The 141433-nt window shown below is 38.7% G+C and overlaps 2 protein-coding genes across 2 annotated transcripts; one reads left to right on the top strand and one right to left on the bottom strand.

Annotated features, from left to right (window-relative positions):
• Positions 1-22888: 22888 nt before the first annotated feature.
• On the top strand, positions 22889-37933 carry KCNMB3 (potassium calcium-activated channel subfamily M regulatory beta subunit 3). Its single transcript, XM_044670942.1, has 4 exons — positions 22889-22950; positions 30252-30446; positions 36095-36293; positions 37535-37933. Exons 1-4 carry the CDS (start codon positions 22889-22891, stop codon positions 37931-37933), a joined length of 855 nt encoding a protein of 284 aa, XP_044526877.1.
• Positions 37934-43233: 5300 nt separating this feature from the next.
• Positions 43234-94454, bottom strand: PIK3CA (phosphatidylinositol-4,5-bisphosphate 3-kinase catalytic subunit alpha). Its single transcript, XM_044670941.1, has 20 exons — positions 94103-94454; positions 93257-93466; positions 90860-91110; positions 89018-89263; positions 87200-87285; positions 81031-81136; positions 79755-79907; positions 79520-79654; positions 74907-75031; positions 72758-72839; positions 72265-72429; positions 71882-71985; positions 66082-66253; positions 64707-64813; positions 63560-63681; positions 53823-53901; positions 49603-49773; positions 48687-48804; positions 48419-48570; positions 43234-47723 (listed from the first exon to the last, which is right to left on the bottom strand). Exons 1-20 carry the CDS (start codon positions 94452-94454, stop codon positions 47453-47455), a joined length of 3207 nt encoding a protein of 1068 aa, XP_044526876.1. The 3' UTR covers positions 43234-47452.
• Positions 94455-141433: the final 46979 nt, after the last annotated feature.

Genomic DNA, 141433 nt, shown 5'->3' with positions numbered 1-141433 from the left:
TCCTCCTCCTCCTCCTCCTCCTCCTTCCTTCTGTCTTGGAGTCAATACTGTGTATTGGCTCCAAGGCAGAAGAGAGGTAAGGGCTAGGTAATGTGGGTCAAGTGACTTGTCCAGGGTCACACAGCGAGGAAGTATTTGAGGTCACATTTGAACCTAGGACCTCCCATCTCTAGGCCTGGCTCTCAATCCACTGAGATACCCAGCTGCCCCAAGTCAGAACTTCTTAAATGTTTTCTCAGGCCTAAAAATCCATTCCAAAGATTTCTCTTCTTCATGTGGCAAGAGGACTGGCAACAGTCAGGATACTTGTATATGCACTCCAAATCTGAAAGGCCTTTCCATTATATATCAACACATCTTTCTGGAAGCATGTTCCTCAGCTTCTTTCCCATGGCTGGCAGGAAGCAGAGTATATACTGAGGTTCTGAGGATGGGGCTCCCATTGGCCAGGCCTCTTAATTTAGAAAAAGAGAGATGGAAAGCCACACTCTAACTTCTGAACCAGAGTAATGTTTTGTTTTGTTTTGTTTTTTTAACTTGGAGTCATATGTTGGTCAAGTCAAAATTTCCAGAAACTAGAAAGATATTAAAAGGAAAAATTCAAATCTTCCTGAGAGAGAGGAGGCTCTCCTTAACTCTCTTTATTTTTAAAAAACAAACTGACTTATGGTTTATCTATTTTATTGGCTTTTTGCATATAAACCAGTTCCTTGTCTTATTTGCTAGTTCAATGATTTTCTTATTTTCAATTTCTCCTCAAAGATCTTTAAAGACACTCAGCAAGAATCCTTGTCTCTGATTTTGAAAAGGGTCGGCAGGACTAGGAAACCTAAGTTTTGTTTTTCCAGGGCTGAGTAATGGATCTATGCCTCTGGCACCTGGAGACTCAGCTCTCCTGAGGCTGACATGAGCTTGTTTTGGACTACTGTTCTTTAACCTGGTAAAGTGATATGTCCTAGCTAGCCCTTTTGGCTCTGATGAGTCAGATGAATCAGTTAACGAGGCTGACAGCTCTATCAGCCCTGATGACTATCCACAGATCCTTGGGGAGCCAGTGGTGTGCACTCTGTAAATAAACATGATACAGGATAGGCTCAGAGGGAGAACTGTTTCCCAGGGTTCAGGAAGTATCTGTTAATGGAAGGTGGGTGATTAAACATCCCATGAATTGGAAGGCAATCCCAGGACTGAAATGATGATTGATAATTGACCTAGAGGCAAATTTGATTTTCTATTCACTTTGTTCTTTCCTTAGTCATTAGGGGGACATTGTGATGGGAGCTACTGTTTCTTTTCACTGTGATACACTTTTCAGGGCAGTATCTTCACTGCCAGAAGGAAGAAGAACAGTGTGGTATATGGGAAAAGACACAAGAACCACATATTTCCCTTCAAATCCTGCCTACCTCTGTGACTTGGGCAAGTCACTTCCTCTCCTCTGGGACTTAATTTCCTCATCTGTAAAATGAGAAAATTGGGCTAGCTGGCATCTAAGAGGTAATTTCTATGACTGATGATGAAGATGGAAATATCTTCAAGAAAGTTTTCTTCCTTTTGCTCAGTTGGCATAGGAACTAGTGATTGAAGCAAAATTCTGAGTTATTTTCTTCTCTGCCTACTCTACTCTTCCTTCAAATCTTACTCCATGAAATCTTCAAATCTTGCTGTTAAATCCAATGCAGCCTGCCTTTAGAAACTGTTTATAAATGGTCAAAGATGGGGTGGAACCAAGATGGTGGCTTAAAAGCAGCAAAAACTGAGATTGCTCTGGCAATCCTTCCAAACCAATCTTTAAAAAAGCACCTCAAAAAGACAGGAGTCATTGCTACTAAAAGCAATGCAATCCAGGACAATTCTGAGGGACTTATGAGAAAGAATAATATCCATATCTAGAAAAAGAAATGTGGGAGTAAAAATCCAGAAGAAAACATATGATTTATCACTTGTTTATATGGGTATATGATTTGGGGTTTTGGTTTTAAAAGATTATTATAAAAGTGAATAATATGGAAATAGATTTTGAGTAAATATATACATACACACACACACACACACACACACACACACACACACACGAATTACCCAGTGGAATTGCTTGTCAACCTGGGGAGGGGGGAGGTAAGAAGGGAGGGAGACAACAAGAATCTATAACAATGAGAAAATTTGTTTTTTAATGACAGGAGTCAAAAACTACAGCAAGATGGAGTGAGGGGGTTTTTCTACTGAATACAAATTGAAAGGTAGGCAGAGAGATTTGATTTTCATTGCATAAGGGGGAATTAGAAGCAAAACTACACACAAAGGAATGCTGGCCAACCACCCCCCACCTATTGCATCAGATTTTGAATCTTGGAATAGATTAACTTTGGGATCCTAGGAGCTAGGCTACACCGACAAAAGAACACCTTAGATCCATCCATTGAAATCCCAGGCCTTGTCACCAGCCTGCAGTGAGGCCTGGAAGTCCATAGGGCTAGGCCCTTTCAAGCCTACACTGCTATGGTGAAGACCTAGTCCCAGGGCAAAATAGCTCACAGTGCAGAGCCTTGAAAGTCAGCAGCAGAAGAGACAGAATTAAAAGGGTTCAGAATTCCCAGTCCATGGGCAAAAAAGACTAGGAAAATGAGCAAGCAAGAAAAGAAACTCCTAACCCTTGAAAATTTCTATGGTGACAAAGAGCAAAGGACAGAATCAATAGGGGACAATGAGATCCAAGCAACCCCATGCAAAACTTCAAAGAAAAATGGAAATTGGTCTCAAGTGCTAGAAGAACTCAAAAAGGAATTCAAAAATCAAATAAGACAGGTCAAAGAAAAAGGAGAAAAAGAAATTAAACTAGTGCAAATAGAAAAATACCAGCTTAAAAAGCAAAATTGGTCAACCAGAAAAGAAGCACAAAAATCAAATGAAGAAAACAGTTTCATAAAAAACAAAATTGGCTTATTGGAAAAAGAGACAAAAAACCCCCACAAAAAATGAAGAAAAAGTTCCATGAAAAGTATAATGGATCAAATGGAAAAAGAGGATCAAAAGGTTATGGAAGAAATTCAGTCTTTAAAAATTAGAATTGGGCAAATAGAAGCTAATGACTTCATAAGACATAAAAAAAACAATAAAACCAAAATCAAGAGAATGAAAAAATAGGAGGAATATGAAACATTTTATTGAAAAAACAAATGGTCTAAGGATATGAACAGGCAGTTTTCAGAAATAGAAATCAAAGCTATCTATAGTTATATAAAATATTCTAAATCATTATTGATTAGAGAAATGAAAATTAAAACAACTCTGAAGTCCCACCTTACACCTATCAAATTGACTAGTATGGCAGAAAAGGAAAATGACAAACGTTAGAAGGGATATGGAAAAAAAAGGGACACTAATACATTGTTGGTGGATATGATCTGATTAATCCATTCAGGGGAGCAATTTGAAACTATGCCTACAGGGTTATATAACTGTGAATAATACCCTTTGATCCAGCAATACAATTACTAGTTCTGTAAACCTGATAGGTCAAAGAAAAAAGAAAAGGACCTATATTTGGGTCCCAAAATATTTATAGCAGCTGTGTGTGCTTGTGTGTGTGTGTGTGTGTGTGTGTGTGTGTGTGTGTGTGTGTGTGTTAGCAATTTAGGGGATGCCATTATTTGGGAAATACTTGAACAAGCTATGATATAAAATTGTGATGGAAAACTATTGTGCTATAAGAAATGATGAGCAGGATATTCTCAGAAAAATCTGGAAAGACATATATGAACTGATGCAAAGTGAAGTGAGCAGAACCAGGAGAACATTATACATAGCAAAAGAAATACTGAATAATCAACTATGAATGACTCATCTATTCTCAGCAATACAACAATCCAAGATAATTCCAAAGGATTTATAGTGAAAAATGCTACCCACTTCCATCGAAAGAATTGATGGAGTTTGAATGCAGATCAAAGAACACTTTTAAAACTTTTGTTATTTTTCTTGTCTTTGTTTTTGCTCTGTGTTTTTTTTTTATGTAATATAGCTAATATAGAAATGTTTTGCATGACTGTACATGTATGGTCTATATCAAATTGCTTGTTTTCTCTGTAAGGGAGGAGAGGGAGAATTTGGAACCCCAAATCTTAAAAAAATGTAAAAAAAAGTTTTTATGTATAATTGGAAAAAAATAAAATATTTAAAAAGAAATGGTTTACTATGTTAGATACTATGCTATAGTCAAAGACAAAAAAAAGCCATTTTTCCCATCTTTTTCTTTTTGAATAAACAGCCATAATAGCTAATAGCCATTACACTCACAATCTTACAGTGTCCTGAATGGAACAACTTATTCACAGGTAGATAAATAGAAAATATTGACAAAGTAAATACAAAATAATTTCAGGGGGCAAATCAGGGCACTGATAACTGGGGAAATAAAGATAGGTTTTATTTACTAGGAGATAGGACCTGAGCTGAGCCTTGAAGAGAATTAGGGCTTTGAGGAAGTAAAGGTGAGAAGTAGAAGGTCTTCAAAGTTTGATCAGACCACTTGTGCAAAGGTGTGGAGACAGAAAAGATGGAGTTTGCATGTGTGAAGGGAAAGAATGTGAATGTAGAAAGATAAGCTGGGGTTTGTTGATTGTTGAGGCCACTTAATGCCACACAGGGGAGTTTGTATTTTATCCTAGAGGCCACAGAGAGCTATGGAAACTTCTTGAGGTGGGAAGTGACATGGCTTGACCTGTACTTTTAGTGTATCAATTTGGTAGCTATGTGAAGGCTAGATTGAAGGGAGAGGAAGATGAACCTGGAAGCCCAGTTGGGAGGCTACCAAATGAATCCATGCATGTCTGAATGAGGAAGCATTTATTAAGCACTTACCATGTACCAATCACTGTGGTAAGGTTGGGGATACAAATAATAAAAAGAAGACAGTCCCTGCTCTTAAAGAGCTCACACTCTGATTGGATGGGAGGAGGAGGAAGTGGCATCCCACTGGGTCCCTGTTCCATCTGGGACCCTCCAGACACCCAATAATGTAGCTGCTTCACTACAACTGGCATCTTTGGGTCCAATGAATTTCTTTGCTCCCATGAACCTCAGATTCCTAATTTGATTTGACCTTTGGTATAAACATACTACATATCATATGTAATTATATAGCTTGTATAAACCCAAACTCCCTGGGATCCCAAGTCAGACCCCAGCCTCTTGCTCCTAGCACTCTGAGAACCTAATCACCTTCATAAACTGCACTAGCCCACCCCTCCCAACTCCATGCAGTGGTCACCCAGTATTGCCTACCTGGCCAAATACACTTCAGGTGGTCAACTAACCTCGAGCTGCTTGCTGTACTGCCAGATCCCCAGAAGGGGGCTCCAGAGACCCCAGAGCAACGTTTGCTGGACGTTGACTCCCAGATATGAAGAACTGGCTATGTCCAAAGTTGGCAGGAGCAAATTTGAAATTCAGGAAGCAGTTGGCAGCGCTTTCCCAGGTCACCCAGAGGATATGGACTGCCTAAAACTTTCTCACCTCCCTGAACTCCTAAATAAGGGTGAGCTGTTTCCAGACTTCTGTGGAGGACGCCAATGTGGATGACAGAACCATTGGGCACTGTGGAGGACGTCCTCTACCAGGAGATTTGTTTTTTCTTGAACTGGAATTTTTTATTTGATTAATTTAGAATATTTTTCCATGGTTACATGATTAATGTTCTTTCCCTTCCTCCCACCCCCCTTCCATAGCCAATGAGTAATTCCACTGGGTTTACATGTGTCATCGGTCAAGACCTATTTCCATTTTATTGATAATTGCATTAGGGTGCTCGCTTAGAGTCTACATCCCCAATCATATCCCCATCGATCCATGTGATCAAACAGTTGTTTTTCTTCTGTATTTCTACTCTCACAGCTCTTTCTCTGAATGTGGATAGTGTTCTTTCTCATAAGTCTCAGAATTGTCGTGGATCATTGCATTGCTGCTAGTAGAGAAGTTCATACATTAGATTGTGCCATGATGTATCCATCTCTGTGTACAATGTTCTCCTGGTTCTGCTCCTTTCACTCTGCATCAATTTCTGGAGGTTGTTCCAGTTCACATGGAATTCCTCCAGTTCATTATTCCTTATAGCACAATAGTATTCCATCACCAGCAGATACCACAATTTGTTCAGCCATTCCCCAAACAGTAGGCTTCCCTCATTTTCCAATTTTTTGCCACCACAAAGAGCATGGCTATAAATATTTTTGTACAAGTTTTTTTCCTTATTATCTCTTTGGGGTATAAACCTGGCAGTTCTGCCAGGAGATTTGGCAGCGCTCAGGAACTGAGAAAAGATTCACTAGAGGATGGGGCCATGGAAAAGGCATGGAGTGGAAAGAGCCCTGGATTTGAGGTCAGAGGACTTGAATTTGAATTCCAGCTCTCTTACTGAGTGACCTTGGCCAGAGCATGGCATCTCTTTGGCTTCCATATTTATAAAACAAAAGATGCTTTAAATTTTTGCACTGTAATAAAGTTTATGGACTAGCTAACCTTGAAGGGCCCCTCTTCCATCTCTGACTCTGTGATCAATGATACCTTCCAGTACTCAAGCCATGCTCCAACTCATCTGACTTGAAGCATGTTAGCTCTGTCCAGAACCCTTAGGAAGGATTTAGCATGATTCTATCTTTGGACTATCCACAAGATGGTCTCTGTCAGTGTTTATCTGGCAATATGAGTCCTGCCTTTGGTTATGGCTGACATTGTAGCAGACCCTCTGGGACTTTTTCCAGTCTGCCTTCAGGATCCTGTTGCCTGACTGGAAGAGTCTATGCAGCTCAGGGTATACTCATTTTAGTCCATTTCTATTAGCTAAAGATGGAATTCTATCTAAGTAGGGCCCAAGAGAACCCTCCATGTAAAGTGTTTTATAAACAAACCTTAAAAGTGCTATATATGAATGCATTTACAAAGCAAAATGCTAAACAAAGAGATCCATTTTATCTTCACAACTTGCAGGTACATGCTATTATCATGCCCATTTTACAGATGAGGAAATTGAGGCAAGCAACCTACAGAGACAGGGATGGAAGAGGCCTCAGAAGTCATCTAGTCCAATCCTTATCTAAGATAAAAATACATTATTATATCTCTACCTGTCCCATTTAGATGCCTCTGGGCTAATTAGTTACTATCTGGCACAACAGAGTATGAAACACTTTGCCTACCATTATGAGTAAAAGAGTATTCAGACCATCTTTTCTACCCTTGTCTGACTCCTCATGTCTCATTCCATCTCATTTCTGGCCCTTGAAAAGTATGGGGAGTGGGACAATATGGTACAAAGAAAAGGGAACAAATTAAAGCTCAGAGAGCCTATCTTTAAGTCCTGGCTCTGCTACTTACTTGGCATGAGGCCTTGGACAAGCCATTTCATCTCAGTTTCTTTTTCTGTAAAATGACAGAAATCCTTCAAGAACTTTTGGAAAAACAAAAACAAAGGGGAAGATTTATTCACCTTTCTACTTCCATACTGGTACTCGTCAATAAAGAAAATTGGGGAATTATGACTGCCAATATCACAGGTCCTCTGTCACTTGAAACTGGTATCCCTTAACCTTTTTACTGGCCATAAGCTGTATCATAATTATTTATTAATCTCTCTATTTACCTATCCACCCATCCATCCATCCATCTCTCTCTTTTTCTATATCTATCTGTTGGTCTATCTGTCTATCTATCCATCCATCCATCTATCTCTTCTTTTGGAAATGGGGAAGACATAATAATTCACCTACTCAAATTCCACCAAAGCAATAGGCTTCAGAAAAATAAGCCCAATCAATCATGTGACTAGATTGAGGTGGCAGCTTTCTATGGTTTAATCAGGAAGAATTTTCTTGATTCCAAACTGATTTGTCTCTTGAAAAGTTACAATAACATCATGACCCTGAGAATTTAGAATGTAGTTAGCAACCCCCAGGGGGAGTTCACAAACAGACAGAAACTTTAGTAAGAAAACATCAATGAGACTAAAAGTTGTGAGTAGGACTTAAAGATATACAATTCTTCTGAGGGATCTCCCTTCTCACTTTCTGTGTCTTCTCCAGGTCCTTTCTGGTTGATGGAGCTGCATGTGGTGGCTGTGATTTTCTGGTGGGAAGAGGAGGATCTAGATATAGATTTTCTGCCTTTCTTTTTTCTTTTCCTTTTCTCTGCCCACCCCCCAACATCCCTTTTACTCTACAATTAGGATCTTATGATTTTTAGGGTTACTGGCAAAGAATCACATGCTTAACTGACAAAAAAGTGGATTTGTTTGTTAGTTAATTAAAAATTTCCCTTAAAATTCAAGGGCTTACTAGTCCCTATTAAATAAATCTCCATCATCCAATCATTAAGTATTTACTAAATCCATATCACTGTGCTAGGCACTGGAGATATAAAGACAAAAGTGAAACTAATTCAAGCCCTCAAAGAGCTTATAACTGAGTAGGGGTAAGGGGGGATCAGGCTTGGGGCAGAATATGTACATATATATAACTATACTATACTATACTATAGTAGTAGAGTCTATTTGTCTGTTGTTTCAGTGGAGTCAGATCTTAAAGTCTCATTGATCTATGTAAAAAAAAACCTTCCTCTAGTATTGATTTTTAATAGATTTAATGGAGAAAAAGTGGGCAATATTGTAATACTTCAGGTAGGGGGATAGATCAACCTGTAGAGCCTTTTTTGTTTCTTTTGATCCAGGAAGTGAGAGGAAGCTGATGGAATTTATTGAGTATGACATGGTTGGGTCTGTGCTTCAAAAAATCACTTAAGTGACTGGATATAGGGTAGATTGGAAGGCAGAGAGACTTGAGGAAGGTAGATCCAAAAGCCAGTAGATAACAGGGAGTGGTGGCATAACCCCATCCACATGAGTCCTGGAGAACACTTTCTGGGTCCCTCTGTCCCTATTTTGGGAGGTATATTGGTGTCAGTTACCAAAGGACCCTGAGTTCTTATGCAGGAAATCTTTTGGCTGATTGAGAAGGAGGATCTAGGGAGAATCAACTCCATCAGCACCTCAGGGGAAATTCAGAGACATCAAATATAGGAAAAAATTATTATAAGGCTCAGGCTAAGTCCTAAAAAGGAAATGTTTCCTAAATAAAATTATGTGATTTGATATTTGAGAAGAGATGAATTTGCCCACTGACCATCACATCTCTCTTTAGAGGTCATCTTGTTCAATCTATAGCCACAGCAGGAATCCCTTCATGGCATTTAAAGCCTATTTCAATATGTATGTATAAATATCTACATAGATGTACATAGATGATAGAGTTTTTAAACTATTTATAAAATATACACATGTACACACTTTGGAATATATTATGGAAACATAATGTATACATGATATACTTTACATTTTTAATATGCATTTAAATAATTTTAATATGTATTCAAAATGTATACATAGACATGATATATTCAAAAGTGTGCATATATACACATAGGTATATTTTATGTTATTATATGTTATGTATGATGTTATATATAAGCTATAAGCATATTATACTTATGCATAATATATGATGTATTTTATATATAGTTTTAAAACTCTATCACTTCCCAATACCATCTGTTTTCCTTTAGGATCCTCTATTGCAGTGATTCCCAAAGTGGGCGCTACCACCCCCTGGTGGGTGCTGCAGGGATCCAGGAGAGGCAGTGATGGCCACTGGTGCATTTATCTTTCCTATTAATTGCTATTAAAATTTAAAAAAAATTAATTTCTATGGGGCTAAGTAATATTTTTTCTGGAAAGGGGGAAGTAGACCAAAAAAGTTTGGGAATCACTGCTCTACTGTAAAAAAGAAAAAGCCAAGCAAAATATCATAGCTACCCATGGACTGTATCTGACAGTGTATGTAGCATTCTACATCCATGGTCCATCATCTCTCTACTGACAACAGAAAAAAGGAATCAATCAAGATGTTCTAGAAGTCGCCGAGCTCTATAAGTAAACCTTTGAAACACTGTGAGATTTGGAGTTTTGAAACCATAAACAAAAATACTGCTTAAGGGCTATTGTTAAAGTTTAGACTAGGGCTGTGCGAGGGCACAATAAAGATGTGTGGGAATGTGGATATGATAGTACTAACCACTATTTTAGGAAGATTCCCATTTCCCTTGGATATTAGTTTGCCATGTTGGTTGGTCTGTATCCAAACTCACTTTTTAATCACATTTTTCTTAGTCATCCTTTCATTCATGAATTCACAATAGAATTCCAACAGAATTCGCCATTTGAATGAATTTCCAACAGAAACATTTTGTTCTCTTTTAGGAGATTCTACAGAAATGTGTATGCAATAGACATCCCTATAAAATAAACCAGATTCCCCTGTTGTCAGCTCCTCTGTTGCTAGGCAACTCTCAGTTGTCCTCTAAGCACAGCTGAGGTCACTACTTGACTCTTAGGAAAGCTGAATCACTAATAATAAGTTTCTAACTAGAGAAAGGCTTCTGACTCATCTTGGGGAAGTACAGCTGGAAGAGACAGTGGGATACAATGGAGGAGAGAATAGGACTTGGGGCCTTGGAGATCAGGGCACAAATCCCAACTCTGACAATTACTAGTCATGAAACCATGAGCGTTAGTTGGCTTCTCTGGGAAAAGAAAATAGAGCCTGTGATTGGCAAGATGATAGAGTAGTTGGGTTTTGCAAAGCATTTCAACTAAGAACCTGAAAAAAAAAAACGAGGAAATTGACTTAGGGAGAAAAAACCTAGCTGGGATCAGTCCTTTCCCCTGGAGAGAGGAGACTCAGGCTTAGCACAGTTTCTTGGCTTTTCCCAAGTTCAAATACAAAGGAAGCCTTAATGCTGAGTGGGACCCACTCTCAGCTATTGCTAGGATTGGTCTTGGAAGTTGCTCCTCACTCCTTAAGACATCAGTGCTGAGCTGGCTTTAGCACCCACTGTGGATTGGCTTCCTGGATTCCCAGGCTTTCTTGACTTTTTGAAAGTCATAAGATTGAAGTCTCCAGATTATTTTTCACTTACATGGAAAAAAAAAAGAACTGAGGCTCATATTCATGGGGTCACTTATTGGCCTCAGAAGAACCAGATCTCTCCTAGTAGAATTGTTTTTCAGGGAAGGAGTCAAACCAGGAGCAGTGGTGCAACCAAGAATAGAGAGTCAGAGGCCAATTAGGACATTTCCAAGGCACCCCTTGTTCTTGCTTTAGAATTGTAACCAATGAAAAAGGCTGCTGTACATCACATGGTTAATAGACCAGGTTCAGTCACAGAATATCTATGAATGCTTCAGATTCTCTCCATGGTACTCCCATTATATGCCATTTTGATTTTTCTGGAAGTAGGTTCTCAAACACTTTTGAATGGGAAATTTATCAGCCCAGTACATCAATGCACTCTTCAGGCTCATAAAGAAGGCTTATTGGCCAATCATTCATTATCCAAAGGGAAAAAAACCCTGAAAAACAAAACAAACAAACAAACAAAACAACTGAAAAAAGCAAACCAGCTCCAAGAGAAAGGCTGGATATTAACCTTGATCTCAAGTATATGAAATAATCGAGCAACTCATAAAAAACAGAAGGAGAATGAGTAAAAATTCCGAGAGAAGCCATAACACACTGAGTAACCATTACATGATGAAGGCAAATGAATCAAAATACATTGATGAAAAAAAAAGAATTCTGTGGGCTCCTCAGAGATCACAGAACATCAGTAAGAGGCTTCAGAATGACTCAAAAGAGAAATAAAACCTGTATAAGAAGATATCTGAATGGAAATTACATTGGAAATCAGAACTATCTATACAGAATTAAAGAAGATAAACAACAAGGCATGGAATGGTGAAGAATCTCTTTTTTCCCCAGCAAAATACTCTGAGTATTTAAAAAAATATTAAATATTTGTTTATTTTAAAATATTTTTTCCATGGTTACACAATTCATGTTTTCTCACTTCCTTTTCCCCTCCCCCCTCTTAGAGCTGACAAGCAATTCCACTGCTTTACACATGTTGAAGAATCTTTTTAAAGGAGAAGCTCTGAAAAAGAGTGATGGATTTGGAGCTTAAAAATATATTAGAGGGGAAAAATGGCAAAACATAAGAAAAAATATAATAACTTTGAAAGGATATGAATTATTTTTTAAAAACCTTAATCTTCTGTCTTAGAATCAATAATAAGTATCAGATTCAAGGCTGAAGAATGGCAAGGACTAGGCAATGGGGTTAAATGACTTACCCATGGTCACACAGCTAGGAAGTATCTCAGGCAGATTTGAACCCAGCACCTTCTGTCTCCAGATCTGGCTCTTTATATTCGGTGACACCTTACTGCCTCTGGATATGAATTCTTTACAACCAAAGTGACTGGCCTTAAAGACAGGAGGCACTAAGATAGCTGACAATGAGGATCATAACATTTGTAGAAATTACAAATTTGCACCTCATATGGTTATTCAGATCAAAATGCTTTATATACCTTAAAGGGGTTTAGATAAGTGAGTTACATTATTATGGAGATAACTTGGTATAGTAGAAAAAGCACTGACTTTGGAGCCAGAGGATCTAGACTTTGGGTAAGTCCCTTCCCTTCTCTGGGATTTGGTTTCCTCATGAAGAAAGAGAGTGGAGGTTGGACATGAACCAATCCAAAGTCTAAAGATATTTCCACTCTAAATCCCATGATCCTCTATGCAAAAAGATATCCAAAAGTGAAATGGATCATTTTGGAAAGTGAATTCCCAATTTGCAGAGGCCTTGAAGTAGAAACTGGAATGGTCATTTTAGGCCAGTGGTGTCAAATACGAGTAGAAATTAAGGCTACTAAACTACACATGAGGATCCCTGTGGACTAAAATTGACTCAGAAAACTACATATTAGCATTATCTGTGGCTTATTGTATTTTTATTTATTTTGCTAAATATATCCCAATTATATTTCTTTTTTTAAAAAATTAGTATCTTTTAAAAATGTATTATAAAATTATATAATTTAAAAAATTATTTAAAAAGTATTATATTTATTACATAAATTATTCTGACAATATTAATTCTAAGAAGGACTAGGCAATCAAGGTTAAAGTGATTTGCCCAGGGTCACACAGGCAAGAAGTATATAAGACTAGATTTGAATCCAGGACCACCTTTCTCTAGGTCTGATGTTCTATTCACTGAGTTAACTAGCTGCCCCAGTTGAAGGAAGTATAACCTGGAGGAGAGATTCAGAGAGATAAGAAGACTGTCTGGGGGGGGGGGGGAGCGGTCTGGAAGACTAATATGTGGAAGGAAGATTGGATTGGTCCTGCTAGAGAGCAGATCTAGCAGGAATGGACAAAAGCCACAAAAAAGGGCACAGTTAGGCTTGCTGTCAGAAAGAAGCTTCCTAGATAACCTCCATGAACTGATGCAGAGTGAAATGAGCAGAACCAAAAGACAGAAAGTGAAACATTGTGGAACTATCCAATGTAATCAACTTTACTCCCAGTAGCAATGCAATAAGCTGGGACATTCCTGAGGGACTTATGAGAATGAATGCTATCCACATTGAGAGAAAGAACTGTGAGAGTATAAATGCAAAAGAAAAACATATGACATCACTTATCACATGTATATATGGGGATGTGATTTGGGGTTTAGGCTTTAAAAATTGTTCTATAGTAAAAATGAATAATATGGAAATAGATATCAAGTGATAATATTTATACAACCCAGTGGAATTGCTTGTTGGCTCCAGGAGGGGGAAGGAAAGAGGGGAAGGGAAGAAAATGAATCATGTAAACATGGCAAAACATTTTTAAATAAATAAATAAAAATTTAAAAAAAAAAAAGAAAGAAGCTTCCCAACAACTAGAGTTAGCCCAAAGGAGAAGGGGTTGCCTCAAGAAGTGATTGGCTTCCCCTCCCTAGAAGTCCTTAAGCAGAAACTTGAGTTGTAACCAATGAAAGAGGCTGCTGAACATCCCTGGTTAACAGACCAAGCCCAGGCACAGAATATCTATGAATGCTCCAGACTCTGTCCATGGTACTCCCATTTTCCAGCATTATGATTCTCCTGGAAGCAACACTGATGATGTATATAAAATGATGCTGATGACGATAGCCAGCCTTTACATAGAGCTACAAAGCTCTTTACATATGGTAACTTATTCCCTGGGAAACTGGCATCCCAGCACAGGTTGGAATGATGTCTATCCCATGGTTGAGGTTCAGTGATGGTATTGTCAATGAACCTTTCTTGAATTTCTCATTGGTTTGCAGTGAGCTTATGTGTTATCATGCAAGGAATGTGTGTGTGTGTGTGTGTGTGTGTGTGTGTGTGTGTGTAAGTGTCTCCTTTGTTCTACAAGCAAATAGGAGATCCAAAGCATAAATCAGAATTATTCCATTTTCTTGGTAATTTTATGCATAACTCTTCTCTGTTTCCAGAGCTTCCAGAGATTAAATTGCTTCTACCAAATATACACTCTAAGGTCTCTCAGGAACATATGAGAAACACCGGAAAAATATTTAATTATAAAGAAATCAACAAAACAACCCCATTAAACATGAATACATTTGGGGGATTATTCATGGTAACAGTGGCCAATGTCCATGCAATTCTTCATGTTGACGATGTGCCTTTCTACACATTTTCTTGTGTGGTCCAACTGCTATAGGTAGTATTATTTATCTAGCTCTATTTTTGTGCAAGAGGAGATTGAATCTCAGAGAGGTTAATGACTTGCCCAAGGTCACACAGCTAGTAAGCAGGAGAGTTGGGACAAACTTAGAACTTTTCTTTCTTTCTTTAAAAAAACAAAGCACCCTTACCTTCTGTCTTAGAACCTAGAACTAATACTAAGTATTGGTTCTAAGGCAGAAGAGTGGTAAGGGCTAGACAATAGGGGTTAAGTGACTTACCCAGGGTCATATAGCCAGGAAGTGTCAGAGGCCATATTTAAACCCAGGCCTTCCTGTCTCCAAGTCTAGTGCTTTATCCAGTGTGCTATCTAGTTGCCTGAAGATCTGATTTTGAATGCCTGTTATTTCCCCCCCTCTTAAAAAGTATTGCTATCTTTCATTTTATATGATTTTCATTTCCAAGTATCTCCCTTACCTTCTCTCTTCAGTGAGCTATCCCCCATGAGAAAAGTTTTAAAATGGCTGCAAAACACTAACTTTTCTCCACTGTTGAGTGAAAGAAAAACTGAGCTCCAGAATGATCCTGTTAGTTTAGGCATTAGGATACTTCATTAGAAATCCAGGTTTCTATGCCTTAGAAGAGATAGTTTCCAGACACATGAGTTAAGATAACAAAGACAGCTAGATGGCACAGCAGACAGAGTGATGGGCTTGGATTCAGGAAGACCTGAGTTCAAATCCAGGCTCAGATACTTTCTAGGTGTGTGACTCGGGACAAGTCACTTCACCTCTGCTTGTCTTAGTTTCCTCAACTATAAAATGAGGATCATAATATCACCTACCTCTCAGGGTTGTTGTTCATATCAAATGAAATAATATTTGTAAAGGACTTAGCACAGGGCCTGGCATATAGAAGGTGTTTAAGAAATGCTTATTCTTTTTTCTTCCTTTTCCCTTACAAAGTAAAAAGAGAAGAGTGGGGGGCAGCCAGGTGGTTTGGTGAATAGAGAGTCAGGTCTGGAGAGAGGAGGTTCCAGGGTTCAAATCTGGCCTCATACACCTCCTAGGTGTGACCCTGGGCAAGTCACTTGACCCCAACTGCCTTACCTTTACCCCTCTCCTGCTGTGGAACCAATAGTTGCTATCGATTCTATGACAGACAGTAAGGTTTTATTTTGTTTTTTTAAAGAGAAAAGAAGAGAGTGTTTTTAGGAATCTATACATTTGTGGCACACAGAATATCTCCCTCTGTTGTCTGCTCATCTCTTACCTACAAAGAGTACGGATGCTCCTGATCAGGAGGTGCCTATGACAGCTTCAATTGTTTGCTGAAGCAAAGGCAGATGGCCCCAAATTAGAGACTGTGCCAGGATGACTGAGCAGTTAGCGCTTCTCTTACTCTCCTGCACATATACACGCCCCCTCCCTCTCTCCAGGAATCTTCAGCCTTTTAAAGTAAGTCGTTCTAAATGACTCAGCTGTCAGTCTGAAAAGCTACCCTGAGGAGAACTGGCACTCCGGAACACGGAGGGATTTCACAACCAGCCCCTTCTTCCCAGTGCTAGGGCAGAAGTAGCTGGAATTGAATGAAAAAGGAGCATGTGTAGTCTTCAGTCCCAGGGAAAGGGAGGGAGAGGTTCTTTACTACCTTGGGGAAAAAACCATCTGGCAAACTCTGAAGAACATGCCTGCTGACTCCTGAAATTTTGGGAGAACAGCACATCTGCCCACAATGCTTTGCAAGTAAAGTACTTTTCATCTGGAGGCCTCAGAGCATTTTACAGGCACTAATTAATCTTGCCCACAATCCTACGATTTAAATTGGATTTACCCAATTTTGCATGAGTGGAAATCAGGGTAAAGATGGAGTTAGAGGATTAATTAGGGGAGTCAGCATGGTGTAGAGGATAAAATGTTGGCCTTGGAGGTAGGATGCTATGGGTTCAAGTACAGTCTCTGACATATTACTGACTGTGTGACTTTGGACATTTTAACCTCTCTGCTGTGTCTCAGAAACTTCTTAACATTATAAGTTGCAGAACAGGCGCCAATCTGCATTGGCGGATGGGGTTCTCTCCCCAGGAGGTCTCTAAAATCCAGAAATTGCTCCTACTATGGACTAAGCTTCTGAATACATAATGCCTGTGTGACCTTGGACAGGTCCCTTAACTTCTCAGTGTTCCTCTAATACTGTGCCATCAGTTGTCACTGGTAGAGAGAATTTCCTCATCAGAGAGTCCTCTAAACCAATGAAATCCCTCTCACCGTAATCATTAGGCATTGGGGATATAAAGGAGCTTACGGCTCGGAGTGGGTGAATGGGCAGCGTGGCATCTGAGTAACTAGAGTATATATAAAGTAATTTCAAAATGGGAGAAAGCATCAATCATTGGGGGAATCCTGTAAGGAGAAAGACAAAAGGAATACTCATTTTTATGCACTTACTTTATGCCAGGCTCTATGCTAAGGACTTTATAATATCTCATTGGATTCTCACAACAGCCCTTCTCTGAGTATGATTCTCATTCCCACTTACTATTTGAGGAAACTGAGGCAGGAAGACAATGAAATGACTCATTCAGAGTCACACAGCTTGTGTCTGAGGTTGGATTTGACCTCAGGGTTTCCCAAAGCCAGCCCCAGGACTTTCTCCCTGGGTACCACTTTGCTATGAATATTCATATATAATATCAGTATTCATATTCACAGAGCTTAATCATAGATACAGAATTCTAATAATAAGTTTAAAAAATCATGCTTTAATCTTCCTTCAAGCTCTATTAGTTCTTTCTCTGGAAGTAGATAGCATTTTCCTTTTCTTTTCCTTTTTTCTTCCTTTCGCCCTCCCTCTCCTCCCTTTCTCTCTTCTCTCCCTCTCTTTCTCTCTCTCATTTTCTTCCTAGTAATAACTCTAAGAAAGAAAGGCCAGGGTGGGTAAGCAGGGTCAAGTGATTTGCTGAGTGTCTGAGGTCAGATTTGAATCCAAGTCCTCCTGACTTTATCATAGAGCTCTATCCACTGTGCCACCTAGCTGCCCCTGGAGGCAGATATCCTTTTTCACTATCAATCCTTCAGAATTGTCTGAGAGCATTGCATTGCTGAGAAGAGCTAACTCATTCCCAGTTAGAACCACTTCACTGTAAGGAAGCAGTGGTACAACACCATGGAAGACTACTGATTCTCAAGTTAGAGGACCTGGGTTCAGATCTCGATCATGATGCTCATTCCCTGGCTGAACATGAGCAAGTCACGTAACAACCATCTCATTCAACATCTCTCTTATCAACTCTCAGGAAAGTGAAGGGTTTGGACTAGATGGCCTCTGTGGTCTTGGATCTATGACCCCAGGATCTCACAGAAGAAGAAATTAAGTCCTAGAGACTAGAGACCAGTCCTAACATCACTAGACCATGATCATACAGGTAATAAGGGTCAGAGCCAATTGTCAGTCAGCCAGCTAGCATCTATATAGCACTTACTTTGTGTCAGGCATTGGGCTAAGCACTTTACAAATATTATGTCATTTGATCCTCACAACAACTCCAGGAGGGATTTTTCTCTTTTATTATCGCTCTATTCTGCAAACAAGGAAACTGAGGCAAAGGTTAAATGACTTGCTCAGGGTCATCCAGCCAGCAAGTATCTGAAGTCTGATTTGAACTCAGGTGCTTCTGACTCCAGGTCCAGTGCTCTATTCTTGGAGCCACTTGCTTGCAGGGACTATTGTGTTTCTGTCTTTATATCCCTAGTGCCTCAATAGTCCTTGACTTAAAATAGGTGATTACAAATGATTGGAGAAATGAATTGAGGTAATATAAGGTTTAATGTGGCAGTTCAAGAGTTGGGTTTTTCTCTTCAGACTTAAAAAACCCCCTCACAAAACTCTTACATTCTGTATAATTGATACTAAATATTGGTTCCACTACAGAAAGTAGGCAATTGAGGTTAAGTGACTTGCCCAGGGTCACATAGTTAAGAAGTATCTGAGGTCAGATTTGAACCCATCACCTCCAGTCTCTAGATCTGGTGCTCTATTTATTGAACCACCTACCTGCCCCTCTCCTTTGCCTTTTTATTTTTTTTTAATTTAAAAATATTTATTTCCTTTGCCTTTTTAGACTAAAAATACTGAGGGACTAGCCACAAGCCCAGTATGGGCTGGGGTTGTGCTTGTAGGCACTATGCATAGTAGGGTTGGTGAAGACATGATTTCATACCTCACTAGGAGTAATGGGTGATACTCCTTCCTAGAGTCTTAACACTATATGTTTTATTTTAAGTTTCATTCATTTAAAATAGTGTATTCTGATCTATAATCTATAATGTGAATTTTCAGGGCATAAAAGTGGGGAAAAGACTAGAATCCTAATGGGATGGGGGGCAAAATGTACCAAACAAATGTCAATTTACAAGGAAATATGCTTTTGAAGCTTTCATAAAGCTAATATATGGTTTTATTCAACAACATCAAACATTCGACAAAAGTGGTTTTATCTGATGAATGCCCCCCAGCTGTTACTCTCTCTTTCTTGAAATAACTTTGTATTTACTTGTCAGTGTATAGCTGTGTTGGTGAACCTATTGGACACATGTCAGAGGGGGCTGCTCTCCTCCTCCTCTCCATTGTGGGCTTGTGAGCCCCCCACTTTACTCCAGACAGGGAAGGGAAAAAGTGCCCCCATTGGGCTGCTGGGCAGAGAGGCAGGAGTTATAAGAAATGTCCTCAGGTGCATGTTAAGAAGGGAAAGGGTGCAGCCCCCTCTGGCATGCATGCCATAGGTTTGCCAACACGGGGCTTGGCAATTGAGGTTAAGTGACTTGCCCAGGATCATATAATTAGGAAATGTATGGGGCCAAATTTGAACCTAGGACCTCCCATCTCCAGGCCTCACTCTCTGTCTGCTGAGCCACCTAGCTACCAGCTACCCCCTACCCCCAGCTCATTCTTGTAGAACCAAGCAAGCTTCATTTGTCTCTCAGGGTCCTAGTGTAGTCTGAATGATTTCAGGGTATCTCCTCTCCAATGCCACCATCTTGAACCTCCACTAGCTATGTTCAACTCATTGTTAAGGGCCAGTACCGTGCTCCCCAATTCCTTTTTTTTAACCACTTAATATTGATAAGCTTTTACAAAAGGACATTTACTTATAAGGCAGAGCAAGGAACATTTCTGAAGTACTTTAGGACCCTGGATTCACCAAGTTCCCATGATAATTCAGGATGTCTATTGAATGAGACCTTTCCTAGCTTCCACTGGTCTGAGTCTTCTACTCTTTGGGGCATTCAATGCTGGGCTAGCTTCAGAACCTGACTTGGCCTCCTGCTCCCAGATTCTTATAGCTTACTTTCCTGACCTTTCAAAGCTTATAAAATTGGGGGTTCCCCTACCTCCACCTTTAATGGAATGCAAAGATCAAGGACCAAGACCCTTTCCCAGGACCCAGGGTCTGAGGGAAGAGTGGCAATAGGCTCTAAGACTTCTCCCCTTAGAGAGAGGATGCTTTCTCTTCTGATACTATGAATGATGGAGTCACCTAGATCCCCCAAGAGCACTGAGATAAATAGGGTGGACTGAAACTGACCTGAACCTTTTGAAAGCTTCTGAAGCCAATCAGAGAACATCCCACATCACCAGTGGTTAGCCAGCAAAACCAGTTACAGAATGTCTATGCATGCACCACCAGTCATCACTACTTCCCCTGCAGCAAGCTCCTCTGCATCTTCAAGAAGAGAGATGGTGACAGAGGCATTTGGGACTTAAACTAGACCCTGTTAAAGACTCTATATACCATCTATACCATCCATCCCTTGTTTGTCCAAAGTTATTTTCATGTTGTCTCCCTTATTAGAATGTAAGCTCCTCACAGAATTGTATACTTGTCAGATCTATGGGAAGGGAAAGATTTTAAAACCAAGCAAGAGTTAGAAAAAAATCACAAAATGTAAAATAAATAATTTTGACTATATTAAACTAAAAAGTTTTTGTACAGACAAAACCAATGCTACCAAAATCAGAAGGGAAACAACAAATTGGGAAAAAATCTTTGTAACAAAAAAATCAGATAAAGGTCTAATTACTCAAATATACAAGGAGCTAAATCAATTGTACAAAAAAATCAAGCCATCTCCCAATTGATAAATGGGCAAGGGACATGAATAAGCAATTCTCAGATAAAGAAATCAAAACTATCAATAAGCACACAAGAAAGTGTTCTAAATCTCTAATAATTAGAGAAATGCAAATGAAAACAACTCTGAGGTACCACCTCACACATAGCAGATTGGCTAAAATGACAGCAGGGGAGAGTAATGAATGTTGGAGGAAATGTGGCAAAATTGGGACATTAATGCATTGCTGGTGGAGTTGTGAACTGATCCAACCATTCTGGCTGGCAATTTGGAACTATACTCAAAGGGCTATAAAAGAATGCCTGCCCTTTGATCCAGCCATACCATTGCTGGGTTTGTACCCCAAAGAGATCATAGATAAACAGACTTGTACGAAAATATTTATAGCTGTGCTTTTTGTGGTGGCAAAGAACTGGAAAAGGAGGGTACGTCCTTCAATTGGGGAATGGCTGAACAAATTGTGGTATCTGTTGGTGATGGAATACTATTGTGCTCAAAGGAATAAAGAACTGGAGAAATTCCATTTGAACTGGAATGATCTCCAGGAATTGATGCAGAGTGAAAGGAGCAGATCCAGGAGAACATTGTACACAGAGACTGATACACTGTGGTACAATTGAACATAACGGACTTCTCTACTAGCAGCAATGCAAGAATACAGAGCAAGGCTGAGGGACTTATGAGAAAGAAAACTAGCCACACTCAGAGGAAGAACTGTGGGAGCAGAAACACAGAAGGAAAACAACTGCTTGAACACATGGGCTGATGGGGATATTACTGGGGATGTAGAAACAAAATGATAACTCTAGTCCAACTATCGATAATATGGAATTAGGTCTTAATCAATGACACATGTAAAAACCAGTGGAATTGTGTGTTGGTTAAGGGGTGTTAGAAGGGTTTAGGGGAGAGGGGAAGAACATGAAACATGTAACTATGGGAAAATATTCAAAATTTAAAAAATTAAAAAAAAAGAATGTAAACTCCTTAAGGGTAGGGACCATGACTTTCCCTTTTCTTTTTAGCACATGACATCAGCGACTAGTACTTTTATAGCACTTTAAGATTTGCAAAGAATTTTTGTATGGGCTAATTTGACTCTAGTATGCTCTTACATTTTAAAAAAACTCTTATCTCCTGTCTTGGATTAGATGCAAGTTATTGGTTCCAAGGCAGAACAGTGGTAAAGGCTCTGCAATTGGAGCTAAGTGACTTGCCTAGGGTCACACAACTACAGTGTCTGAGATCAGATTTGAACCCAGGATCTCCAGTTTCCGGACCTGGCTCTCTATCCCCTAGCTGCCCCAAGCTCTTAAATTTTTGGTGATTCTGAGGCACTGTCAGTCTCAGAAGTGCCTTCTAAACTGTATTCGATATAATTTTATTTTATTTTAAATTTCTGAAAAGTGATAAACCATGGTAAGTGTTTAAGCAGAATATTTTTTTAAATCCTTACCTTCTGTCTTAGAATCAATACTGTGTATTGGTTCCAAGGCAGAAGAGCAATAAGGGCTAGGCAATGGGGGTCAAGTGACTTGCCCAGGGTCACACAGCTAGGAATTAGCCAGAATATTTGATTCACTTAGATTAGTCCCAGTCAGGCTCAATTTCAGAGAATTTACAGCAACAGATTAATCTGGTGAGAGTGGCATGTCCCTTTTTCCCTTCTCCTTGAGCTGAAAATATTCGTCACTGATTACAAAGTGGTCCCTTGTGGTCTCCTAACTTTCCACAGGAGTTTAGGTTTCCATGGTGATGCATCAGGTTGCTGGAGGAGCAACACAGGTGATAGAAGCAGCTTTTAATTAGATAATAATTGGTTAGAAGCTTTATGTCTAGAAGGCGGGCCCTTCTCTCCTTGAGAATCTTTAAAAACGGCCAATTGGAAGGAACCAGGGCCCCGTGGCATCCCGAGGGCCAGGGAGGACGGTCACCACTGTCAAGGATGCCAGGAATCCCCAAACAGCAGCACAGGATAGGACAGGGAGAGGCGGTAGGCTCCTCTCCTGACTGCTCTGGAGACTGCTGCTGCTGGCTTCCTCAGGGACTGCACTTCCGTTTGGGCTTAAACTTCCCTCTGCTCTGCTCCCTTTGAGGCCATGACTCAAGTGCAGGGAGGCCATTTTGCCCAGCCCCCGGCCTCATGCAGCCGTTCAACGTCCCAGTTCAGATCACACTGCAGGGCAGCCGAAGGCGCCAAGTAAGGTAAGCGACACCAGGTTCTTCTCAGATGCAGAAGGCCAGATAACGGAAGGAGGACTGAGCAGGATGGGAAGAACTCACTGGATTTGCTTCCATTTTTGTCACTGAAGGATGTTCTAGGCTTTCTTTGGTGGGGAAGAAGCAGATAGGGAAGAGGAAAACCATCACTCTGATGGCATTCCATGGTGGGGTCGGACTACAGAACCTGGAGCTAGAGAAATTCTCTTGAATTTGCTTTGGGTAATTTCTCTAAGTTTTAATCTACATATAAGTTGTTTGCCCCCAGTGAATAACAGCCTTCCCTTCCCCTGGAAAGACCCTCGGGGCAGGGACAATTTCATTTTGTCTGTCGGTTTCTGGGGCTTAACACAATGTTTTGGACAGATTTACTAAGTGTGTGTTGATTGACCTTTTACATATGCTATGAATTGGTATTTATTTATCCACCTAGATCTTATTTTCCTCAGTAGAGTGTAAGATTCCTGAGGACAAGGGCTATTCCATTATGCCTCTGGATCCCCTGTCTCTGGCAAACAATAGGTCCTTAAAATGGTTGTTGAATTCAGCTGAGCTAAGGCTTCTTTCACTGTATGCTAAGAACCTTGAGACAAAACTCTCTGCATTTTGTACTCTCTTGGTTTGATTATGCGGAAAGGGGACAGAGGGACAGCTAGGAAGCACAGTGGATAGAGAGCCAGTTCTGGAGACTGGAGGTCCTGGGTTAAAATTTGGTCTTAAATACTTCCTAGCTGTGTGACCCAGACCAATTCACTTAACCCCAAATGCCTAGCCCTTACTGTTCTTTTTTAGAGTCCATACCTAGTGCTGATTGGTAAGGGATTAAAAAAAAGGAGAAGACAAATGGGGAGGGTAGCAGCAAAGAAAGATCGTAGGCAGGAGGCATTCAATATATACAAGCTTAGCTAGCGAGATGTAACATTTTGATACTTAGATCACCTGAAAGAGAACCTAAGCCAGTGTTGGTGAAGATGTGGCACACATGCAGAGTCGGCACTCAGGGAGCTGCTCCATTCCCCCTTTTCCCAGCTCCTGAGGACAATTTTTTGCATGCCTCACCTCCCTGTCCAGCCACTCAAGGCAAGCACTTTCTCCCTCAGCTCTCTCCTATAATCCAGGGGCTCAAAGACAGCTTGAATTTGTCCTCTGGGCACTTGAACTCATTAAAGGTTCTCCAATGCTGACTAAGTCCTGTAAATTTTATTAATGTGTTAGAACCAAAGAAGGAGCTAGGAATCAGATCACATATTGGAAGAACACTGGATTTGAACACAGACCATCTGAATTCAAATTCTAGGTCTCCCATTTACTAACCATATGACCATAGGCCAGTTAAAACCTTTCAGAGCCTCAGTATTTTTAGGTGTAAAATGAGAAGACTTGAATAGGGAATGTCTAATAGATAATATTATTTAGGTAGACACATTTAGACTGATGAAACACTTTGCCTACATCGATTCATTTGATCCTCCTGACAATTCTGTGAGGTATGTAGTTATCCTCATTTTACAGATAAGGAAACTGAGGCTCATAAAAGTTCAGTGATCTATCCAGGGTTATGCATGTAGGCAGTGTTAGAGGCAGAGCTTTTCTAGGACCTTGCCACTCTTGTGACCAGCAGAGAGAAAGTAAGGATTAAGATACTAAAGCTTTTAATTACCTCTTCAATATTACTAACTTTATCCTTTAAATACATAAATGGATACACAGGAGACCAGAAAAATGAAAGCACAGTCAAGGGGGAGGAGGGTGCAAGGGAGAAAGAAATTAGGGGAAATGATAGAGAAAGCAGGAGCCAGAGGCAGAATAGGGGAAGGAATAAAAACAAATCTCAGGAAACATTATTTCTTGAAAATAGGTGACCCTTATTGCTACATGTCAGGGAAACAGAGTTTGTGAACACATTGACTTTAGGAGGTTGCATTTTGTTTTTTCATTCTTACCTTTTGCCTTAGAACTGATACTCAGTATTAGTTTCAAGGCAGAGGAACAGTATGGGTTGGGCAATTGGGATTAAGTGACTTGCCCAGGGTCACACAATTAGGAAGTGTCTGAGGTCAGATTTGAACCTAGGTCCTCCAGTGTCCCAGGCTTAGCTCTCTGTCCACTATGCTTCTAAACTGTCCTTAAATTAGAAGTTTAAAAAATCAGGGTGGCAGCTGGGTGGCTCAGTGGATTGAGAGCCAGGCCTAGAGATGGGAAGTCCTGGGTTCAAATTTGGCCTCAGATACTTCCTAGCTGTGTGACCCTGGGCAAGTCACTTGACCCCCATTGCCTAGCCCTTACCACTCTTCTGCCTTGGAGCCAATACACAGTATTGACTCCAAGACTAAAGGTAAGGGTTTAAAAGAAAATCAGGCAGAAAACAGGCATGTTGTTCTACTCCCCAACTCTGATGACTGCTCACAGTATAATTAGTTGTAAGTTTGCCCCCAAAGCAAGTGCTTGCTTATTCTCACTCTTAAAATGATGAATTACCCCACCATAGTTTTCCCATTTGATGTGATGAATTGTACTGCATTTTCCAGAGAGAGATTTTGTTTAATAATTTCTTTTTAGACTAAAAAAATAGCTGAACGGAAATGAAGACTAGTGAAAGTCTCTGATGCCTTAGAAACAATTAAAAGGAAATATTATTGATTCAGCAAACCAACTGTTCAGAAGTTCTCCATTCCCACGGGGAACCCACTGAAGAAATGGTCACATTTCAGGGAAGGTCTGAACCTTCATAAGACTAAAGAGAGTCTGAAGCAAAACCCTGAGAGGAATAAAGGCAGAGGCAACTGCTATTCTTGTTCTTATTCTGCCAAATAATAACAAGCTTCAGGGTTCAAGGAGAGGCCACTTGCACTTTGAAGGACTCAGTTAAGATAAGGAAGTTAGATGGCACTATATGAGAGCTCGATGGCACGGTGGACAGAGGGCAAGGCTGGAGTCAAGAAGACTCATCTTCCTGAATTCAAATTGAGTCTCAGACACTAGCTGTGGGGCCCTAGACAAGCCACTAAACCTTGTTTATCTTAGTTTCCTCATCTGTAAGAGGAGCTGGAAAAGGAAATGGTAGACCACTACAGGATCTTGCTAAGAAAATCCCAACTGGGATCACAAAGCGTTGGCCATGACTGAACAACAACAACTGAAAAAAAGTTTTCTGGCACTCTCCTTACTTGGATTAAATCCATCACTTGTCAGGTCTATGATAATGGAAATCCTTTCTGAGTATAGATTGGTCACTTCCCACTCTCAGATTTTGCAATTCTGTGAAATTTGTGGTTAGAAATGTACCAATAATCACATCTGGGACTTGGGTCTGTACTGGAAAACACAAACCAATTTGCCTCTTTGTCATGGAATCCCTTATAGACATGCTTCCTTATATTCCATATCAATTCTCCTTTCAGAGGCAATGTGGTGGGGTGGGGGGAAATGGGGAATTGGAGTCACAGGACCTGAGTCCAACCCTCAGTTCTGCTACCTGCTACCTTTGGCAAGTGACTTAAGCTTTGTTTTCCTATCTGTAAAAGGGTGTGGTTTAACCAGATGACCTCTAGGTCTTTTCTAGCTCTGATAATCCCATGATGACTGAGGTTCTGGGTTCCAATTCATCAGATAAGCAGAGATATAACCTAGTGGGACAATCAAAGCTGTAATCTGGGAGGGTGACCTGGTGGGGGTGAAGGCACTGCTTTTCTTTCTCCTGGCAGTCATTTTGGGCATTGTGAGGCTAGTGGAGGACTGCTGAGGAAAGGCATCACTTTGTCTTCTCACCCCATCTCACTTGGAGATAGGAAGTGCTCCCTCCCCTCTCATTTGGCCTGAGCATTACCTTCTCTTTCAGGAGTTCCATCATCCTCACTTGCTTCTCCATGAACTTGCCTTTCCCAACAAGGGTAGATCAGTGGTCACAGTGACACAAGCTGACCTTGGAGTGTATCTCATGTCTCCCTCTCCCTTTATCTTCCCCAGTTTCTGCCAGAATTCTCAGTTACATCTCCACAAGCAAGAGTAGGGAAGCTTGGAGAGAACCAAAAACAAAGGATTCTTTTTTTTTAAACCCTCGCCCTCCATCTTGGAATCAATATTGCATATTGTTTCCAACGCAGAAAAGTGGTTAGGGTGGGCAATGGGGGTCAAGTGACTTGCCCAAGGTCACACAGTCAGGAAGTGTCTGAGGTCACATTTGAACCCAGGACCTCCTATCTCTAGGCCTGGCTCTCAATCCACTGAGCTACCCAGCTGCCCCTCAAAGGATTCTTTTGACATTTTTTCAATCAATCAATTTATTAAGTACCTAGGATGTATTAGACACGTTGGGGATTAGAAAGAGGAGAGAAAAATAGTCCCTGTCTTGTTGGAGTTTACACTCTATCCAGGGGAGACCACATGTCTACATGTGGGTCTATTCAAATTTCAGAATAATGATTAGGTCAAAACACAGAGTGATTAACGGGTGGCACTAGCAACTGGGGGAAGGGATCTGCCAAAAGGACAGAAAAATATCCCTCCCCTATTTCATCTTAGTGCTGCCCGAGAGCAAGTGATCGTCTTTATGCAATGATCTTGCTGGAGCTCCCCCATGACATTTAAAATGTGCTCCGCAGTTCTCTAATGAGAAGTGGTTGCAAAACAGCAAATGTTATGAACTCCCTTCTTGAAGAGCCGGGGAGCTCGAGATCTGACCGGTCCTTAAAAGGCTTGTAGGTGAACATTTTAGAAAGGGGAACATGGTCTAACAACTTCCCAACTGATGAGCAAAGGCATCCCTTGCTATTAACTCATGCTGGGGCCAGGATAGACCATGAAAAAAATGCTAATAATCCCAGCAGGACCTTATTAGGAGAGGATTCCTCCCATAATGCACCCTGAATCTTCAAGAATACCCACTGGAAGGTTTTGGCATAATTCCGGAGCTGTCCACAGTACCAGAAATCACCTTCTGAGCATGTAGTGCATCTTGACAAAAGATGCTTGCATTGAAGATCTAAGGTTTATACCCAAACCTCATTTTCTCCTCAATCAGTCTGTTAATTGGACCTTATTAAGTACTTATCGTGTGCTAAGGATTACAAAGCACTTTAAAATATATGAGGCATTTTCCTCATAATAGCCCTGTGAGGGGAATAGTGTAAAAACCACCCAGACGTCACTGAAGAATCAGGGAGGGCAAATGACTTGTTCCTGGTCACCTACTTGGTTACAGATTTGGGACTCAAGTCCAGAACTTCACGGCACCCCTCAGTAATTCTCTTCTCAGAGCTGTTCACACAGCATAAATGTTTGAATTTCGTTTTCTTCTCTTTTCCTCCTTCTGCCCCAGCGGGGGAGGATCAAGACAGAGAAACAAGGGATCTTTAAGATCTCAAACTAACTCCCTGCTCTGTGGTAAATAGTTTGCCATGGGTCCTGCCAACTTCGGAATCAGGGCTTTCGTAGGCAGACTCTTGGGCTTTCTGGGGGGTTGCCTGTGTTCCCAGAGGCCAGAGTGTCCTGCCAAGGGAAGAGGAAAGTGAATACTCGAGGGAATACATTAGAGGAAAAAGAGATGGTGAAGTGGGGCACAGTAGGGAGGCACCTGAAATCTATTCTCTGTAAATATTCGAGCCTAATAGCTTCTGTTGATTTGCAGGTGGAGGCTTTGCCTAAAGCACAGGAAAGGTATACCTAAAGGGCATGTGATGTTGTTAAAGGGCACTTGGGAGGGAGTCCTGGAGAGGGAGAGGATCTGGTTTCACATCCTTCTTCTGCAGCTTCCTACCTGTGTGATCTTGGGCAAATCATATCCTCTCCTTGGGCTTCTGTTTCATCAATTATAAAAAAGAGGGGGTTAGGCGCCAGTTATTCCCAAAGTGGGTGCCACTGCCCCCTGGTGGGTGCTGCAGTGATCCAGGGGTGGGGCAGTGATGGTCACAGGTGCATTTATCTTTCCTATTAATTGCTATTAAAAATTAAAAAAATTAATTTCCAGGGGGCTAAATAATATTTTTTCTGGAAAGGGGGCGGTAGGCCAAAATAGTTTGGGAACCATTGGGCTAGATGACCTCTGAAGTCCTTTTAAGCTGCAATTCTGTGATGTCAGAGGTAGCATGGCACAGTGGGAAGATCATTGCCTTGATTCAAAGGATCAGAGTTCAAATCCTACTGTTGGTGCTTGCTGCCTGGCATGCCCAAGTGCCCAAGATGATCTTGAGGAACTCTGAGCATTGGTTAAAATGAGAGGGTTGGCTTAGATGACCTCTAAGGTCTGGACTTTCCAGCTGTAACATCATGATCCTGTGAAATTTAGAGGCAGTGGAAAGACCTTGTTCTTCCCCAATCCCTTGGTCTGCTGACACTTAAATATCACTGAAATGTATTGATAGCCCTCATAAATTCTACAATTCCTCCCAAAATCAGATTTCAAGAAAGTAGTCTTTTAGAAAATGAGTTTGTGTGTGTGTGTGTGGGGGGGGTAGGAGGGGTACAGCTAGATGGCTCAGTGGATAGAGATCTGGGCCCAGAGACAGGTTATAAGTTCAAATCTGGCCTCAGACACTTTCTAGCTGTGTTACCCTGGGCAAGTCACTTAACTTCCATTGTCTCTAGCCCTTAACAACTCTTCTGCCTTGGAACCAATACATAGTATTGATTCTAAGGCAGAAGGTAAGGGTTAAAAAAAAAAAGAAGCTTGTAGTCTAGTTGGAAGGGGTTAGATGAGGCATTTACATATGTTGGCATGTACAAAATCAGTTCATCAATATATATTTATGAAGTGCCTACTGTGTGCCTAATCCAATGGTTGGTACTGGAGATAACATTTACTAAATAGGCAAAAGGAAATTGGGAGTGAGGCAGGGACGTCTAGACTGGATACTCTTGTATGTGGGTGTTTACAAAACAGATGCAGAGTGATGGATGAGGGTGAGGAACATGCTAGTAGCTGGGAAAGGTCACCCAGGTAAAAAATGGCAGAACTGGGATTTAACTAGTCTTCTGACTCCATAGTCAACCTTTCTCTGTAGCACATTGAACAATTAGATGAGTTTATTCCTTGAAAGGAACCAGATTATATTGATTTTTTAAAAAATTCCATGATTGAGACTTTTTATTAATTTAGACCAGTCTTCCCACCCTGCCTTCCATTAGTCTGAATTAAAGTGGATTCACTTTCTTTTCATTTATAGTCTTCTCTGAGGAATGACTACAAACAAGAATGTTTCTCTTCTTTTGGGGAGCTTGTAAATTTTTATACCAATACAAGATCATGATGAGAATTTAAAAAATAATGTCTAAAATCCATCTTTTCCAAGGTCAGGTTGCTCTACTTCAGAGAGGTGGAAAAAGAAAGACCGTGTCGATGGAGGTTCCATCACTGATGTCCCGAGAAAGCCCCCCTCCAGTGCGGGAGAAGATCGAGCCATCCTCCTGGGCTTTGTGATGATGGGTTTTTCTGTTCTGATGTTTTTTTTACTCGGAGTCACTATTCTAAAACCTTTCATGCTCAGGTAAGAAACAAACAGCCAAAGGGGTGCTAATTTGGGGCACTGCTGCTCGTGGTCTGGGCAGTCAGGAGTGTGAATGCTATTCTTGGCTATATGAAGAAGGGTCTGGTGTCCAAAGAGGTCTTTTCTGTTCAAAACCCTTCACTTCTGTCTTAGCATCCATACTGTGTATTGGTTCCAAGGCAGAAGAGAGGTAAGGGCTGGGCAATGGGGCTTAAATGACTTGTTCAGGGTTATACAGCTGGGAAGTGTTTGAGATCAGATTTGAACCCAAGACCTCTCATCTCTAGGCCTGGCTTTCTATCCACTGAGCACTGGCTGTTCCCAGAAGGTGCTTTTATTTTTATCCCAAATTTACATTGCATAGGAGGAAACTTAAGCCGAGGAAGGTTAAGTGATTGACCCACAGTCAGTCAGTCAGAATCTGAAGTAGAATTTGAATTTTTTTTCATTTTTTATTTAGTTAATTAATTTAGAATATTTTTTTACCATGGTTAATGATTCATGTTCTTTCCCTCTCCTCCTCTCTCCCTCTTTCCAGAGCTGGTGAGCAATTCCACTGGGTTTTACATGTATAGGATTTGAATTCTTGAGGCTATGCTATCCCCTGCTATGGAAAGCTATTGTGCTGCTCTTTCACCCCCTCATTTTTCAGGGTGTCATACACCTGAGGTCCCTTTCACCATCAGCTCCAGGGCTAACATTTGCTCATTAATCTGTGCTCATGGAAGATGGCATGACTTCCAAGTCATGCACATTTTTCAGTGGTCTAGAATCAAAGAAGGCTAGCTTTGGGAGGGGGCTCTGACATGATCCAGTACATCCCACAAAAACATTTTTAGAGGGAAGGAAACAAATCTAGTGAAGGAAAACCATCCACCCAAGATCCCACAATGAATGAAAGAAAGAGACTGCGGCGCTCACCCCTCACTTGTTTAGGGATGGCAGATATTGGTGTGAAAGTTATCTTTGAGTTCCTGAGCTTCTCAGGGCCCCTCTCAAATAAAGTTTAGACCAGTGGTTCCCAAACTTTTTTGGCCTACCGCCCCTTTTCCAGAAAAAATATTACTTATCGCCCCCTGTCACATACTATCACTGCCCCCTTACAGTTATTCACCACCTCCAAATGCACCTGTGGCCATCACTGCTCCCCCTGGATTGCTGCAGTGCCCACCAGGGGGCGGTGGCACCCACTTTGGGACTCACTAGTTTAGACAATAAAATAGACAATAAAAATTAGACAATAAAATGGTCTAAAATAGTAAAGGCAGAAAAGCTCATTACGGAGGAAAAGGTCTTTAAAGAGCTTCTTTGGTAGGAGTCCTGACAAGTCACTGTCCTAAGATGGTTCGCTGTGAGTCAGGGAGGCATTTACCATTGAACAAGGAGTTAAATATACCTCAGATCCCACACAATATCCTAGAGGAGCCCAATTCTCTTTGGTGACAGTGCAATGGCATTGCATACCTTTTCTCTTGACGTGATGCTTCCTAGAGGTGGTGTTTCGGTAACTCCATCCCCTGGATTTTACTGGAGTGAAGTAATACTCTGTCCAACAAAGAACTAGTAGTCACTTTGACATTGCATGAGATATTGTGGAGATAATGGATGCTAAAGATCTTCTTGCTGGCACTCTGGACCTGGGGGGATGAATTTGGTGATCATCCCTCTCTCCACAGTTACTGAATTATTATACCAATTACTGCTATTATGCCCATGAATGCTATTTGATTACTTGAAAACAGGCCCATTAATAGGCCCCATAAGTTCACACATAATTGAATGTGAAATTCAGATGATTAAAGTGGTAATTGAGTATTTTTAAATCATTATAAAATTACAAAAACAAAAGCAGACAAATGGGAGCAAAATAAATATTTCTTCTAGGAGTATATGATGACATAGATTCAGAGCATAAAGGCATTTTGAGATCATCTAATCTAAATGACATTTTTATCACTTCTGATGCTGAGCAGTTGTTGTGACTGTAGGCAAGTCACTAAACCTTTCCAAGACTCAATTTCCTGATTATAAAATAGGGATATAAATTCTATAACACTTGTGAGTGATGCAGTAGAGGGTACTTTTGACCTTACAAATTCCCATCTTCTTGATTTTTTTTGTTTTTTAGGAAGGGGAGATTTAATTAAACCTAGTTTGTTACAAGAACCAGTTCATTTGTAGCCTAGGGATAACATAACGGCCCTTAATTCTATCTGTCTCCTTTCTTTGCTGTTTTATGGAGTTTATATTAGATGAAAATTTATTTATACAATAATAATAGCTCAGAGCCCCTAGTCTGGAAAATTCCTAACATTCAGATAGAAGTTTGACTTTTTATATAGACAGTCAAGTCCTTATCAGTGAAAATAAACAAATCTCCTGGTGCTGACATCTTTCAAACTTGCCCTGAATATTTCCATTAGGCTAGAGCAAATAACCGTACTTCTTTAATTATAATTTCATATAGAATAGATTCAAATAGAGGCAACTGCTTCAGGGGATTCAGATAATCAGGTCCTAGCTGCGTCTCCGGCTCTCTCATTCTCTCTTAATCTTTAAGACAAAATCAAAACATGGGAAATGTTTAGGCAAATAAATGACCAAAGTATGTTATAGTGTTTGTTACTTTTGGACAGGCACAGAAAGAGCAGGCTTTTCTTTCTGAGAGGTGAAGGAAGTTCCCTCATTCCTTGAGTAAGTGATGACAACTGACGGTTTTAGTCTGACTCATTTGTTGCGAGGTGCTGACAGGGACCAGTGACCCAGTCAGATTTCTCCCTTCTCTGAGGAAGCTCAGCTTTCATTTTTTTTTTTTTTAAACCTTTACCTTCTCCCTTAATATCACTTTTATGAGTAGTAAGGGCTAGGCAATTGGGGTTAAGTGACTTGCCCAGGATCACGCTGCTAGGAAGTCTCTGAGGCCACATTTGAACCCAGGACCTCCTGAGTCCAGACCTGGCTCTCTATTCACTGTGCTACCTATTGTTCCTTAGTCCTCATTTCAGCTTCTCATCATTAATTTCCCCTTTCAGTTGCTGTCTTTGCCCTGCTAATTCTTTGCACGTATGACCTTGCTCAGCTTGCTAAGCCTTAGATGCGTCTAGACCAGGGCTCTTTTGAGGGCCAGATAGGGCTCTTTCTGCAGGAGCCATAAAGTCCATTTTTTTTCAGACGCTGTTACAGGAACCACACTGTGAGCACTGCACGGCTCTCACGAAATTACATTTTAAAAAATGTGGCGTTTATGGCTCTCACGGCCAAAAAGGTTGCCGACCCCTGGTTGAGGGAGTCTCTTTCCACATTTTTATCATTGCTTCTCAGCTCTCTCATCCAATCCTTCCTTTTGGTCTGTCTCTTGAATTTGGTTTATTTCTCTTTAAAAACAACTGCACTTAACTCAAGTTTGCCTGCCAGCTCAGAGATCTGGAAGCTTTTCAAGAGGAGCCCCTCTTTATTAAACACTATGAAATAAGGCAGTTAATAATTGTTTTAATGAGTTGGTGAGATGCGCTTTAAGCCTGTTTGTAAAAAAACGAACCAACCCACCCACCTATTATGATTCTTTGCCACTTACATTGAATGGGAGTCTAATTCAAATAGAATATTTCTACATCCATTGAAACTGGAGCAAAGATTCATACGGGCAAGATTTTCATGACAGAACTGTAAGCATACAGAGAGGCTACGTCTCTCTGGATTCCAAATCCTAGGCTACCAGGCAGTTTTCAAAGCATAAAGCTCAGATGAGATTATCCCTACAAGTCTTCACAAACCTTGAAGCAGTTCTGAAATGTCACTGATTGTCATTACTTGACTGAGTGATCTCCGAAGTCCTTTCCAGCCTTAACCTTTGGTGATGATTCAGTGAAGACGTGGCTCACCCCTTGCCTGGTGCTTGATACCCAACATTCTGCACGGCTTGGTAAATTCAGATGACGTATTCTGTAAGAGAGCAATCTTTCCCTCTTCATTGCAGAGCCAAAGGTCATCCATCACCTGGGTTGATGGATAGAAAGGAAGCTGCAGGAGGGCAGGGATGTTTTGTCTTTATACTCCTGAATCCCAAGCCGTAGTGTGGCTTGGGGGATGTGGGTCCTGGAGGGAGAAAGCTGTACTATGAGTTTCTTACACATTCCAGCTATTGGAACCTGGCAAGTCACGGAACTACTTAGTTTTCCAAATGACTCAGATGAAAAGTTCCAGAATAGTTGCTGTCCAGCATCAATAGAGGAAATTTCTGAACAGGGCGCGACCTACAAAGAGGAAATCACAACTCTGGACCCATCCCAAGTGCTCAGCATAGTGCCTCGCACATAGTAGATACTTAATAAATTCTTGTTGAATCAAATTGGCTCATAGTGTAAGAAATAAAATTTAGTTATTATATTTATATATTAAAATTATGTGGCCGCCAGGAATCAACAATTCAGGTTGATTCCGTAATTAAATCAGACCCAAGTCAGCATCGGGTTGAGGAGTTTATTTACAATCAGGAAGGTGAGTAGTGATAAAGAGAAGAGGGAGGTTAGAAGACTAAATAAATGAAGCTGTAAGCCGCAAGGCCCAACAGCCGGATAGGCAGAGTTTAGAATTGGCCCAGCTAGGCCAAGGAAGCCAGCCTAACTTACCCACGTGACAATACAGAGTGTAATCTGTCTGTGGTCTCAGGAGATGCTTCTTCTTCCAGTTCCAGACGCCAACTCACTCCACAGGAAGTTCACTAACTTACTTAAAGAGAATGTGTCTTTCATCACTTCCTGTGGTCCACCTCTAATTCAAATGGACAAATGGCAGTTTCTACATTGATTTGGACTGCCCAAAGGGCAGTCCCTTATTCTTGATTTGTTACTTATTGTCACGTGTGGGTCACTCTCTCCCCTCCCCACTAAGGGAGGTGGGAGTGACATCATTAGCACGCCCGGGTTGGGTAGATTTTTGACTATTAATGGGATAGAGCTAATTTCTATTTACACAATAGCTACTTGGGTTTTTTTTTGGGGGGGGGGTGAGAAATGAACCTCTTGTTGATGTGCTTAAGATAATCAAGCCTTAGAGCAGGGGTCGGCAACATATGGCTCTCGAGCCATATCTGACTCTTTTGAGGGCCAGATATGGCTCTTTCTGCAGGAGCCATAAAGTCCATTTTTTTTCAGGCGCTGTTACAGGATCGGCACTGTGAGCGCTGTACGGCTCTCACGAAATTACATTTTAAAAAATGTGGCATTTATGGCTCTCACGGCCAAAAAGGTTGCCGACCCCAGCCTTAGAGGCCAGGCACAAGTTAGGATCCACAGGACTCGGATGGTGACCCTGTAACTTAACTCTTCCCCATCAATGTTGATGAAGAGGAAGGCAGCCTGCCAAACTTTATTTGATTGTATCTCAAATGCTGACCTGCCAGAACTTTGCTTTCAAGGAGATGTGAATCACTAATCTTTTTTTTTTTTTTTAAAACCCTTGTACTTCGGTGTATTCTCATAGGTGGAAGATTGGTAAGGGTGGGCAATGGGGGTTAAGGGACTTGCCCAGGGTCACACAGCTGGGAAGTGGCTGAGGCCAGATTTGAACCTAGGACCTCCCGTCTCTAGGCCTGACTCTCACTCCACTGAGCTACCCAGCTGCCCCTCACTAATCTTTTTTAATTCAAGCACACAGCGAGAAGAGGCAAACTGTACCATCATGGACACGCGTTTGAAGGATGATTGGCTGGACTGTTCATTCACCTGCGGGGTGGACTGCCGGGGCCAGGGAAAGTACCCCTGCCTCCAGGTGTCTGTGAACCTCTCCCATTCTGGCCAGAAGGCTTTTCTGCACTATAATGAAGAAGCTGTTCAGATAAACCCAGAGGTAATATATGGACTGATGATGACATATTTAAAGGGTTAAGGTTGCTGGCAGCCTTTTGTGGATCAGGGGCACAGCTTTTCCTCTTCCATGGGTTCAGGGTCCAGTTTACTCTTAGGGGACTTTGGGAAGTCATTGTGTATTCTTCCTCATCAAACGGAAATGAAAGCAAGTTAAAATGATCAAAGAGCCTTTGGAGGAAAAAAGTCAAAATCTGAAAGTGAGGAAGAACAAGAGGATGTATATATCTGGAAGGGATCTCCAAGAATCCTGGCCAGAACTTTTTCCACCATTACTCATGTTGTGCACCCCTTTGGCAATCTGGTGAAGCCTCTGGACTTCATATCAGAGTAATTTTTTAAGTGCACAGAATATGTAGAATTACAAAAAAAAACAAATTTTAGTAATAGACAGTTATGAAAATATAGTTTTAAAAAGTTCACAGATTCTTGGATAAGAACCTCTGATCTACTCTGATCCTTTCATTTTGGAAGTGAGAATACCGAGGATCAGAGGAATTGAGAGATTAGCCCAGGAACATACAGATGAGAGTCAGGATTTGAACCCTGGCCCTCTGACTCCAGTAATGTCCCTCTAAGCTATTTATATGAACTTCAGATATTAAAAAAAAAAAAGAAAAAAGCACCAGCTGTCAGGGCCAAGGTCTTACCTAAAGCTGTCTTCCTGAATTGCTGCTCAGGACCAGAAACTTGACACTGTCTCTCTTCTGCCCTCTCGCCCCCATCTTCCACACCCCCAGTCCTCTCCTCCTCATCCAACGAGTCAGGGCAAAAACACAATTTGGCACCCTTGGGAGATATTTCTGATCTCAGTATTTTAGTTGCTGGACACAAGGGCACAACACCTATAACCTGATAAGTGGACAATTTAAACTAGAAAGGTAAGATGACACAAAGGAGAGACAGGACACAAAAGTCCGGTGGGAATCCTATGACTGAAGGAAGGCAGGCAAAAACAATAGTTCTCAATACCAGGCGATCTCTAACCTCCAAAACCCCACGAGTTTTCTCATTTCCCAATTTGAGAGCCAACAAAACTACCGCTTCATCCTTTGGACCTTGTCCCAGCCCCCTGCTCCTGCTCACACTATCCCACGGGCACGAGACCAAGGTCACGTCTAGGTTAAAGGGGTCTCAGATGCGTCTCAGACCCGCCATCTCACGCCGTGGCATTCCCCGTGACCGTGTCTCTCTCTCTCTCCCTCCCTCCCTGCCCCTTCCTAGTGCTTCTACACACCAAAGTGCCATCGGGATAGGAACGATCTACTCAACAGCGCTCTGGACATCAAGGAATTCTTTGATCACAAAAACGGGACCCCTTTCTCCTGCTTCTACAGCCCGGACAGCAAGCCGGAGGACGTGGTCCTGATAAGGAAGGATGACCAAATGGTGGTCTTCCACTGCGTGTTCTGGCCGTCGCTGACGCTGCTGGGCGGCGCGTTGATCGTGGGCATGGTAAAGCTGACCCAACACCTGTCGGTGCTGTGCGCCGAGTACACCAGCGTGGCGAGGGAGGACGTGGGCAAGGTCGCTTCCCAGAAAGAACTGCAGCAATACAGACTGGGGAGAAAGGGCAGAGAGAAAGGAAGGAACCAAGGGCTTTTAAGATGGCGGCCCAGTTAAACCCGTCTGCCATTCTGTTTCCACGATTTCCTGATTGCCTGCTTAAGTCTGCTCGAGAATGAGTTCTGCAGAAGGCCACTTGAAATTCAGTGACATGGTATTTCTTGTGGGGAAAAAGGACCACATATGCCTTTTAGCAATTAAAAATGAACCAGTTCTTCCTCCCATGATGCCTTTCCCTCCTAGCTAAAAGAAGCGTCGATGCCTCGCCCCAAAAGCACAGGATGAGATGGCTTTGTGTTCTGATCTGTCAGGGATGAGGAAGGAGCTGCTATCACAGGCTCTCCGAACGGTATCATTAGCCGAGAGGCGACACGCTTCCTTCTCCCCCTCTAACCTGCCCCAGGCAGATCCCAACAGCAACTCAGGCATTTTAGAAAGCCGAAAAGAGTCCAAATCCTACAAGAGAGGAAAACATCTAAGCTAAACTCAATGTGTCTGGCGTTTCCACTGTGCGGAGGCGGGGAGCCTGGCTAAGTCAGCAGCCGATCGGAGCCCCGAATCTTTAGCCTGAACGGCGCGTCTTCCTCAATGTGAACTTCTCTTCCTGACTGCGCTTCCTAGAACTTCTCACATGCCTATGGGCTTGGGGTTAGCCTTCACTGTTCCTACAAGAAGAGCAACAGCTAGTTTTAAAGATCCTGCCTCGATGGATGCTGAGACTTTAAGAACGATTTTCAGATTAATTCTGAGCAAATTGGTGGTAGCCTATCTTGGCTCCCACAGTGTCTCAGTAACATTTAAAAATGAAACTCTTACTGTCTTAGAATCAATACTGAGTTTCAGTTCTAAGGCAGCAAAGGCTAGGCATTTGGGGTAAAGTGACTTGCTCAGGGTCACGTAGCTAGGAAGGAGCCAGATTTGAACCCAAGATCTCCCCTTTCCAAGCCTGGCCCTCTATCCACTGAGTCACCTAGCTGCCCTTAAATAATGGTTTAGACAAAATAAATTCACAGAATATAAACCATTTGCTGCCTGAGTGACTTTGAATAGGTCATGTGTCTTCTAGGCCTCAGTTTCTTCATCTGTAAAATGAGGACATTGGTTTGGATGGTCTAGAGCAGGGGTCAGCAACCTTTTTGGCCATGAGAGCCATAAACGCCACATTTTTTAAAATGTAATTTCGTGAGAGCTGTCCAGCGCTCACAGTGCCGCTCCTGTAACAGCGCCTGAAAAAAAATAGACTTTATGGCTCCTGAAGAAAGAGCCATACGTTGCTGACCCCTGGTCTAGAAGGTCTGTTCCGGCTCTAGCTCTACGACCACTTGGTCACTGGGGTCCATTCTAAGTCTAAATGTACAACTCTATGAACTGACTATCATCACAGACTTAAGAATCTAGAGCTGGAGGGGACTTCGGAGGCTCTCAAGGTCCATCTCCTAATTTTGCTAATAAGGAAACTTGGGCTTGGAAGGAGTGACTTGTTTAGTGCCAAAGAGGTCTGCAGTGGGGCTGGCAGCCGGTTCTTGCCGATTCCAATCCTCGTGCCTTCGACGCTCTACCGTGGGAGCCTTCAGAAATCACTTCCAGATGGCAAGTCACAGCTTTTGGTTGTCCCTGTACAACGGAAGCTTGTGGAGTTCGAATATTAATGTAATGATTACTTTCTAGACCCAGAAGTAGACCTGGAGAGTCTAATTCAGCACAGGGAGGGGAATTCATTTCACGGCTGTAGGATCACAGTCACGAACGGGAGACAATAATGGCGCTCGGCTTAGGATGTTTTAACTTCCACAAGATTTTCTAAGGCTTCAAAAACTTGCCTCACCTTTTCTCCCACCAGGGAGTCTTATTTCTGGCCTGTTCTTCCCAAAATGGAGGCAGATGGGCAGAGAGGAGCTGAGATCCTGGGAGAGAGTGAAAAAGGACTTGCTGCCCTAGGGTCATGCCTAATCCCAGAGCTTCAGATTCTAGCACTGAGCTTTGCTATTTCAAAGGATCAGTTGAAAGAACTGGGCATGTTTAGCTTAGAAAGACACTTAGAAGGGCCATAGGAGCTGCCTTCAAGCATTGAGAGGTTATCAAGTGGAGGAGGGATCTGTTTTGTTGGCTCCAAAGCTCCACACCAGGAGCAACGCGTAGCGGTTGAAAAGAAACAAATGGAGCCTTGCCGTCAGGAAAAACTTCCTCCCAGGGACAGCTGTCCAAGAATGGGATGGGCTGCTTGGTGAGATTGTGGTACCTCCCTGGAGGTCTTTGGTTCTCCTGGGATGACCACTTATTGGATATTAAAATAGGGATTTGGGGGGGGGGTGAGTTAGACTGGATGGTGAGTTTTTGTCCAACTTTCAAATTTAGTGATCCTGCCAACCTTGTAGTGAATTTTTACTTATAAGAAAAGAATTCCTTTGTAAAGTAATAGCCAATAATAGATTTTATCCATTGAGATAAAATAATTTTTCCTAGTTTGGAGAGTACTACCATAAGTGCTATTTTTCCAGGAAAATTACTCCAGATCAAGCTGAGTATTTTATACTGGATTAATTATGGAGAATACTTGAAATGATCTGCTTTACACCGTACCTGCTTTAAGGACTATAATCCTCCATTCAGACAGTACTAACCGGCTATTTCGAGGACGTGAAACAGCTAGACTGGAACACAGCTAATTTAGGAAAAGACTTGATCCTTCCGCCACGAGGGGAAACTTCGTGACAAGTAAACGAGAGCTCCATCCCTACCTGCTAGAGAAAACGTGCCTGGGAAGGGCACAAAGCAGAAACAGGACCGTTTCCGCTCCTGAACGTTAAAGCGCTCCGTGGCACTGGGCTGCCGCCCCTCACACTGACCGTGGCCATGTCTAACCCCTGAGCTTCCTCCCCAGACCGACTGATGGAAGCCAAGCGGCAAAGGTCTAAATTCTAGAACCCAAACCATCATACGAGGGGCCCAAGTTCCTTCTCTGCTGCCCAGAGGATTAGGCTGTCCACCAGAGCACCATCCAGACACGGCGAACTCTCAAGACGAGCACAATTCTGCACCAAAGACGACGAGCCGTCCGGACTTTACTGGGACTTTCTTTTAAGTACAAAGAACACAAAGGAATTCTGGACACATGAGTACAAACAATTACTTTTGCTTTGCCCTTTTAAAGAGAAATAGCGTGACGTTCCAGAATGCAATGGTAAGGGAACAGCAGAAGCCATTTCTGTTGAACAAACTCGGCAGAGGGCAGTCACGGGTCAGCGTCTTCCTGTCAGGACAACCAGGGCTGAGAAAAGACGTCTGAAACGGGACGGACATGGCCGTGCTCTGCACGTTCAGGACAATGAACATAGGCATCTTGCTGTGTCTTAAATACTTTCTGGCCTATAATTAAAAATTCAATTTAAAAACCTTTAAAAGAGGTATAATGCACCCAAGATTGCAGCCTAGAGAATGACAAAATAATTATAGAGCAATACACTGAATATAGCAGATGACGCTGAAATGGGTGTCATAGCTATTCTGCTCCTGATCTAATTTTTCCTGGCTATTGATGAGATTTGTTGACATTTTAGAATAATAAGATATTCTTGTGGGTCCTTTTGTTTTTTTAAACCCTTACCTTCTGCCTTAGAATCAGTACTGTGTATTGTCTCCAAGACAGAAGAGTGGTAAGGGTGGGCAATGGGGGTCAAGTGACTTGCCCAGGGTCACACAGCTGGGAAGTGTCTGAGGTCAGATTTGAACCCAGGACCTCCTATCTCTAGGCTTTCAATCCACGGAGCCACCCAGCTGCCCTGGTCCTATGGTCTTTAGAAAGAACACTGAACTGGGAACAGCAAAGACTTGGTTTTAGTCTTGGTCCCTGCCAGTGGGCCTGTCCTTGTCCTCGGGCAGCCTCGTGGCGCACCATATTGGTGCCAGGCTTTTGCCCTGCTGCAGTTCAAAACTCCCCCCAATGGAAGAGATCCAGAACACTAACCTCCACACTACCAGTGTCCGCTATGTGCTCCGCCATGACTAGTTGCTTTTTAGTTATTAAAAAAAAAAATCAGCGGATAAAGACCTCATTCTCTAAAAATTAGACTGAATTGGAAACCCAGCTCTGAATGATTATTTTGAATACAAAACAGGAGTCTCTTCCAGTCTCCTTGCCAACCCAAGACAGAGAGAGAATGATCTGGACCGGTTGACACCACACAGGACAATTTTATCGTAGTGACGGTTTAAATGAGATTGGCACAGTTTTAAAAAATAAAATGATCGTTCACAGGCATGTCTAGATTCCTGCACACTTCCCAGCCGTACATGTAGGATTCTGCTGCTGGTTGGTGGTCAGCATTAGCTGTCCGAGGCAGGGTAGCACCAGGATGGACCATGTTTTTTATTTTTTATGAATGATCAAAAATTAAAACTCCTGCCTATAGCTGGGCTTTCAAGTTAAAAATTTTCTTTAAGCTCTAAACTGGAGCCCTACTTAGCGGTAACTTGGTTGGCTGGAGTGAATACATTAATATTCCCAAGACCAAGTAGGACAGCACTGTAGCTCTTCAAAGCAAAAACGAGGGTGTCCTTATATCCATGGCTTACAGGAAATGAAATACAAAGCAATGGAAAGCTGACTCCCAGACTTGGAAAATTCGATGTATTCCAAATGCTTCTCAAAGTCCCTTCTCTAATCTTAAGTACTTTGAACTCAACAGGATTAAGTGTACGTGTGTATGTCCAGGGAAACCAAGCCTGCTATAAGTGAAGAAAATAAAACTAATAACTTAACTCCATATTCACAGTACTGTTGAGTCTTTTGGCAGTTTTTTTTTCCTTCAAAGTGTAATTGGTCCAGTGACAGGAAAAACGGAAGCTTTCCAGTTGCTTTTAGTGAAGGTTTGTCATAAGTGCTCTGATAAGTAGCCCAAGTTAAAAATCGTCAACGCGTGGCTTGGCAGAACTTCAGGAATATTAACACCTTTTGCACTGAATTGAAAGTCCTGGATATTTATTTCCATCTGTTTTCCAAGGGTTTAATTAAATTTGGCAAGATCCATGGTCATCTCTCACGTTGACAGACACAAATCTGTATGTTCTGGAATCAAAGACTGATTTGTTTTAGAGTTTCTCAAGGAGGAGGCAGCTAGGTGGCTCAGTGGACGGAGAGCCAAGCCTAGAGATGGGAGTCCTGAGTTCAAAAGACCTCAAGATATTTCCTCACTGTGTGACCCTGGGCAAGTCACTTAACCCCCACTGCCTAGCCCCTGCCACTCTTCTGCCTTAAAACCAATACTTAGCACTGATTCTAAGGCAGCAGGGAAGGGTTTAAAAAAAAAAAAAAGAATTTCTCAAGGCCACAGCACCTCAAATCCCAGATATGAAGCTGTTTATTTTAAAAAGGTAGTGAAAAATAAATACAGTTTTTGTGGATGTGCTTTAAAAAACAAAACAAGCCAGCTGTATTAGTCTTTTTGTAACTAAGTTTCCTATCTGGTGGTTATCTCAACGACAATTTTAAAGATGTACCTTTCACAGTTCTTAGACAACGGCTAGAATGCATAATTGATGACCATAAATTAGAATCAAAACTACTGCTGTACCCATCTTCCCCAACATGGACTGGCAGGCTACTCAAATACGGGGAATCATATAAAAACAAGACGATCTCAACTGCAAGGGCTGACATTCACTACAGGGACAATGTAAGCTAAATGCTTTTGGCTCTCTGTGTAACACTGGGCATGCATCTGACAGGGCTGGTATAAAATAGGATTGTTTATCTATTCAAGTTAAGAAAAAACAGAAATAAGAAAATTGTGTTTAGATAGAAGTAGCAAAGAACGATTCACTAACACCACACTATTTTCTTGAAATTGAAGTGCTTGGGGGATGTCTTTAGGCATCCAAACGATCATTTCTTAAAGTGGACTTTTCAGATGGTGCATTTGGGTCCAGCCCGGGTCTGCAGCCTGTACAGACAGGAAAAGATAAGGAATATTATAGTTGCTAAAGCTGACATGAACACGTTGGTAACAGAATAGTGAAGCAAAGGAAATGTCTTCAAAGAGTTAGGAAGCATGAGTTATTGACCACGATAGGACTAAAATGGCGTTACAAAATCGAGAAGAGAAAAAAACAAAACAATAGGGAATAATCAAATGCAAACTTATCTACAAGCTGTGAAATTGCGGTGGTGCCTTTGAAATATGCAGGCTCCTTTTCTAAAAGATCCCAAACCATTCAGTTTTCAGTTTTTAAAAAAAAGGGGAAAAAAGTTATACAGCCAGTCTGGTTTACCTATCAGCAAACCTACCAATACATTTTAAAAAAGGAAAAGGGAAAAAAACCCAAGAGTGTACACACACTCTAATCAATACATCATATTCTCATTTAGTAAAGACTACACTTTACAGAAAAATACTTTATCAGCAGCCTGTTTTCATGAAAAAACCAATAGTCAGTTTCACAGTTGAAAAAATTACATTAAAATATTTTACAAATCATTACATATTCACCAGTTCCCCATTTTCTTAATGGGCTTATGAACACAAATAGATTATGGGACAAATTTCAGAATTGATTATTTTCAACACAGTTTTTACAGGTGACACGGAAGATCCAAGAGAAACGAGCTGTACGGTAAAACGTCAAATAAAACCTATTCTCTGACTTAAGAAATGCATTCTCAGTCTTCAAAATGGGTGTGTCCCTTTAGGGAGAGAATATGCTGAAAGGTCAAGCAGGCTTTTATATTTCTTTTTTAGAAGATATTAAACGTTAGGGCTTCTGCTCTTCAAAAATGTGCTCCATTTCTCTTTCTCCAAATGATTAGGCAAGAAAAATATTCCTTGGGAGATCCAATGATATTTAAAGTCAATGTTTATTAGCGTAAATTCTGAGATGTGGTTTTGGGGATTTAACCAATTCCAATAGTTAAGTAATGTTAGAGCCTGTTCCGTGACCTCTGACCTAAAATCAATTTTAATCATCCAGCAGGTATACTCAATTCAAATTGTAATGGCTTGGCTTTTTGGAATCTTCCTTTTCTCCTTTCCCTTTTTCAACTATTTCCCCCCCTAAGCTCTATTCTGCTTAGATTTGTTTAAAATTAAGCCGGCTTTCAGATCCCTTAGCTTGGCTCCCATGCTCCCTCCCCAGCAATTCCTCTATGCAGCTCAGAGAAATTGGAACTAAAATAATTTGGCTGCAGTAATTCATGCAGATAAATAAATACAAACCACAAATTTTCATGGGAATCCTAGAAAGCGATCTATATTGATGTGGGCTATGCAAATATCTTCTGTGCAAGGAGACTAAGAAAAATTACTGCTTTAGGGGCTTCTGGGTAAAAACAAGATTCTCTCTTATGACTTTTAAGTATGAGGGTTTCAGATGTCCATTATTTCACTAAGGTGTCCCATCGTCAATCCCTGATACTGAAAAAGGTAAAATGCTAGCATGTGTCGAGTGCAGATTAGTAATGACACATTATAGTTAAATATGCGTCAAATAAAGAGAAGATGGAATCTGTCAGCCATGAAAGCTTTCACGGCCGCAAAGGGGGACAATGATCAAACGAAGGGTTTAAAATCTGCTGAACTGTTCTGAGACAGTCAATTATAAATATGAAAAATGAATATTCCAATACTCCAAATTTATTCTTCTCAGTGGCTTTCACTAAGACAGTATTATTTACATGCTTTAATAAAGTACCTAAATCTTCAACAACTAACTCTAGGGAGCCTATAGCCTTATGTGTCCTAAAATAGCCAAATATACTTTATGAGTCTTGGCATTACAGTCCCTGGGTTTACTTGATCCAAGGCTCTAGGATAAGTAATTAATTTCATTAAAGAACTTTCTAAATGAAGTAAACCATTCAATAGCTCATTACCAATATGGAGAACGCAATGTACAGTTTTTATAGTTATATTCCAATATCATGCCTAATCTAGACACTTGCCAGCCCCTCGCCATTATTGCACATTTTTTTCCTGTGGCACAAAGACTCTGCAGAAGCTGTTTCCTGGGCCTGCAGGCATTTATTCCAAATAGCATGTGGAATGCTGGGTCTATCTCTAGTGAAGAAATCACTTCCCTTGCAACTCCCAATCCAGAAAAGGGGGTGAAACACTTCTTCAGAACGTTTAGGAATTTGGCTTGGGCTTAAGTGCAACTTCAGAAACTTGGAAAAGGGACTCTGGCTACTTTAAAGTGGGAGCCAAGCTGAATCCCCGTGGCTTTCCTTTTTATTCTGGAGACGCAGGCATCATTCCTGGTTTCTTTTTCCCCGCTGCTTTCAGGGATTCTTCCTTTATAAGTGCTTCCACTTTAGGAGGAGTTAATGCAAACAGGACAAGAATCTGTGTGTTACTGAGCTGATTGCAAATGAGTAAGTGTCTTTTGGTAGAAGAGGGAGAGTGGAGTAAAGTGAAAAAGGAGGGAAGAGGTGGTCCTGAGCAGGCTATTGAGCCAATTCTAACAGTGAATCCCTGGGCAATGACGTACATTATGGAAGAGTGCCTGGGCTTCTCTCAAAGACCAAGGGAATGATTGATGATGTCACTATGGATGGCAGTCTTAAACCAAAATATATGAGGCTGTAAAATAAATGCATGACTATGGGACAGATAAACTAAATGAAGAATATATATTAATGATAGTTTTTATAATATAAATAGCCTTTTATAAAAAATAATCTTTTAATAACATTAATACTTTCTTCTAGGTTCTGGAAAACATGCATGAAAAATGTATTCAGTTCAAATGCAAAATGAGGGGAAAATGTCAAACCCTAAGATGAACACTGCACGATTCCAGTACGTGACAGCTAGTCCTTCTCATCCCTTTTCTATGGCAGTTTAGTTTCTGTAGGAGCTTGGAATTTCCCTGGGAAATGAACAATCAGATCCTTGTAAATGCTCATCCAGGAAAAGCACCTTCTAAAAGGTCTCAGTTCTATTTGCTCCCCAAACTCTGCAGATAAGGCCCAGTCATTAAAAGGTTTGATTTTTTTTTAAAGGAAAAGTCTCTAATGAAATTGAAAGATTCTGTTCCACCCCAAGCGTTTTTCTTCATGAGAAATGGGAGTCAAAAAACTCACTTCCAACTATAAAGTGAACACAATGGGAAAGTGATGGGTTTTCATTCTGATCCACTCTCAAGCAGCTCGTTACCACCCTCTGGTCTCCTTGGACTTGATGTAATGACAGACTGTCACTTCCATGTTTCAAAACATACAACATTTGCAACACAAAAAGAACATTATTCTTTCTCCTTAGCCATCAGTTTCTATATATTTTGTTTTGTTTTTTAAAAAATGATACAAACAATCTTCAAAGTTTACCTTTTTGGACTTAAGGCATAACATGAAATTGCGCATTATACTAAAGCTTAATTTTGAAATGTACTAGTTTAGTGCTATCAAACCCTGTTTGCGTTTACACTGTTTCAATGGTAGAAGAAAGAGTTTGTCTCGGTTCTTGCTGTCGATTCTAATGCTGTTCATGGTTTGTGCGATTCCTATGCAAGCGGCCTTTTGCCTGCTGACAGTGAGGAGCCGTGCCGAGCAGTCCCCGAGGCCAGCGCTGGGGCTCTGCTATTGCTTCAGTTCAAAGCGTGCTGCTTTATTGTATGGAAAATCCAATCCATTTTGGTTGTCCAGCCCCCATGATGAGCATCATTCATCTGCTTCATGAAATACTCCAAAGCCTCTTGCTCAGTTTTATCCAAGGCCAGGGTCTTTCGAATATATGCAATATCATCAAAAGATTGTAGTTCGGGCATTCCAGAGCCAAGCATCATGGAGAAAAGATTGATGAAGAGATTGGCATGTTGCCGGATAGCTAAGTAAGCCTTATAGCACATTTCCTGAAATCTGTAAATAGAAAATTGCAGTTGGATCACCAGGGAGTAAAAGGTAGTAGAATCTCACTGTGGCTGCAATTCTAGTTTCTTTCTAATAAGCCGGAATTAAGTCTACCATGGTGAGCAGTGGAATATGAATTTGCAGTCAGGCAACCTTGGTTCAATTTTCAGCAAGGTGGCACCAGAGATCTGGGTTCAAATCTGTTCTCAGACACTTACTAGCTATGTGACCCTGGGCCCGTCATTTAACTTCTGCCTGCCTCAGTTTCTTTAACTGCAAAATGAGGATGATAATGGCACTAAGGATTGAAAAAGATATAACTATTTGTAAAGCACTGAACACAGTGCCTGGTACACAGTAGAAGCTCAATAAATGCTTATTCTCTTTCCTTGCTCTTTCGGATCTGGTCTGCCTATGTGATCTTTCTGTGCTTCCTCCATTCTCTCTTCTGTAAAACGAGGGGTCTGCACTAGATGGAAGGAAAACCTCTCAGCTGGGTCCAAAAGGATCTGTGCCATCCTAGGTCCCTCTGAGCTGTCACATGGGCTCCTCGAGCTTGAGTCACTGCTTGGTGCCATCCTTGTCAGACCTCTTAAGACAACTTTGTACAACAACTTGTCAGACAACTTCATACAACAATTTTCCCTCTTGAATGACCTGATCATAGAAAACTGAGCCCTAAGGAATCTATATTGGAATCTTACCTCTCGAATTCTCTCGTCTTTGTGCATTCTTGGGCTCCTTTGCTTATTACAATCAAGAAATCTTGTGTCAAGACGAAGGGCACACGCTCTCGTTTATAACCAAATTTCTTCTTTTTGTGATCCAAAAAGTGTCCAAAGTCTATATGAAATAACTTTAAAAAAAGGGAAAAATCATATTATATTTTTGACCCATGTAAGCATGTAACGTATCTAATTTGTGAAAGGTTCTAATATCAAAAGATTTTTTTTAAAAAAGGAAGCTTATTACTTGTCCATCATCCTTCACCATGATGTTACTATTGTGCCGATCACCAATTCCCAAAATGAAGGTAGCCACGCAGTATCCAGCACATGAGCGTGTAAACAAATCAATGGCTGCATCGTATCTATAAAGAATAAATTGAATAGTTCTTTAGTGCAAATATAACAGGGTTCACTTTGCTGCTCAATTTAAGAGAGAGAGCCATCCATCCCATTGTGATTAGGTTCACAGCGATTGACAGTAGAGGTAGCAAACATGATCCTTCAATCTAATTTTTGACTGGCTTTCTAAACAATTTTGAGATTCTGATGAGGATGACCTACAACTTCTAAGGAAGTTTCTAGAGGCATTTAGTAAGCCTATATAGAGGAAGCTTACAATAAAGGGTTGTTAACGTACTGTATTTTAAGTCACTGGGACTCAAACGGCCTCTTTAAACAAACTTGTTTATTGAAAAAAGGTGAAGAAAACAAATACACAGATTGGAGTATGTTCTGATAGCCGAACATTTTTTAGGAACAAAAGGGCAAGGACATCACTTAAACTCTAGTACTTTGAGCCCTTTGGGTTCATTAACATCATTAATTTGAAAGTAGACTGTGCCTTTCCTTGTCAACTGATGATGAGTTTTAAGGAACCCTATTTAAAAAGTCACTCTATTAGCAAAAAAATTTAGACTAAACATAAGAGATATGTTTATAATATCTCCACAACAAAATTTCAAACATACACAAAAACTTTGATTCTTTTAACTTTTATAGAAGATGTAATTGAACATCCATCTGAGTCCCTTCATTTTTTCTTTTACATCCAAGGTATTAAACGACCTTTTACCTTAACCCCTAAGGAAATAACCTACAGATCTATTGAAAGCCAAATAGGGAGGAAGTAGAGAACACGAAGGAGGATGAAATAAACTCACATTTCTCCTTTATTCTTGTCTTTGAGCCACTGATGTAATGTATGGCTGTTGAATTGCAAGGCCCCCTTTAGGCCCCCTTTACACTGAATCTGCATGATAGTGTGAGAATTTCTGACCACCTCAATGAGGCCAACACAGTCCCCAATTGATAGACAACCATAAGGCAGCATCCTGAAAAAAAAAAAAGTTACAGGCAACTGGAGGAACTTAAAAGAATGAAACATTTAGCAATACAATATATGAACATTTAATTTAAAAGCAGTTCCCATTTGTAAAGCACTTTAAGATTTTAAAAACATTTTTCTCACTCCCAGCCTTCATGGTCAGGCGGGGGCTTTTCAGTTGCCAAAGTGAAGCTTTGGAGTGTGGTGACTGGGCCAGGGTCACAAGAGAGGAGAGTTGGGGTTCAAACCCTAGTCCTTTTACTTTAAGGCCAGTAACTTATTAAATCAACATCACTCATAGTTCAGCCTTAATGCTCTGGGCACTGCTGAAACTCTATTTTAATGGGCTTTTGACTGTAGCATAATTGGTAATGTCCCCAAGGACATCACTTTGCACAATTCGCTGCCTCCTAAGGAAGTTATAAGAAAAGCCATTACAAACACAGAATGTCATGGAAATGGGGAAAGCCCTTTTAGTTCTGTGCCATCAATGAACCAGACTGACAGATTCCTTATTCCTTGACTGACTCTGATGCACCACAGCCCTATGTTCGGGAAGGTTAGGCAGGCTGCGGGCATGCTGAGGTCTCGGTGCTGGAAGAGCTCTGGAGCTAGTTCCGGATGACCCAGGGAAGCTCAGAGAACACTCTGGCTGAAGGCTGCTCCCACCACGTAGTGATTTCTTTTCTGGCCACAGACATTTTGTATAGAGTCTCCCATAAGGCATGGAAGCACTACACCACTGCCAGTAGTGAACTTATGGATTTTGTGTCATGAGAGACTATGACGAAAATGGCTGCAGCTAGAGGAATTTTTGAATACTTTAAGACCATGACACTGGAAGAGATCATCTGGATACATACATATAAACTAACGAAATAAAGCTTCCTGGGGCGTTGTGAGGTCCTGCAGGGCAGAAGGGGGACTTGGGGTCTTTGTGGTCAGGCCAGTTGACTAAGTGTTTATTAGGCACTTATTACGTGTTAGAGACACAAAGGCGAAAGATGACAGTCTTCATCTCCAAGGCTCCAGGGAGTTCACAGTTTAGTGAGGGGAAAAGACAGAAAATATGCACAAATAAGCATGCTAGAAGGAGTGAAGGAGAGTCACACTAAACGCTCCAGGGAAATTTTCAGTCCAGAGACTGCTCTGAGATGAGAAGAATCAAGGAAGAATTCAGAGAGGAAGTTGTCTGTCTGTCTGTCTGTCTCTCTCCTTGGTGGCTACCCCAGCTTCCCTTCCTTTCCCTTTCTACCCTTCCTTCTCCTATCCTACCTTCCTCCTAGCACTCACCCCTCACAGTAAGGGTTTAGAAAAAATGAGAAGCATGTGCATTCTGGGGGTTGGCAATGGTCCGCACAAATGAAAGGAGGTGAAAGAGTGCAAGGCAAGATCTGGGAATAATCAGTAGCTGAGTGTACACAATACAATGTACAAAGTATAGTTGTGTGAGATGACTTTGAAAAGGTAAAATGACCAAACAGGAATTTTAGAATTGGGATAGACCTCAGTGCTCATCTAGTCTGACCCACACCTGCCTACTATACCCATAACACACCTACTAGGCAACATCCTCCCCTCTTCCTGCCCACTTCTGCTTGAAGCTTTGCTTGTCGCTCTATGGCAGCCCTTTCCACTCAGGGGCAGCCCTATGGTAATGAAATTTCTCCTTCATGAAACCACAATCGGCCCCTTTGCTGCTACCCCACTGCTCCTCATCAGATCCTCTGGGGCCAAATGGAGCAAGTCTGACCCCTCCTCCAAAGGAGCCCTTCAAATATATGAAAGTGGGGTGAAGCCAGATTGTAGACACCTTGAAATTTCAGTCAGGTCTTTTATTTTTTATTTTTTTAGGTATAATTATTTTTATTTGTAATTATGTGTTTTACATATATGTCAAGTCTTTTAGCTAATACTAAAATATAATAATGAACCTCATATGACGCCTTAAAATTTGCAAAGTATTTTACAGACATTGCATGTGTTCCTCACAATAACCTTGTGAGGTGAGTGCTATTATTATACCTATTTTACAGATGAGAAAACTAAAGCCAAGAGGTGAAATGAGTTGCTGGGGTCACACAGCTAACAAGTATCAATAAGCAATAGGTAGGCACTGCAGGTGAGCGAGAGGAATAAGATGGTCAGACCTATCTTTTCCTACAAAAATGAGAGTTAATTTAATTTTTTTCTTCAAATGTGTAAAATTAAAAGTTGAAATCAAACTCAATTCACTTTTGACATCATTATTCAACTAAACATGGAAGGAGAGCCTGGAACAATTTTTAAATATCACTATTTCTAATAACTATGACCTTTTCAAAGGGCTTTCGCATAAACTACATTGGCTTAAGAGAATCATCTCCAAATAATTTTTACTTTATTTTGGAGCACACAGCAGCACTACACTTAAGTTGATTGACTGGAGAATGAAATATCTAGGCTAATTTTTTTTTCATATTTCCAATTCACTTTATTTATCTTTAAAAAAAGATATTCATACATTTCATTTTGACACAACAGCCATTTGCCAAACACTTCCAACCCCTTATAGACAACATTTCCTGAAAACCATTCATTGTCTGTTAATAGAAAGCAGGGATGTGTTGCAGTCAACATGTATATTGCTTTCTTGTCTCTGCATCACTTCACACAAGTGTTCCCATGTTTCTTGGGATTTTCACATTCATCATTGTTTTTGGTGCAATGATATCTCATTACATTCGTATGTCATCATTTATGTAGTCATTTCCCAACTACTGCTTACACATTTTGTTTCTAGTTGTTTTGTTATCACAAATAATGTTCAGAACATTTTTGTACATTTGTAGGTTTAAATGAATTTTTTCCTTATGCCTATGGCAGCAAAAAAATACAATAATGTTGATGAATAATCACATTTGTAATCTCCTTCAAGTCTATGTGGAGCGGTTTCCCCATAGGGATCCACGCTTTCCCTATTCACAAGCTAGCAAATTTTCTTAGATGAAAATAAGAAAGTAGAATTTTGTAGATGTTTGTATTTGAACTCCCCTCTACAACACACATATACTGAGAAATGTTTAAAACCAGAATCTAGAGGGTTGTGATTTGGTAGTTTGATACTTTTTACATAGCTCCATCAGTCGGTGTTAGGGGCTTTAAAGGTTTTTTGTGACTAAATTTGCTTGTCGTTGACAAGTTGTAAACCACAAAGAAGACAAAGGCATCAAAGATCAAGTGACCTGATGATGTTTTTCTTTTCAAAATGGTTTGCATTTATGTTGTATGTCTATACTTATATATGTACATGCTGTTTTCCCCCACCCCATAGACTGTAAGCTCCTCAAAGGAAGGGACAGTTTAATGTTTGTCTTTGTATCCCAAGAGTCTAGCAGAGCACCTGACATATAGTAGGCGCTTAATAAAAGCTTGGTGTTTTATATGACTGAGGATTTGTGGTGGTTACAAATGACTAGTGGAGAAAGAGATGTCAGAGGTGGGAAGATGGCTGGATTGACAAGAGGGGGGATGGTTAGAAGGAAAATACTGTAAAAAGTTTAAATGGATCAGGGAAACTGAAGCTAGCATTTTTTATTGCAAGACTGGGCTATTATTCCAGTTTAAAGTTGTTTAAAAAGGGCACTGAAGAGTATGATTTCTCTCTGTTTTAAACTCCTAGTACTACATGGAAAAGACAACTTTTCTGAGAATGACTGAAAGCTAGTATTAAAACATGAGTCTTTCTCTCCCCTTGCGTGCCCTATTATTCATGTTGGAGCTCTGGAGGCAATTAAAAGAATTCTGACAATCTCACTGCTCTTCTTACTGGGATAGACCTTATGCCAAATTTTATTCTCTTGTCCTATGGGAGGAAGAGGGAAGGGATGGAGAAAGGGAAGGAAGGAAGGAAGGACTGACCAACTTCAGAAATTGCTTAAAAAATATGCATGCTGCAACCTCAGTACTGAAAAGCAACCAATTTAATCATGACTAAGTGGCTTTCTCAGGCTAAGCCAACTTTTTACATATAAGAAAAAAGAATCCATTATTCATTATGTTACCTTTAATACTCACCGAAGATCAAGACCCTGATTTTGCCAGATATTTTCCATAATTCGAATGATCTGAAGAGTTAGCATATCTTGTCGTAAGTCTGTAATAGCCAAATACAATATATTATTCCACCACATCACAACGGAAATCTAGGTATCATGTGATTCCAACAAATTAAAAATAGGTAATTATATATATATACACACAAAAAATATATATACATATAGCTGTATCCACTCAAAAAGATTTCTCATAACAATAGCCTATCATATTGCTAATATATTTTTTAAACCCTTTCCTTCCATCTTAGAATCAATACTATGTCCTGGCTCCCAAGGCAGAAGACTGATAAGGGCTAGGCAAGGGGGGTAAGTGACTTGCCCAGGGTTACACAGCAAGGAAATAGTCTGAAGTCAGATTTAAAAAAAAATTTTTTTTTTAAACCCTTACCTTCCATCTTGGAGTCAATACTGTGTATTGGCTCCAAGGCAGAGGAGTGGAAAGGACTAGGCAATGGGGGTCAAGTGACTTGCCCAGGGTCACACAGCTAGGAAGTGTCTGAGGTCATATTTGAACCCAGGACCACCCATCTCTAGGCCTGGCTCTCGATCACGTTACTCCCTGCTAGTATTTTTAAAGTACAACCAAAACAAGAGACAGTGTGGTATACAGTGGATATAGTTCATCCTGGCACAGGCATGTGAGGAGTTACAGTCCTGTCTTGGGACATATACTTGCTATGTAACCATGGTCAAGTCTCTTAACTTCTCAGAGCCCCAGGCACTCTCTAATACCTTAGGTTACTGAAAAATTGCCAGTCTACATCCAAGGAAGCGACTTCCCCATTGGAAATTCTTAATACTGCTAAAATTAAATGTCCAGACCAAAAAATAAAATGGAAAAATGAAAACAATTCCATTCGTGTAACAAATTTAAGATCATTTATCATATAGTTTATAAAGGGCTTTAACAAGCATTTGACAAGTTCTGGGAATCTACTGCCCACTTCGCTATCGAACTCCACTTGTGTATCTATTTCCTTATCATCCACTTACCCTTCAAATGATGATGCTATAGCTAAACCTAATGGTGTTTTTATTGTCTTTGGCTTCTTTCATCTCTGGGGCTTTTGATATGATTCAAAAGATCACAACTCTAGAGCTGGAAAAGACTTTAGAGATAGTATAGTCCAATTTAAAAAAAAAATTTTTTTTAAACCCTTAACTTCTGTGTATTGGCTCATAGGTGGAAGAGTGGTAAGGGTGGGCAATGGGGGTCAAGTGACTTGTCCAGGGTCACACAGCTGGGAAGTGTCTGAGGCTGGACTTGAACCTAGGACCTCCCATCTCTAGGCCTGACTCTCAATCTACTGAGCTATCCAGCTGCCCCCAATGGGCAAACTTTTTAAAGAGGGGGCCAAAGGAAAGGAAATGCTCATCTGTCAGTCTGCTTCTAAGGTAACTCTTTCAAAGTTTCATTGTATTGTATCCCACTCATCGTATTCGTCAGATTAGGAATAATGTTGTGCAGCTGGATAGAACATTTCAGGGAGCCACATCTGGCCTGCAGGCTGTAGTTTGCCCATCACTGCTATAATCTATCCCCCTCATTTTACAGTTGAGGAAACTCAAGTCCAATGAAGTGAAAGAAAGGTCTTGCCCAAAGTCACGAATGTGGAAACATGCTACTGGGGGGAAAAGAAAGAATCCCAAATTCTTTGACTGAATGTAGTATTCTTTGCCTTGAAACAAACACACTTCCCCCCCTCATCCTGAGATATATTTTTCCTCCCTAACTTTCCTTAACAGCATACTCTAATATGACTGTTTTGTTTTTCTGAACACTCAGGATCAGGCAATTTCAAAGGTAGAAGGGACCTTAGTGGCTATTGCTATTCATGAAAGGAATCTTCATGTGACGAATGGACATCCAACTTTTAGGAGCCACAACCTAATGGGGCAACCTATGCCTTTTTTTGGACAGTTCTTCTAATCATTAGGCAGTTTTTCTTGAGGTTAAGATTAAATTTATTTCTCTGCAACTTCCAACAATCCACTGCTTAGTCATGGCCTTTCTTTGACAAAGCTTTAATGACTTGAAGACATCTATCATGCATCCCCTGGATCATCTCTTCTTCAGGTTAAACAAGCCCAGTTCCACCAATCATTCTTATATATTGTAGATTCAGAGTCAAAGCCCTTTACCACTCTATGTGATCTTTTTTGGACACTCTAACTCAGTGCTGGTGAATATTTTCAAGATTGAGTGCCCAAAGTGCAACTTCAAGCTGCCTGTGAACCCCTCACATTACCCCAGACAGTAGAGGGAGGAAGTGCTCATATTAGGCGGCTGGACAGTGGAACAGGGTATATCAAAATGTCCTCGGGCACTGGGAAGAGGGGGGACGGAACAGCCCTCCCCATGCCATACCAGCGCCCGTGCCAAGACTTCACCAGCATGGCTCTAACTCATCAATATCCCTTCTTCAATTGTGGTACACAGAACTAGATGAGGTCTGACAAGGGCAGGCAATGTAGGATACAATAACTTCCCTAACCTCAGAAACTATGCCCCCAACCTCCCCCTGCCTTTTTAATTCTTACCTCCCATCTCAGAATCAATTCTGTGTATTGGTTCCAAGGCAGAAGAATAGTACGGGCTAGGCAATGGGGGTCAAGTGACTTGCCCAGGGTCACACAGCTAGATGTATCTGAGGCCAGATATATGAATCCAGGTCCTCCCATCTCTAGGTCGGGCTCTCTACTCACTGAGCCCTCTAAACTATGCCCTTCTTAAGGAAACCCAAGTTCATATTAGTTTGTTTAGCTATCATATCATATCATATTACTGACTCATTTTGGGGTTTTTGTCCACTAAAATCACAGATCTTCTTCAGAATAACTGCTATTTACTTCCATGCCTCCCCCCAACTCCCATCTCATACTTGTGAAGTTCATTTTTTTGTATCTAAGTGAAAGACTTTACAATTATTTATCCTGATGTATCTTACCATATTCTAGAGCCAAATGCTCTAGTCTAGTGATGGCAAATCTTTTAGAAGGGTAGGTGATATGAGAATGTCCTCAGATGCTCATGGAAAGGGGGATAGGGGCAGCCCAGTCCCTGGCCCTCTGGCTTTCTAGTAACGAACTCTGGTGAACTCTGTGCTGGGGCCATAGTGCGAGTGTCCACAGAGAAGGTTCTGAATGCCCCCTCTGGCATATGTGCCCTAGGTTCAACACCACAGCTCCAGCCTCTCAATATCTTTTAGGATTCAGCCTCTGTCATCTAATTTGTTAGACGTCCCACTCAGTTTTATCTCAACTGCAAATTTTATCGGTAAACTGGATATGCTTTAATTCAAGTGACTGATCAGAGCAGAGGGCCACCCCCAGAATTCTGGGGTACACAATTAGAGACCTTTGCCATGCTGCTAATGAAGCATTAACAGTAACTCAAGTACAGACATCCAATGAAATCTGAATCCCTCTGACTGACTGTATTGTCATCTATACTATATACCCTCCAGCTTCTTCACAAGAACTTTGTTTACTATATCTAAAGCTTTATTAAAATCTAGGTAAACTACATCCTCACCACTGCCCTCCTTTACTAGTTTAAAAAAAACTGCCAGAAATAAAAATAAAGTTAGTTTGGCCCAGCATGTTCTTGATTAAGTCATCCTGACTCTTTGTAATCCATGCTTCCTAGATATTGGCCATCTCTTTAATGATTCACTCCAGAATTTTCTCAGAACTCAAAATCAAATCAGTAGACTATAGTTTGCATATTTTGTTCTTTTTCCTTTTTAAAATTGGCACATTTGTCCTTCTCCAATCTTGTGGTATTTTACCTATTTTTCATGATCTTTCAAATCTCAATAGCACGGGCACAGCAGTCACTCCTTCACAGTCCCCTCGTTCTCCTAATCCCATTACCTAAGTTTATTTTCTTAGTCTTCTTCTGTGAGGTTTTACACTTCCAATGGCATGAATTAATGTTTTGTTTTGTTTTTTGCCAATGATCCACAAATTGTAATCCCTACTTCAAATTTATAGCTCTAGTTTGGTATCTAAAAGCTTGCTGGTTAACCCCAACTCAATCGGTTCTAAATTCTTCATTTTCCCTTTTCCTCTAAGTCCTCTATATGAATGGCACTAATGGCACCAACATTCTGCCAGGCATACAACCTTGAGCTTGTTTTTGTTTCCCCCCCATCCCTCACCTCATGCTGCCATATTATCTCAAAGCCAGCCAACCTCTTTAGTACTATTTCAGTCATTGTAGTTAGGCTCTAATTTCTTCTCGCCTAGTTTGGGCTCCTAATAGGCTTTCCTTTCTCTGGTCTAGACTCTCTCTAATCTGTCCTCCACACTATTGTTCAACTAATCTTCCTAATCTGGAATTGTCATTTCTCCTCTATTATCAATTTGTGTCTGTAGAGTAGTGGTTATTATGTTTGCCTAACACATAAAAGGTCCCTGGTTCAAATCAGGTAGAAACAAATTTCTAGTCACTGTAGAGTAGTTCCAAGTGGCTCCTCCTACCATTACATTAACTACCAATTAAAGTATGAACTCTTGAAAAACACTCTAAGGCTTCTATAATGTTCTAATCTACTTGTTCTGCCTTATTTCATATTTTTCCTGAACCATATATTCCTAGCTATTATCTACTGGTTCCTTTTCAGCTGCCTACAAACATGCCAAGATCTTTCCTATTTCTAAAAACTTTCACTGAAAACTGTTATCCCTTTTAAAACTATTTCCAGCTTCCTGGATCAACCTTCCATAATTACTTTGCTTTTATTTTGTATATATTTATTTTATATATACATATATGCAGATGTAGAGACGTATGCACATATATAAATAATATCTCCTCTGAAAGAAGTAAGGCCCTTGAGAGTAGTGATTTTTCATTCTTTCTTTTTACATCATCAGTGCCTAGCACATAGTAGTTGGCTATTGATTGACTATTCACTCATATTCTGTCACTTTGAGTCATATACCTCAGGGCTTTAACACTGTTTCTTTTCTTTTCTCTCTGTAGGTGAACTCAGAAGCTACCATGAGATCATTTATTATCTTTATGCAGAGAACTCAAATCCACAAGCTCAGTTCTTATTTTTCTCCTGAATTTTCCCCAGCCCCATATCACTAACTGCATGCAGGGCATCTGAATTTGGAAATCCCAAAGATATCTTAAACTTATCATACCCAAACAGAGTTGAGTATCTCCTACTTCTACCCAAAACCTAATCATCTCACTAACCTCTCTATTTCTGTGACTGTGCCACCATATTTGCATTCTCAGAAGAATTTTTTATTTACTCTTCCTCATGGCTCTCAATACTTCTTCCACAATACCTTTCATATTGCCTTTTCTCTACTTAAATGATCACATGGCCCTTATCACTTCTCACCTGAACTATTATCTCCTGGTTGTTCTCTGTCTCCAGTCTCAATCCATTTCTATCCATCCTCTAGAAATCAAAGCAATCTTCCTAAGGTATTTCATAAATGTGCTCCACTTCCATGCTTGTGAATTCTGAAATTCCCTTATCTAATCATAATTGTTGTTCCACTTCTTCTTTTGCCTTGTAACTCCAAACTCTGTTTTTCATCCATACCATAGCCTTTAATCCTTCAATCTTTCAGTTCCTTCCCAGGCTATCACTCCTGCACAAACAAGTTCAAGACTTCATGTTTCTTGCATTCCAAACCTTAGCCTTGTATCACTCCCATCATCTTCTGCTTAACAAAGCTGGGGGAAAAACATGAAATCCTGCTGACTGGGTCTATTGCAACCCTAAATTACATAATCTTAAATGGGTCCTCACTGCTGCAAAGTAATCTTTTGACAGCTTCCTAATTATCTCCCCATCCCATTTGCCACAATGTCGCTTCCAAAACTTTCTTATCCTTTTTCAAATCTTCTACAAGTCTTCCTTCTCCAACATCTCAACTGAGAATCTTGTCTTAAATTTTACTGAAAAAAAAATTTGTGACCATTCAACTAAGTTATCTCATCTCTCCTGCTTCTTATTTTACATCACCCAGATGACCTCTGCTATTCACATGCCCTTCACCCATCTTGTGAAATAAGGTAACCTTATTTCCCCCATAATCACAAGTGATCACAAGCAAAATCCCCCATAAACACAAGTGATCCTCTTCCACCCCATGTTCTCCATCAGATTGCTCCTTCTATCATCTCCACTCTCTCATTTATCTTCAATAACAGCTACTTTGCTACTGCCAAAAAACATGTCCTGTCCTCAAAAAAAAAAAAAACCAAACCAAAAAACCCTCACTTGATCTATCCATCTCTGCTATCATTCCAAATCTGTCCTCTTTTTAGTGACTAAATTTGAGAAGTCTGTCTACAATAGGTACTTCTATTTCCTTTCCTCTCATTCTCTTTTCAGTTTTCTCTAGTCTAACTTCCAATTCCATCATTCAACTGAAACTGCTCTCTCTAACATTAACAGATTGATCTCTTAGTTGCCAATGACTTTTTCTCAATTTGCTTTTTCCTAGACCTCTCTGTAGCCTTAAGATACTGTCACCCTCTTCTACTTGATACTTTTAATTTTCTAGGTTTTTGAGACACTACTCTCTTTTGGTTTTTCTGTCACCTATCTGATTGCTCTTTCTTTGTCTTTACTGAATTTCCATCCATGTTATGCCTGGACCCTCTTCCTTTTTCTCACTATACTATTTTACCTGGTGAGCTTATCTGCTCCCATAAATACGACTATCAACTCTATGCTGATGATTCTCACATTTACTAATGAAGTCCTGACCTCCAGTCTTGTATATCCAACTGTCTACTGGACATCTTAAACTAGTTAGCCATAAAAACCTTAACTTCAATCTTTTAGCTTTCTTCCCAAACTTTCCCAATGTCCAAACATTCTATTATTGTTAAGGGAACCATTACCCTTTCAGTCCCCTAGACTTTGGTAGTATCCTCACCTTCTCACTTTCACCATCCATCGCCAATCTATTGACAAGACTTGTTGATTGTATTTTAGTTAACATTTCCTACCCATGCCCCCTTTTTTCCTCTGACATTGACACTACCCTGGTCATCTCATACCTAGACTATTGCCAGAGCATGCTGGTTGCCTCCCTGCCACAAATCTTTTGCCACTCTAGTCTATCCTCACTCTGTCAAAGTGGTCTTCCTAATTTTCAGGTCTGACTCCTACTGAATAAACTTCAGTGGCTTTCTTTCACCTTTGGGAGCCTAATGTTTGAGACTGAAAGCCATTGAAAGCCTTTCACAACCTCTTTCCTCTGTCCAGTCTTATATTGACCTCCCCTGGTCCCTCACTTTGTAATCTAGTGACACCTGCCTCCTTGATGTTCCTAAAACAAGACACTGTATCTTTACTCTAGAAATTTTCACTGGCCCCCTTGCCCGAAATGCTCTCCCTCTTCATCTCCATCTCCTGGCTTCCCTGATTTCCTTCATTATCAGTTAAAATCCCATCTTCAGCAGGAAGCCTTGCTGGATCCCTCTTTAATTTTAATGCCCTTCTTCATTGATTACTTCCAATTTATCATATCTATAGTTTGTTTGTGCATGGTTATTTTCAATGTTGTCTTCTCTATTTGACTGTGAGCTCCTGAATGCCAGATCTTTCTCTTACCTTCCTTGGTATTCCCAGTGCTTAGTCTATTGCCTAGCACAGAATTTGTTAACAAATATTTACTGACTGACTAAAGCCCACTCTGAGAAGGTCAAGACATTGATCAAGAAGCTTTAGGAGTTTCCTGTTGCCCCTATTATAAAATTGTAATATAGGATTTTAACCTTGCCATGTTAGCTTAGGGCCAACCTGTCAGTTGCCCTGGATGGAATGTTGAAGGTGACATGAGCCACTGGGCAGATATCAATTGCCAGTGAACCAAGAGTGTAAAAAGCCCTGGAAACCCAGGGCTGGGTTCTTTTCTTGACCTGACTTCGCCCTGACCACTCACTTACCCCTTACCCCTTGGGCCTGGGTGGTGGGAGTAAAATGGGTGGTAGGAGTGTGGATCGTGGGTAGGACTAGAATAGGTAGGATTTTAAGACCCGATATTCTAAAGCAACACAATATAATTATTATCATCATCAACAAGATTAGCCCAAAGATCAACTTTATTTCCTAATCAGAGACTACATTACTCTGGCCAAGGGCTGCCTGCCCTCGGTTAGCTTAGACCTTCCAAGGATTTCTACCGGCTTTAGTCAGATAATCTTCAGCAATAGATCTTAGTATTTCCAAGCCCTCTTACCATTGCCTTGTTCCCTACCCAGTTATCAATAAACCCCTTAACCTAATAGCCTTAACCAGTGAATCCTGTGGTTATTTTCCTACCATCAAAGGCTAAGGAGGACAGGCAACAGGAAGGGATTCTGAGCAGTTTGGGCTGTAACAAAGTCCACTGCTGAAGGGCAAGAAGTTCTCTACATGGACTTCCTGCCTACCTGCCATTAACCAATAGGAGGCTGTTTCCTCCGCAGGGAGGGACTGGCTACCTGATATCTTAAAGGAGCCTGGAGGCAAGCAGTGAGATTTCACTGGCACTCAATTCCCAGAATTGGATCCTTGTTACATCCATAAGTTACAAGCTCAGCCTGAGATTTGCTCCCTCCATCCTTACAACCAGCACTATCGTCCTGCTAGCCTTATTACCAGCTTAAGGCCCCTGTTTCCCTCCTGTTAATTATAAAATCCACTCTTGAGGTTTGGCATTTGAAGTCCTTGATAATCTGATCTGAAGCTCTTTCTGCACTGATTTCACATTAGTTCCTCTTCATATATTCTCCATTTTAGTCATACTGATCTTTTTGATGTTGATATCCCACTATGTATGATTTCACAGGTTGTCTTCATGTTTATAATGCTCTCTCTCCTCACCTCTGATTTATAGAATCCCTAGTTTTCTTCCAAGACTCAATTCAAGTGCCATCTCCTACAAGGAACTTTTCCTGATTATCATGCACATGAGTGCTCCTCCTTCTGTCCTGAAATTAATTTGTATTTACTTTGCATACATTCTGCATATAATTATTTACATTTGATATGTAAGCTTCTTGAGGGAAGGGACTGTTCAGTTTTTAACTCTCTCAATTTCTGGCCCTTTCTAGTATCTGTTGTACTGAGAATGTGACCTCTCAGACCTGGAATGGATCTATTACTTTCCCCTATCCCACTGTGGCCATCTGTTCACCATTCCTTTCTTCAAGATCTGTTTCAGGGCCCACTTTCTCCTCAGCTCCATACATTGTTTCTCCAAGTGAATGCAAATCTTTCTTTGCTCAAATTTTTCAGTCCTTTTATTTTCCTTGGTACAACAGTTATTTGTATATATTTTCTTCCCTGAATTAGATTGTACATTCATTGAGAGTGGAGTCATATCTATATTTATATATGTATCACCTAAAATAGTTGAGGTTAATAAGTGTTTACTTAGTTAAATTTGCATGTTTATTTAATTAAGTACTCATATCAAAACTTCATTAATGATTGGAAAAGCAATTTCAACAGTTGTAGTTGTTATAAAGTTAATCCTGTCAAATGTAAACACCATTCTTTTCTTTGCCTCTTTTCTCAAAAAGGGCATATTAGACCAGAATTGTACGCTTCCTCAAGGTAGAATTTTAAAACAGTTTACAACAGATTTATTTAGAGTATCTACAATCCTTATATATAAAGACAATGGCATATGTCAGTTTTATAAATTCATTAATAGTTTCCTTACCATCCCCATTTTTAAAGATGATCTCATTGTTCTGAAATAGTAACTCTGACATGATGTCTGGGTTCTCCCAATTCAACCAGAGTGGTCTTTTTGCAGAGGACATAATCCGACACTCCTCAAGCCTTCAAAATGATTAAAAACTTATATAAAACACAGTACCTTCTTGTAAGACTAATCTACAAAGTGTGGTTTTTTGAAACAATACATTTAAATTTTTTAAAAGTCCTTTTATGTTTTAAAGATATGATACTTTTTTAATGTAGTATTTTATCCCCCCCCCCATCTACACGTAGAAACAATTTTTAGCACTTGTTTTCTCACATTTTGAGTTCCAAATTCTTTCCCTCTCTCCTTCTTCTCCCCTCTCTGACATGTAAGCAATATGATATAGGTTATGTATGTGCTAGATATGATACATTTCTGAAGTACTCTAGGGAAATGAAAACAACTAATTATTATCCTGTTTGTATTTTCCAATTAGCAGCTCAAATTTTAATTGAGCATTGTTATACAGTAATCACATACAATTTACTCTTTTAAAATATACCACAGATTCTTTCCAAAGAAAATACAGCATCTGCTAGGCTTGTATTTATTCAGAGTCAAACTATTTTTCCTGTTACTATTTTGTTGGGGGAAGAATAATCAAATAACAGCATCAACTAATTTACTTATCCTATTTTGAAAAGCCTATTTATTTTTTCCTATCTAATGACACACATTTCTATAAGTACCTTAAGATTTATACAGTGTTTTCTGGACAATGAACCCTGGAGGTAGTTAGGACAGTATACATTTATCCATTCATGATGAGTTCTCATCTTGCTCAGAATGGAATGCAGAGGCTATTCACAGGACAACTCCCCCCTATCCCCTACCCTCTTTACATGGCCCCTGGAACTTGGATTTGCTCCATTTCCTACTTAGGTCAATTCACTCCTCCTTGGGAAACCTTACGACCCTTTGCTCCTAGAAGCCCATCAGACTGCTGCCCAAACTTAGGGCAGACCTACAAACCATACTGCTCACTGCAACTCAGAATTCTCTAGAGTCCACCTCCCTGGTATCTAGGACTATGACATGCCACCATGCTCAGCTCTAAATGGATCCTTACATTTCTTCATAAAGGGTTGATATAGCACCATACCTGAGATTTCCTAGTTGATGAGCAGGATTAAGGGGAGAGATAAAGCCTTGTAAAGCATCCATGTAATCAGGCCGTCTCATCTGTTCAACCAAGAACTTCATTTGTACCTGATGTAATAATCATAGGCAATGTCTGAGAACTATAATGGCAGATTTCATGAAAAGTAAAGCAATCCTTACTCCTTAATACTCTAGTCTTTGTTCTGGACCCTGACTCTGGATTGTGGCCCACCTAATAGAGCTCTTGAAGAAGGTGGCTGGAGCACAAGGAGAGGAGCTGGGAGAGACAGGTCTGAACATCCTCTGGAGGGCATAGGGTAGAGAGAAGGGCAAGTGTCATCTGACATAGCATTCTAGATCCTGGTTATAGGAGAAGAATCTAGACATGTTCTGGTGCACTAGCCTGCAACCTAGGTGAGGAGAGGTTATATGAATTCAATTCAACTTTTAATGAGTAATGATATTTTTTTTGGTCTAAGTTCAGTTACTATAAGAAAAAAATACTAAGTATACATTTTTTATTTCTAAGCAGTGGGGGAAAACAGTGTATTCACTTTCCAAAGAATGAACCACACAGTACTGATGCCCTTTAGGTTAACACAGTGACTTTCCTTTATAGATGTATTTATTTTGGGGTGAATAGTGGTAAGAAGCACCAAAAGGATTATTGGGATATTCTCAAAGGACTTTAAAATACTACACATACTTAGCTTGTAATCTATGCTAATCTAAAATCTACCACAGAAAAAATATGTGGAGTTACAAAGATAAACAGACTGAATTAGAAGTCCAAGTAGTTATCTCTGTGTTCATCACAGGCCATTAAGTTATGCCTCTGCTTGAAGTCTGCATAAAGAAACCTGGGCTCTTTTAACCAGGCCCTTGGAGTGAAGAATCAGTTAAAATAAGATCTCCACCCATATCACAACCTAGATAGTAGTACTACTTAATTTCCAAACTAAAGAACATTTCTTTCTATAGCCTACCCAATAAAAATGTTGCAGCTTTTAGTGAAAGTGGTAGATAGAATTGAAAGAGAAAGGTGTATGGGAAGAAAAGACAAACTACTGGAGTTTTAATTTCCTATTCCTGGCTATTACAAGAACTTGCTTGGCAGACTGTCCCCTGTTCCTCAAATAGGAACTGGGAGGTTGAGACTAACCAACTTTGTCACAAATTCACAGTGTGAAAATGCATAAGGAATTCATGTCAGTAACCTCACTTGCTCCGCAGCAAACCTGGTGAAAACCACATTACTCCAGCTTCGGGTTTCTCTCAGAAATACTGCTAAAGAGGATTTGATAGGAAGAGGTTGGTTTTAGGAAGAAGCCTCTGAAACCTCCTGGCTGGGAGGGAGTCTGTAAATAAAGATGTACCTTTTGGGTCTCATCCTTCTTCTCCTGTTTGAGAATGTCAGTGAGGTTAATCAGTTTCTCCATGGCCTCCACCTGCCGATTCAAATGCTTTAGATACATCCCACACGCTCGGCAATACGACTCCAAAAGTAAGCCAAATCTTTGACTGACAGTTTTATTATGCATTTCAGACCTAAAACGACATTTTGAAACTTAAAGATAGTTTCAAATACCTGATTTTAAGGAATCATTTGTCCCTGCTACCTAAAGGACTCAACTTCTATGGATACTTAAATGTTTATTAAAGCACAGGTAGGTTAGGGCCTGGGAACTGGGCCTGCGACTCCAGAAGTGCTGGGAGCTGAGGGTCACCCTCTCCCAGGGCAGGCTGGCACCTTTGCTGTAACTTCTAGTATCAGAGAGCTGCCCGGAGCACTGAGGGGTGACTGACATGATTTGCCTAGGATCACAGCTAACAGGCAGCAGAGGCAGATCTCCTTGGCTCCAAATCCAGCTTCCTATCCAGTGCACCAGGCTGCAACAACAAAATCTGAAACCTCACGTTTCAAGCCTAATAGGGGTAGATCAATGAGAACTGAGATCTTTAGCTCTCACTGGCAAATGAAGACTTTATGTGGCTACCTGATACTACCATTATGCATTTTTCAAATTATTATCATCCATTCATTTGTTCTATGAATAGTTAATAATTATCAAAGAAAGTTAGGTGAACGTGTGATGAGGTACTAGAGGAAGAAGCAAAGAGCCAATATGTATATTCACTAAATACCTGTTTTGTGCAAAGCCCTGCACTAGGGAGTGGGGAAGACACGAGGATAATTGAGACATGGTCCCTGACCTTAAAGAGTGTACAAAAGAGGAGGAAAGGATCCAGCACATGCCCAAGTACACAAGCTGTAATGTAGAATAGCATGAGAGCACCAGGGCAAGAATAAAGTCTATTCAAATACTAAGAAAGCTCAGGCAGGACAATTACAATCCTTACAACTCTAAACTTATTCCAAATACTTCCAATTTTTATTTTATTTCAATAAAACAATGATAAATTTGTCGGGTTGGGCAGGCATGGCTGGGCAGTGATTTGTCTCACTGGAGAGAGTGATGCACTTAGATCTGTGATTTATAAGAGTACTGAAAATGTCATCAGGAAAAATGTCTTTAGGGAAAGGAAAAAAGTGAAAGATGAACTCTGTTTATTATTCTATATGGTACCATCAGTAAAATATTATTTAGTAACTGAGGAAGCTAGGTGGCACAATGGGGCAGTTACATGGTGCAGTGGATAGAGTGCTGGATTTGGAGTCAGGAAGACTCATCTTCCTGAGTTCAAATTTGGCCTCGGACACTTACATTCTGGACGATCCTGGGTTGAGTCAATTAACCCTTTCTCTCTCCATTTCCTCATCTGTGAAATGAGCTAGAGAAGGAAATGGTAAACCACTCCAGTATCTTTGCTATGAAAACCCCAAATAAAGTCACAAAAAGTTGGACATGACTGAAAATGACTGTACAAAACAACAACAAAGATGGTCCAATGGCTAGAAAGAGTTAAGGCTTGGAGCCTGGAAACCCGAGTTCAAATCCAACCTCAGATGCTTCCTAGTTGTGTGACCACAGACAAGTCTTTTAACTTTTGTCTGCCTCAGTTACCTCAGTTCTAAAATGGGAATAAAAATTGCACCCAGGGATGTTGTGAGGATCAAATGGGATGTTTGCAAAGTGCTCAGCACAGTGCCTGACACATAGTAGACACTTAAAAGAGGCTTGTTCCCTTCCTCCTCCTCCTCCCTAAAAAATTTCAGTTTTTCACTAACAAACATATACAGATGAGTAACAAGTAAAAATGATACAAAGAAAAATCTTTGAATTGTTTACTCCTATTAGCTCCATGAAACTTGAAAAGTACCTCAGAATATTTTAAGTCTTAGAAAAGTATACAATGTAATTTGTACTTGGGTAACTACTTAGCAGGTAGCAGAGTTCTGTTAAATTAACTTCAAAAAGTCAGAGACTTAACTGATCATTGATATAATTTAATTTTTATATAGGAACCTAGGGATTACTAAGAATTATGAAATCCTAGACTAAGGGTTTTTTACTTGAGGTCTATGGACATTGATGAGTTTTTGTGGATAGATTTCAAGGAGTCTCTAAAGTAAGATGGGAAAAAATGTACATCTTCATCTTTACCCTAACTGCAATTTCCTTCAATTATTTAAAAATTTTTTTGAGAAGAGGTCCCTAGGCCTTACCAGACTGCCAAAGGAGTCCATGGTACAAAAAAAGATAAAGAACTCCTCAATTGGACAAAGACCTTAGAGGGTACAGTGGTACTTTTCATCATCACTGCTGAATGAATGTTGGAGATTATGAAGTCAGAATAATTGGCTAAAAAAATGCTGTCTGAGAATGGGATTTATATGTGTGGATTGTGGCTGAAAAGAATAGGATGGCTCTTGGCTTGGAAAGGAGAACACCTAATGAGGCCCTGGAGAAAGGTATTTGCCTTAGAGTCTTACAGATCTGATCAAGAGATCTTTAAGGGAAAAGAGATGGTAGAAAGCCTACAGAACAGGTCCTGACAAGGTGGTGGGCTCCTCTCATAAGCCTGTATTATGGAATAAGAAGAAAAGAAAACTGAGTTAAGTTTCATGTTCCTAGACTAAGTTCCTTTTCCCCACATCCATGTCAATAGGACATGATGAGGAACACATGATAGATTAGCCTGCCTTAAGATGCTATCAGGTGAAGTTGCTTTATTTTAATGTGAATGATTAGGGTTGTAAATTACATTCTGATCAGCTGACTCTTGTGACTACAGTATAACTCCTAGGAACCAGCCAATGGTGAATGACGGAAGGGACTGATTCACATTAGTGAAAGGGAGCCTATGTGCTGCCATTCTTTGTACTTGCTTGCTGTAATATGCCTGTAAAATTGGCTCATGAGTACCCATTCTTGTGAGAATGAAATAAAAGAACCTTTGCCACATTAATGCTAAGTTCAAGATTCTTTTGAGTGGGTGGTTGTTCCTCTCACTGTAGATCTGTTGATCCCAGTATATAAGAGAATAGAAGGCAAAACGTAAGGACAGTAGAGGAATGAATCATTAGTCCATGGGAGATGAAACCCAGGAAAAGCACTAAAACAAATGCCCTCCGATCTCTACATCTAAATCCATAAAGTATTGTTTAGAAATACTAGTACAAAGAAACAATCTGATCTCGGGCATCACCGAGACTAGGAAATGGATGTTTCATGCTTGGAATAAAATTTTGGAAGGGTATTCTTTAATCAAAAGAAATATACAGATAAAAGACAGTAGGAAAAAGAATTGAATAAGAAAATATGAAAAAACACTAAGGAGAAAATTTGGGAAGGCATCAATGGGGGGAAAAGCAACATGACCATGGGGGTATACTAGACCATCTGGATAGAAAGAAATATCAGATGAGTTTGGGAAACAAGACCACAAAACTGGCATGGAAAAATGTAGGGATAGAGGATTTCCAACTCTGTCGATGTGCTGGAGTTACTTCTGTCAAAAGCAGAGTGGCTGGTAAGATTCGTGACTTTCCTTAATGACAATCTTTCAAAAGATAAAAGCAGCTGCAAAGGGAGCTGATATTCCAGTCTGGATTTTGACCAATAAGAGGGAATTGGTCCCTGCATGAAAAACACTATTAGGGAGGGGTAACTCTCTCAAAGAGTTCATGATAGGAAAAAAGAGGAATGCCAGGCAGAGTCTGATATACACAGGAGATTTTGGAAGAAGAAGGCTCTATAACATAAAGGTAAAATCCCATGGACTAACTGCATTTCTGTCTTTGAACTGATACCCATCTCCAATCCGTCCTACACATAACTGCCAAAAGAATCTCTCTAAATCACAGATCTGACCATGCAAATTCCACTCCTCAAGATTATTCAGGGCTCCCTAATGCCTCTAGAATAAAGTACAAGCCCTTTAGCTTATTATTTAAAGTTCTTCCCCATCTGTTTCCAGTCAAACCTCCCATTATTTTCTCTCATACATATATGTTCCAGACCAACTGGTCTCTATGTCCTCCCTGAACTCATTCTATATTATGACTTTCTACCTTTGCTGGGCTGTCCTCCATGTTGAGAATACATTCTCTTCTCACCTTGGACTCTTACTTGTTAACTTCCTTTCAGCCTTAGTTTGGGTGTCACTCTCTCCTGATCCTCCTATTGGCAAGTGCTTTTCTCTAACATTTACTCATCTGTTTTCTTGCTTGTGCCCTCATGTGTCATGCAAGTTCCCTGAAGGTCAGGATTGTTTTCTGGTTTTGTATCATCAGTACCTAGCACAGTTCCTTGTATACCGTAATAGAAGCTTGATGCTTGTTGGATTTAATGTCTCTTGTGGAATGCTCTAAGGATCTGTGTGTGGCTCAACAACTGTAATTTTACTTTGTATCAAGTCACAGAAGGCCTATTTGCTCTATCTACAGAGGTCCTGGGTTCAAATTTGGCCTCAGATACTTCCTAGTTGTATGACCCTGAGCAAGTCATTTAACCCCAATTTAACTAGCCCTTGCTGCCCTTCTGCCTTGGAACTCATACTTAGTATTAATTCTAAGAAAGACTGTAAGAGTTTTGAAAAAGCAAAAAAGAATTTAAAAAATACATCTATAGTTCTGCTTGCATTTATGGACACCCTATTTTAGGAAGGACATCAATGAATTGGAGTGAATTTGGAAAAGGGTGATCAGGATGGTGGGAGGAGTGGGGATCATGCATTATAACATGAAAGGAACTGAGATGTTTGGAATGTAGAAGAGAAGTTTAGAGGGAACAGTGTAGTGTGTCCTCCCTAATTACCTGCACCTCTTAAAATCCTTAGGTGCTTTCAAGGTTTAGCTCAGGGGTCCTTTCCTTTAGGAAACCACTTCTGCCTCCTGGTTGTTAATGCTTTTTCCCCCCTTTGAATTATATTACATTTACTTCTTTTTTTATATATATACTATCCCCCCAGTAGACTCTAAGCTCCATGAAGGCAGGGGTTATTTCTGTCTTAATATATTCATAGCATCTAGTCCAGTGGCAAATTTAGGTTGGGGGGTGGCCTTGTAATTTTATCCAAGTAGGGAACTCTCAATGTGTAAACTCCTTTCACCAATAGACAATAACAACTCATCTTTAACTTATTATCTTAGCAAATTACCTGGGGCATTAAGGATGGAAATCACTTGCCATGATCAACCAGCTCTTAGGTGCCAGAGGTGAGAACTGAAGCCAGACATTCCTACCAGCAAGCTGGCACTTTTACTCAGTATACTATGCTGTCTTTTATACCATAAAAGCTAGATAAATTCTGTTGAATAACTGAAAATGAAAGATTTTTCATGTATTTGAAGAAATGTCATGTAGAAAAGGGATTAAACTTGCTCTGCTGAGCTCGAGAAGTCAAAATTAAGACCTATGGACTAAAGAAGCAAAAGGGAAGATTTTTGGCCCCCTGTTTGCCACCTATTAGAGCTTCTTCTGAGTGGAGCACATTCCCTCACTGGACGTACCCTGGATTTTTCAGAAAGGCTTTTGAGTTAAGAACATATTTGGTTAGATGGCCTCTGAAGTTCTTTTGAACTCTGAAGTTCTGTGCCTTTTGATCAACCTCCAAAAACCTTCATCTGCCTCACCCAGCAAACCCCACAAGACAAGCAAGCTTGTTAATTCAAAACTCTAAGGGATGAGTAAATCATAACTGATGAAGTAGCTAATGCTTACATTATACACAACTGTAAAATTTGATGGAGGAGAGAGGAATGTAACTTACTTTAAATGCCAAAAGAAAAAGTGTCCTATCCTTTGATTTGTTAGTGCTTTCTTGAGTAAAAATCTCACAAGCAGGTTATCCAAATATTGTTCATACTTCAGAACCTAATGAATAAAAATATCATTATATGATTTGGAGAAAATCTTGTAGAGAGTGGAAATTTTGAAGAAAAATATTCAAAAGTGAGGTTGCTATTATGTTTTTAGTACAATGGATAGGAATCTTCACATTTAGAAAAAACAAGCAGGTTAGTCACACAGTTGGCTTTTGACTTTATATATTTTATATATCTTAAACTTAGGAGGAAATATTTACTATAAATATACAAAATCAAGATGATGTTTTATGGGTGAAATCTTAACTGATAAAATATATTAGCATACCTGAACTAGTTGAATTAAGTACTGAGAAAGTTTGTCATCAGTTAAATATTTTTCCAGGCATCGAACAGCAAAAGCTCGAACCATAGGGTCTGGATAATTACAATCCAAAAGTTCCATGGCCTGTTCTGGTTTGATTGGGGGCCAATCTTTCACTAAGCAATACATCTGTATGTGAAAAGATATAAATATATGTATGTATATTGCATATATGCAGTTAAAAAACAAAGCTTATGCAAATGTGTTTGTTCCCAAGTTTTTAAAAGAGTTGAGGCAAAAAAATACTACAAATAATATAAGTTAAACATTTCTAATTATTTTATTTGTTGAAGTAGTATCACTTTTATAATCTCGGTTAATCCTAACAGGAGATCTTTTACCACAGATTCCAATCTTTATATGTATGTTGTTAAGAGAAAAATAAAATCCATCAATTGATACAGGCTTATTTTACACTTTCTTATATAATGGGGTGTGTGAGTGTGTATACATTTACCTGGGCTACTTCATCTCTAGAATTCCATTTAACGGATAGAAGAAGTTTAGGTAGAATTTCTGGGATACTGACACAATAATGTCTGCACAAAAACAAACAAATAAACAAATTAGACATACATTTTTTTGTTTGCACATCATTCAAAAATTTTCATTGTTTAATTTTTAATAATTCAGGCATGATTATAATTTTTAAATAAGGAAATGGAAGGCACAGAGGATAGAGTAGTGGACTCATGGTCAGGAAGACCTGAGTTCAAATCCTGCCTCAGGCACTTAGCTCTATGACCCTGGGCATTTCACTTAAGCTGCTGCCTATCTGAGTTTCCTTAACTGTAAAATAGGGATAATAATAGCCCCTACTTCCCAGGTTGTTGTGAAGATCAAATAAGAGTATATCTATAAAGCACTTGACAAATTTTAAAGTACTATATATGTAGGCCACTATAAGTGGGAAAAAGAGACTGATGATAAAAATAAAGGCCAGAATAGACAAATCTATTTACAGTTATCTCTAGTAAATGTTGCAGAAGTTAAGAATTGAAAACAGAGCAGAGACTCATCAATGGTGATGTGGCTAGACAATGGTATCTGACTAGAATAGATTTTATTTCACTTTAAGAAAAGATGAATATGCTGTGATGGGAAAAGGAAAGAGGATAAGATTTAAGAGAATTCTTTTCCTTGAGTTCCTAGTATGTGCCTTAAGACAGCCTTCCATTTCTCTTAAATCTTATCCTATCTTTATCCTTTTCCCATTACAATGCTAAATAAAGAGCATGGAAAGCTTATGATGTAAAAGTGGAAAAACAAAACATACAACTACAATGATGAAAACAGAAAGAACAGAATTGACATCAAACCAACTGAGATGGAGCATTGTAAAATCATCACAACTAGTCTTAGCCCCCTGATAGCGTTGTGATGGCATTCTGATGGAGGTGTAGAAGACTGCCTTCATAGCAGACTTGATGATGTGTACATTAGTTTTCTTGCACTAGAAAGTTGCTTAAGGGGCAGCTAGGTGGCTCAATGGATAGAGTCAGGTCTGGAATTGAGAGGTCGTGTGTTCAAATTTGACCTTAGACACTTCCTAAGCAAGTCACTTAACCCCCTGTGCCTAGCCCTTATAGGACAGAAGGTAAGGGTTTAAAAAAAGAAGTTGCTTAGAACATTGAGCAGTTAAATGATTAGCCAGGATTTAAACCCAGTTTTTTTCATCACCAAAAGCCAGACCAAAGTATAACTCCTAAGAAGTAATAAAAATGAGATTTAAAATGAGAAATGAAAATTAGTTTTTTATTTAGAAAAAGTAAAAGCAATAATCAGTTCTCCATCATTAATTTAAAGGAATGAAGCCCAGGGAGAGAGGACTGGAAGCCACAACTAAGCTCTAATCTCATTTAGTCACTAATTTCAGTTTTTTCACCCAATAAATCTTTTATTAGATTTGTTAACAATTAGTGGGATTAACTAATTTTAAATTTCATTCAGAATATAGTAAAGAAGCCAGGAAAGGCAGTGGAAGGGGAACAAGAAACAAGGATAATTCTTAAGTGCTGTTAAGTGGAATTGGACCTATCAATTACCTGAAACAGGGAAAGGAGGAAGTAAAAGGTCAAAAAAGATATCTCACTACTCCATCTGCCCTGACTAATTTAAAAGGTGAAGTACATTTACTACATGTGCCATGTCTCAGTTCTCTCCCCTGCAAAAGAGACGGTATCTATACTGCTTATCTCACAGGGGATTAAGGATCAAATTATAAAAATACAAACGAACAAACAACCTGATAAGGACTTTTAAATCAAGTGTTTAAATATATGACTGCTACCCATAGGATGAACCTTGAAATTCAGAAAGACAACTCTGATTATTAATCACTCAAGAAAGCTTGACCCATGAACATTATAGATAGTTTACTAACAGAAAAGAGAGAAGACATTTCACAAAGGCTTTCAACAAAACTTACCAGAAAATTAAATGAGTTGATTTAACTTAACTATAATTTTGAGCTGTGTGCATTGTGAAATATATATTCCCTTAGATTAGATTTATGGAAAAGTCTTTAGTAAAATAATACTCTATTAAAATCAATACTATACTTTACAAAAACAAACCATATTTTGAAAGCATCTTCTAACCCTGACCTGTGACTCCATAGGAAGTCCTTTTCTTGCTCAGTGATCTCAGATAGAGGGTCTCGAGTACAAATTGCTCGGAGTTGTTCTTTGTCATTTTCTCTTAATTCATTATCTCGAGCTATCCTATTACTCTGTAAAACAAAGAAATAGTTTAGTTACAGTATCATCTGTAGTATTTCTTTATGGATTCATTTGAGTTATATATATTAACAATAAGCAGATTTTCAGTGCTTTTACAGTATTAACATGGACTACCAGAATGGTAAATCTATGCTGAGATAAGCTGGAAAGGCCAACTTCCATTGAGTACTGTCAAACAAATTCTTGGTTTAAGTCTTGGCTAAGCGACCTGAAAATCTGTAGTAACCCCTCTACCTGACAAGGTAAATGGGTGAGAGGGTCTCAATGGGGCAGCAGAAAAAACAAATAATGTGTAAGTCATTTCTTTGGCTAACAGTGTGGCCCCATACTATTAGAACAGAACCTGTTTTCCTGGCTAGGAGATGGGCAAAGAAATGAATGAAAGCATTCAAGGTCTTTTGGGTGACTCATTCTTGTCGGAGTTCCACTCTAAATCATTTCTGTGACTTTTACTACATTTCTTTTGTGTATGGGTTGGACTAGATGGCCGCTGAGGGTCCTTGCAACTCTCAAATTCTGTCATTTTGTAGCAATACCTACTATTTAGATATGTAAGAAACAAAGAAAAACACTAGTAAAATTCCAAAAGTTACAAGACAAAAAGTCAAGCAAAAATATCAGCTGCATTTTCTTATAACTAGAAATTATGCATTTACTTTTCATTTTGAATCAGATTCTTCAATTATGGCAAACTGAGTTGTGAATAAATGGATGAAACACTAATTAAGCACTTCCTATGTACTAAGCATTGTGCCAAGTCCTGGGATACAATTAGAAGTCAGACAGTCCCTGCTCTTAAAGAGTTCCCATACTAATGGAGGAAACCACACATATGGACATGTTTAGCTTCAAATTAAATAGAAAGATCCCCTGATCCTTAGGGTATAGCAGCAAAGCAGTTATTCATGCCTCTTCTCTAATGTAATGTCTTCTGTTACAATCATACCAGTTTCTGATATAGAACAGTTTGACAGTGTCAAGGACTTTGGCAACAAGAATTTTCTTCTCTGGATTTTCAGTAGCAACCATAGGAGCAGTGGTCAGGCTGTACCTCTACAGGGGTTGCTTCCTAGGAGGAGGATTAGAAGCAATGCTACTCTTAAGAACTTTGGGTTTGGGTTCTAGTCTGTTGGTAGATGGTAGTGGTTCGATTTGCCCATCTCTCCCTTGGGGTGTCCTGCTGCTTCAGTTAGTCTGGCTTGCCTGCTCTATGGGTGGCAGTTGGTTGGCAGCTGGAGGGGAAAGCTGACCTTTTTTCCACAGGAACCACTTCTCTGGATGATGGCTATGAGTGCTGAGCTGGAAGCAGGTTTTGAGGGTGCTACTACTCCTAGTAGTGCTACCACACCCAGGCCCATCTACCTGATTGTGGTAGTGGGTCAGCAGTGATTGTTTATGGTGATGAAAAAGAAGGGCCTTTGCTTCACAATGATTTCAAACCTAAATGATGGCTGCAAAGGCAAGACTGAAAGCGTCTGGTGGTTTGGATGGAACTAACATTTCCAAGGCTCTCAGGTCCTGGGTTATAACCATCAGAGTCTGAAGTGAGATGATGGTCAGGGTGGATTGACTGCCAGGCATATGCTGCCTGCTTTCTCTCCTAAATTTAGGGTGCCTTGCTGCCACAGCTAGGCTAGCTTGCCTAGATGTGCCATGGTATTTCTGACAGCCAAAATCAAAATCTCATTGACTTGATTGGCTTTTGTTTCTGAGTACTACTTCTTTACCAGCTATTAAGAAACTTTACTTATCTCTAATAGATTCCCTGAATTCACATCTAGTTTTATATTCTCTGGACATGTGAACCCAAATTAATTTAATAAGACTAACACAGTGCCATAGATTATCTATAACAACCAAAACAAACTAGATAAGTAAATAGTTAAGAATCACTAAGAGTCTCTATCTTTAATAGCTATAGTTTTATTTTCGGTGTTAAATATGGAATAATACAATTTATAATTTTAATATCTCAAGTTGTCTATAGATGTTGCTCTCCTGATATCACTATTATTTGGGGACTATTTTAGGAGCTCTCTCATGTAGACTTATAGACTTTCCTTCCTATGTACTAGGACCAAATATCAGCAGAAGTGCCAGGGAATAAAGAGATTTTCCTCCTGGGAGAAACTTGGACCTCTTGGTTTTGGTAAGTCAGATTGAGCAAATTGTTCTTCCTTTGTATTCAGTTAAGCTACAATTCTAAAGTTACATGCAAATAAAGACACTCAACCATCTGAGGTGCTGTAATTTTTCTCATAGCACATATCATTTCTGTATCTCAGCTCATAATTAAAAATAATTTGTGAAAAGTTAGAGACAGTTTTAATGACATGTCATTTGATAATTTTCTTTACCACTACCAACATATAAAAATGCTCATTTGGTTTAAAGGGGAGGTATGATATGATAAAATATAATGCTCACTTTCTGTACTAATAAATAAAGGGGGTCACCTGTAATAATTACCTTAATAGTTAATCATGGTATTAGAAGAGAGTAAGTAGCATGGGAAGATACTAAATGCTTTGTTAATGTTAACTATTAGTATGAGGGGACTATTGGTTAGAGGGTATAGATTTAGAACTGGAAGGACTTTAAAGATTATCTATCCAAATCTACCATCTTACAGATGAGGAAACCGAGGCCCAACAAAGGGAACTGATTTGTCTGTAGTCACACAAATAGTAAGTGGAAGAGCAGAGTCTGAAACTCAGGTCTTTGATACTAAATCCATAGTTTTTTCCGCAACACTATGCCCCAGAGGTGTTCAAGTTCTCAAAGGCTGTGCAAGAAGAATATAACCTGAGGAGAGCCACCATGCTCTGGAGCATCCCACATGAGAGTTCTCACAATGGCAGACTAAGGTGGATACAGAGATCAAAAACTAGTAGAGTGATCACTAAGTGTCAAATTCTATAATCCATGAAACAAAGAAAAATTAAAACTGGCTCTTAGTCCTATATAATCCCTTTCTGTCTCTGCAGTGATAGAATGGGGATAGAGTGATCAGAGAAAAGCAGAAGTTACTTAGAAACAGACTGTTTTTTGAGTGTCTAAAACATTTAATTTAGTAATACCACTATATGTTATAGAAAGAGCTAGAGTTTTATGTGTTATATGTTATCCTGGACGTCAGAAGTACTAGCAAATTTTAGATAAAAGGAAATGTCTACCTATAATCAGGATGGCAAATCAGATGTAGGAGGAAATAAATTAAGAGCCTATGTCATGGAAGGATAGACTATTAGGAAATGTCATAAATGCATCATTAAGCAATTTTAAGGCTGCCACTATCCAAGGGAATTATAATATTTCTTCTGAAAGACCAAAAGCTTTTTATACACAGAGTAATGGCAGTGTGTCAAAGGAGAGAGAATGATTCTTGAAGCCAGAAGACTGGATTTTGAGATCTAGTCCTAACACTTAAGAACTCTGTTTCTTTTCTTCTCTGAGTGTCTACTGCCTCATTTGTAAAATAGGAATCATTGAACCTGTACTACCTACCTTAAAGGATTATTGTATGTGTGTAAATGGAATTAGCTCATCCTCATTCATTGTTAGACTCTAGCCATCAGAAATAATGTCACCTCACCCAACTTAGTGGGGAGGAGATTAGTTACCCACATGTGACAATAAGTAACAAATCAAGAACAAGGGATTGCCCAAAGGGCAGTGTTGAGGCTGCCATTTGTCCACTGGAAATTGAAGGTGGATGCAGAAGTGACAGAAGCTGCTATCTCTTAAATATGATGGTAACTTCCTATGAAGCAGTTGGCGCTTTGAACTTGGTGTTGAAGGATCTCTGCTGAGACCTCAGATTGCTTCTCTCTGAATTGTCACATTGGTAAGTTAGGCTGACTTCCTTTCTCCTCCCTTGGCTTTTCTGGAGGCTCTACCCTCAAGGAGGTCTCTCTTGCCTCTCTAATTGTAAAAGGCCTTGTGGCTAATAGCCTTGTTTGATTAACCTCTGTGCTCCTCTGCTGGGGCCTCTAAATCCTCATCCAGTCCAGACTCTGGTCCGGGCCAGAGTTTCTCTCTCTCTATTTCCTTACCTTCAACCTTCCTAATTGTAAATAAACTTCCATAAAAGCCATCCTGACTTGGGTCTATTAATTTGGAATCGTGTTGATCCGATTCCTGGCGACCATACCTTAAATATCTAGTTTCCCCTCTTACATATGGAAAATACTTTCTATACCTTACTTGCTAAATAATTATGAACTATTATTACTGAAATGAGAAAAAGATTTCCATTCTAGCATTTCCCCCATTAAACCATATTAACATATAAAAAGAACAACTGCTTTATTAAAAATACTACCCTGCTTTAGTGTTATCCAATAAGGGTAACCAAATGAAAATAGGAAGCCTTGCTATACAAAGTTCATGTATAGTCAGAAACTCTGCTGGTTAGTGGCTATGTATTTTTGTAAAAATTTATTGCTCCATTATTTTCAAAAAAAATTTTGCCTTACCAGCCCAGCATGGGAATAGTTAAATCCTAGTTCTCGAGATACAGTCCAATTCGCATGTTCTTCAATCACTGCCATATCTGGGAACTTTACAGGATTGCTAAACCAGTCAAATTCCAGCTCTAAACATGGAGTTTCCTAGGAGAGGAAAAAGTCCACTTAACTACCTGTAAAGTATCAAATATTTATAATTTTAAAAAAATGATTTTTAAAATAAACATGAAAGCAAACAACTGACCTTATTGGGATTTGACCCAGTAACTCCAATAGGATTGAGCAAATCTTCTAATCCATGAGGTACTGGCCACAGATTCAAAGCCATTTTTCCTGATACCAGAGTGTCCGTGTAATCAAAGAGGTTTATATTTCCCCAAGCCAATGGGCAGTGTTCCTTGAGAGAAGAGAAATAATGAATACTTTTTAGTTATCTCTATATAGACACATTTCATTGCAAAAATAAAAATAAATGTTTTATTGTAAAATGTTTATCTACAAGAAGCAAAGTTTAATTTTTCAAAGGTTAAGTTGTCGATGTGGAATCTAGAAGCCCCCAAACTTGTAGCCTAGAAAGATTTGATGAACCCCTGTTTAGGAAGGTGAGAGTCCTGAGTCTGACCTTGTGAGTGATGGTTATTCCCTGAGGGAAAGTCCAATTTCACTAGTCTCAAACTAACAACAGACCTTATTTTGAGCTTGAGTGGGGATGACCATCCCCATCAGGGCCAAGCCCAAGCTGAGAGACTCTTTGGTGGAGTAGGCAGTGCATCAGTCTCTGAGATGAAGGTCCCGAGTTCCATCCTCAGGAGGAGGGTGTGATATAGTAGGAGAGGCTTCTGGAAACAAGAAGAGTCACTCGGCTTGGGGTTGGCCCTGATGGGAATGATCATCCTCACTCAAGCTCAAAATAAGGTCTATTGTTAGTCTGAGACTAGTGAAGTTAGACTTTCCCTCAGGGGAAGAACCATCACTCACAAGGTCAAACCTGGGACTTTCACCTTCCTAAACAGGGGTTCATCAAATCTTTCTAGGTTACAAGTTTGGGGGCTTCTAGATTCCACATCGACAAAGTGTTGGCATATCTTTGCTTTCTCCTATTTAAATCTTTAATTTTCCTTTAACTGTATTTCTATTGAATGTAATTATGAAAGAAGAAAGCAGCATAATAACTTGGTAGACAGATTAGGTGGGTAATATGATTAATATACCAACTTCAGAAAATATTTTCTATTTTAAATAGAATCCTGAACTACACATAAGATTTTCTACTTCCCAAGGCTGTGGAAAGCACTATGGTATCTTATTAAGAGATGTATCTTTTGCTTGTGCTTTAAAAAAAAATACATCTGAGATGAGATTTGAACCTGGCCTAGCATGATTCAAACCCTGCTGTACCATGCTCTATGCACTACTCTATTTATTGGGCCATCCTGATGCAACAATTTCTATTAAGAAAATGCAATAAAAAGCATGATAAAGATCTTTAAGATAAAAACATTTGTTATTCAAATCCTTACCTCTTTTGCACCTTTTCTGCCTTTAACAGAACAAATGGAAAGGCAAAGTCGAGCAGCTCGTGGAAGATCAGGAATGTATATGTCATACATCAACCATTCATTCCACCTAGTCAATTTTTAAAAAGTTAAACAGAATTTGATAATTAAATCAAAAGAGCTAACAAACTTCTTTACCATGATTTTTATCAGTCAGTACATGAATGAAATAAAAGATAGTCTGGAGAATTTATCTTAATTTCAGAACACCTACTTTTTAAAGAAAACACAAAACACTTAGGTCAAAGAATTGAGGAAAAGATCACAAAACAACATCACAGGAGAATGAATAAATGAAGGTTTTAAGCAGTAAATGCCTTTTACTCTGCCAGCATATTAATTATGAAGTTATGTCTATGGTATTTAATCAGCCCATACGTGAGTGTGTTCAAACAGATTCTGGGTTATATTAATTATAATTCTATTAACTACAAATAAAGCAGGAAGCAATTAACCATGAAACTGTGTAAAGCTGGCATACTTTTTCTCCAGTAGTTCTAATCAAATAAGGAGTTTTTCCTAGGTAATTTGTTTTCTACTTTATAAAACACTGAATTATTGAGTTCTATTGTTTCTGATTCTCTCTTGTTGAATCTGTTCCATTGATCTACCTCTCTATTTTTTAACTAATACTACACAATTTTGATGACTACTGCCTTATAATGTAGTTTGGGATCTGGAAGTGCTGGTCCTCCTTTGTCCCTACTTCTTTTTATCATTTCCCTTGAAATTGTAGATTTTTGCTTTTCCAAATGAATTTTGTTAAATTTTATCAAGTCCTAAAAAGTAACTCTTTAGTAATTTGATTCCCATAGCATTGAAAGTTTAAATCGATTTCAATAGTATCGTTATTTTTATTATATTAGCCTGGCCTGGCAATGAGCATTGCATATTCCTGCAGCTAGTTGAGCTGCTCTTTACTTCTCTAAGGAGAGCTTTGTAACTGACTCTATGTGAGTTTTATGTATGACTTGATAGGTTGATCCCCAGATGTTTTATGTATTTTTGGAGTTATTTGGATTGGGATTTACCTTTCCATTATTGTTTCTTTTATTTTGTTATTATTACATAGAAATGCTATTGATTTCTGAGGATTTGTTTTGTAGCCTGAAACTGCTGATGCTATTGCTCTTTGCTGATTCACTAGCATTCTCTAAATCAGGGGTCGGCAACCTTTTTGGCCGTGAGAGCCATAAACGCCACATTTTTAAAAATGTAATTTCGTGAGAGCCGTACAGTGCTCACAGTGCGTGCTCCTGTAACAGCGCCTGAAAAAAAACTGACTTTATGGCTCTTGCAGAAAGAGCCATACGTTGCCGACCCTGCTCTAAATAAAGATACTATCATCAACAAATAGGGATAGTTTTATCTCCTCTTTATCTATCTTTATGCCTTTAATGCCACTGCATATTAAAATGTTTTTATCATATGTCAATCTAGATAACACAAAGTCTTCTATGAAATAGGTTCAACTCACTAAAAAGCTAAAAAATGAATTACTTTAACAAAAAACATTTGCTTTGTATCCTTCTTCATTAATGAATGGAAAGATTAACACTGATATAGAGAAGTAAGAGTTACTATGGGTAAGGAGCTGGAATATGAATATTAAGTTATTAAAAGAAAGCAGACTGAAAATACACTTTGGACAGTGAAGACTAACATGTTAAAGCCATTTATTGCTCAATTGTTTTAATTCTGTTTGACTTTTTGTAACCTCATTTGGGTTTTTTTTGGTAAAGATACTAGAGTGGTTTGCCATTTCCTTCTCCAGTTCGTTTTACAGATGAGGAAACTGAGTCACATAAGATTAAGTGACTTGCCCAGGATCATACAGCTAGTAAGAGTCGGGGGACAGATTTAAACTGAAGATTTTCTGACTCCAGGCCCAGCACTCTATCCACTGCATCACCTAGTTGCCCTGACAAATAAAAGTTAGACATCTTGTTTTTCTGTGCACAGGACTATAATGTCTAACCCTCTATAATGGTGAACAAGGAAAGACATTCTACAATTTCTTTTATAGCAGACATATGCAATTAGGGTAGTTGGTTATTCTCCACTCCCAATACTAGTGTCTTCTCTCTAAGATTAACTTTCATTTATATTGTACATGTCTTATATGTACATAGTTATATGTAGGCTGTCTCCTCCATTAGACTATGAGCTTGTTTCTGCTTGATGATATCTCCATAAATTCTACTTTAAGAATGTGGCTCTTAAAGTTTCAAATGATGACATGAAATTCCACTCTTAAGTATCTTGAGCCTTTCTATGTAGACAGTACACAATGGTAATCAAACGAAAAAACTTTCTCCATGAGTGTCTCACTAACTCAATCTAAAATGTTTAGACTAACTTACCTTTCATTATCCAAATAAGCTGATTTTTTGGCTCCTCAGTTAATTATATTCTTTTATGTGCCAACCATTATTTTAGAGCTTTCAAATACCATTTGTTGGGTAGGTAAACAGTGAGGATTCCTTTCATGTATGGGTTGGTCTATATAGCCACTGAGGCCCCTTCCAACTCTCAAATTCTGAAATTCTGAAATTGCAGTTAATGCTGTGTATATTTGGAAAACCAATGTCTTTACTTGGTTTCTGGTCATCAACACAAAATACTATTTTTATTATTCATACTAATTTAGTTCTACAAAATATAAGTGATGGTCTTACAAGAACCCTGCTTCATTGACAGGTTTTTTGTTGGAAGGGAGCATGTAGAAGCCACCTCGTCCAGTCTGAGCCTGGCCAAGAATTACTTCATCACATCCTCCAAGAAGCAATCAACTGGCCCCCACCTGACAATTTTCAGAGGGTGAATCTATGACCTCAAGAGGTTTTTACTTTAGGGAAGAAGTCAGATTCTCTTTAATTTCCATTCATTGTACCTTATTCTGCCCCTAACTGTCAAGCAGAACAAACTTTGCACTATTTCTAAATGACAGATTTGCAAATATTTGAAAATGCCAATCAATGCCTCCTTAAGTCTACACTTCTTTGGTAAACATCCCCAGTTCCTTCAATGAATTTTTGTATGGTTTGTTCTTTAGGGTCCCTGTCATCCTAGTCACCCTCCTCTATAGGCTGTTCTTAAAAGGTGACCTCCAGAATGTACCAAAATATTCTAGAAGTGGTCTAGTCACATCTTTGTGTCCAAATTTATGTGCCCCAAGAGAGAAGAAGACACCACAGCATCTTGCAAACAGAAAAAATCATTTCTTCCTCGTCATTGCTTCTTTTAGAAACTTATTAGGATGGATCTAGAAAAACTGTAGGGAAAAGAGTTTCCAGTCTTAAGTACTGGTAGAAAAGAAGGAAATGCAACCATCATAATAATCATAATCATCCTCATCCTCATCCTCCTCCTCCTCATCATCATCATAACAATAGGTAACATTTCTCCAAAACTTTATAGATTGCAAAGCCCCATGCTGTCTCATTTGCTACATGTCCTTTTAGAATGATTTTGGTGAAAAAAATTTGGAATCTTTAAATCAGAAGGGTTATGCCAAAAGGAAATTTAAAATAGAACGTATGCTTATCTCTTTCCTGGAAAACTAGTATATGATTAAGTAGGAAAAAAGTTATATGCAAAGGAGAGTGCTAAAGAAAAATGGCGAATGTATGACATATCACTCAGTATCACTAAATGAAGCTGTATTTCAGTGATCAGAATTATCAGAGGCAGAAATAACAGAAGGCATCAAAGTGTCTTTTAGTGTTTCTGATGTCTCCTTCCATGTCCTTCCAGCTCTTATAAAGAGCACTTTTGCCTTGATACCTTGCCTAATTTGGTGATATAGAAGCAACACAAATCTAATCATTCAGGTTACACAGTGGGTTGTTAAATGAAAGAAGGGAAATATAATCAAAGAAGTTAGCCTAAACAGAGAGTGAAAAATAACAAGAATCTGTTTCTATGATCAACAAGTGGTCAAAGAATATGAACAACAGTTCTCAAAACAAGAATTACAAACCATTGACAAGTACATGAACAGTTGCTCCAAATGACTAGTAAGAGAAATATGAACAACTCAGGTTTCACCTCACACCTAGCAAACTGGAGAAGATGACAAAAGATGGGAAAAATCAGTATTGGAGGGGTTGCAGAAAGACAAACACATTAAAGTAACAATTGGTGCAGATATGAATTGGTTAAATCATTCTAGAAAGCAATTTGGAATTATGAGAAGTGACTAAAATGTTCATATCCTTTGACTCATTGCTAGGCATATACTGTAGTCCAAGGAGGTCAAAGATACAAAGTCCAATATATACCAAAATATTTATGGCAGTCCTTTTATTTTTTTAGTAGTAAAGAAAACTGGAAACAAAGTAGATGTCCATTGTTTGATAAAGAAACAGAATATGACTGTACTACCAAAAAAAACTAATATGAAAAATGTAAAAATGAGGCAAGAGAAGACTTTTTTATGGGCTGACCCAAAGTTAAATAAGTAGTACCAAGAAAATAATATATACCAAGGACATGACAATGGAAATGGAAATAATAATGACAAAAATAAAAACTAAATGCTGGGTAGCTTTTCAGGTCTGGCTTGACCCTGAAAAAGAGTCATGGGCATTCCTTCTTTGTAAGGATGGAGTAGCATGTAGGTGAAACACAGCATATGTACTGTTGAATTTGAATGCTATATTGGTTAGTTTTGTTTGTTTCCTTTCTTTACTCTTAAAGATATTTCAAAAATAAAATTGGAAATAAACTCTCTAGATGTAGAGGGAGAGGAGAGATGTGAAAATAATGGATATAAACAATTTTAAAAAGAATAAGATCAAATAGGCAAATCTTCACATCTATTTCTTATGCTTGGTCTCCAATGTCATGCTAAAGAGTAGCATAGGGATTATACTCACAGTCTTCAGTTTCTGAATGAATGGAAAGAGTAGTTTGGGAAATGGGTCCTTTAGAATGCTTGCTGTTTGATTTAACCCCTTGTTATTTACAATTTAATCTGTTTTAAGTAAATGTTCTTTGCTTTATTTATTGAATAGTTTGTTTGTTTTATTGTTTTTTAAGCTCTTACCTTCCATCTTAGAATCAATACTGTATATTAGTTCTAAGGCAGAAGAGCCATAAGGGCTAGGCAATGGGGTTAAGTGATTTTCCCAGGATCACACAGCTAGGAAGTTTCTGAGGCCAGCTTTGAAGCTAGGACCTCCCATCTCTAGACCTGGCTTTCAAGCCACTGAGCCACCTAGCTGACCCCTGTCCTTTGCTTTAAATAATGAATGATGATGATGATGATGATGAAGAAAAAGAAGAAGAAGAAATGATTAGGTTAGAGCTCAAATTACAGAGAAAATAATAATTTAAACATAATGGCAACAATATATACTTTATTAATGATTCTCACATTGATTCCCATTAGGAATTTGTTAAAGGGAGCAAAGTGATAAAAGGGAAGCAACCATCTTGTTTTCTGTTGCCATTTTCCTTAATTAGAGATCAGTGATAAAGAACTATGTTAACTCTAGCCATCCCCATTCTCTCTTTTAAGCATATACACAGCATATTAAACACATTAAAGATCTTTAATTCTATACAATTTTTATTGCATTGATGTAAAAATTTCTCTCAAACTCAAGTTTTAGCTCATCTGGTTTCCTGAGTAATTACTTACTTTCATTTCTTCTGCCCTCTAAAATAGGAATGGAGATAAAACTAACAGCGCACAAATTTTCCTTAAATTTTTTTTTTGCTAGAATATGGATCTAGTAAGGAAAGTTTTAATAACTATAAACTGGAACACTACACTTTTTGTACATCTCTGGATGGAGGTAAAGGTTGAAAGGTCGTCTCTGACACTTCCTCACTTTACACTTAAAACATGAACATTTAATAATACTTATTCATTCACTGACCCATTTACCTAGAAGAATACAAAAATCCTATTCTCACAAGCTTTTAAAAATGATAAATAAGCAAATGTAGTCATTGATATTCATTGAGCAGTAAGTGGTCTTTATGTCCAGACTTCTGGGTCTCTAGTAGTTTATATAACTAATTTATAAGTATCGATTTAAAACTATCTATTTTTTTTTATCTAGAAATGCTCCTAAACCCAAATGTAACCTTAGAAATATAAATTAACATATTTCCTCTTTACCTGGGATTGGAACAAGGTACTCTTTGAGTATTCACATTGTCACATAATGGCTCTCCCCCATGGCAGATACCTGTTCGAACATAGATCTAAAAAAAAAGAATAAAATGTTTACTAGGCTAAAAGTTAAGATAACCAATATGGGTTTACTATTTATGTTAGTGGTATCACCTCTATTTAGTCTCTAGTGCTCATGTTATTCAGGCCTCTTCCCTTACCTTCATTTCTTATACTCCATCAGAGTTGATGTTTTACCTTTAGAATATCTCTAGTACTGAGAAAGAACTGTTGGAGTAGAAATGCAGGTGAAAACATGATTTATCACTTGTTTATTTGGATATATGTTTTGGGGTTTGGGTTCTATAAGATTATTTGCTTACAAAAATGAATAATATGGAAATATGTTTTGCATGATAATACGTGTATAACCTAGACTGAATTGCTTGCTAGCTCTGCAAAGGAGGGAAGGAGGGAAAAAGGAAGGGAGACAATATGGATCATATGACTTTGGAAAACTTATATGGCAACTTGCTACCCCCCCCCCCAAATAAATAAATCTCTGGTGCCTGTTATCTTTTTAAAATTTTTTTCCTATTGTCACTATCCTAATATGAGCTTTCATCAGCATCTTTCTGGTTCACTCCAATTTCTGCTAGGGCTTCACACTTCAACACTCTTCCTTCTCTAGTCCATTCTTCAAATTCATTTTATTTATGTATGGATGTGGTGGTAGAACTCAAAATACTTGTTCAAAAATGCTTTCCAGGGCTATTAGCCTCTGAATTCAGTTGTTACTTCTTAGTTTAGCCATCTACAATCTGATTCTAGACCATATCTCCAGCTGGATCTCCTAATTCTTCCCTATAGGGCTCCATAATTTAGTCAAAAAGACAGAACCCAAGATTCTTATCTCAACGCTACTGCTGTTATGATGTTCATTATACTTGGAATTTATCTCTTCATTCTAGTCTCCTGACCAGGCTTGCTGATGAGAGAATACCTATCCTTTTTAGGTCCAGTTCATATGCCATACCCTCCATAAAGACTTCCCACATTACAATCCATAAAGATCCCACTGCACCACTGCATAAGGGAGCTACAACTATGTATTATAGTTATCTAGGAGGGCCTCCTTTGAGACTCCATGGGGATGAGAACCACATCTTAACTAGTCTTTGTATCTCTCTCAGTATCTACCATAGTGCTCTATACATACCAGGCCATTAATGGTTTCTGAACTCAGCTGAATAAAGCATATCATTCTAAAAACAAATATCAGCCATATTTCTGTGCATTCTTCTCTCTGTTACAATATAAACAGTTTTGTGCTACCTTAACTAAAATGAAGAAGGCAAGTGGAACTATTGAAATACTGGCTTTCCAATGATTAAAATTAGTAGCAGAAACTAGAAAAAAAACTAATTCTCAGCCTGGGATGGATTATTTTCTAGATGGAAGAATGGTACACTGTAGCTGAAAAAGAACTAGATATATCTGGAGTCTCAGTCTGAGCTGGATCAGCTTGATCCTGGGCAAATCATTTACCAACTCTGAATTTCAGTTTTCTAATCTAAACTTTGTGCAAATCTACCTGCCCTGCCCTCTTCCCTTAGAAGGGCATTTTGAGGATTAAATGAGAGAATGGACATAACTGCATAAGCACTGTATAAACAGAAGGCTTATTCCCACTCTAGACTCCTGATTATATTCTATGGCAGGCAAATGCAATTTTAAAGCATACAGTCAGTATACAAACTTGATAGTCTACAAAGAAATAATTTTGTAATGTCTGTGTTTCTAAGAATCAGCATTTGAATTTACCTTGTCAATGTCTCGAATATTTACATTTACATAAGTTGCACAAAGAATTCTTATCCTGAGTGCACTATTTACGCCCCAAAGGGATTTGGTCGAAGCTTCTCCATTCATGTATGGTGTAGCTGTGGAGATTCGCCTGGAATAAGATGGCATTGTAAAAGTATCCAGTGGTAGCTGAGTGTAAAGACTTTCTTTAGCCATCAGCATCAGATTGGGCATCCGACCAAGCATTATACAGCTTCTTATGTACTGTAACAAATTAGAGGAGGGAAGGGAGGAAGATTGGTGCCTGTATTTTTTTTCTTTAGAGACAAATGCCTACAAATATCAAAAGGAAAATATATAACACACAAAGATAAAAACGACCAGTATTTACAGAAATATTTATAACCATTGTTCTGTTTATATCATTTAAGATTGCGTTTAGTTGCACTAAAAAAATTAACATTCCGAGATAGCTTAAGAGTGTAGATCCCACCATGCAACAATGAAATCAAATTAAGAAAAAAAACCATGTTACTCTTTAGGTATAGTAGTAGCATTGTTGTCTACAAACAAGCAATGTATGGAATTTACATGAAGAGATTGCTCATTAGGATGGTGATACAAACTTTAAAATAAATGAGATGCCATTTAAGCAAAAGGAGAAGGGGGTTCATTTCTGTCCATGGTTTCACGACAAAGTCAGTAGTTAAAATAAGACAAATAAAAATGCCAAAAAAGAAGGAATGATATGAGAAGATAAAAAAAAAATCATGACTCTACTTTGGAAAATTAAAACTCAAATGTTGTGGCCTTCATATTTTGAAATGGTGGATATCTTTTACTGTTAGCAGAAAGCTTAGAAATATCACTATAGATGGTATCTCCCTAAAACTGGGTAGAGCTTGACTGATCACTGAATTACAGGGTAAATGTAAAGACTTCACCACAAAGTCTTTACCACAAATCTAGAGGTTTAGATAGCTTATTTTTTGTTGTACTTAAACTACTAACATTTTTAGTCTCTTCAGTTGCTGTATTCACTCTTGTTAATTAACTACTGGATCAAAGGCAATGCACAAATTAAGGCCAAATAAATGGACTCATAATAATCAAAATATTACCTTAAATTTTTTTAGTTGGATCTAAGACAGATGCTCATCATAAAAGACACTAATACAGGTATGCTCTAACACATATCATTAATTGGTCCCTCAAAAATGAATGCATTCTAAAGGAAAAATATTCTGAATGGAAGACACTTCCTGAGTAAATTCAACTGAAGACGGTCCTAAGTGGTCATCAGTTACTATTAAAGTTTAAAACAAGAAGAGCAGAAAAGGAGTTGATAAGGAGAAGGAATGAGAAAAGGCTAACACAGAAAACTTCTATCAGGGTCAAGCCTCTTTTCTTTTTCTTCCATGAGCTATCTCTCTTTCTCCACTAATAGAAGGGAAGGAAGGCCCCTTTCCTGTGATGGCTCAGCAAACAGCTTCTGTCCCTAGACTCAGCTGGGCCACCCAAGACATTCTACCTCCTAGGTAGTTTTTGAGCAGAGGTGAGAAAGGTCACTTTCTGGGAATGTTATAGGGGGCATGGCCTGGACTCTCATCAAATTTTATGATTTGGTAAATTGTTATATATCAATCCAAGGACATACTGTTTCCTGGGAGACAGAAAGGAAACAGAGCCACCATCTAAGACAACATCATCATAGATTTTACACCAAGACATCAAAGAACTTGTGTTATTTTTAGATGGATACTGAGAGTGTTGGGAGTAATGCTTTCCAGTTATGCCTTTATATTGTAATATGATATTTTATTTTCTATGAATAAAAACTTACAAACTCAAACCACTCACCTTATATTGGCTAAGAGGGTATTTTTCTAGCAAATACTCATCACATCCACACACTTTTAAAATGTATTTGCCCTGATACTCTAAAACGCAGAGCTTCAGCTGCTCCGATGACAGCAACATACTCCGTGTTTTTTTCCGGATTGCTTCAGCGATCACATGTTCTGGTACACAGTCATGATTGATTTTTAAAGTGTACTTCTGCTTGTCATTGTTTGGGGAAACTATCACCCAAATCACCACTATTATTTGTCCTAGAATAAAATGAAATATTATAATGCACCATCAATATGAACAATGTAATTTTCAAGAGACAAGATTTTCCATTTTTGATTTTCAGGAGATTTATAAATCTGACTAAAGAACGAGGTAACCAAAGTAAAACAACAGAATTATGTAGCTTCATTTCTGCTCGACAAGCTCAATCAAATCTTGATGATCCTATCTATAGGTGGCAATTATGTTTTCCAATGTCACTGTTTACATTTATATATTTCCCATTCATTTATGACTATGTGTTTGCACTTCTTATGCTAGTAAGCTATAAGCTGATTTCCTGTATCCAAAAGGAAGACTAGGGTAATAGTGTAACACAGCATGGGTATATACCAGACTGGTTATGGGAGTGGTTAATTTGGAACTGCAAAAGACAAATAGCCTATTAGAGTAGATGAGTAGTAAAGTGGCTCCAACAATTTTCTAAATGGGAGGCAAATTTCAAAAGTATGCAATGGTAACTAAGAGAGCTGATAAATGAAGTCGTGATTGAAGAGAATGAGAAATGGTAAATTTTCTTATGGCAAAGAAGATTGAGAGCAAGAGGTACATAAAAGGAAGAAAGAATACATACTATCAAAATTATATGCTAGAGAGGAAGAGAGAGCTATACTTATGTTGCATAAATTAGGCCCAAAGGTGACTGGCAAAATGTTAGTACAGCAATTTATTAGTTCTGTCACCAAATATTTTACATTCTACAAATTAGGAACTGATATGTTCCATAAAACAAAAATTAAAAATAAATCTGTGTCATATACAAAATACTGCCTTTTAAAAAATGATGAAAATTCTAGAGTTAAATATTATTTTAAAAAGTATATGGTGTATAACAAAGAGAAGTTTATTTTCACTAAAAAGGACAATTTCCACCGTAATGGTTAATTGTAGAAATTGCCTGATATTATATTAGTATAAAAGGCAAATAAAAGATGGGAGTCTTGCATGTAGTTATCCCAAATTGTTACTAACTTGATAATGATAGACAAAAATCAACAATTTTTAAGAATATGAGTAATGGCAATACGGACATCTTTCCAACATGTTCAGAAAATGTCTGAATTATTATCCATTTTCATTTAAAAACTGGCAATTTATTCTAATTTCATTTTTGATGGCTAAGTGAGAAAAGGGAATTGTGAATCTCAAACTGAGAATTACTGTGCAATCCAAGTCCCAAGACAATAGTTTGAGCCTCATGGGAACAATTTTTACTAAATGATCAGCACCCCAAGACAGAGAGAATCTGATTCCTGGAACTTATGATGCTCCCTGAGAACTGACTATGAGAAGCAACAGTTGATATATTGGACTTGGAGGAAAGAACACTGATGTTCAAATCTAATTCAGGCTGTGAATCCCCAGTTAAAGTGCTTGACAGAGTCCTTTGCACCAAAGTCCCTGGTACTTAAGAGAGACATTGAAGTAGGAACATGATGGTAAATATCTAACAACTGGCTTCTTAGGGGGGAAAAATGCATCTGCTCACCATTTCCCCTATTACTTTAAGTCAAACCAGTCAGCAAAACAACAAATCAAGCCCTGATGTGTAGTGTTTGCTAATTTTTGAGGTAGTCACACTGAACATTTGAGAATTGGTTCTTATGAAGATCTGAGTTGGCTCCAGGATATCTTTGCCTTAAAGTCTAATGAAGAGTGGACAGGACCTATAAGTTGTCCTGATTCTGATCTGGGTGATATAGGGGAAAGTCACTTTCCTTCTCTGCCTCAGTTTCCTTATCTACAGGATGGGATTGAATTAGATGATCTCTGATTTTCCTTTTAGCACTAAATCAATGATCCTATGATGAATTTAGCAACTTATCTACCAGGTCAGAGATAGGTAGTAATCTGTGTCTGAGGGACGTTCTCAAAAGTATGGTTCCCTACATTGACAAAATAAGAGATCTTTTACATATGTGGATATTTACTTTTTGTTCTGGGCTATCAAGAAATGGTAACATGTAAGGCATAATCCTTACCCACAAAAAATTTACAATGTTAGCACAGAAAAATTATTTTAAATACATATATACACATAGGTAGGATTTATCACACTAATCACTGTAACAATAGCAAACCTCTGAACATGTTAAGAGAGGGTAACTGTTTAATGTTTCTTACCTTTATCTAATTTATTGTATATATGCTTTGGCAATTCTGGTGAAGATTCTACATTTGGAGGATAGACATATAATGCTCTACTATGGGGTGCATGGACATCCCTCAGGTCCACAGCCTCTTTACAAACATTAAGAATATTTCTTCGGAAATCTTGTACTTCTGGATCTTTAACCATATCAAATTCACAAACAGGCATACCAATAGCAAAACCTTAAAACAAATTCAAAATAATATTTTCAATAACCAAACCAATGTCATGGTATGAAAAGATTTCCTACATCCTGGCAATTGCTTATTTTGGGTAATGGGGGTTATGTGGCAAAAGTTCTACTTTCCCCCATGAAAGAATCAGAGATAGTTGGCCTATTAAAAAGGAGACTCTGAAAAAGCTAAGGACCATCTTTAACACTATATGAAGTCACATTTGGCAAAATATAGTCAATAACATTAATGACCACTTCAAATAATAAAAGAATTCAATTTTATTAACTTCACCCTTCTCAAACCTTGTTAAGTATAAACTTGACACTTTCCCCCTAACCCCGCCAAATAATTTCTATTAAGGAAACCTTACTGAGAATAGCAAAAGAGATAAAAATGTCAGTTCAGTGGGCTAGTGGTCAGAAATATTTTTACATTTGCCATGACTTTGGACAGCAGCTTTAAACTTAAAAGTTTAAAGGGAATGAATTAGAAACCACGAAAATTCTTTAGTACCTAGTACTGATGTCAATAAGTCACATGTAAAAATCAGCCTAATTGCTTAATAATTAATCCTTATAATATTTACTTGTAAGAAAAATAAAAAATGAAGAGCTCATATAATAGGAGACCAAATCATCTTACCAATTTCTCGATTGAGAATCTTTTCTTCTCGATTGCCTACTGGTTCGATGACTTTTAGAAAAGGCTGAAAAAGCCGTAGGTCACAAAGTCGCCGAGTTTCATCAAAAAATTCTTCCCTTTCTGCTTCTTGAGTGACACTTACGAAAATGTAAGAAGTTTCATCTTGAAGGAGCTGGTGAAGAGGGTATTTCCTTGCTTCTTTAAATAGCTCATGTTTAATAGTTACTAATGTAGCCTCACGGAGGCATTCTAAAGTCACTATCATTCCATTAGGCAGTAGACATTCTACTAAGATTCTTGGGGGCATCAAATGGATGCCCCACAGTTCACCGGATGATGGTCTTGGAGGCATGGTTCTAATATTTTGGTGGTCTTACATATAAAACTATTTCAAGCATCTAAATATGTTGCTCATTCAGAGGTGAGATCTAAACAAACCAAAAGCATTTATTAGGAGAACAGCAGCTATAGAAAAGTAATATTGATAATAATATTGAGAACATAGTCCTCTATAGTCTGAGTATCAAGGTAAATTTATCTTACATAACTATTGAGAATAATGAACAACACAATGAATAAACCACGAGATTTTAATGAAACCCATAGATATTTTGAAATCTCTCTTTAGATCTAGAAAAAATAATCAAACAGCTTAAAATATGTGCATTAGCCTGGCATTCCAAAAAAGTTTTTCTCCCCCTCTCCATGCACATCTATTTCCTCCTATAATTACTTAATAGGGAATATGCAGTTTTTTCATGTTTACCAGTCCAGCACTACTTTACATAATTAATGTCTAAGTAAAAGAAAAAATAATGAAATAAATAAAGATTCGCCTAAAAAAACCAGATGCATACTTTAAAGGGAAAAGATCTTTACATGACATTTTTATGGCTCACTAAAGTTTGATTGACTTTTTTCTTTGCTAACAGTGACCTAAAATGGGTGTGTAGCTTAATAATATGGATAATCACCATATGTGGGCATGTTACCAGTCATCTATGTCTTCTCATCCTGTACATTTCCTTTCACAAATCTTTTTATACAGTATATTGGATTTACTTAATGCATGGACACTTGTAACATTTGGGCTGTCCAGCTACTCTTCCTACATAATTGACCTTTTCCAGTTAGACACAACTTTGAGGTTATATTTTATGTTACTTTACATGCATTCATCTTTAGTAGTATATACTAGATCCTAATTCCATCTGCCAAGTGTCTTTCTACTGCCCTTTGGGTCATTTACAACTTGATTCTTCTGAAACTAGTGTTCCAAAGGCTTGTAGTCTCCCAGATTTAGATAAAAATTTGACCCCAAAAGTCATTTGGTTCAATTCTTATATTATGTAGATAAGGAAAAGAAAGGCTCAGGGAACTTAAATGTCTTGTCTTAGTTGTATGGGTAATAAGAAGCAAAGCTTATTTGAGTCCGAGTCTTTTCACTCCAGATCACATGCCATCTACTCCTTTATGCTGCCTCAGGGCAGAATTACCAAGACAATCTTCAGGCTATCAAGATGGAAGTTGTTTTGGATATGAGTAGCTTCTGGCTCATGAAAAGTGAATAATCATCTCCCAAATCCAAAATGCTTATTGTTTACATATTAATCATCTCCCAAATCCAAAATGCTTACTGTTTACATATTAATTAACTAACTGGATAGGCTACCCATCCATATGCATGCCAACCCAACCAGAGTACTATGTATTCTGTACTCTTTTGGTTTTGCCTATGCAGATTGTTAGGCCAATATTTAACTAGAGATAGTGGGGGTGCAATATTTTGAGATTTGATGCAATTAGCACAATGCCAGTTACAAATGGTAAGCTCTCGATAAGTTCTATATAAAACATAAAAAATACATAAAACGTGTGTGTGTGCATACACAAACATAGACACACTCAAAATTCCCCTTCTTCCATTTGGACTCTGCCAGAGGCATCTTCCATGAAACTGGTGAATACCTTTGGGGAATATCAGTCCTTTATGCCTCACTTAACAGAGGACTGTTTGTTGAAATCATCTCTTCGGTTTTATCTATCAGGTAATTTCTTAATGAACCTAATATATTCACAGAAGACATCTTGTTGGAAAAGAGCCATTATGTTGTGTTATGCATGGAGTCAAAATAATATTTTAGAATAAATGGATTCACAGAAAGATTTTATATCACCAATTTTTTTTTTTTATCCTGGGACTCCATTCTAGGAGCATAGGGCCACAACCAATAGGCAATGGGACACATAGTCGCTCAGGGTCACCCAGCTGGGAAGTGTCTGAGCCCGGACTTGAACCTAGGACCTTTTCGTCTGTAGGCCTGGCTCTCAATCCACTGAGCTAGCCCAGCTGCCCCTACTTTAGGTTGCAGTTTCTTTAGCAGATGTAGTTTTTACAGGGTGGGGTTGCTAGCCCCACGCCCAACCCTCCTCCTTTTTCATCTGGGCTAGGGACCGTCCTTGGCCCAGGAGTGGTAATATCACCAATAATTTAGTCTTATTGTGTAACCAAGAAAATGGGATCTACTGTAAAAAGTCAGCTGTGAAAACCTGCTTATTTCCTCCTCATGTTTTCATTAATGATTCCCTCCAGAAACATATAGGCAATTCTCACTAAACTTTTCTAGAGATAATATGTATATTGCTGTTTTGGGGATACCATTTGGGGGGGAGGGTAGATACAACTGTGGTGATCTCTTTGGCATCTTCTCTTTCTATCTTTGAAATCAATTCCTGAACTCCTTTAAAACTGTACCACTTCCAAAACAATAGCTTTTGAATGCATGTATTCAATTATAGCCATTATCTTGCTAATTTGTCTCCCAAGTACTATTAATAATACTTATATATAAAGTAACAAGGTGGTAAAACATGAACATGGTAGTTCTATTGTCATCAATGACAACAGATTACCACAGAAAGGTTTCCAGATGTGTTTCATTTCATTTTTGTTGTCCTATTTTAAAAGGCTCTCAGGGAATTCATTTTGGTTTCATATCAAGGTTTCTGGCAGGTTAATGTTCATCTCCACTCCTTTATGTTGTTTAGTGAGGTGATACTGCTCACAATCTTTTGTCAATATCTTCCCAAGTGTTTTGCAAATAAGCATGTACTCTAAAATGGTATTGACCTTGGCTGTTATAACTAGCTGTCTGGCAAGGGGTTCGAGGATTTGTCAATTAAGGTTGTTTCTGTGTTCTTTAGCTTTCTCACTATGGGACCAACTTTTAAGAAATTATAATAATCAGAATCAGTGTCTTACTTTTATCCACTTCCTTTTTTTCAGAGTCAATAGTTTGTTCAAAAAAATGTCAGCTTGGATCTGTTATATTTGTACAGTGTTCCTGTCATTCCTGTTCCTTTAATTTGTTGTTGATTTTTACTGTTAAAACTAACATATTAATGATCTGACTATATAGTTGATTCAGAAATGAGTCCCAGGGGTAGCTAGGTGGCTCAGTAGATTGAGAGGCAGCCCTTGGAGACAGGAGGTCCTAGGTTCAAATCTGGCCTCAGATACTTAACCGTGTGACCCTGGGTAAGACACTTAACCCTTATTGCCTAGCCCTTACCACTCTTCTGTCTTGAACTAATACACAGTATTGATTCTAAGACAGAAGGTGAAGGAAGGAAGGAAGGGAGGGAGGGAGTGAGAGAGGGAAGGAAAGAAAGAAGTCCCATATCAGTAACTATTCACTTCTCATCTAAGATACAGTCATTGAAAAAAAAAAAGTTTACTGATTGTCATGTCCAGTGACATGACAACTCTCCTCTTGGATGAAAAAAAAAAAAAAAAGACTGAGAGGAGGCCAAAGAACCATCATCAAAGAGCCTAGGCAGATATGGGCTCCAGCCAATTGTTACTTTTGTTTCTAATCTAACACTCTTGTTAACTCTCCCTGAACTTTCATTTCCACCTAGCTCAGACCTAATCCTAATCAGTGTCTATATTTTACCATTGCTTTAATTTACTATGATCTCTGAATCTTGTTCTATAAATTAACTTCATCCTAAGTGTCTTTTCCTTCTCTTTCTTCTTTTTATAGTCTCCCAAACTTGGCTCTCTTTGGAACTAGTCATCTTCCTCTCCAGTACTTGTTCTTTGTTGAGTGCTCTCCCAACATTGGTGCATGCACACATACACATATTCTTGGAGAAAGAGGAACTGGCATACTCCTGGCTCCCCAATGCAACTTCTAAACTTTTACTCTGCTAAAACTCTATAAACCCAACTCCTGTGAAGGAAAAGCCACTTATTTCTGTTGACAGATTAAGATAATTGTTGCTGAAATCTACCAGGCTCCGAGCCACTTTCTCTCCTTTTTCAAGTTCAGTAACTACCTCACAATCATCTCCCTCATGTCAACTTAATGCCTGCCCCTTGGGATTACTGGTATTCTCTTTAGAATGTTATCTCTTCCAACCCCTCCCAGTTTATCAATATCTTCTCAGCTCTTCACTTCTCCTCTTCCACCTGAGATCACACCGTCAATTCAAAGGGCTTCTTCCTACATCCCCAAACTCAAAATTCTCTTTTCCATTCATGTTTTCTACTCTTTCAGGCTCTGATATGTCTCTTTGATCTTACTTTTCTAACTTCCACCTTGACTACTGTTACAACATACACTGTCCACAAATGCCCACAAATCTTTTGTTTCCTTTTCCTACCTCTACTCAAACCCTACTAATCCTCAGTCCAAGGTCATCTCTATCATTTTTTAAACAAGTTATGACATATAAACACCATAGTATGTTACTTATCCTAAGAAACCACAGATATAAACAATTCAAAGATACATGGGAAGACCTAAAATAACTGATGTGAATCAAGTAAGCAGAACCAGGCTCTCATCACCTGTTGCAATGGCTTTTCTGGCTGGTCTCTGTTTCAAGTCTCTTCCACTCCAGTCCATTCACCCACTAAGCTGCCAGGGTGATCTTCCTAATGTGCAGGACTAACCATGCCCAACCTCCCACCTAAAAAAAAAAAAACCTGTAATGATTCCCTATCATACCCAGGATCAAATATAAAAATCTTTTTTTAGCTTTTGAAGTCCTTCATAACCTGGCCTCTTCTACCATTTCTAGCTTCTTATGCTTTATTCCCTTCTATGTACACTACAATCCAGCAACAATAGCCTCTTTTCCATTCCTTGTATTGGACACTCCCTTTCATGCTTCTGATATTTCACTGTCTGTACCACCATCTCTTCCTCTTTGCCTTTACCTTCTAGTTTCCTTCAAGATAGTAGAAATTCTGCCTTTTGAAAGAGATTTTTTTTCTCCTCCAACTACCTCTTCTGATTACTGCCTATTTACGCTGTGTATAGTTTGTATGCATATAATGCTAAATAAATGTTTATTGATTATTGATTGAATATACCCAAAGACTACAATGAAAGTGGAAAAAGTAAAATGAAAGTGAACATAATGTAATTATAATGACTAAGTTTGGCTTTGTAGAAGAGTTGAAAAAATAATTTCTATCCCTTCAATGCAGAGAAAGGGGACTACGGATGTAGGATATTGCATATATTGTTGGACTTGGTCAATTCGTTGGTTGGTTTTTCTTAAATATTTCTTTGTTGCAAGGGGAGGCTTACCGAATGGGTGAAAGGCATATACACTTATTTATGGTATAATGTGAAATATGCATTCCTAAAAATCACTGCACTATGCAAAATTGCAAAATAAAAACTGTGGGGCCAATGGAGAAAGTGAGGTCAGGGACACAAAATTTTCATCAGTGACACATTAAAAAAAGGACTGAAACTCTAATAAAAATAGTGGTATAGTTTTATAGATGTTAAATGGATTTAAAAAAATACATGTCCTACAATAAATAGTGGCAATGTTAACAGCTTCAGGATATTGTTCAGCCTGCAACCCATTTTCCAAAGGATCTGGGCTGGCAAAGTTGAGTTGATGTAGGTGAGATGGTGGAGCTAGGTAGGCAACAACTCTGATGCAGGGGGACTCAGCTGTGGTTGAATGTGGGAAAGGGGAAGACCAGCCTACCTCAATCCACAGCACTAAACTACACCGGAAACTATACAATAAATGTGCTACTTTACCTTGAAAAAGACTTTAAGTTTGCTTGTATAAGTGGGAGTGGACAGAGTTGTAGCTTGGGAGCTACTGAGTGTGTTATCAAACTAGCAGAACAACATAGACAGTGACCTGATGTTTGAGATGTTTGGTTCAGCTGAGCACAGTTTTTTGTTTCTTGCTGATGAAACTGAGGATAAGTAAATGTGACATTATACTAAAATCAGTCCCTAATATATCATTTGCTTTGGAACAAATTCAATGTAAAGCTAAAATAAAAGGTAGCTATTAAAAAAAAAGGCATTTCTTTAAGATAGAAAATGTCTTACTTTTTGTTTTTATCCCCAGGACCTAGCACAATACCTAAAGCACAGTAGGTCCTTTGGAAAAGACTATCTGAGGGAGGGTGGGTGGCTCAGTGGATTGAGAGCCAGACCCAGAGATGGGAGGTCCTCAATTCAAATCTGACCTCAAACACTTCCCAGCTGTGTGACCCTGGACAAGTCACTTAACCCCCACTGCCTAACTTTTACTACTCTTCTGCCTTGGAACCAATACATAGTACTGATTCCAAGGCAGAAGGAAGGTAAGAATTGTAAAAAAATTATTTCCTGTCAAAGATAGCTCTCAATCCCTGCTCTCACTTCTAATGTTCAATGTGCACTCACTCACTCCTCTTCCTTGCATTAAGAGCCTTCTGCCATGTGCTTCCAGCCCACCTTTCCACATTGATTTGATATTCTTCTTCACATGTTCTATAGTCTAGAGAAAGCGGACATGAATTCCCTCCTCATCCCTGCCTCTCAGTAGACTTCTCTTCCTTCTTAGTTCAGTTCAGGTGCCACCTCTTCCATGAAGCTCTCCTGGAGAGCCTAGTTGTTAGGGATCCCTTCCTCCTCAAATTATCTTGCATTTGCTTCCTTGCACACTTGCTGGAACAATCAATCAACTGCTCTTCCCAAATAAAAAGCACTTAGAGGCAGCTAGGTGGCTTAGAAGATCAAGAGCCAGGCCTAGAAAAGGGAGGTCCTGGGTTCAAATTTGACCTCAGACACTTCCTAATTATGTGACTGTGGGCAAGTCACTTATCCCCAGTTGCTTAGCCCTTAAAACTCTTCTGCTTTGGAGCCAATACTTAGTAAATTGGTTCCAAGGCAGAAGATAAGGGTTAACATTTTTTTAAAAGTACTTATTAATCATCTACTTTGTGCCAGGCACTATGTTAAGCATTTGGAATAAAAAGACATAAAAGTAATGGCTGCTGCCCTCTGGCAGCTTACCTTCTCACAGAGAAGACAATCTGTGCATCTAGAACTATTGATAAATAGACACAAGATGAATACCAGGAAGTTTGGGGAGGAAGAGTGCTAGTATCTGGGGGAATCAGGACAGGCATCTCAGGTACAAGATGGCCCTTGAGCTGCGTTTGGAAGGAATCCAAGGAGCCTAAGGGGAACTAAGGAGGGAGAGTATTTGAGGGATGGAGGAGCTAGAGTAAAGGCATGGGGAAATGTGGCATGAGTGTCAAGTGGGCATAGAAGCATATAGACCAATATTACTAGTCTATAGCATATGTGGAAGAAGGGTAATGTATAAGAAGAATGGAAAGAAAGACTCAAGACACAGAAACTCTGAATGTCAAACAAAGAAATTTATAGTTGATCTCAGAAGTAATAGGGAGTCACTATATCTTTCTCTCCCTTAACTTAATAGAAGATTTTTCAAGGTAGAGACTGGTTATATTGACCATTACACAAAGTAGGTGACTATTGAGTGTTTGTTGATTTGGGCCCATTTTTTTCTCCCTTAAAAGTATGTATGTGCACCAAATAGGTGAATAGATTAAATAGATGTTTGCTGAGTTTAGTCAAATTGGGGCTGAATATAGGGCAGATTATCAGCAAGCATTAAAAGTTTCAGCTGACTCTAAATAATAAAATAGGAATTTATAAAAGGGAAGGAATCCTATAAAAGAGGAATAACTATCAAAGACATAGGATAAAATAAACTGCACCAGACTGTAAGTATCTCTGCCAAAAAACCTAGGACCTATAGAAAAGTATATAGAAGATAGCGTTTCTGTACTTCAATAAGACCTTAGTAAGAACCACCTTCTAGGGTCTACAAATTCCTTGATGGGTGATACTGTGGAAAAAGTGGAGAATTTAGAATCAGAGAGGCTTGGTTCAAATCCCAGCTCTGCCCTTCCCTTAACTTGGGAGAGCTTGGACAAATCCTTTTTTCTCCTTGTTCTCAAATTTCCTCTCCTATGTAAAATAAAGAGGGTTAACCAATGGTTCTCATGTCCTGCTCATCTCTAGATCTCTGAGGCTATCCTGGGCCAAATAACTGCTGACTTCTCTAGTGCTATCTGGAAATTCTAAGCTGCTACAAACTTCATGTAGCACTTCTGGGGAAGTCCAGAGACCAATAAAGAAACTTTTCCCTAGAGGTACTAATTTTGATGTAAGAACATTTCAAATCTAAAAGCATAAGAAGAGATTCTTAAACTTAAAATGTTATAGGTTTTTCTTCATGTTTATAAAAGAAATTACCAAAGTCATGGGACTTAAAAAAAATGAAGCTGTATTTATTTCTATCTTTTTAGAAACAACATTTAAATGGGGGGGGGGAGTGCAGGGGAGAGACAGGACGGGATGGAGAGAAAAGAAAGCTCATTAAAGTTGGGGTAGAAAGAAATAATCATTAAATTCACTTTAAGAAAAGCTATAAAAATAGACAGAAAAAAGCTGAACTAATTTTAAGCTTGACAATTTACCTATTTTTAAAAAGTTCAAATAAAATCAGAACCAAAAGCACAAGTCATACCAAAACAGCAGCTGTGTTTATGTTTTGGCTTATAGAATTTGAATGCCCCATGTAATGTCACAGGGGGAGGTAACCATTGTATATAATAAATAAGGAGAAGGGCATTCAAGTATTTGTTGCAAAGTGTGTGCCAGGGGAAGAAGTAGTTTAGTCAAAAAAGTGCTGGTTTAGTAGAGGAAGCTCTGGTACTAGGACCAAAAGGAATTTAGCAGAAAGATCCCTAGTTTCATTGGAATTCTTTGTTTAGCAGAGACCCAGATTTGATAAAGTACTCTATGGGCAGTCTGCCCATATTCCACAGGGAGATAGTTAGGAGGAAGTACTCTTTAAGCCTTAAAATACTACAGAAATAGGAGCTAGATTAGTATTCTTTTCTGTGCTTCAGATTTTTTAGATGTAAAATATCAATAATCAAACATACACATTCTTTTTGCTTCTAAGAACAAGAGAGATACACTAGGACAGTGGAAATTTCTCTATTAATTATGGGCCCTTGGGTAAGTTCATTTTCTCTACTACTTCTCTTTAAATGGAGGGAAATGCCACATACAACCTAGAGAGGTTATGAAAATGAAATATATAAAAATGAAATAATATCTTTAAAATTTTAATGATAAAGTGCTGTACCTTAAATTTTTTCTCATATAACACCTTGAAAATCATGGAAGAAAGATACAATTTTGTGCCATAATTTTGACATTCTATAGCTATGATTTAAAAAGTCCATTTAGGGGCATGTCTTTCCTCAGTGAAGCAAATTCCCTTTTGAATTACCCACCAGTTCAGATCTCTGGAATCAATTAGGACCAGTCACATTCATGATTAGGTTGGAATCTTTAGAACAGACTGGATACTAACCCTGCTTGGGTCACTTCTCCATGGTTGGCCCTGCATAAGGCTCTGTTACAAATGGAAATACGTAATCAAGGGGTATACCATGTGGTATGCCTTTCCAGGGTATCAGTTCTGACAGTGGGAGTGCTAATCCTCTTGGGCAGACCCTGGGACAGCAATGAAGGAGACCCAACTGTGGATGTTCCTGTAGTTCCCAAAGCTCTTTGACTTCCAGGATAATGATATGGTCCAGGCTGACTCTTTGCCACTTGGGTAGATGGAATCCCTTGCTGATCCTCTCCTTCTTGGTGTTGGCATGAAACTGCCAATCCTGAATTTTTCATGTGGTTATTTTCTTATTCTTCCCTTTAGATTTCTATAGAGATGAAAATCTAGCAGAAGGAAAAACATACCAATTTGCCTTTTAAAAATGTACAATAGACATTAATAAACTCAGTTATAATAACCTTTTAATGTCATTCTTTCCAACTCCAAAATTAGAAGATTTCAGAAATTAAACTTTAAAACCTTAGAATATAATGGCAACATATGATTTCAAGTGTTAAAGAACCCCAAATCTCTATGCAGAGAAGCAAAAAGGTATCAAGAACATGATAAAGGGTGAGAGTATAATGATTTTTTAAAAATCATCATTCCAACTATTATCTACATATGTTTATTATATTAAACAAAACAAAAAAACAGTACCCAAGTGAAGGAGTTATATATTGGTGACTCAAGTTCTTTCCAGACTGAACATTTATATGGTTACAAATACAATAAAACTTCAGTTTTTTGGAACCCTTGAGGAATGGATGGTTTTATATTACCTGACTTTCTAGATAATGAATGTTGTGCTCTTTAAGCAAGAAAACCTTTAAGTTATGAACTAATTGGAATGTAAATATGCATAAAATATAGCCTAGCCTGACTTCTTAAAACAGAACATACACAACTTTGACTTTTCTTGTCTCAGAAATAAATCATTGTGTATCTGGAATGGACTGTGCCAGTGATGCCCTTCTCTAGTCATTGAGGTCCACAGATTTTTGTCTCTGTGTTAAGCAGGTCTCCACAGTTCTCTGTTAATGTGTGAGTCTTCTTTGTGGCTTCCTGCTTCCTCCCTGTTCTTAGCGGTTGCTTTTAATCTGCTCTCCCTGCACCTAATGGGCTTTTGTTCCCATTTTAATTTCTGCAGCAATCCTAATCTAATCAAAATCAGGCATCCAAGATTGTTAGATAGGTGTGTAAAACATATTATGTGTGTAATGGTCCTCTATTTTGAATACTCAGATATATACATATGTGCGTATTATATATATATATATATATATATATATATATAATACTTATAAGATAATATTTATTTCGTGGTTCGGAAGCTGCTGAAGTGCTAAATTCTAAATCAATGAATGAAAGCATCAAGAAGCATTTATTGAGCACTTACTACATGAAGGCACTATGCTAAGCAGACAAATACAAGACAAGCGAACAAGTTATTTATTGTTCTCAAGGACTCTACATCCTAATAAAAGAATATAACATCTCATAGTAGTGTCTAGAAAAGTGTTTTAGAAAGGGAATTAGAAGAGTAATTGCAGAAATAGGGGCAATTAGACAACATGTCCTCACCAGGAATGGTACTGATGATTTGATTGTTCTTGTAAGAGTTAGATTAAGGAAAGCGGTGTAGAGTATGGTTTAGACATGGTAGGAAAGATACATGGTAGCCTGAGACTGAGTAAGATAAGATGAAATGTTCACCCATCGAAGCTCAGGGTCACATTTCTGGAGACTTCACAGAATCAGAGTATTTTATATTTGAAATGGTCTCAAAGACCACATAAATTAAGACTTCCTCAAACAAGGACCCTTTCTAGTCTTTGTTTGAGGGTCCCTATCAATGAGGAAGCTACTATTTCCTCAGGGAAACTTATGTCTTTTTAAATCACTCTAATTACAAGACATCAAGTCTAAATCTGTCTCTCAGGATCTTGTCCCACTGCTCCAATTGTACTATCCTTTGGGGATGAGCAGAATAAGCTTAATATTGTTCTTTTACAGGACAGTTCTTCTGATTTTTGAACATAGTTCACCTTCTCCACCCCAAGTTTCTCTTCCCTAATCTTCACTTCCTTTAACTGTTCATTACAAAGCATGACCAAAAAATCCAGTTCTTATGGCAAGGAAATTATCTTTTGATATACTAAACCTTGCACTTTCTTCAGACAAATTGCTAATTAGACATGCCTCCCCAACCTCATACTTGTGGAATTAATCCTTTTTAGCTCAAGTACAATTTATATTTATTCGAATGCATCTCATTAGATTTAACCTTACCTAATGATCTGCAAAGCTCTTTTGGGATCCTGACTGTCATCCAACATACTAGCTATCCCACCTAGTTGTGTGTCATTCGCAAACGTCCAACTAGAAGTCTTGACCTCAAGACCAGCAACTCCCTGCCATGTGCACAAGTGATATCTGTCATACTTCCAGCAAAATGTTCTATCATCCTCACTCTTCCACTATTTTCAATCTCTTCCTGTCTACTGGCTGCTTCCATGCTGCCTAAAAATATGCCCATGTCTTCCCTATCCTTTCATAAACATTGGATTTTTACCAAATAAAAATCTACCTATCCCCAAAATCTATTGTCCTTTCATCTTTTTTTCTCTTTCATGACTAAACTTCTTGAAAAGGCTGTCTATCTATAAACAGTGCTTCCATTTCTTTCCTTTCACTCACTTCTTAACTCTATGAAATCTGGCTTCTAACCTCGTCATTCAACCAAAACCTGCTCTCTCCCCCCAAATTAAGTGACTTCTTGAAGCCAAATCTACTAGCCTTTTCTCAGTCCTCATACTCCTTAATTTCTCTGAAGACTTTGACACCGTTGATCTCCCTTTTCCCTCTAGATTTTTAGGAAACTCCTCTATACTGGTTCTTCTAATTGTTTGATTGTTCCTTCTGTTTCCTTAGTTAGATATTCCTCCAGGTCATGTCTGCTAACCATGGATGTCTCCAAAGGCTGTCTTGGCTGCTTTTCTTCTCCTTCGCTAGTACTTTCTTTGATAATCTCATCATTCCCCTTGGATTCAATTATCAACTACAGATTATTTTCAGATCTCCTTATTCAGCCCTAAACTGGGTCTCAAGACCTAATGGTCTTAAGACTTTTTGGCATCTCATTTCTCTAGTTGTGTACTGGGCATTTCCAAGCAGATATCCTATAGACAACTTCAATTCAAACATGCCCAAAACGGAATTAATTTTCTTTTTACCCAAATGCTTCCCTCTTAACTTCCCTTTAATTGTTGAGGCTATGAGTGTTGTTGCTATTATTTAAGCTCATAACATGTCATCTTAACTCTTTCTCCATAAGTTTTGTTTATGTTACCATCTCAATGTCTCTTTTATATGCTCCCTTCTTCCTTTTGATACTGCTACCACACTTGTGTAGGCCCTAATCATAATCACTTGATATCTGGATTGCTTTAATAGTCTGGTCAGTCTGTCTCAAGTTTTTATTTCCTCCAAGATATCCTCCACTACGCTATCAGTGATATTCCTAAAGTGCAGGTTATCCCCAATAATAAATTACAACAAATTCCCTGCTACCCTCAGGAACAAATGCAAAATCGTATTTGGCATTTAAAGCCCATCATAACTTAAGACTCTTCCTACCTTTTTTCCTTCTCATACTTCACCACCTCCACATAATCCTCTCCTGACTGTGCATTGTTATTGGTTGTTTTCCATCCTTGTTATGCTCTCCCATCTCATCCTCTTTTTTAGTTTTGGCTTTCTTGGCTTCCTCCAAGTCTTAGAGAAAGTCTCACCTTTTTAAAGAAAGTGACTTTCCTGACTCCCTAAATATGAATGCCTTTTCTCTGAGATTAAGTTCTAATGACCCAGGATAAATATCCTAAGTACATCATTATTTGTATTTTGTCTCCTCCATTAGAATTTGAACTCCTTAAGGGCAGGGACTGTTGTTGTCTTCCTTATATCCCCAGCACTATCACTGTACTAGGTACTTAATAAATGTTTGTTGACTTAACAACTGACATACTGGCATTTTTCAAGTAGATCTAAAACATGATATCTATCAGACTGAAGCATCATTTCATTTTAGCTCACTCTCTTAATCGGACTTCTTTTAGGTGTCAAATTTACTTTGCAGCACAAAGGATGGATGGGTTTTCCTCAGTTTTCCTTAACATAAAACTTCCAAGAGTTAGCAGTAAAAATGTCCTTCCCTTGACCTCACCCTAGAATCTTATGAATCTTATCATAGATATTCTATTATTATACACTTACAAAGTCAATGTACTTATAAAGAGTTTATTTCAAAAAGGGGATTCTGAATCATTTGATGAAAAGTATTATGTACAATGGAAACCTGAATACATGTCTTTTGTTTTAACTATAAGCCTTAACAGCAACCTTTTACCTTGATGTTACTCTGCTATTTACATCATTTGCTGGAAATAACAGAACATCCTAGTATTTTATTAGCAATACCACAAGGAAATATTGCACTGTAAACAACTCCAACTTAAATGATGGTTTCCAGGTACATAATTCATTCATCCTTCAATATTTGCTCTTTGACAAAAAGAGTTTTAATTAAAATTGAAAGCAACTTGAAGCAGTGCTATATATGGCCACTGATAGCTGGTAAGGAAGGGCCATGGAAAAAACTTATGAGTGTGCAACTGGAAAGAATGGCTCAATTTTAGCCCAGGTGTGTGTGTGTGTGTGTGTGTGTGTGTGTGTGTGTGTCTAAGACATGAGGCTATAGGAGAGCAGGAGTATGTACAGAGTAGCAACTGCCACTAGTTAAGAGTTATATGAACATGCACGAACAATAGAAGACAGATATTAATCTTTTCCAACAAACAGAACTTCCTTAAAAATATAGATTTGTAATTGAATTAAAGTTCTTCATCTTCCTCAAAATGAACAGAATATTCACCTAAATTTGGTGGAAGAACAAAGTTCTTACTACATGAGTTCAAAGAATGCTAAATGGAAATGTTTAAGATATTTTAAATGAACAAGCTAATGAATCTAATTAGGAAACTCATCTTGTTGATTTCAACCAATTCTAATCAACTATCAATTAAAATAAATATAGATATGTTTTAATAATATATCTTGCTCACTAATAAAAATTAAATGTATGAGTTGACATGGTCAAAGACATGCCTAATGGCCAACCTGTCAGTGATGGACTACTGGATCTCATTAGTCTGGTCCTTGGGTAGCAGGTGCGCTCTGTCCTTGGGATTATACTCTGTGTCCTCCTGGCTTCTCTATGCCTTTCTGTCTTTGAAGAATCTCCTAGAGCTTTATACTCTGCTGGTATGTAAAGAAACCAGGGTCACCTCCCTGCTAGAGGAATAGTAAATAATCAGCCAATAATGGAATATAGTTAAAAGTATTTCCTTAATATTTGTCTATTAAATGGGAAAAGTTATTATACTCATTAAGTTATTATTAACTCATCAATTTTTAAAATAGCTGTATCCGTTAATTTCACAAGTTATGATTCATTAACTACATTTTGTTGATATTAAATGGGAGGAGCAGAAGGAGATAAAGTTCTCTAAGGAGAATCCTAAAAGCTATATACAATTCCAAGTGAGCATATGCCCTGATTAGAGGGAGAATATGCTTGTGAGAAGGGTACTTCAGGATAAAATGTGACTCAAGGAGTTTGAGGCTTTGAATTATGGAGTGTCCTAGGTTGGAGAGAAGTACTATAGCAGGAAGGAATGAGAAGTCTGGGGCAGAAGAGTTTGAAGTGTTATGTGTACCCATTAAAATAATTAGAGGATGGATAAATTAGGCACCATCTGTGATATTTTTAAAAAGTATTTTTTGTGTTGGACACGGTGGCACATATCTCTGTTGGAGTCTGCTAGGGAAGCTGAAACTCAGAGTTTTGAGTCCCTCAAGTAGTTCCTTGAGTTTGGGAATTCTGAGCTGCAGACTAAAGCCAACTGGGTGTCTGCACTATGCCTAGTGCCAACATGATGAAACTCTGAAAGCAGAAGGCCACTTGGGTGTCTAGGAGGAGCAAAATGAAGAGAATTGAAACAGAAACTTTAACTTTCAGGTTTCTAGTTCAAACCTAACAAAGTCTAATAATGTCTGCTTCTATTACTATGAGACAGCTGTTTTATGGTCCATAAGAATAGTTTGATAACATGAGATTATTTCAAGGGACAGGAAAACAAATATACCTAGAAAAACAATCTCACAGGCAATCTTACACAGTAGGACAGAGCTAAAGAGTCACTAGAACAAATCTGCTTTCTGTAGTAATGCCATAGGGATGAAGAGCATATCTGTAGGTAGAAGTACAAGGGAACAAATGGAAAAGTCAACAGCCCCTTTCCTGTTCTATATAAAATGAAAGAACTACAATCTATGTAGGATTATCACTTTTAAAAAAGAAACTATATTCACTTTTCTCAAGAACCAACAAACTCATAATTAAAACAGATTTTGGTTCTTTTGTTACAGTGGGGTTCATTATACCACTGTTTTTATCCATCATTACAATATTCAACAACATCAATAGCATGGAGTTCCAAATAATACAGCCATATCTATGACTGCACTGGATTCCACAAAAGCAAAATTCTAAGAAGAGTATGAGTCATTATCCCTAGGGCAAAAAATAATGTTTCTTTGGTCAGAATGTTAAGCTTATTACTGATGCCAGTAATTTCGCCTAGAAATTCTTTGAATAAAAGAACAGAATGTTTCTTTTCTCTATTTTAACATCTTCGTCACTCCTAAACTAGCAGAACTGTCCATCTGTCTGCTTTTGCTATAATCCAAATCTGGTGTGGTGACAGGAAAACAGCCTTCAGTCTCGATATTTTCAGGGCTGCTCTTTTGTTCCTCTGTCCTGCCAGGCTGGCATTTTTCCAGGGCACACAGACAAATAGAGAGCAAGTGTCTACTACAAAGGCACTCCAAAATTGGCCTATTCAGAAATAATGCCAGAGAAACAACTTCAATAGTATTGTAGGTAAAAAGCTCTCACATTTATATGTTGCCTTATACCTATGCAATTGCAACAATGCAATTATGTTTATGCATTACAATGTGAAGACTGACAAATTCTGGGAGACTTTTAATATTCAGGTTGTAATAACAACCTTGCAATTTTTCCCCAATACCCTCAATGCTAAAAACAATCTAATTTTTTCTCTTGCCCTCTTTTATATTAAAGCAGCATGTAATATAGCATAAAGACTGTTGTTTGATTTAGAATCAAGAGGACCTAGATTCAAATTCCAAATCTGCTATTTTGTAGTCAAGGATGTCTTGGAGTCTACTCATAAAAGGTCAATTGTTAAGATTTTCAGTGTGAGCACTGATATCATAGAAATCAGGAAATACTACAAAATAGGTACGATTTTATTTTTTTGGTGAATGTCTAGAATCTAGACTTAAGAAAGTGATGGAGATAATGTTAATAATACAGGTTAAACTTAAATTCTTAGAAAACTGGTTGTTTACCATTTACCAACACCCCTCTGTCTCTAAACCTGGGAATGTTACTAAGCTTTTCTGGGTTTCAGTTTCATTTTTGTTGTTGTCGTTTGCAAAATAAGGATGTTGTACTAAATGACCTCTAAAGTTTCTCTCAGCTTTAAATCTATGATTCCATTACCATTATCCATGTTAAAAAAATCCTACAAATTAGTTTATACATTTCAAAGTTCTCAAGTTGTTTGAATATAAATTGCATATGCTTTAAGATACTTGGAATTTTCAATTCATCAATACTAAGTGTTTACTATTTATGTACAAAGCATTGTATCAGTGTCACACAGGTGGAAATTTGATCTCTGACAATGATTCTTTCAACGCACTATTAAGAAACATCAGATTTAAGAAATGGAAAGTATATCAACAGTCATCTTTGAAATACATCTCATATTCCCAGTGGGAATTCTTCTATATCAGTCGGACTAGGTTTCCAATATTCCAATGAGAGGCCCTATCACTAATCAAGGCAGGCCAGTCCACTTTGCTCTGGTTCAAGTTGTTAGGAAGTTTTCATCCAGCCAAGGTTGATCTCTTTGCAACAATGCTCTCAGTACTGCTCTCTGGGGCCAAACAAACCAGTCTACATGAGAGTTCTTCAAATACCTGAGAGCTATCATGTCCTCCCTTAGTCTTCAAAGAGTTAAACATCCATAGTTCCTTCAAACAACTGTCATGTGGTATGAAATCAAGGCCTTTCCCTATCTGTACTGTCTTCCTCAGGATACTTTCCAGCTTATCCATGTCTTTATTGAATTATAACAGAAAGAAATATACCCAGAGCTCCAGATGTGGGCTGCACAGACTAGAGGACAGAGGGAATGTCATCACTTCTTCATTTAGGAAAGTTCTTAATTCAGCCTTAATTTTCTTGGCTTCCATATCACCCTGCCTATTCACTATAAGCCTGTGGTTTACTAAAATACCAAGATCTTTCTCAGGCAAAGTGCTGTCTAAATTCCTCCTCCCATTCCTGTCCTCCTGAAAATGATTTTCTGAAATCAAGTATGACACTTTACATTTATACCTGTTAACTTGCTCCACTCTTACTTTCCCAATATCAACCCCCCCACCCCTAACTGCTGCCTTCCCCTCTAAAATTAACTTCCATTTACTCTCTCTATATATATGTATGTATGTATGTATATATATGTATATATGTATATGTATATACATACACACATATATATGTATGTATATTTTATGTGCCTAGTTATTTTTATAATCTCCCTCATTAGGTTGTGAGCTCCTTTAGGGTCAAGACTCTTTCTGCCTTTCTTTGTACATGGTGCTTGACCCAATGAAAGTGCTTAATAAATATTAAAAAATAATAAAGTGTCCGAGACTCATTGTTCAACCAGTTCTGAATCCCTTTAAGAGTATTATCACCTACACTATCTACATCTCTGTATGGTAATAGTAAGGGATACAGCTTTGCTAAAATCTAAGTAATCCACATATTCTTCTGATCTATCATGTTGGAAGCTTCCACTATAATTTGCAGTCTTTTCCCTTCCTTCTTTGGAAAATCCAAATGGCATTCTCTCATCCTGTGGTGCACCCCCCCCCCATATTTTCCATAATCTTTTAGTGGCATAGTAATTATATCTACTATTTCTTTGAGTTCCCAAGGATATAGTTTATCTTGAATTCAATCAGGGTTAACAGGACTCCTTTCTTACCTTGAGCATCAACTCCCTATGAGCCATTTTGGTTTCCATTTCTAGTGCAAAAATCATTCTCACTGGCAAAGAAACCAGAAATGAAGCAAGAACTGCATAGCTCTGACTTTTCTCATTTGTTAGTTAGCACAATATTGTTCACTTCCCAATAGCCCAAGCCCCTTCACTGATTCTCCTTTTTCCCTCCATATATATTTTTAAATGGCTGACTTCAATTTTCCTTTCCAGTCTCCATTCATTCTGAGTTTTTAAAGGAAAAGGACATTTACTTTCTGTGATCTGCCTTTTATGCCATCTTCTTCCCATATCTTTGGGTCAGTGAGTGCACTCTCCTTGAGCATTCCTTGTGTACTTATGTCAATCTCAAATAATTCCTATTTCCCTTTTTACTGGAGTTGTTTTCCTTTTCATACTCAGAATTTTATTCTTGAGAATTTTCCAATCCCTCGTTAGCTAACTCCTTAAGACTTCTAGTCCATGGAAACCTACCTTTCTTTCCTCTGAAATCTGCTGTTCAGTTTTCCTCTATCACAGCTTTAGGAAGAAGGGTTCCATCATTTCCCCCTGAGCAATCTCCTTTTAGTAAAAATAAAATCCCGTATAGAATTTCCTCCTGTTGATTTTTTTCACTTTTTGAAGGATTAAATAATTATTGAGGCAAGTCAAGAAATTATTCGTTGCTCTGTTTTGGGGGAGAGAGGGAGAGGGAGAGAGACAGAGAGAGACAGAGAGAGTGTGTCCCAGGAGAAATAGAGATAAAGGAAGCATTTATCAAGCACCCATTGTATGCCAGGCATTGAGGATTTAAACAGAAAATTGAGACAGACACTACCCTCAAAGAACTAAAATTCTGAAAGGGATGGAGACCACTAATTACTTATTTACTTTCACTTCTAATCAATAACTTTCTGGTTAACTCAAATATGCCTATTTAATTTAAATTTACTACATAGAAAAAAGTAGGAACTTCTCCTTGTGAAACCTAGATTCTTTGGAATATTTAATATTTCTCTAATTGGCAAAATATACAAATTTTTTACAATATGCTTCTCCACTGCCTAAAATTACTTTGCTATTACTAGAAATTGTGTCTTTAATACCAGAATTTGTTATCTTTGATTATGAAAGTAACTTAGTATGGTCTATCTTTACAATAGCTAAATAATAAGCTTTGATTAAAGGCAAAGAAACAGTGGAACAGACTGTAAATAAAAAAGGGCTAGATTTTTCAGATTTACTTCAGGAATCTCTAAGTTTAATAGCTGGGACTGTTTGTAGACATTTCAAATTCTTTCAATTCTCAATTCATATCAACACCATTATATATACACTTATATACTATACATGTGTTTGTATGTATATTTATATGTATGTATATATTTACATACACACATTTATGTATTCCAATGTTAGAGTGGATAGGGAAAGAATTGACCTTCAGAGACCCTGGATCAAGTCCCACTGCTCACATGTATTGGCTGTGTGACTCTGAATAAGTCACTTAACCTCTTAGTGTTATAGGTAACTCTCTAAGATTATAAAAGCTTCAGAGAAGATGCTAATCTACATTATTAGTAGAGTTTCTTTATCAGGAAGTTCCCTATACCTATGAAATCAAAAGTTTATTTAATTTTCTCTCTCTCTCTCTCAAAGTGTATATAAATACACACACACACACACACAAACTTTAGATTAATCACATTTGGATTTTAAGTTGTTATAAATATTTGCATTTTAAAATCTTCTGAGATTCATTGATGGCTTTATTTGGAAATTTTTGTAAACTGTAACAATATTCTCAAATCTTTAGCCTATAGCTAACTGTAGTACCCTACTTTCCATTTCTCTGATTTCCATCCTTAAAATATTGGCTGAAGAAGTATAAAGCTGACAGCTGGATGTGAGAATATTACAAATGACTGTAATTTTCTAAAATGTTTCTTTTAAAAGAACAGTTGCTACTAAATATTTCATTGGTGACATTTGGTTTAAACCACAGTTCCATGTATTCTATGGCACACTGGGGTCTGAACTGTGCAGCTGGCCTCTGAGCTCCATTAACACACCACCTCATGCATATTATACTAATAGAATATATGTAAAACTTCTAGAATTTGAGTTTTATGGAATTAAAATTATAAATCAATTAATATTTCAGTGAACACATACTATGTAAAAACCCACTATGTACAAGATACCAAACTAGATACTAGAGATACAAAGACAAAAATGAAGGCTCAAGTCTTCAGGAAGGTTTAATTGAAGGAAAAAGAGAATACTAACATTTGGGGGGGGGGGCTATGGGAGAGGTGTAATCTGGAAAGTATTTCTAAAGAGGTGGCACCTGTGCTAAGTCCTGAAAGAACAGAAAAATATTTAAAATATATACACATATAACATATCATAGTCTATGTATTGATTGCCACCACTTGAAAAAAATCTATGAAACAGAAGAGTTTCAAGTCAAACCACTTCACAAAAGAACAGATTTTTTGGGGAAAACATAGGTACTAATTTAACATAAGAAACATTAGATACTAATTTAACATAAGAAATTTAACATAAGAAAACATTAGATACTAATTTAACATAAGAAAAGGACAAATACAGATTCTGGGTCAAATTAAAGGTCACTGATACATTTTTTAAAGGCTAAAATCACATTTATTTTATGTTTCTCTATATTTTCTTAGTAAAGATATTTTCCACAAATTCTCTAGCCATATTATTTTTTCCTTAAATTTTCCCTTTAAGAGTGCTTCCATCCTAGGTCACTGTTTTTGGCATACAGAATACCAAGAATACCTCCCTTTGGCCACAGTGGCCAAACAGAAGGGAACACAGTGCTGCTACTCCTCCAAAGGAACATAGGCTCTCAGAGAACAACAACATTTCTAGCTTTAGGACTTCAAGGAGAACAGGGTTTAACACATACCTCAGGATGTAGAGTCACAAATCCAGTGTTTTTAATTTGGAGGCTGCCTAAGTTTAAAAAGGGAATGAGGATGGTCTGTAGTTTTGTCACTTTTCATTGTATCCATTTTCTAATTGGTTCATTACAACAGAGACTTAAAATCCTTAGAAATAATTTTGCCCATTATGGGAACATTTCCTTCAGACAGGACAGGAAAGGACAGGAAAAAGGAAAGGACAGGACAGGACAGGACAGGACAGGACAGGAAAGGAAAGGAAAGGAAAGGAAAGGAAAGGAAAGGAAAGGAAAGGAAAGGAAAGGAAAGGAAAGGAAAGGAAAGGAAAGGGAAAGTAAGACACTATCTTATTACTGGACAAAAACTATTGAGAAAAATGGAAAGTAGTCTGGAAGAAATTAGATATAGAGAAACATCTCACAATTATATACTGAGATAGGCTCAAAGTAAGTACATGATTTGGACAAAAAGGGTGATATTGGGAGGAGCAGGGCAGAAACTGCTTGTCAAATTTATAAATAGAGGAAGTGATTATGATCAAACAAGAGACAGAGAGAGTCCCAGAAGGCAAAATAGGGAATTTTAATTATATAGATTTTAAAGGCTATGTACAAATAAAACCGATGAAGCTAAAATTAGAAGAGATGCTAGAAATGGGGAAGAGAGCCTTTTGAAGTAAGTTTCTGTGATAGATACCCTTTTTAAGATACATAGGGAATTGATTCAAATTTATAAAAACAAGTCATTCCCTAATTATAAATGGTCAAAAAATACAAATAGACAACTTTTAGAAACCCAAGCTATTGATAGCCATATGTAAAATGCACCAAAAGACTAAGAAGTTGAGAAATGTATTTTAAAACAACCCTGAGATTCTACCTCACACCCATCAGATTGGAAAAATTGACCAATAAAGAAAATTACAAGTGCTAGTGGGGCTGTGGGAAAATGGATACATTAATGCACTTTTAGTGGAACTGTGAACTGGTTCATTTATTCATTGGAAAGTAATTTGCAACTATGACCCAAAAGTTAGTAAATTGTGTATACTCTTACCTCAGCAATATCACCAGGTCTACAGACCAAAGAAATCAAAGAAAGGGGAAAAGCATCCATATGTGCAAAAATATTTTTAGCAGCTTTTTTTTGTGGAGGCAAAGAATTGAAAACCGATGGAGTGCCCATCGGTTGGGAAATAGTCAAACAAGACATGGTATATGAATTCAGAGGAATATTATTGTGCTGTAAGAAAGGATGAAGGAAATGGTTTTAGGGAAATCTGGGAATACTTGTATGAACTGATGCAAAGTCAAGTGAACAGAATCAGTAATAATGTAAAGACAAACAATTTTGAAAGTTTAAGAACTTTGATCAACACACTGATCAACCACAATTCTAAAGCACTCATGGTGGAACATGCTACCCACCTCTTGATAGCCAGGTAAAAGACAAGTATAGACTGAGAATTTTTTGGACATGGGCAACATGGAAATTAGTTTTTCTTGACTATAAATGCTTGCAACAGTTTCTTCCTTTCTTAAAGGGTAAGGGATAAGAGAAAGAGAATGTGCACCTGAAAATAAAATATCGTTAAATTAAAAAAAAAGTAAGGCACCATAACAGGGGGTATAACCTCCAAAAGAAAGATATGTGGCAACAGCATTAAAAATGTTATTTTTCTGAAAATAATCAGTCAATGGCAAGGGAAGCAAGATGAAAACATTGGCTGTCCAATGTTCCTATCAGAAGAGAAAATGAATTGAACAGAAACTTGACTGGAAGAATACAAAGTCACTTTCTTAGTTACCTTGATTTTTCTTCTTTGAAATTCCAACCCAAGCAAAAGATTTGGTACTGGTTATAGAGGAAACAGAGACAAGACCAGAGCAGGAAGTGGTTTAATATGAGATATAGGTACTAATTCTTTTAATAACTACTTGCTCCTCTGACAGGGATGAACTCAGCACCATCAAAATAAATACTAGCACACATATGGTCTTTTCTCAGAACCCCAGATTATCAGCTCCAGGCACCTACAGATAACAGTATGTGCTCTCCCCTTACATGTATCAGAAGACCTCAAGAAAACTTTCCACCACAGCAAGGCAGCTATCATTCTTTATGAGCCCACAAAAGACAAAAGGATAAACAGTAAATTGGCTAAGAACTTTGTTACCTATAACCACACAGCATAGCTCTAAGTTCCTGGTCAGCAAATAAATGCTATTAAGTAGCAGGTCAACAACAAAATGTATGCATAGAATCACTGGACCAGGATATTTTCTACTGAGAACTGGGAAAGACTTTAGAAGTTAGTAGTCCAGTCCTTTCTTTGATCATGTCTAACATGATGGTAACTTAAGGTGATATAGTGGGACAACCACTAGAGCAGGAGTCAGAACATTTGGATTCACTAAAAGGGATTTGCGAGTGAGATGCTAGACTGAGGAAACAGAAACAAAAATGAAACAATTCTTGCCCTCAAGATCACAGGATCCAAGTATCATAGATTCCAAGCTGGAGAGACATCAAATCTAACTCTCTCATTTTATAAATAAGGAAAGTGAGTATAAAAAGATCAAGCAAGTGACATGGCTTCACTTAGAAAAAATTAAATATATATCTTCATGACTAGAAGTTCAGCACCTTATCCATTTCTCCAGCTATCTCTCAAACCTAGATCCCAACATAAGCATACAATATGAATGCATATAATTTGACTATAGCACAGGGTTGGGAAAGAAGAAGAGTAAGTTGGGAACTGAATTGGGAACAGAAAGAACATAGTAATAGCTGGCAGGGGAAAGGAGAAATAGGGAAGCCTTCAGGAAGGAGGTGACATTGAAGCTGAGTCATTTAAGAAGATGAAGATTTGAAAGGCAGAGTTAAGGAGACAAGACACTGGAAGCATGGGGAACAGTTTGTAAGAATGAACAGTAGTGGGGACAGCTGGGTAGCTCAGTGGATTGAGAGCCAGGCCTAGAGACGGGAGGTCCTAGGTTCAAATCTGGCTTCAGACACTTCCCAGCTGTGTGACCCTGGGCAAGTCACTTGACCCCCATTGCCTACCCTTACCACTCTTCCACCAAAGAACTAATACACAGAAGTTAAGGGTTTAAAAATATATATTTAAAAAAAAAAGTCATGGAAGGTTTTCAAATGGTCTCTGATGTGCTCAAACCAGAATGGCCTTTTGGCAGACTATTTTGGCAACTAAATGGAGGATATAGGATTAAGTTAAGACACTAGTGGCAAGGAGACCATTTAGAAATTTCAGTAGTACTGGCAAAAGCAATAAAGGTCTGAATGAGTGTGGTAGGTATATGAGTGGAAAGAAAAGGAATGATACAAGAATGTTATGGGGACAGATTCTAGGAGACTTGGCAACTGATTATAAGTGGGAGGTGAGGGAAAGGTAAGAGTCAAAGATGACTTTGAATGCGGGTGCCTAGAAATAGACCTCTTGTCAAAATTGCTGCCATTAGCAAAATGGGAAGGTTTTAGAGAGAGAGTGAATGATTCTTGTTTTGGATATGCTGATTTTGAGATGCCTAGAAGATATCCAGGTAGAGATGTCCAGCAGGTAATTCATGATACAAATGAGTGGAGTTTGTCATAAGGTTAGGATTAAGCATTTAGATTTTCTGAGATATATATATTTCATCCAACAAGAGTCAGGAAGCATTAAGCATTTTGAATATCATGTAGCATCATAATAAATTAAACCAATTACATCTGAATAAAAAGGAAATGACAGTTGCCAATATAGGAATCATTTATGAATCAGCTCTGGTTATCAGTATATAAATATCAATATTAATAGCCAATTTAAAAAGAGCCTTATGCTCACCAAAAGTATATTGTCACCATCATGGAAGACATCCCAGTATCACATCCAAATGGTAAAGTGATTCCCTATAGTTGATGAGGTGCTCCAAAAGCTCCTGTTGGAAGATGACATTATGCAGATTGCTGGATACTAGAGTTTGGCCCAACTCTCTACACAGGAAAAGCTAAGTAGGGAAAGAATACCTCTAGTCTAGATTTTGGCATGCAATTAGATAGTTGACATAGTTCATCTGCACATGGACAGCCGGTGCAGATGGACAATGCAGTGTAATGTAGTGGCATGTATGAGGATGGAGGAATAGAGATAAGAATCATTAGGGATAGAAAGTAGTTACTAATCCTTGAAGCAACAAGGAGCTATGGGAGCTCACTGAGGAGGGATGTAGTATGGTTAGGTCAATATTTGGCAGCTCTGAGGAGGATAGATTGAAAAGAGGAGCAAGTTGAGGCAGGGAGGCTGGGTAGAAGATTTTCAGTAGTCCAGATAAGAGGTGATAGGGTTGGTGCTAAGCACTGGGGATAGATGCGAAGATAAAAACAAGTCTTGCCCTCCTCATGGAGCTTACATTGCACTGGGAGGAGGGGGATATAACATATATATAAGTAAATACAAATGTATACAAAGTAACACAAAAAGATAGAGGAGAGAGAATACTAATAGTTAGAGGTAGGAGATAAGGAAAGTCCTGGTGCAGGAGGCATCACAGAAGCTTTGCTTGTGGAAGACTACATATAATTGAAGTGTAAAAACCAGAAAGAGAAAAAACTAAATCCAAAGCAGAACTGATAAACTGAGAGAACAAAGAGAAAAAGAGGCCAGTGAGGATAAAAAATAAAAGTTTAGATGGAGCAAGCTGCACTGAAGAAAGTGATTAGGTATGCTCTATCTTGTGGAAAGGACTAAGGTTCTTTGAGTGTCAGATGGAAGAATATGTAATGAAGATAACTAGGATGAAGGAAAGCCTGTTAAGACTAGATCAGGGTTCCTGGAGAACAGAAGAGGATAGTGAAGGGGCAGATAGATAAGACCAGGGAGAAGTGGTAGGGGGAAAGGATTTTTGATTCCGCTGAACTGATAATAATGAAACTGTATGGAAAAAATTAACATGTAGACAATAGTCTTACATTGACAAGCAAAGGTTAATTCCTCTGATTCCATTGATTTGATGGAAATGATAGAAGCTGAGTTAATTATAAGTGACATGTGCAGTCAACACCTCATCTGGGTTTGTGATAAATTATGTAACAAGAAGTTGGAATATAAATGAGCTTATAAGGATGCTCAAATGAGATCACAAGGCCTAAAAAAACCCAGGATGAATAAAACTAACCTTTGGGAAGTTACAAAATATAACATGAAAATTCTACTAAAACCTAAAAATCAACACATGAGTACATTCTCATACAGTATGGTTATGTGAAGAAGACTGTATGAAGAAAATTATGATTAGTAAGGAAGAGTACAGAGCAGACACTACATGGATGGCAATGTTCCAGAAGACATCTGCTGATGGCTCTGTAATTCCAAGATTAGACTGCTTTCACCCTGATAAAGCTTTCTACAAATCAATTTATATACCAAAAAGTCATATCCATTTACTTCCACACCTTCTATTTCATTCTTCCTTAACTGATGATCCCAATCTAAACCCCTATATTTCTACAGAATAGGGACTAAATAATAGTTTGATAATGCAGAAATAAATTATAATTGTCAGTAAACTTAGCAAACCTAGAAATGTGGTATACAAACAGATTAACTTAATGAGATATGGGTTCAAATCCTACATCTGACACTTGGTAGGTGAGCAAATACAGGATAATCACATTCATATCTGAGTTTGTTTCTACATCTGAAAAAAAAAGTGGCTAATAATGCTATTATCTACCTTACAGAGTTGCAACTGAGGAAAGTGCTTTGTAAACATTAAAAGGATATGTAACTTTTCAGACCACCACTTACTTTTTCTACTCTTCAGAGCAAGTTTTTAATGTCTATGAGAAAGGCTATATTTTTTATGCATGAAATGACAGCATGAATAGTTGAGCCATGACAGTGGGCATTGGCTATGAGGACAGCTATAATGAAAGGTTTGACTATACTTAACAGGAGTAGATATGGTCAAAAAAGGATGTCATTAAAATTTTTTTTTTAAGGAATTTTGAGTTTCATAGGAAAACTAAGTGGATTGGAATGTAGTTTTCCTCTTTAAGCCAAGCATTAACTTCCAGTGGAGAAGACAAAGCATCTTTGGCATTTGGAGTACCTCAAAAGCACTGATGCCATTTGAAACTACTTTTATTCTTCCATTGATATTATAATTATCAAAGGGTACAGAACCTCCTTAGAAAATACTGTGCTCAACACTGTTACTGCACCTACTGTGAGGGAAGAGCCAAAGCTTTTTGATGCTCTTGGAAGAGTAGATAAGGAGCAAGTAACTAACACTAGGGTTTTTTTTTTTAATCTCCCTACAAAGTACGAGTCATTTCTGGGACAGTCATTAAATATGAAGACCATAAGAAGCAGATACCAATATGTATTTGCTCATGAAGACTTTAAGAAGCAGATAGCAATATTTCAGTCACTCATCCCATAGCTATCAGATTCTTAGGTAGCATTACAAAACAGAAAGCAAAGCCCTGAGGATATAACTATCTGCAGTCCTTACTGCTCTGTATTGTTGGATTTCACCTGCTGTTGATTTCAATGTCTCTTCCATGGTTTTCCTGGTCATGCTGCCTCATAGCTGACAATGCATTCTAGAATCGTATGTTGATTAGCAATAGCAGCTGCAAAGAATTCCAAGATGTTTAAAGTATAGTCAGTCAATTACCAAGCATTTACTTCATTATGTGCCAAGGATTGCCGTAAGTGCTGAGGATATTTTCAAAAAGCCTACACTTGAAAGGAGGAGACAATCTAAATAATCCCTAACATACAGAATAAAAAGAGAATTGATGAAAGGGAAGGTCACCTCAGAGCAGACAGCTATGGCAGCTCAAGGATGGACAGGAACATATGTCCAATAAGGTAGCCTTTAATGCTAAATAAAGGTAATGGTCTATTCCAACTTATGTTAGCAGTTCAGAAGAATGTAGATTTCTTGAGGGCAAATTCTGGTTTATTTTCATCCAGGTATTTTTAGTGTCTTGCATAGGAACTTAATAAGCAAATATTTGAATGTTAATTGAATATAGTAGTCTGGTAGATACCTCCTCAGTCTCTACAGAACCCCAGAAGTAAGACAACATCCAAAAGCATGAAGAATAGTTTGAAAATATTACTTATCACAGGAAAGTAAACCATAAAACTCAGCTTTGCTTATTGCAAAATTATTACATACTCAAAACAGTTCTGAATAATATCTACTACTTGAGAAATTTAGTGGCTTAAAGCATCTAAAAGAGAAAGTCAAAAAATTTGTGTGCTGAGATTGAATGAACATTAATGGGAAAAATAAGCCAGGAACTCAAACAATAGGCAAAGAAATGTTTTTCACATTTATTAACCCTTTTCTCAAGTCTGAACCTCATTTCATGATAGATTGAGCTAAACTGAACTTTTAACAAGGAAAATACAAAATACATCTGCCTTATGGACAAAAGTAAATAAGTTGCCAAGGAAAATTGTGGTGTTTACTTTTCTGAAAGTCTTTGTATCCCCGGGATCTAGCAGAGTATCTGGTACCTTAGTAGGCACTAAAATGTTGTGAAAGGCCTTTTGCTTCAGACAGTATTAGCAGTTAGCTTGCACTGATTCATTTTCCTTGTTAAGGCAGATTTTCAATAGTTATAAGAGAGAAAGACCAGGGAAAGGGCAAGGTTACAATGAGAGGCACTTCTGATGAAAACCTTTCAACTTCATTGCTTTTTGTATGTTATTAATTTTTCTGCCTACAAAATTTCAGGCAAGGGCTCTCAAGCATGTGAGAACATTTCTGTAAGCCTCCTGAAACCACTGGCAATAGGCATTTTGGAATTTAGCTCTTTGCTGAAATCAGAGATTTCCTTCCTTCTTTCCTTCCTTCATTCCTCTTTTCCCTCCTTCACTTCATGCCTTAGTAACAACTCTAGGTGAGAAAGGAAAGAACTAGATAAAAAGAGTTAAATCACTTGCCCAGGGTCACATAGCCAGGGAATATCTGAGGCCAAATTTGAACCTAGGTCCTCCCAACTTCAGGCCTGGCTTTCTATCCACTGTGCCACCTAGCTGTCAAGAAAGAGAGATGCCTTTCAAGCCTCCCTTTACAGAGATCCCAGAGGCTCAGCTATATTGTTTTTGTTAGTTAGCTTGGGAAACTCACATTCACAGACACTCAAAACTCCTCTACTTAGGAGATAAATCCTAGGAAATTGAGGCACATATGACTAAGTGATTGTCCAGGAGCCTCCAGTGAAATAATTTCTAATGTGGGGCTTGAATATAGGTTATTTTTACTCCCATTCTATCACATTGCTTCTCTCTGTATATAATGTAAAATTATGTTGTTAAAAAAAAGTTAAACTACAACTATTTGAGAAGTATTCAACATAATTTTTGATGGCCAATAAAAATAATTGAATATTTTAGATTTAAGCCAAGCATCTATCATGTTCTTTCTGAATTAGCTATTTCTTTAAAATAACATAAGAAAGGTGAGGTGTTTTAAGCAAATGTGGAAAATATGAATTATATAATTTTATTTTGTTTGGCAATAATTCCTATTTTACTAATGAAGAAAGAGGAGGATGTGGTTTAACTCAAAAGGAGCACCTTAGTAGCAGGGCCAGAAAATTAAGTCATTGTAACTTCTAGACTGGTTCTATAAACTCTCAAAAGCCCTCTGAACATCCAGTGGTATTCTTGTCAATGATCTTCAATAAATCACAGGTAAAGAGGTGGAGTCGGGATCAAGAAGGTCCGAGTTCAAACCTCATCTCTATTACTTACTGTGTGCTAATATAATATATTAATTATATATTAATATGTTTGAGCTTCAGTTATCTCATCTGTGAAATGGGGATAATAATCTACCTGCCTCACAAGATTGTTGTGAATCTCAAATGAGAATGTTTTATATGTGTGTATACATGTATATAAGCATACACATATATGTGAGTATATACGTATCTCCATGCAATGTATATATCTACACATATATACATGTGTATGCATGAGTTCATATTTCTATATAAACACTTTGAAAATTTTGTCAGTTAAAAGAATAAAAATAATCATTATAGGTACTTGATCTAACATACCAAAATCTCTATAATTACACTCTTTGTGGTAGCAAAGAACTGGCCTTTATATAGGGCAATGGCTAAACAAATTGTGGTAATTACTGTAATGGGATATTATTGTACTGTAAGACATGATAAAGCTAAAGAATTCAGAGAAGCATGGGAAGACTTACGATATATGAACTGATTCATAGTGAAGTAGTTGAAAAAAGTAATATATATAGTCTAGTCATTACATATTATGTACAATAATATAAGAAGAAAAAACAAAACAAAAAAAACAGAACACTATAATTATAAAAATCAATCTAAAAATACATTGCTCTTTCATTTTTATGGAGGTAGAAGGGGTAAAATATTGTATAAATTGTTAGAGATGGTTGGTTTTGCTGAGTTGCTCCCCCCCCTTTATTTATTTATTTATTTAACCATTCATTCATTCATTCATTCATTCATTCATCCATTCATTTGTTTCTTTCTTTATTTATTTTTGTTAGGGGGGATAGCTTAAGGGGCAGTTAGTTAGTGCAGTGGAGAGAGTGCCAGGCCTGGAATTGAGAAGACCTGGATTCAAATCAGGCTTCAGCAACTTCCTAGTTGTGTGACCCTGGGCAATGTCACTTAACCCTAATTGCCTGGCCTTTGCTGCTCTTCTGTATTAGAATTTATTTTTAGATAGACAGAAGGGCTTAAAAAATAAGTAAATAAATAGATGGAATGGCTTTGTAGTAGAGGAAAAGAGGGATATATCTAGAAAATAAAGTGGAAAAAAGTATTAATAAAAGTGAAATATTTTTAAAAGTACCTAGGAGGTTCCAAGTACTCAGGGCTATAAAACTTTTCTGACCATATATAGAATCAATAACATCTTTTTTATCTTTTGGAAAGCTAGGTGGAACATCATATAGTATAAGACATAGTCAGGAAGATCTGAATTTGAATCCTACTTCAGACACTTTCTAGCTTTGGACCCCTCAATCTCACTCTGCCTCAGTTTCCTCAGTAGTAAAACTAGAATAATAAAAGTACTCAACTCATACAGTTGTTATGAGGATCATATAAGTTCATATATGTAAAATGCTTTTGAAAACTCTAACATACCACATGAATGCTATTTTTATTATTACTTGTGTTATTGTTTATAACATGCTATAGCCTTGCAGTCACTATGAATTATTTTAGAAGCATACTGGAACATAGTTAAAGCTACTCCATTAAAATAATTTCATTAAAATACTTATAGGAAGATAGCTCTGAGGTAAGACTTTCACAAACCCCAAAATTAATTGCTATATCAGGTATATTACAGAGAAAGAAGAGATGCCATTAAGATAAAAACAAAATTAAATTAAGAAATTTCATGGATCTGTAGATCTGGGCTATTCTTAATTATTGCATTTATAAAATAAATATAAAATCAGAAAAAATTCAAGAAAAGAAGCAAACTTCTCTTTGAACAGTATATAGAGCTAAGGATTCAAATAACTAATTTCCATCCCTGTGACTAAGTGCTTCATATCTCAAAACAGAGGTCTAAAGTGAAAAAGGAATGCATCTACAATGCCTCAACCATATAACATATGATTTGAGAAAACAGAATTAAAGGAGTCAACAGGTAAGCCTGAGGTAGTAGATAAGTTTCAAGCACTCAAACTGAGGATACTCTGATACCTAATCTGAAATTTGTCTGTGTCCTTTTACACTTTACTTTCTTCTGGTAGTCAACAAGCATTTTATTAAGCACTTATTATATGCCACTCCCTGTGCCAAGAGCTGAGAATAGAAAGCAAATTCCATCCTCATCTCATATCTAATGGGGCAGAGAACATGCAAATAACTCTGTATAGCCAAGATATATACATACTGGGTAAACCCGAAGTAATCTCAGAGGGAAGAAAGGTACACACTTTCTGCTCAAACTTTCTGCTCCCAATTTTAGTCCTTTTTAAAAAATCTTGACCTGCTTTAGTATTATTTCTAACACAGAAGAGTGGCAAGGGCTAGGCAAATGGTATCAAGTGACTTGACCAAGATCACACAACTAGGAGGTATCTGAGGCCAGATTTGAACCCGGGTCCTCCAGACCCTGGGCCTGGAGCTCTATTCACTGAGCTACCTAGCTGCCCCTTATTAAGTACTTTTGCAGAAATGCATGTGTGCTTTAAAATATCATTCTCCTAGAATTCTTCATTAATCAAAGAACATAGATAACCAAGATATTTCAATAGAGCAATACTTCTCTCATTAAAGTAAAACTGCTGCTAATAATATTACTATGAAAAATGAAGTTTTCTTGAAGCAGCTATCATTGTGCAAAACCATGGCCCACTGTCCTAGAGGTAAAATAAAATCAACTTTTTCCTCCTGATAAGTCCTGGGACAAGGCTGACCTAATACAATTAATTCATCCTTAGTATATGCCTTCCTTGAGTTCTTGCTGTTCTTCAGATCTTCCCCCTAAATTAGTCTTCTAATCTAGCCTCTGGATAGCTCATGATCTTCAGTTTGTTCTTTTGGTGAATATGTATGGGGGCTGCAAATTAAGAAAAGGGACAGGCTTGTGATGCCACTGACATATGGAATTTCCATGTGAAAGAATTCCCTCTCCCAATTCAGGTCAACACTTTCTCTGCAGCATTGAGGTTAAAAGAGTTGCCTAGAGCTGTGGTGTCAAACTCAAATAGAAATAGGGTCACTAAGCTATACATAAGGATCCCTCTGGGCTGCAGATTGACTTAGAAAATGGCATATGAACATTATCTCCATTTTATTGCAGTACTATTTCCTTTGTTAAGAATTTCCCAGTTTTATTTTAATCTGGTTTTTCTGCATGAAAGTATTGTGGACCAGGTCTGATCTCTCTAGTCTAGAATACTGAAGTTAAGAGCTTGTCCAGGATCCTAAAGTAGAACCCAGGATTTCCTAGGATCAAGACCAATTTTCCACTCACTCCTCTAAATCTGTCTCTTGTAGTAAAGCAATCTCGATTCTGAATTTTTTCCTTCTTCTGGTTGACAAGCCTTTATTTCACTCATTTTGGAGGCCCAGTGAAAGACTATGTAGTCCTTCCAACCACTTCTGAACCCATCAAGGAAGAAAAGGGGTAATGCTGATGCTTTGAAATTTGCTCTAAGGATATGATTTATGTTTATTTAGTCAGTCAATATACATGTATCAAGTGCTTGTTATGTGCCAAGACCTGGGCTGAGCACTGGGGATAAAAGAGAGTCAAAAGACAACCCTGTTTTCAAGGATCTCACAGCCTAGTGAGTAAGTGACAACATGCAAACAACTCTGTACAAAGAAGCTCTCAGTCTTGCCAACTCTCACGAGCATATCAATGATTTTCCCAACTTCTTTCTCCTTTCACAATCTTCTAGCATGCCATCTTGTCTTCCTGATGCTTTAGTCTTACAAAATCTGTTCTTCTTCCACACTTTGCAATCTTCCCGACTCCTGGTATTTTTCCAGGATCTAGCTAAACTCACCTTCATTCACTCCTTAGGGAGCCAATTTGCATCTACTCACTTCCTCTGATCTCTAGTCCTATAACCATTCAGACTTTGTCAAACTCCAACCTTGGATTACTCCTACCATTTGCCTCCTCTACTCCTACCCCTTTACATGTTACTATACAGAGTTGGAAACAATACGAAATCCTGAATTTATATGACCAAATTTTGTCAGCAGAATTCCTTTTACTCCTTCCTAATTGGTTCTCTATCCCACCTCTCCAAGTAGCTGTTTTAAATCTTGCCATCTCTGCTCAAGTCTCCAACTGTAATATCTATCCCCATCCACTCAGCTGAGGCCCTTACTTAATACTGTAGTGAAAAAATTAAGGCTATCTAACAAGTTCTCTCTCTTCCTTCTTCATCTCACAACGTTTTCACAACACCTTCTACCAGTGCTTCCTTTTCTAATCTTTGATGAAGAGGTGTCCCTTCTCCTTTTCAAGGTCAATCACTCTACCTATATCCCTCATTTTAATCTCTCATCTCTAGCAGATTAGCTCTGTGATTATCCCCTCCTTTTTATCAACCTCTTCATACTAGTTTCTTCCCAGCTACATTTAAACACACTCAGTCTTTTTCTCTTTAAAAATTCTCACTTAATTACACCATTTCTCTTCAAGGTATTATCCAAACTCTCTCTTCCCTTAATCAGTAGAACTCCTTGAAAAAAGGCTATCCATACTCTTAGCCTCCATTTCTTCTCTCATTCTTTTCCTAAACCCTTGAAATTTGATTTTGCCAACATTCCTAATAATCCCTATCTTCATGATCCTAGACATCTCTGCAACACACTAATTAAGCACTGTCTTCTTTTGGACACTCTCCCCTATGGATTTGACACTGCTTTTTCCTGGTTCTCCTCCTACCTCTCTAATCATCTCAGTCTCCTCTGCTATTTCTTTGTCAATGTCATGCTCACAAATTGAAGATGTACCCCAATTCTGTCCTGGATCCTCTTCTTTGTCTAGATTCTTTTTTGCTGAATACATTAGCTTCAATGAGTCCAATAATTATCTGTATGCAGATGATTCCCAGATTTATATATACAGTTCTAGTCTTTCTTCTGAGTTCTAGTCTTGTATCACTAATTGACTATCATACATTTCTAACTGGATGAAATATAGGTGTGTCTAAACAAAACCCTCTTTTCTTCCTACAAAGCCTATCCCTCTTCTAAACTTCATTTTTACTGTTGAAGGTATCACCATCCTTCTAGTTATCTGGGTTCACAATTTTATTTCATCCTCAGCTCTTCATTCATACTCACCCCATATAATCTAATCATTTATTTAAGCTTAGAAAGAGAGGATGTATAGCTACCCCTCTGGTTCAGTTCTTATCACATCCTTCTGGACCAAATGATAGCTTATTTGAAAAGGAAGCATGCTACAGTAGATTGGGCACTGGATTTGGTGTATAGAAGAAATGGGTTCAAATTCTGCCTCAGCCATTTCTGAGTTGTGTTTCCTCCTGCAAACCTTTTTACTTCTCTACACCTCACTGTAAAATGAAGGGTGTGAGTTCAATGTTTCTGAAGGTGGGAGTCCCTCTCCCTCCAATCCAAAACACATTGTTCTAATTCTCCTAGAAAGTAGGTCCAGGCATATTGGCAACCTGCTTTCCTTATTGCCTAAAGAAAGGCTCTAATACATACTCCTTTGACATTGAAATCTCTGCCCAGTCAGGCCCCTTCTCACATTTCCAGTCTCCTTACATATTATTCTTGTCCTTGAAGTCTATGATCTAGTCATTCTGACCCACTTTCTATTCTGTCCATGGCACTCCCTCTTTTGTTTCCATTTCTTTGGTCTGGTTACACCTGGATTGCACTCTATCACTTCATCTTCATCTCTACCTCTTGGAATTCCTCTTTTTCTTCAAATTCAAGTGCCACTTTTTTCTGTAAGGAAGCCTTTCCTGGTCTCACTACCTCCTACTGTCCCTGCCCCCTTGTCAGCTATATAATATTCATTTTGTATATAGTCTACAGGTACTTCTATGGGCACCTAGTCTCACTTTTAGATCATAAGTTTCCTGAAGACAAAGAACATTGTATCTTCAGCACTGAACCTAGCACTTAGCACCTAGTAAGCACTTAATATATGCTTGCTGATTGACTGATTGATTGTAGGGAGAACAAGGGACAAACAGGCCTTATTTTTAAAATTTTAATTTTTGACTGAAATTCACATGAGCAGCAATGGCCAGAAAGACTCTCTTGTGTGAAATGAAAAAAAAATCAAACATTCTAGTAATTCTAATCCTTAAAACAATTGACATTTATGAACAGTTTCTCATCAGAACTATGAAAAGAAATTACCTTTGCCAAGTCTACTTTTTTGGGTCTCAGCTATCTTATCTCAAAAGTAAAAGAATTGAATTAGATGATTGTCAGAGTCCTTGCCCAGTCTAACATTCTAAGGCCAAGAGACTACTCAGAAAGCTACTACTACAATGAGATGAAATGAAAGCGTGCCTGAACCAGGGAGGCATTAGTGATAGAGTGGAAAGAGGGAACAGATAAAATTGATGCCGTAAGAGATAATTCCTCTTGGTATCCCTGGAGATTACATCTTTAATATCACTTTAAGGATGCAAGTTAACCTACCACATGAAGAAATTTATTTACAGACACAACAGAAAGGAAAAATCCTTTAAATGTTACTCTAGAATCTGCAAAATAAGACCTAGATTGACATTCTACCTCTGCCACTTATTAGCTGAATGCTCCCCAGTAGATCAGTTAGCCTCTCTTGGCCAGTTTCATTAAGCTGTAAACTGAGGAAAGGATGATTTCAAAATCAACAATCCAATGGAACTGGCCCCTTTCAAAGAAACATATGATGAGAACATATATCCTTTAAGACAATAACATCTTGGGTTTAAATCTTGCCTCAGACACTTCCTAGCTGTATGACTGAGCAAGTCACAACCTCTCTAAGCATCAGATAGGAATATAATAGCATCTACCTCAAAGGGTTGTTAAAAGAATAAAATAAGACAATATATATAAAGTGCTTTGTAAAAAACTATATAAATATCAATTATAATTATTGAAAAATTGTGAAATGAACAATAAATTATACTAATAGTAAATAATCAGTCCTACAAAGGATAAACACATTTATGACAATTGGATTTCCTCTAAGTATTAGTTCAGATGTTTGGAGTTTTATGTGAGGACATTTATTGGCAAGAGGGAGAATCATATCTTGAAGAAAAGGAGGTAAAGTTGTGCTGTCTTCACTGTTTGTTCAATTGGCTTTACTTAAATGAACAAGTAAACTTATGGCCCCTCCACTTATTTCCTCTACCCTTGCTCCCTTGTACAGGCTTCTCATATTTGACTCTCCTCTTAGCTCCCTGAGGTCTAATCAGACTGGTCTACTTGTCAATTGGTACACATGAAGCTATATCACCATTTCCATACTTCTGCACTACCTGTCCCCCATACTTAGAATGTACTTTTTTAAAAAATCCCTTTCAAAAACTTTTAGATACTGATTTTGGTTCTAAGGCAGAAGACAGGTATGGGCTAGGCATTTGGGGTTAAGTGACTTGCCCAGGGTCATAAAGCTAAAAAGTATTTGAGGCCAGGACCTCTGGTCTCTGGGTCTGGCTTTCAATCCACTGAGCCACCTAGATGCCCATCCCCCCCAAAGGTACTTCAATTCTCACCTCTACTCCGTGGAATCCCTCACTTCCTTTGGCCTTGGCTCAAGTACCATCTTCTACATGAAATCTTTTTAATTACTGCCACTTATAGTTATCCCCTCCCAAACAACTTTATATTCATCTTGTATGCATTCTATATTTACTTATATATGTATATGTTATTTCTTTCATCAGAATGTAAGCTCCTTGAAAACAGGAACTATTTTACTTTTGCCTTTGTATTCCTAAGACTTAGCATGGTGACTGGCATATAGTGTGTATTTAATGAAATGCTTTTTGACTTCTGATAACTGACAAAGTTTTCTAGATTTCTAGGATAAGGGAAACATACACTGAACTATATAAATTGGATGTATGACTGTGGACAGTTCACCTAACCCCTCGATAATCTCAGATGATTGAGACTATAAATTGCACAATACTTGTTAGGGAGCTCCTTAGACAGATGAAACCATAGGCCCAGGACACATTCCATCTTCTCTCCAACCCCCAAGAAAAAAAGAAAATAACAAAGTGGACCAAATGTTCTCTAAGGTACATCCAGCTCTAAATTATCTCATTTGTGATTTTGATACTAAAGTGCTCTACAGCATAATGATGATATAAAACTCAAGTTAAAAAAAACATGAACACTTTTTTAAACCCTTATCCTCTGTATTAGAATCAATATTAAGTATAGGTTCTAAGGCAGAAGAGCAATAAGGGCTACACAGCTGAGGTTAAATGACTTGCCCAAGGTCACACAGCTAGGAGGTACCTGAGGCTAAATTTGAACTTAGGTACTCCTGTCTCCAGATCTGGTTCTCTATCCACTGGGCCACCTCACTGCCCCCTAAATAAATACTATTTAAAAACAAATATTTCCTCATAGGATTTCTGGAGTCTTCTAGGCATCTCAAACTCAACACTTCTAACAGAGCATGCCATCTTTCCCCCTATCTTTCAGGCTCTCTCACCCTACATATCCAATTGGTTGCCAAGTCCTATCTCTAACTATGTTCTCTCTTTCCTATTCACTTCAACCCCTTCCTTTCTCAGCCCCGCTCTATTCCTCCACAGGCAGTAGTTTGGCTTATTTGCTGTTCCTTTTCCTCTCCATATTCCATCTCCTTGTCTCCACATCTTTGCCCAGGCTCTTCCTCATGCCTGAGCTCATCCTTCCTTCTTTCTACCTCTTAAAACCTTGAGTTTTATTCAAGACTCAATTGAAGAGCCACCTCATTCAAGAAGCCTCCCCTGATTCTCCTACTTTAGCAGTTCTTAAGAGGGTTGTGAATTTGTTTTTTATTTTGCTAACTGTATTCTAATATAATTGCTTTCCTTTGTAATCCTATGTATTTTATCTTATGCATTTAAAAACATACTGAGAAAGGGGCCATGGACTTTCTCAGACTGCCAAAGGGGGATGGTCTATAATACACCAAACCAGTTAAGAAACCCTGCCCTCATTGTTACTGACAACTCCCCTTCCCTTAATCACTGTGTATTTATTTTTTATAACGGGGACTGGACTCATGATTTCTAGATGAAAAAACTTCTTCTCCCAATGCAGATTGGCAACTTTTCTGCAATTTATAGTCTTACAGAGTTGCTTGGAATACTGAGAAATAAAATGACTTGTCCAAGGTCACACAGTGAATATGTCAGAAGTGGGCCTTGAAATCAGGTCTTTCTGACTTTTGGAGTCAGTTCTCCGTATATTAAGCTACACTTTCTATTCTGTAAACCTCATGTATTTACTTACTTGTGAAGAGCATGTAACCTCCTAGTAGGCTAGAAGGTCCTTCAGAGCATGGACTATCTTTTCTTTTTGGATCCACAATGACTAGCACAATTCATGGCACACTATAGACACTTAATAAATGCTTCTTGACTGACACATTTTTTAATACTTGATTTTCTTCATGATTTAGCTCAAATCCTATAGGCCTTCCCAGCCCCTTCAGTTTTTAATGCCATCTCCCTTCTTATCTTCCATGTATGGATTCCACAAGTATTAATTTATGTAGATATTATCTCCCCATTCGAATTTAAGCTCCTTGAGAGCAGGGGCTGGTTTTGCTTTTTAACTTTGTATTCTCAAGGCTTAAGATAGTCCTTGGTGCTTAGTAAATGCTTAAAGATTGTTGATTGATCTATCCTGCCTATATACATAGATTGTGTATGTGCATATATACATGTTATATATAACTATACATTTGTACACACTTAGTATACCATCAGTCTAAAATCTCCCATGAAATGCTCCATGTTCTTAAAAACTTCTAAAATTTCAATATGTAATATGGACAATCATAGTTTTAATTTCTAGCACTCTGTCTTACACATAGGAGGCTCTTTAAAAACAAACAAATCAACAACTTCCTTCTGTCCTAGTATCAAATCTAAGACAGAAGGGCAAGAGCTAGGCAAATAGGATTAAGTGACTGCTTTGGGTTCACATAGTTTCTAAGTGTCTTGAGGCCAGATTTCAAACCTCCAGACAGCAGGCCTGGCACTCTATCCACTGTGCTACCTAGCTAGTCCCTTAATGAATGTTTGTTGATTGACATATACTGCCTATGAATGCATATACACGTATTATAAATATATACATAAAATACATACACAGTACATCACCAATCTAAAATCTCACACATCCTGCTCCTTGTTCTCAGAAACTTCCAAAATTTCAATATACAATATCAACAATCATAGTCTTAGTTTCTAGCACTGTCTTGCACATAGTAGGCTTTTAATAAATGCTTTTTCATTAAACTGAATTCCTACTTGGATCAGAAATCATTCTAACAAATATAATACAGCTTTTGGTTTCTCTTATTTAAGGTAGTAATTACATGTATTTCTTTAAATCTTTTCTCTAATGATGTGGAAACTACCAAATTAATAAAACCTCATGGCAGTTTCCGAGGAAAGAAAGCAGTCTCTACTATCATTCCTACTTGCTTCAAATGTAGCAACTGGCATGAGTTACACTGAATCAATAATATTTTGTTTCTTTTTCATAGTATCTATAGTGTCCAACCATCACTCCTTATACTGATTTCCTGCATGTACCAAAAAAACAAAACAAACAAACAAACAAAAAAACCCACTCCTGGAACGAGGAAATTTCAGCAGAAAAGAATTAATCACTGCATTTTCTTTAAAAAAAAAAATGGCCAGGGAACTTTAAAAAGCATCCTCTTAACCACCCACCCCACCCCACCCCTTTTACCGGAACTACACAAACAGTTCCAAATTCTTGAAACCAATGAGAACAGAATCGTTTCACAAGCCTGGAAGCCTTAGTACTTACCCCTATCATTAAGTACCAGTGTCATCCTAAGACAATCCCTTGGCCAAGATCAAATCACATTTCCTAAATGCTTAGCCTTTCTACAGTCCAGTACAGGGCACCGCCACTTAACCTTCCTATCTGTGCCTCGGTCACTTTGGAGCTACAGTATGACACAGCCGTGATAATAAGTATCCAAACACATGTCGAGCAAGACAATGTTTCTCTGAGTTTCCCAGAGCAGAAGGATGATTTACTGTTTTGGTTAAAGAAAAGAAAGCTTGGGGAGGAGAGCGAACGAAATAGTTTTTCTATTCCCAGCTTGCTGGGCAATTAGATTGCCCCCTCCAAGCGCCCCCGCCCCGTGAGAAAATGACACAGCACCGGGGGGAGTAAGGGGAAGGGGGAGCCTGAGGACCCTCCAGCCTGGCGGCCCCGGGGGGAGGAAGGAACGTTCTCCCACTCCCCGCACCGGGGTCCTCCAAGACACCCTAGTCTTGCAGTCAGGCCTGGGGTGGGTGTGTGTGAGGGGCACACACAGCGGGGAGTGCTGGGAGGAAGAGGAGAGAAGGGAGGGAAAAACAAGGGAAAGGGAAGGGAGGAGGGGAGGAAGGAGAGGGTAGAGGGAAGGGGAGACGAAAACAAGGGGCAGGGGGTCAAGGGGAGGGGTGCTACAAATGGGAGGGAAGGGGGACAAAAACGAGGAGCAGGGGGTCAAGGAGATGGGGGAGAGAAGGTGGAAGGGGCCAAGAGGAGGAGAGAAGGGAAGGGGAGCCGGGGAGGTAAGAGGTCCAGCAGAGGGGAGGGGGCAGCCCCGCAGACACTCCCCCCCCACACCCCGACCCCGGGCCCTGTCACCCTCCCAGCTCCCCTCCGGGGCTCGCAGGGTTCCGGCTCCAGCTCCGGCCTCAGTCCAGCCCGTCCTGTCCCGTCCCGTCCCGCAGCCCTCATTACTCACGCTCCGCTCGGGCTGCTCCAGGCTCGGCGGCTCCACCCGCCCGCCCGCATCGGGCCCGGCTCCCGAGGCCCGCTGGCTGCCCCGCGCCCCGGCCCCGGCCCCGGCCCGGCCCGCGCGGTCCCCTGCTCCGCTCCGCTCCGGGCGCGCCTCTCCCTCGCGCCCGTGTCTCTCTCGCGGCGCCCCCGCCCCGGCTTCTCCCTCGGCCTCCGGCTCCCCCCCCCACCCCGCTTTTTTTTCCCTTTTGTCTCCAGAATAAACTTTATTGGTCTCTTTTTCCGCTCACATCATGTAAACAAACAACGAGCTCCTCGCCCCCGCCCCCCGCGGGCTTCGGGAGGGGAAGAGCGAGCGAGCCAGCAGCCTCCCAGGGGCTGAGCCTGCCATGCCCCGGAAGCACAGGCCCAGCGGGGCGGAAGTGAAGCCGAGGCGCCGGGTGGGGGAGTAGAGGGAGAAGGGGCGCTAGGAGGGAGCCGGAGAGAAGAGGGAGGTGTGGACACTCACTGCGCTTGCGGACGCGCCTCCACCTCCTTTCCACTGTGTGTCTTATCTCTGTGTGTCTCTCCCTCGCGATCTAGTCTCCCTCTAGCTCTCTTTCTGTCTGTCTCTTTGCCGGTTTCTATCTCTTTCTGGGTGTCTGTCTCTGCTTCTCTCGGTCTTCCTCTATTTTTCTATCTCCCCTTTTTGTCTCTGCATCTGTCTCTATACCCCTGTCTCTGTTTTCCTCTTTCTCGCTCTCTCGCATTCTCTCTGCTTCGGTCTCTGGCTCTCTGTATTTCTCTGACTTTGTGACTTGCCGTGTTTCCTCTCTGTCTCTCACATTCTCTCTGCTAATATCTCTGTCCCTGGCTCTTGCTCTCTATAGCTTTGTGTCTCAGTCTCTCGGCCTCTATCTCTGTCTCTCTTTGCCATTCTGTTTTCCTCTCTGTCTTTGCCTTTCTCTCTGTCCCACATATTCTTTGTGTCTGTCTTTCATTCTCCTCCTCCTCTCTTCTCTTTCACATTCTCTATATCTTCCCTCCTCCCCATCCTCTGTGTCTGTCTCTGGCTTTCTCTTTCCCCCTCACTCCTTCTATCTCTGCCTTTCTCTTTTCTCTTTCTCTGTGTCCCTCCTCTTCCCCTTTCTCACCATTGAAACCGAACAGACTTTTACTCAAATCCAGCTGCACAGACAGCTCTGTCCTAAGTGAAACAGTTTATACCAAACTTGGCCTCTGGCTCGCTGTCTGGGAAAGAGTATGAGCCCCCAACAAAGACACTGTAGCACATGATGACCCCGGATTAGGGAGTTAGAGTAGTTCAACAACCCACCAACCAAAACCCCAAATAACAAGCAGGGGGAGATTTGTGTGAGAGGAGTATGTAGAGAAAACAATTATGTTACAGGGATGTTTTACAGTTTTAGGGTTGTCTTTGTAAAGAGTAGCAGAGTTTATTGCATCCCATTGATTCTTGTTATTTATTTATTCATTTTTAAACCCTTACCTTCCATCTTAGAATCAGTACTCTGTATTGGTTCTAAGGCAGAAGAGCAGTAAGGGCTAGGCAATGGGGTTTAAGCGACTTGCCCAGGGTCACATAGGAAGTATCTGAGGTCAAATTTAAACCTAGGACCTCCCTATCTCTAGGCCTGGCTCTCAATCCAATGAGCCACTTAGCTGCCCCCTGATTCTTACTTTTGTAGGTAGCACAGTGGATAGCTTATTGGATTTAGGAGTCTGAATTCAAATCTTTCTTCATATGCTTACTAGCTATATGACATGGGGCAAGTCATTTAATTTGTTTTATTAAGTTTCTCCAGTGGTAAAATGTAGATAATAATAATGAGATACTTTTTGTAAAGGAGCTTCACAAACATCAAAGCACTATTTAAAGGCTGACTATTGTTTGTATTCACTTATCTTAGCATAGACCCTGGCAACGTAGTAGGCACTTAGTAAATGATGATTCACTAAACTCTGGTGGGGCAGCTAGGTCACATAATGCATAGAGGCCTAGGTGTGGAGTTAGGAAGTCTTGAGTTCAAATCCTACCTTAGGTACTTATTAGCTTTGACACCCTGGGCAAGTCACTTTACCCCGTTTGCCTCAGTTCCTCATCTATAAAAAATGAATTCTAGTATCTTTGCCAAGAAAACCCCAAATGAGGTCATGAAGAGTCTGAGACAACTAAATGACAATAACAGCAGAACTCTGAGTGAGCTCTATGACTCAGACTCAGCTTTTAAAAACCAGTTTGGTCTAAGATTTAGTCCTGCCTATAGTTAGGAGGATCAACAACAAATTGACCTTTATACATCCTTTCCATACTGGTTGGGTAGAAGAATCTGATGACTCCTTTTCCTTTCCTGATTAGTGATCTTGGAGAAATCACTTTACTAATGCTTGGTGTCATGGAAAGATCTAGAACCAAAGAATGTGGGCCCAAATCTACCTTTTGCTATTTTACTACCTGGATAAGTTTGAATGAGTCATTTAAATTTCCTAAGATATCTGTTTTCTTTTCTGTAAAATGAAAAGATTGAACTAAATGATGCTTTACAGTTCTGAATCTATGATAGAAAGCAGTAAGGTGGAAAGAATATTGATTCTGATGTTAAAGATTCTGGGTTCAAACACTGCCTCTCACTAATTACCTGTGGGGCTTTGGGTAAGATACTTAGTCATCTTTGTTCTCAGTTTCCTCAGATGTAATATCATGGGGGCGGGGAGGGAAACAGTGTGGTGTATGGCCTCTGCATGTTCTAGATCTATGATCTGATGATCTAGTAAGTTTTTCCACCCTGAGCTTCTGGCTTGTGTTAATAGAAAAGCACCAAACCAGGAAGCAGAAATCCTGGATTCTTCTCCTGACTCCTGCTGGAGTCCACCCCTGTGACCTTTTTAGGCTGGTCACACCTTCCCTGGTTATATTTCCTCATTTGTGAAAAAATGTAGAGGTGGGACTAGATGACCTCTAAGGTCCCTTTGAGCTCTATATTTATGATCCTATACTTTGGTTGCTTTGTAAACCTAGAAGCATTATATAAACTTTGGGCTTCAGTTTCCTCATCTATGTAAAATGTAGTTCCTCCCTAATGTTTCCTTTTAGCACTACCCTTGAGAGATGGCCCAAGCCTATTTGTTAGCAAAGGATTCACTCTAGGACTTTAGCTGTAGTTAATGAAGGTTTGTCTTTGAGAACCACAAGGTGATATGGGATGACTCCTGTTTTTAAAGTGTTGCCAAATGGATGGACTTGTCACTTCCTTGGAGCAAATTATTGTAAAGGGAAGCCTAGCTTCTAGGGTTTACTCCCCCTAGTGGCTTTTTATTGTATTTAGAGGATATAATCCTATAATGGTGAGCAGAGGAACCAACATCCCAAGATACCCCTGCCTCATAAATTGGAAAGGACTTCAGAAATCATCTGCTTCAGCGGCAGGAAGGCAATGGAGAGTCAGAAGCCTTAGGTCTGAACCCAGATTTTAACCAGGGTGTTCTTTGGCAAATCGCATCAATTCTCTGGATGTCAACTGTTTCATTTGCAAAATATACTAGATGAACTAGAGTCTCTAAGGTATCCTGTACAATTCTAAATCCTGTGAATTAAATTTCCAATCCAATATATGGAATTCTTTTTTTTTTCTTATCCTTGATAGCCTTTACCTGAATATTTGTTTCACATGTAAAATGATAATTGCGCGTGTGTTAGTGATGTAGTTTCAACTTTGCTGTAAATAGACCTGGCCTTTATTGACTGATTTCCCTGTCCCCTATGTTTTTCAACCTTTTCCCTTTTTCTTCTGTCTTCCTAATCTAACTCTTTATTTCACTCTCCAGGAACTAAAGCATAATTCTACTTCTTGTTGGGGAACTGTTTTTGGACCATAGTTAATGTCTTAAGAATCAATGCCAGGGGAAACCTAGATGATTCAGTGGATAGTTAGGCCCAGATATGGGTTCAAATGTGACCACATACTATGTGACTGGGCAAGTCTCTTAACTTGCGTAGGCCTTACCATTTTTTGCCTAGCTCTTACCATTCTTCTCTCTTGGAACCAGCACTTAGTATTGATTCTATTAACTTGGAAAAAACACAGAACTATTAAATAGTCATAAAAAACAAGTCCTTAATCCGGAGAGGGATAGTGTCACACAGAATCACTTGCTCAAAACCACAGAGAGCCAAGGCCTTAACACTCTGGCAAAACAGTACGGCTAGAAATACCACTACTAGAGAGAATAGCTCCAAAGCACCATAAAATTTGGGGAATTTATATACCTCTTGGGGAACTGGAGACCAGGGTATATGGTTGATTAGCTTTACAATGGCCACAAAGAAATGAGAAATATAAGACAAGATTATCAGGAAGAGGCTAACGCTTTACAATGTACACAAAAAGGAAAGATCCAGCCAGGGGCTGGGCTACTTGGGAAAGGAGTTTGATACCATGGTAGAAACTACCTGGACAAAAGGGTATTTAACATCTGATTAGGTGGTTAGCCAGATCTAAATGGGACCACCAAATACTTTAAGGTCTATTGTTAATCTGAAACTTGTGAGTCTGGGATCCCCCTCTGAGAGAAACTCTCAGGTGACTAGGTCAAACTTGGGGGTCTTCAGATCTCAAGTTGCTACAAACTGGGTTTCTAGATTTCAAGTTGACAATTCTAAGAACAAAGGTAAGGATTTTTTTTTAAAAAAGTGGCTTCATCTAATGATCCAACCCATACCAAAGCAGAAATCTCTTTGACATAATAGTAGCTGATAACTATTTAGTATTTTAAGGTTTTATACAAATTGAAGCCTCACAATAAACCTGGGTGGTAGGTAGGACAGATGAAGAAAGTGAGGTTCAGAGAAATTAAGGCCATTGTACAGCTGATCAGTACTTGAGCAGGATTTTAACTTAGATCTTTTTCATAGGATTGTAGACCTAAGATGAAAAATTTTA

Source organism: Gracilinanus agilis, chromosome 3, assembly GCF_016433145.1.
Source record: "Gracilinanus agilis isolate LMUSP501 chromosome 3, AgileGrace, whole genome shotgun sequence".
Taxonomy (NCBI): domain Eukaryota; kingdom Metazoa; phylum Chordata; class Mammalia; order Didelphimorphia; family Didelphidae; genus Gracilinanus; species Gracilinanus agilis.
Note: the sequence above shows the minus strand (reverse complement) of the source record. Positions and strands in the feature narration are given on the sequence as shown.

Bases quoted from the DNA above. Each gene is read 5' to 3' on its own strand.
- KCNMB3 (XM_044670942.1), top strand. From the start codon at position 22,889: ATGCAGCCGTTCAACGTCCCAGTTCAGATCACACTGCAGGGCAGCCGA. The intron at 22,951-30,251 runs GTAAGCGACACC...ATCTTTTCCAAG, and splicing joins AGCCGAAGGCGCCAAGTAAG to GTCAGGTTGCTCTACTTCAG. The intron at 30,447-36,094 runs GTAAGAAACAAA...TTTTAATTCAAG, and splicing joins CTAAAACCTTTCATGCTCAG to CACACAGCGAGAAGAGGCAA.
- PIK3CA (XM_044670941.1), bottom strand. From the start codon at position 94,454: ATGCCTCCAAGACCATCATCCGGTGAACTGTGGGGCATCCATTTGATG. The intron at 89,264-90,859 runs GTGAGTGGTTTG...AATTTGTTACAG, and splicing joins ACCCTCTTAGCCAATATAAG to TACATAAGAAGCTGTATAAT. The intron at 81,137-87,199 runs GTAAAGAGGAAA...AAAATTGACTAG, and splicing joins GTACCTTGTTCCAATCCCAG to GTGGAATGAATGGTTGATGT.